Genomic DNA, 141,570 nt, shown 5'->3' on the forward strand with positions numbered 1-141,570 from the left:
TCCTCCTCCCAAATCCACCAGCAGAAGAGCTCAGAATTCATGAGCTCAGGGTGGTACCAAGTCCTGACTGCTCCCACCCCTTGGGACCCCCAGATCTTGGGCGCACACTTGCTGTTTAGCCTCAGGGCACCGACTACCTGCTGGAGAGGGGTCCTGGGTGTGGGCTGGGGGCCAAAAAGGAGTACGGGTTTAATCCTGGCCGGAGATGGGTGAGGGGTGGGGTCCTGGCAGGGGAGGAGGACATGGGTCCCTAACACAGGGCAGACCCAGTTTTCTAAGCTCTAGACCCAGCCCTCACTCTGGCCTTCTCAGAACTGCAGGAGGCCGGGCAAGAACTGAACATCGGGGCTCAAAGGCTGTTTCACAGAGAAAGTCACAAACCCCTTCCTTTAAGTCTCCTATGCCAATTCTGGGTGGGCCCCACTAGAGGAAATTTCAGACTGTGTGAGTGAGATGAGCGAGAAGATGTGAAATACAGTGGACTCGGACTCTGGGAGCCTAGAGAAGAGGTGAGAACCCAAGGAAGCCACCAACGGGAGGCAGGCATTCCCATGCAGCCGGACTGCCGAGGGGGCGGTGGGCCACCAGGGGCCGGGGACTCCACGGATCCAGCCCATTCGTCAAAGGAAGACACTGGACTAAGTTGGCCCCCTCCCCTTCTCCCTTCTCCTCCAGCCCCCAACCCCCCGCCTCTGCTCCCTCGGTTTTAACGGGCCGTTCAAATTCTCCCCCCAAAAGCGAGGTGAGCCAGGGATTAGAAAAGACGGAGAAAATATTCGTTGGAGATTTCTTTTCGTTATTGGTCCTCGGCTCCCTTGCTCCCTGGCCCCCTTCCCTCCTCATGAATAAAAGAAAAGTCCGAACCTATCAGATCTCATTCGCTGCCTCCTCCTCCTCCTCCGCGTACTCCAGTGAGCACTTTTGCACAACTTACCCAGTGGATCACTCGCCCCCTCGCTTTCTCTCTTCTCTTCCCAACCCCGTCACCCCTTGTCGCCTCCTCTCAAGCCCCGAAACTGGAGAGGCACCTTCTTCCCTCCCCAAGTCTCCTGAGGGGCGGGGGAGGTGAAAGCTGGTGTGTAAGGGAGTAGTGAGCGTGGTCGCAGAAAGAAGGCGTGGAGAGTAGTCGGAGAGGAGAGGGAGGGAGGGGAGTGAGAGCGAGAGAATAAATATATAAATAAATACGAAAAAGAAATCCACTCCGCAGCCTCTCGGCTCAGAAACTTTGGCCGGGAGCGCCAGAGCGCGTCGCCTGCCAGTCCCAGGCGGGGGCCCTGACTCGGGCCGCGTACACCGGCCCCGCGCCGCAGCCTGGCCCCATCTCCCGGTTCTGCCCGGCGCATCCGCCCGCACAACTTCTAGCAGAGCGGAGCGGGCAGAGGCGGCCTTGGGGTTGGTGTGTTTGTTTGTTTGAACTTCCTTGTCGCCACCTTCCCTCCCCCCAACCTCCGCCCCCACCTCACCCCCCTCCCCAGCTTCTGGACGCGACTGACTGCAGCCGGGGGTGGGGGGTGGGGGTAGGGAGTGTTCGCGGAGGGGAGGGGGAAGACGTTAAAAAAAAAAAAAAGAAGAAAGAAAGAGATCGCAGCAGGGGTAAAGGGAGCGGACGGGAAGCGATTTTTGCCGACTCTGGATTCGTCCCCGGCGTGCGCAAGAATGGCGGCCCTTCCCGGCACTGTACCGAGGATGATGCGGCCGGCTCCCGGGCAGAACTATCCCCGCACGGGATTTCCTCTGGAAGGTAAGAGCGCCTGGGCTTGCCTCTCCTCCCTCCTCCGCCAGGACCTCGAGGTCCTTGGAGAAGTGGCGATCTCCACGGGGTGGCTGCGGCGCCAGCGGCAGCAGGGGGTCCCCTTCTCTTCTGGGTGCAAGTCCGGGCGCCAGACCCAGGAAGTTTCTGGGACCGACACTTGTCCGTTTTCGCGTAGGTTTTACTGACCCGCGCGGCCTCAGCTTCACAGGTCGCGGGTTCTGGCCTTTACCCGCAGGACTAAACTCCGAGTAGATTTCGGCTCCTAGTCAATTTCAAGTCTTGGTGAATTTCTGCTCATTCCACTATTTTTAGATACTTTCCCCCTGACTTTCTCGCTCTCTGCGTTCGCCAGCTACACGCTTTCTACTCTTGTTTTGAATTGTTTTTACCCCTAAGATGGTCTTCCAATCCCCTTTATTTCGAAATACCAGCAATGTGTGATATTTTACATGTTTAAACTAGGACAGAAATTCCTGCTTTGGGGTTTGGAAACAAACTAATTTGAAATAATAAATAGTAACAATTTCCCCCCAAAAACTTTTAACTTGGGCTCCTGAACTTTGGAAATCTCCCAGGAGAAACCTCAAGATGGCAAGAGGGCACCGAAATGTCCAGACAAGGGAAAAGTGTTAATTTTGTAAGGTGTCCTCCCGGAATATCCAACACCCGGGGTGAGCAGAAAGGACGGGCGGTGAACCCGTTCCCGGCTCGAGGAAGGGCTGGGAGCGCACCGCCATGACCCTTTCCTGCGTTTTTGTCTTGTTTTCTTTTTAAAATAATGAAAAGCCTTCAACCTGTCAACTGAGGGATCACTTGGCTTCTAGGGGTAGGTAGCCCAGGGTGTGAGAGAGAAGTGGTTAGAAATAGGTGCGACTTTTATTTTTAAACTACTCTGCTTGTAATTGTATGAGTCCCTTGTGCGTGAGGAAGGGGAGAGAAGGCAGGGAGGAGATGGATGGGCAGGCAGCCTGAGATCTGGGGAGGGGGGGTCCCTCTGGCAGCTAGACGGCGCGGGTCTCTGAATTAGACAGAGGCGAAGAGAGTGGCTCCGTGATCAAGTGCGCGCGAGCAACCACGCAGGCGGGAGAGCGCACAAGCCCGGGGATTTGTCGTAGCACTCTCCTGTGGCGAATGCAAGTGAAACAGGCGGCCGAGGACGCACAGCGGATTAGGACAATATTTGCCCAACATGACGAAGAATACTGAGGAGAGCCGAGTGCCGGTCGCTAAAGAGGCTCTTGAATATAAAGTTGGGCGCTCGAGAGCTCTCGAGCGCTAATGGCATATCCCGCCACGGAGACCGAGTGACTCTGACTTGGCGACGCACGATTTCTGATTAAATCCGAGGGTGGCTTCAGACACCTACTTTTACAGAGAAGGGTGGGGGGACCGGCCGAGGAAAGGAGGAGGCGGTAGGAACGGCTCAGCAGCCCGAGCCCCTTCTCGCCTCCTCCCTTCCAATTAAACTGTCAGCTCCCTCTACTCGGGCGGCTGTGAAATCGTTCTAATCTGCCAGATCTCCGCAGCCGCCGAGTCCCCATATCGGGGGATCGAGGCCGGATTAGTGCACCGCGTGTCCCCCAACCTTCTGGGAGGAAATTGTGTGGACTTTGCATTAAGGCTTTCCAGGCGTTCTCCTCTCCCCAGCACACACCAGGGAAGGCTGTCTTCCTGGTTCCCAAAGTCATCCACACCCAGGGACTCTGGCCCATCTGTATACCAGACTCTCTGAACCTGCAGAGACAGTTCATGGATTTTTGAGGCCAAACAGGCATTTGATTTAGGATCTTGCTGACAATTGATCATGTCCCCAAATCATCCCAAAACGAAATTAGAACTCTGAGACGGGCTGGAAGGAAGGAGAGGCCCTCAAGAGACAGCCAGGTGCCCCCAGAGGCAGCGGCCAACGGCATTATATTGCCGGTCCCTCTGCTGTGCCTCGGCTGTTCAGTTACGGGTGGGACAGTTCTGCTGCCCAAGCCAGGGCTGTAAATACAAGTAAACAACCAGCCCCTTCTCGACCCCAATAAAATGCATATGTCTTGACCACTTAGAGCATGGAACAACTGACCAGATGGGCCACATCTTACCTGTTACTGGCTTTTCTAAGAGGCAGGTGGGCCTGCCGCCCAAGCTGCATCCTGGGCAACAGAGAGCCATTGGTCCCAGAATCTCCAGGCTCCACCAGACTCTAGGTTCTGTCCTCTCATCTCTCTCTCCTTCCCCTTCTCAGAGGCTTCGGACCCCCCCAGGTGTTTTCTCTTTCCACAGTGTGGCAGGACTGGGACACATAAACATCTGGGGGGACTCCTGCAGCCAGCTGTGTCCCCTCTCTCCATCCCCACCAGACCTTCTCTTGGCTTCATGAGTTTTTTTTTCCCTGACCTCTGAACTGCCACAGCTCCAAATGTGGGGAACACAGATCTGTTTTCAGGAGTCTTGGGGCTCAAACAAAACTGGAGTCAAAAGGGCTGTACTCTTTATGTCCTCCCTGTCCTCACTCTGTGCCTCTCTCTTTCCTCATCTCCTCCTCCTTTCTCCAGTGTCCACCCCACTTGGCCAAGGCCGGGTCAATCAGCTTGGTGGGGTCTTCATCAACGGGCGACCTCTGCCTAACCACATCCGCCACAAGATAGTAGAGATGGCCCACCACGGCATCCGACCCTGTGTCATCTCCCGCCAGCTGCGTGTCTCCCACGGCTGTGTCTCCAAGATTCTCTGCCGCTACCAAGAGACTGGGTCCATCCGACCTGGGGCCATTGGCGGCAGCAAGCCCAGAGTGAGTGTCTCTGCCTCAGAGCTGGCAGCCAGCCTTCTCATGGTTAGGGGATCCTGGCTTTAGGATTCCTTGTGTCATCCAGTAGCATCAGGGTGTCTATATGCTTCCATACAGTAGGAGTGTCCCCCAGCCCCAGACATCCCCCATTATTTGAATTTCTCAGGGATGGAGATCACTGAGGTTCAGATTGCCCAAGACTTTGAGGCCAATGAGTCATTCCTGTGTTGTCCCTATCTCTGCCCAGATCCTTTATCACCATCCCAGACCAGGGAAACTTCCCACAGTCTTGCTTGAAACAGTGAGGTGGGTCCTGGGGGTCCTAATTAGGTTTCCATTTTATTACCTACCACTATTCTATTCCACACCTCCCCACTCCCACCCCAACTGCCTTCCTGGGAGCCAGAAACAGGTCTCTTGGAAAGATAAAACCAATCTCAGAATGGAAGCATGGTGACCAGAGCCACCAGCCTGGCCTGGGGCTCTTGGGAGGTTGATATTAAAAGTATCTCCCTCCCCCCACCCCATCTTTCCACTCCTACTCTCCCACCTCCACCTCTGAAGCAGGTGGCGACTCCGGATGTGGAGAAGAAGATTGAGGAGTACAAGAGGGAAAACCCAGGCATGTTCAGCTGGGAGATCCGAGACCGGCTGCTGAAGGATGGGCACTGTGACCGCAGCACCGTGCCCTCAGGTGAGAAGGCAGCTGAGCCAGCAGAGCTTGCCCGGAGTCTGGCCAGGGCTCAGGGTGTGTGGGGCTGGAGGTGGGAAAGGATGGGGAGATGATGGATGACAGGTGACTTGAAGAAAAGTTGGAAGGAAAAGAGCCAGAGTGCCCATGAAGAGGGTGAGGGCACAGGAGGGAATCAAAATCAAAAGGAAGATGGGAAGAGGGAAGAAGGACAGAAAAGAAGTTGAGAAAGAAGGAGAAAGGGGGAAGAGGAAGGGAGTGAGAAAGAAAGGAAGAAAGAGAAGAAGGAAGGAAGGGAGGGAGGAAGGAAGGAAAGAAATGGGCAAAAAGTTATCCTATAAAGTTGGATAAGAGAAGCTCCCTTGGTGCCTTGTCAAAGCAGTGACTTAGAAAGGTGAATCCATCCTAGAAGGGTAGATCGTGGACTCCTTGGACTCCTTTCTCTAAGTCACCATTTCTGTTCTGTCGCTGCCACCAGCCATGAGTGAGTGGGTCGGCAAATATGGAGCCCCTGAACCATGCTGGCTGTGAGAGGGAAAGTGTCCTGGGTGTATGTGTGTGTGTACCTGAGCATTCAGGCATGCATCTGAGTGTGGGGACAGCAGCAGCAGGGGCTGTGGGGCCTCGGGGAGATCCTGGGGAGCTGGGTGTCAACGTGCATCTAGAGTATGTGATAGTGTAAAGCCCAAGTGTGTGCAAGGATGTTGTATAGGAGTGCTCTAGGTGGGTGCCTCTGCCCCAGTCTTGCCACTGTGTGAGTGCCCCAGGTGTGAGTCACTCCGTGGGTGACTCTACTTGTGCCTCCCAGTAGGTGTAAATGCTGAAATGTGTGTTGGGAGGGAGCACGGATGGAAATCCTCATGGGTGTGTTTAGAGGGGGAGTGGGCTTCGTGACTTCTCCCAGGGCCCCAGGTGGCTGCGCTCCCCAGCCCCAACGACTTATACTCGCTCTTTTGCCTTTGAATTTCTGAGGTTTAGTGAGTTCGATTAGCCGCGTGCTCAGAATCAAGTTCGGGAAGAAAGAGGAGGAGGACGAAGCGGACAAGAAGGAGGACGACGGCGAGAAGAAAGCCAAGCACAGCATCGATGGCATCCTGGGCGACAAAGGTAGGAAGCCGCCCCGGGGCCGGCTACGCCCGCGCGCGCGTTTCCCACGCGCCAGGGTGCGGCGGACCAGGGGCTCGCCTCTGCCGCTCAGACGGGCGGGCGGAACTTTATCGGGGCCTCTCGGGATGTGCAGAGAGCGCCCCCTCGGTGCGCCCCCGGGCCGGGCGGGGCTCGGAGCTCGCGTTTCCGATGCGCGGCGGCGCTGGCCCAGACGGCCACCGCATCCCCGGGGAGCCTGGCGGCAGGTTGGTGCTCCGTGCGCCGCAGACTGCCTGCTCTAGCCGAGGACTCCGGGCCGGGCCGTGTGTCCTCCGGGGCTGGCGTTTTGGCAGCTAGTCCCGGTGTCGATCTATTATTTATAGGAAACTTGGGCAGGGGGGCGGGGGCCGAGGAAGGAGGAGCCGGCCCTCCGCTCCCTAAATGAATTTGTTAACCAGACCCGCACACGCTCACTAAACGGTCCCTTGAAACCCCGCCTGACAGTTGACTGACCGCTGCAATCAATAAAAATTAGCGAAGGCCGCGTGGGCCGCCGCCTAATTCCCAGTCCCGCGATGCCAGGCCGAACAGAGACAGCGCGGAGGCAGGAGGGGACCGAGGGGGTGCTCTTTCTAGGTGCTTTCCTCTTAGGCTGGCGCCGGTGAGGCCAGGAGTTGAGGCCAAGTTCCCAGATGCCCAGGATCAGAGGATCCCCTTGGGAGAGAGAGATTCAGGCTCCACACACTCGCTTCCCGCTTTTAGCGCGGCTGCCGCGTGGGCTGGAGTCTGAGCTCCGCGTCTGACTTTTTCTAGAGATCAGGACGGAAGACATTTATCTTTCAAGCGCCTGCACGCCCAGGAAAGGGGACTATGCTTTTGTTTATTGACAGGGGAAGCTTCTGGAGAAGGGAAAGCCCTCCCTCACCACCACTCCCCTCGCAGGTCTCTTTGAGACTTGGCAAGCGCATGTCAAGTTGGGATGTGGGAAAAGAAATAAAAATGGAAGACCGAAAGTCACAAAGACGGACCGGGAAAAGAAGCTAAGCCCCCAACACACAACGCAGGGAGGCAGCAGGCAGACAGGAAAGGCAGTGGCCATAATAATCTGAGAAAAAAACCAAAAACCACAGTGGCTTTGCAAAAAGTGAGGGAGTGTTCTGAACAGAAACTTGTGAAGAGCGTGTTTTGCCCGAGTTCCCTTCTAGAGGTTTCTCAAGGCACCCTTCTCCTCCAACTCCTAGCCCAGATCTCCCTCCAGCTTTCAGCAGTCTCTCCCAACCTTGAAGATGAACTTCACAGACAAAGCCCGCTTCCAAAGACAACTCCCAGCTAGGCCCAGCCCCCACAGTCCTCGTCTGAGGGGGGAGGATGGGGGGGCCAGGGCAGCCCAGTGTGAGAGCAGCCTGGAGCTGGGGAGGGGGCAGGCTATTGACATTCAGGGCCCCAAGTGGAGCCCAGTCTCACCGGGGACAAAAGGGCAGGGAAGAAAGGGAGCGGGCTGTGCCTGGCACCCCGCTGTGCTGGGCCTGCCGAAGGGCCTCAGGTCTGCAGCGGGAGGGGGCCCTGCATTGCCCAGGGGCCCCAGGCTCGGCTGAGGCCCCGGGGATCCTTGTGGGGGAGCCCCCTCCTTGTTTCAGTTCAGATTGGAAAGGGACTTGGACTTCTTTTTGTGGGGCGGGGGACATAGAACATAAATAATCTTTCCTGGCCAAATACCGCACAGCAGACATAGCTTCTGAGAGGTACCCCGGGAGACAAGAAGGAGGTTTGCTTTTATTTGGAGAGACTTTGGGTAGGTGTGTGTGGCAGGAGTATGTCCAATTCGGTCTGTAATGAAGCACAATAGATACATTTCTTCTGAGGAAGAAGGAAAGGAGAGGAAGAGGATAGCAAATTGGGGAGTTTGGAGATGCCTTTGGCTCAAAGGAGTCCAGGGGTTTCCAGTGCTGATCTGGGTTTACAAAATCAGCCGACAGGCAACTTCGCTGGACAGAGGTTTTCCCCACAGTAGAACCAGGAAGCTCCAAATCTCGAAGCGTGTAATGAGGAGGCTGGCAGTTCCAGATGGGGAGGCTGAAAGTACATGTGCTAAATCTGGAGAGGAGTGGCAGAAATGAAATGAAATTGGTGGCTCTGGTGTCCAGAAAGCACTGTGGTTTTTGAGTGACAGTGGGCGTGTTGGGCCCTGTGACTGGGAGCTGGATGGCTGTGGAAGCCCATGTGTCTCTTGGTGTGGCTGTTTGCCCACGGGCCTTTGGATCCAAGTGCCATGGGTCGTGTTCCACGCAAGTGGGATTCTGTGTGGATGTGCAGCATGATTGTAGGTGGGTGTGAATGGGCAGTATGACAGTGGGGGTGAGAGAGGGTTGTCTTTCTGTCTGTGGTATCAGCTCCGGATTTGAGTACCTTGGCCAGTGGCGGGCATTCCAGGGAACCAACCAGTGGGAACCTCTCATCTCTCTCCCAGGCCCCAGATAGCAGTTTCATGGCCAAGTTAAAGGTGGAAAGACATTCCCAGCCTCCAACAGAGTGAGCCAGGTGGGGAGAGGCAGAGATATCCCATGGGCAGAACAGGGGGAGGGGTGCACACCCACAAACTTTGTTTTGGCTTCTTGCTCCTGACAAATGCTTTCTCCGAGGGTTGCCCCTCTCATGGCGGGGAGCAACCGAAGAAGGGGTTTAAGAGCTCGCCTCTTTAAGCGCTAAAGAGAGATCCCTCCCTGAGTCCGTTTTTTCCTATCGTCCGCTTGGCATTTAATAATGTTAAGACTTATTAGAGCTGGTAATGAAAACTGGGACTGCTGAATAGGAAACTGTGTTGGAGAGGGGTGTAATAGCTTCCAGGCATGGTAAGAAACTATTTATCCGCAATCAGTCCTCACTCTCAGAGTTTGAAGCACAAACGTTAAGTTGAAGGGTTTTAAAGCAGATTAAATTGAGCTTTTATTTCTGTGCACTTTCATCTCTGAACAGCTCACTCCTGCTCCCCTTGGGCTGATATTCATGAGGCTGTTCATATTTTTTTTTTTTTTTGCTCTTATCCTTGTTAAGACTGAGTTATTAGGATTGTTGGTTGTGAGAATTCTCAGACCGCTGTGGACAGGGGCTCTGGCCATACTCTACACACCTGGAAAAAGAAATGGACAGTTGTTTGCCATCATGCACTGGACTCTCTCCTCTGAGGATCAGGGGAGGGACAGGCCAGGGACCCAGCTAGGAAAGGATTTGAGGAGGGATGGGAAAGAAAAAGATTTTCCCAACCTGAGCCCAGGGAGACTCTTGTGGGAAATTTGATAGGGGTTTGCAAAGAGTCGAACCATTTCTCCGTGGGAGCTAGGGAATGAGTGTGAAGAAATAAGCAATAATTTAGAAAAGCAGTAACAACAGGAAGAAACAGCACCAGGAGCCCCTTGCATCTGACAAAGCACAAGTTTAGGCTGAAACTGACCAGATCAGACTATTTTGGTTTCTTGGGTAGAAAGCCCAGCCGGGACACAGTTAATATGAAATAAAGGGGAAAGTCACAAGATTAAAAAGAAGAGTGTGCGTTTTCCTCTGGGTGGGGGAGAAGTGGGGATGTCACAGTCCAGTGGTGAATTTGCTGACTTCCGGGTGTGAAAGAGGGCGTGTGTGAGAGGCAGGTTTGTGTTTCTTTGCATTTTTCCTTAATTTATTTTTAAAACAGCAAAGTTACAGGTGTGGAGTGGGAAATGACGGAGAAGGATCGGAAAGGAGGGGAGAGCCCGAAGTGTCGGTTTTAGACACTTGTAAAAGGAGGTGGGAAACAATTTAATTTGGCAGCAGCGATAGCTGCTAATGCGGTTTTCGGTCGTTTGCTACACTGGAGGAAGCTGTTTTGATTGTGTGTACAAGGACCTGCCAAATTTAATTAGGCTCCGGGGGAGCGAATGAATAGGGGAAGGGGGGCACGGCTCTCCTCAGCCCACACCGTTTCTTCGGCTTCACACCTGGAAGGGGCATTGTTTACTGGATAGGCGAGATCGGGGACTGGGAGGGGAGGGGCCCTCAGGGAGAGGGGCCTTGGAAGAGGGAGCGAGGGAGGGGTCGAAGATAGTCCATTTATCAAGAAACAATCTGCATTGATTTAAACCAACAAGTTCCCTCCTCTGTAAATGTGTGTTTAGAGAAAGGTAATTGACACTCCACCAAATCAAAGGATTACCCCGGGTTGGCAATCTAATCAAACAGAGTCCAGGCGGGATTTGAGGCTGTTCAGAGTGGGATCAGCTTCGCATAATGGGGGCTCGGAGGAAGATGGGAGGGTGTCAGGCAATTCCCCGGCTTTAGGCAGCGCTCGGCGGTGGATATTCAGTGAGACCAGAGGGGGAGAGGGAGGGGGCGAGGGCTCCGCCGCGCCTGGGTGGTGGGGGGATGGGGTGAACAGAAAGGGGGTGTGTGTGTGGGGGGGGGATATCCCTGCGGAGGGGGCTCCGGGCGAGGGGGCGAACCCACACTGGGCTGACAAGACTCCCCCTTTCTTTCCTTCATTCCCCCCAACCGAAGAAGAGAGAGGGGGTGGAGGAAGCTGAGACTAACGAAGAACAACAATGAGATAACTATTACAAAGGCGAACACTGGCGCGCGCGCGCTCGCAGCCCCAGAACCCGCGGTAAATAAACAAAGTCGGCAAACTGTTTGCCAGATAAACTCGTGCCTAAATCGAGTGTGACGGGCAAGGAGAGAAGAGACAGAAGGAGATAAGGTTGGAGGGGGAATGAACGAACATAATCTAATAGAAGACATTTAGAAAACAAACTTTAAACAAGGGAGAACAGGCGAGCGGAGAGTAATTATCCGCCCCAGAGAGCCAGGGACGCCTTCGGGGGGCTGCGGGTGGGGTCTCGGGGACAGGAGCCGCCGAAGAGCCGAGCGCTGGGGAGGAGGGGTGCCTTTGGGACTCCACGGGGAGCCAGGAGAGGGTCCGCGGGGCACTCGAGGGAAGGGCTCTGCTCCCAGATTGAGGCTCCCCCGCGGCCCCAGACTCCCGAACGCATTTCTTAACAGGGTGGGGTCCCTGCTGCGAGGGCGTGCGGGTTTTCTGTTCACCTCCGGGCAAGCACCGCCACACACCGGCTGTTTGCAGGCGTTTGTACCTAAAAGACTCGTGTGCACGGCCCAGCCGTTAAAGGAATTAGATATTTACCAGTTTGAAATAAGCCTGGCTAAGAAGAAGAGAGAAGAGAGAGAGACATTGAAAAGATGAGGCTAGGGGAAGACTTCAAACGAATTCATCATTTGGAATGGTGGAAGGGAGATTTACCAGACAGTATTGGGAAGTTATTTAGATATTAATAACACATTTTCCTGAGGCGCGACCACGGCAGCCATCTGCGCTGCTCTCCGAGCTATTTGGCTGGGTGAAATATGGGCGTCTCAAATGTTGGGAAGAGATAACGCAATCAGGCTAACCCTGGTCCTAAGACGGCATCGCAGCGTTAAACCCGGATTAACCTCCCCCCTCCTACCTCCGCGGCCCCCTCCCCTTTCACAGCTTTCCAAATTTTTCAGTGGAATTTACATGGAAGGATTTAAAAGCACATATAACAGTAGCCTTAAAGCAGTAAGGTGATTATTTGAGCTTTTCTTTTTTTTTCCTAAAGAATATCTTTCTGAAAATGATAGTTGTCACACACTACATTTTATATAAATAATATTATATACAAACATATTTTTCTATATAGGGAGAGAGGACTCAGCAAATAAGATTTCCTTCTAGGTTGCCTCTTTGGAGTTTTTATTTGCCATCATCAGCAAAGTTGATGAAGCTTCATTCCTAATGGGCACCTAACCATACAAACATGAAACGTACAAGACCCCTGGCTCTGGCCCTGGAAGCGCATAGTCTAAAGCCAGACAGAACTCACACCACAGAATAGACAGTGCCTAGAGAGGGGAAGCCTTCCTGCGACATAGAACACAGAAGAGACACCCCAAAGGGGAGGTTCTCCAGGGGCTTTGGGGCCTTGAAGGCCTTGACTTGGGGGGGGTGCACATTCCAGGGATTCCAGAAAAATAGCTTGTCTCCCTCTCCCACTCCAGACTAATGAGGTAATTAGGAAACCCAGTTGGGGATGGGGATGAGATGGGATTGGAAGGTTGGGACGTCCCCCTCAGTTTTTGCGGTCCTACGCCTTCCTTCTTCTTCCCCCCTTCCCCCAGCTCTGGCTGAAAGAGGGAAAGGTGGAAATGGGGTCAACGCTTTCTGACCTGCTCTGGAGCAATTGGCCTCGACTGGGGTCGGGCAGGGGGAGGGAGGGAACTCGCCTTCCCAAATCGAATCAAGGCAGAACGGTGACCTAAGGGGGGAAACTTCCCCATTAGTAGATAGATCTCTCCAGAACTTCAAACAAAGTGGGGGGAAGGGAGAGGGGAGGCAGGGAAGTCTGGAGAGAGCTGCGGAGGGAACGGGAGAAAGCGAGGGGGAGGGGCCTGGAGGAGGAAGAGAAGGGGTCGAGGGCAAAGGGGAGGTGGGGGCCAAAGGAAGGGGTGTAGGAAAGGAGATGCTAAAGGGGAGTGGGCTGCACTTGGAACTTCAGCCCCGGGGGAGAGGAAGAGCGTCTCTGGCCGCTGCAGCCTAAAGAGGGGTGAGGCGAAGTTGTGTGCACCACAAGTCACGCTCGGGATAGGCCCCTACAGCATTCCAGGGCGCCTTGGGCGCCCGTGTCTAGCCTTCCGATCCACAGCTAAGTGAGGGTGGGTTGCCAGGGGTCTGGGAGCCCTGCGAGCCTGCTGCGGATTAATTGGTCCGACTTCCCTGAGACCGCGCGGTTCAGCTCGTGGACCTTTCCAAGATTCGGCCGCCCAAGCCCTGGGGTTGCACAGGGCCTGAGCCCGGGTCGAGACCAAGGGAGGGATGGGCAGAGGCCGGGGAGACACAGAGCCACAGAGTGGGGACGAGAGAGAGTCAGAAAGGAGGGGAAGAGCGTCAGGAGAGAGAGCGAGCGCGCGCACTAGAAAATTCAGAGTGAGAAAGACCCAGCGTGGGACAAGAGAACCTGCCTAGAGCATTTGAAAACGCTGAGAAACGCGCAGGGGCTGAGGGAGGCGCAGAACAGCAGGGAGAAAGACAAAGAGGCGCGGAGTCACCGAAAGGCTGGCCTGGGACGGGCAGATCAGGAGAGACCGCGGGACCCGGAGACAGCCCGCGGGAGAGCGCGGGCGGAGAGGGCGAGCGCGCAAAGCCGGGCGGCGGCGGGAGGCGGGCGAGCCGCTGTCGTCCTTTTGATCCTCCGCGGCTTCCCCTTATCAGAAGCGCTTTCGGTGACACTGGCACAAAGGCAGTTCATCATATTACAGCGCGGCCCGGCGGCTCGCTGCGATCCCGCCGCTTAATTAGAAGCGAGCGAGTCGGGCCGGCGGGGCGGGAGGGAGGCCGACCTCGAGGCTGGGGCCCGGGCTCCACGCTCAGACCCGGGCGCTGGAAAGCGGCCTGGCCCCGTCGGGACTGGGAGCAGGGTGCGGGCGGAGAATCCTTATTCATAGCGTCGTTAAATAAACAGCCTAGTCCGGGTTTCACTGCCCGGAGAGTGAGGCTCCCGCCTTCTGGCTTTTAGCGGCCGCCCCTTCCAAGTTCTCAGCTTTGGGAAGGGATGGCGCGCAGGCGACCATCCCACTCCCCAGCTTCGAACCCTACAGACTGGAGCGTGAGTAAGGGTGAAGTTACAACACTGCACGAGCTGACAGCTTCACACAACTCTGAATCCAGTTCACACCCACCAGTTCCTGGCGCCTCCGATGGCCTGCTCTCCCAATCTCCAGTTGAATCTAGCAGGAGGAGTCCAGGAGGGGCAGAGTCCTTGCCGCGGGCCCAGGAAGTAAGGGTGCTGCCATCAATCCCACTCCCAACTTGCTAGCAATGCAATGTTGAACAACCCTCTCAGCCCCTCTGGGTCTCAGTTTCCTTCCATGACAGACCAGAGAATTGCACTAAGACAAAATTCTAAGAAATTGGTCATTCACAGAGGTTCACAGAGGAAGAATTTTACAGACAGTATAAAGTGATCTCTGGGCTTCTGGAGGCCATACCCCCATTAAGAATTTTTTCCTGGTGACTCCAGTATTCCTGAAGGAGACTCTGATTCCAGGAGCAGGAGCCCAGGAGGAGGAGATGGATGGTGGAAGGGGCTGGGTGGGGGAAGAGGTGGGCTTGAGAGCCTGTCCCTGTCTGGCCTTTGCTGATCCTCTCCTTTCCACAACAGAGGCAGCAGATCCCACCTTCCCACCCAACTTTGGGTGGTTGAAGGGGGTCCTTAATGAGGTTGTTACATACAGAGGTAAGCACAAATGCTGTGCCCGCCTTTTGTCAGAAAGAAAGGGAGGGAGGGAGGGGGAAAAGAAAAGGAAAAAAGAAAGAAGGAAAGAGAGAGAGAGAGAAAGAAAGAGAGAAAAAGAAAGAAAAAGAAAGAAAGAAAGAAAAAGAAATGTTCTTAGGGGATGAATTTCTTAACTCATTCTGCAAAAATTTCTGGAGCACCTACTATGTGCCAGGCATCGTGTTAAGTGCCCAGGAATACCCAAGACTTCAAGAAGGGTCCCTGCCTTCGTGGAGTTCTGAGACAGGTGGTGGAGACAGAAAATTAAAAGCCTGCGATAAACAGGCATGCTTCAGTTCACGTGTTTGTGTGAGTGTTTACCTACATCTCCCTGTGCGCCCACCTCCTTGCCAGGCAACCTGTGTATGTCTGGGTGTTTGTGAATGCTGGGAGAGGGGGTGAAGTGTGTGTCTGTGGTGGTTCTAGGTATGAACACAACAGCAGAATGTGTTTGGGCCTTTTCTGAATTTGGCAGGCAACCGCCAACCTGATCTCAGAAGGCGCAGGCGTTGGCTAGAGCCTGGAAGTGCAGCGGGTTCGAGCTTGAGGAGGAGGGAGGAGCAGTCAGGCCGCGGGGCTCCCCAGCCTCTGGCCTTCACTGCGCTCTTTGTTTGACAGAAGATCAAAGAGGCCCCCAGATCCGAACAGAAAAGGGGGTGGGGCATCGACTGGAGAAGTAGCTTGGAAAACTCTCCCCAGAACTTTTCTGGGGTCCTTTCCGTGGGACCCAGACCCAACAGAGCCCCAGCCGAGTGGGCAGCCACATTTCCGCGGGGCCCTCACAGGATCCCAAGACTCCACGAGGGCACGCGGTGACAGGTGGAAAGGGACCGCTAAGGCTTCGGGTTTGAATTCAGATTGCGAGTCACTAGGTGACTGGGGAAGGTGGAGAGGTGCAACATTCCGGCAGAGTTTCGTGGGGTGTATGTGTATTTGGGTGCTGTGTTGTATATACTTTTTCGTGGAGATGGGCTCCAGTCCTCCTGTACCCTGGAAACTTGTCCTAGAAGTCCGCACGGGATTTACCTGGACTGTGTAGACAAGAAAATCAGATTCAAGCTCAAGTTCTTCTCTAAAGCACAACTTTGAGGTTGGGAGGGGTCAGGAGGAGTCCTAAAGAACCTTCTAGAACTCTTTTGGTCCCAGTGAAAGCCTGCAGATGTGCCTTTATCTCCCGAGCTCCCTTGTAACCACGGACACAACTGACTGCTGGTCCAGCTGCAGAACCAGAAGCTGAGCCCTGAATTTGCACTTAGCATCGCCCCACCCCCACCCCAGATCCCCAGTTTTACAGGTTTTTCTCCACGCCTGGACTTTTTGAGCTTGGATTCACCCTTCAGAGGGTCAAAACCTCCAACAGAAAACAAAGATTCCAATGTATGTGGGAGACAGGGTGCAGCTAGGAGAAACCCCTTTCTTCTGCTGCTTTTTGCACCCCCCAACTTCTATCTCTACCCCTTCCTCTGTTCTCCCTCCAGCAGCCTGCAAATTCCAAAATTCAAAATCTCTGCACCCCGCCATCGCGTGATGGCAGAAGATTCTGAATTATGGCGCCAGCATTTCTGGGATTTATTGAAGGTCCTAGGAGTGAACCCTAAGGAAAGAGGCTCTGGAACTTTCTTTAATAGTGGGACTGAGTTTCCCTCCCTCGGGGGGTCGAATTGTGTTCGGGTTGGGACTTTCCTTTAGATGGCCTGTACTGGCAGGCGACAAGAGATGTAGCTGGTGGGCCATGGGCGATTACCGCAGTAAATGCTCCTGAGCGTCTCCTCGTGAAAAATAAAGCACAAAAACAAAAGCCCCTTTCCCCTCCTGGCTCCCAGTTGAGCTTTAATGCCGGGACCCCATCTCCTAGTGTGGAGCCTTGCATCAGTGACTTCCAGTGCCCGAGCCTCAGTTTCCCCATCTGACTAGTGGGGATGAGAGCCCCTCCCCACCTCCCGCGGCGGGAGGAAATAAGGGCCAGGAAAGGCTCTTTGGAAACCGGTCAGCGGGTCCGAGGAGGGGGAGAGGGAGGCTGCGAGAGTTTCTCCTCCGCCCAGCCGCCCCCTCCTCCCAGCGCCCTCTCGGCGCAGTCCCCGCTCGCGCCTCAATGGCCACTTTAGAAATACAAACAACTTTAGAAATAAAGTAACCAAACCCCCGAAAGGGGCTTTGAAGGGGCGAATGCCTGGTGGCGCTTTACTATGGTGTGGGCCGAGGCCCCGGCCTAATCCCGCTTTCATTTTCACCGACGGCCGCGGGGGAAGCGCTCCCGGCCTCCTGGCCCCTCAGGAGGCTGATTAGGCCACAAAGAGCCCCCATTATCCCGAGAAGAAAACCGGGGGGCGGCGCGGGGCGGGGGAGCGGGGGGAGCGGCCCGCCCGCGCCCGGGCTATTGACTTAGTGGATGAAGTCAAGAGCGGGCGCGCTGGGAGCCCGGGAGGGGGAGGGGACGGGGACCGGAGCGGGTAGGGAGGGGGCTGGCCCCGCGCGGGAAGGGGCGGGGAGACGGAACAAAACAGGACGCACAAAACCCCACAACAAAACCGAGCTCCGGGCCAGGGGAAGCCGGGCCCCGTGGGCTGCGACTGCCGAGCTTCTGCCGGGTCAGCTGCCCACGGCGGCCCACGGAGGTGGAAGGGGGGGGTCGCCAAGGAACCTGGAGTCGGTGGCTTTCTTGGGAGGGGGTGGTAGAGGAAAGGAGAAAGTTAGAGCCCTCGAAGCAGGCTTGTCTGTCGGTCGCTAAGCGCCCTCGGGCCATCCTTTCTGCGTCTGTGAACCCCAGAGTTGGGGCCAGAACCCCCCCCCCCCCCACCCCCCCCCCCCCCCCGCCAGAGCCATCCGCAGCCGCGTCCACCTGCCGGTCTGATCAGTGATGTCTGGTGAACAGAGGCCGCTCCTCTGAGATGCTCTAGAGGAGGTGCCTGAGTGGGGGGCGGGGAGGGAGGAATGAAGGAGGAAAGTCCGAGTCTGAAGGATCTGGGTAGCTGAGTGACGTCCCCTGAGAGCCTCAGTGTCCCCATTTGCAAAATGGCCCCGTGGGTGACAACTTCAAAGTGCCTTGGGAAGAGTCAACAGTATGATTACATAAAGCACAAGACAAACTGGGAGACTGAATAAATATTACTGTCCAATCCCTTTCACCTCCTCTTCTCCAAGACCTCTTTCAATCCAGAGCCCAGCCCCTATGACTTTAAAAATAATAGGGGCTGTAAATCTATAAGGGACCACCATATTTGGGCTGGGGTGGGGTCGGATGGGAGCAGGTGCTCAGCCACGTGCCAATAAATAGTATTCTTCCTTAAGTGAAAGAGATCAGTGTGCCCTGTGGGCAGCTCCTCATTCAATAGAGGCCAAGGGGAGAAGGCGGAAACTAACAGAACCCAGCAGCCCCTTAGATGTGTGGACGGACTCTCTTCCCCTAATGAGTTGTGATCTCCTCTCCCCTCCCCCATAAAGGCTTTGGCTGGCCGGGTGGGGAGGTGGGGGTGAGCACCACGTGGTGACTGAAGGAGATGGTGGAAGTATCTCCCAGGTGTAAAGGAGGGAGGTGAAGGTGACACAGACCCCCAGTCACATCCCCTCCTCAACCATGGCTGCTTCCCCCTCGAAGTAGGGTATGTCCGGTCCCTGACCCAAATGACTTGGAAGTGCTTTGAAGGCATCTTGGCTGTTCATCCTTTCATCCCACAACAATGTATGAAGCCCTTCTTTTTTTGTGGGCTGCTCTGGGGATGATAGCACCAGAGCCTCAATCGTGGACTCCCCGAGGCTGAGTTAAGGAGCTAAGACTTATTTCAAGGGCAGGCGAGCCAAGGCAGGGAGTTGGACTGAGCAGAGAATGTACTGGAAGATGTGAAGAGACAGCTGGGTTGATAATGCTGTGACATGGGCGTGGGAGGGAGAACCGAGGACCAGTGGAGAGATTTTAGGAGAGGGCGGCCCCAGCCTGAGGTGGAGAGGAGGGGAGAAGCAGCTGTTCCCAGATTCTTCCCACCTGATGCCCAGGTGTGCTGAGCCCAGGGCTGGCTAGGTCAATTAAAGGGACCTTGGAGTTCCTCTCCAAGTTGAGACCCCAAAGAGTAAGACAGAGTTGAACAGGCCTTAGAGGTCATCTGGCCAGTTTACAGATGGAAAAGCTGAAGTCCAGAGGGCGTGGCATGAGTGTGCCCCCCAAAGGGAAAAATAACCCTGGTCCCCTGGCAGGTGTGCCCTGAAAGCTGGTTGAAGCAGGAATTTGAAAGCTTGGGATGGGGGCCTTTCCCATCCCTGCAGTCTGTCACCTTTGTATTTAAGTGATACGTGCTTTTAAGTTCCATTTTGGAGGGGGAAACTGAGGCACAGAGAGATTAGGAAGTAGGGAGAGGAGAATTCTCTCCTGATAGGGTCTGCAGGACCCTGATACCTTCACCCCGAGAAACCTGAAGGGCACAAATCCAGCTGTGCTTCTCGCCACATCTGAACAATGCAGCCCTCAGCACCCTCCCCATCCCTCGTGAACTCTAGATCCTGGGGAGATGATGGTTTAAGCTGGTACCCTCACTGCCACCCATGAATACCTACTGGGAATCTTGAGACTTGACAGATGCCCCAGATTTGGCCCTTTGAAGGTCTGTTCATCTTCCTGGGAAGAGTCCTTTTAGCAGCAAGAAAAGATGAAGCCCCAAGGGAAAGTAACCACATATCTTGGCTGGGTTGGAATTCAGCTCCTTCTGTGGCCCCATAAAGAGGCCTTGATTTCAGCGCTAACTGCTGTGTGACTCCGGACAGGCCACTTAGTCTCTCCGGTTCTTGTCCCTTTGTCCGAACAATGGCAGGGCACAATCAGCCGGTGGTTTTCAAACCGTGTTCCGTGGAGCCTTGGTGTTCTGAGCAGAAGTTTCAGGGGTGATGCAGCAGGTGAGGCTTCTTCAAGCTCTGATGCTCTGGGCATGTCTGCACTGGAGGGGAAGAGGTCAAAACCAGCGCTGTTCCCCCATTGATAGAGGAATCTCTGGTGAGACAGGGCTTTGTCCCAAGGAGGAGTCAGGGCTTCCTCCTCTCGGTGGCTACTTTGAAGGAGGGGAGGAGGGAGAAGCTCTGTTTACGCCTGGAATCAGAGCCCCAGGCTGTGGTTATTGGTCTTCAGAGATAAGCTGATATTTCTTATCTGGTGACAAATGGCTCCCCTCCTCTTCTGTTCCCCTGATTAGGGAACTTTCTCTCCTGGCTGGGAGGTCTCTCTGGCAAGAGCTAGGCTGGTCTCTACAGTGGGGTTTACCTCTTGAGTCCCTGCCCAGCTTGCTGTGTGACCAGGGGGAGGCAGCTGCCCTCTCTGTGCTTCATTGGGGTACTGGTGATGTGGCTGGGTGGCAGCACCATCCTGGCTTGGTCCTGGGAGGACTCAATGCCGAGTGGAGGAGATGGAAAAATCCACAGGCCAGGAGAGCAGAAGGTGTGCCGCAGAATCATCCAGCTGTTTTTGCAAAGCCTACACACTTGGGCACTTTCTTGATTTGGGATATCTGAGGGGAGTGGCTTTTGGGTAAGCTGTCCTGGCCACCTGAGTTGAGAGCTGCTGATCTAGTGCAACTCCCTGTTTCACAGATGGAGAAACTGGGGCCCAGAGAGGGGAAGGGACTTGTTCCTTGTTGCACAGCAAATAGAGAACAGGGTCAGAACAGGGACCCATCACCAGGCTGTTCGATCAGGCACCATGAATGGAACCTTCTTTCAAAGTCACTGGGTCCCTTGCCTTTTATTAGTGTCACTGGCCCTTATCAAGGGTATAATCTGCCAGGGCACCATGCCTGTCCTGCTGTCCCCAGCTCCTGCCCACACCACAAGGATGGCCTCCAGACACTCACTTTCGTCTCAGCTCTGGGTCCTCAGCCGTTGCATCCAAAGGCAGCCACACTGGGCCACAAAGGAGCTCTGGGCTCGAAATCAGTGAGACCCAGGTGCAGCCTTCCTGTGCTGTGTCCCCTGAGCAAGTCGCTTCACCTCTCTGAGCCTGAGTTTTCTCATCCATCCAATGGAGATAAAAATTACAAAAGGAGCAAATGAGTGAAAACACAGAAAAGGTGGCTGGCACCTAGGGAGCGTGCGACTGAAATGAGATAAAACACCTGGAAGTAATTTGTGTGGCATAGAGGCTCTGTGATGGTTTCTAAGAAGAGGGTTTCCCAGGTCAAACGCCCATTGTTTTATCAGGGGCTCTGAAATATATATGCGGATCTCTTTTCACATGAGTTTGAAAGAGATAGTATGAAAGTTAACATATTCTTGTAAAATTTCAAATCAGACAAAGGTATAACAGATAAAAATTGAGAATCCTCTCCTTCCCCAGAGATAATCTGTTGAGTTGGGGGGTCCAGTTATCTAGATTTACACAGCTAGATTTTACCAGTATCCATTCCACCCATCCATCTAGGTACAGATGTGCAGTTAAAGGAAAGTGGCGTCACGTCTACTTAACCCGGGGACTACAGAGGCTTAGAGGTGACCATGGAGCCCCGGAATTGAATTCTCAGTTCAGTTCCCTGGGGAGGGATCCTTAGTCTTCCTGGGTCTCCTAGGGCTCAGGGTCCCCAAAAGGTTAGGCAGCGTCAGGGGCTTTGCAGGTGTCTGTCCTCTCTGAAGAGGGGTAGGCAGAAGTCCCCCACACCCCCAGGCCCCTCAGCGCCTCCTCCTCCCCCCGGTGCACCTGCCTGGGCTTCCGGCCTCCTCTGCTTCAGAGGGACAGGCTGGGCTTTACCTGACTCACCTCGGAGAAAAGCAGCCTGGTTTGAAAGGGGAAGTGGCATTTCAGGCACTTAATTAGACCCAGGACAAGAATGGAGGCTGGCTCTCGGGTCAGGCCTGGAGGGATTGTTGGGGGATTAACACCCAGGTAAACCCATCAAGGGCTCACCGGCTGGCCACTTGGGCTTGGCAGCAGGCAGCGGAAAGGCTGGGCCAGCAGCCCGGAGTCACATTCCCGAGGGGGGTGGGGTGTGCGCAGGAAGGCAGGGCTGGGAGGAGAAGGAAGGCCCCTCCTGCACCTGCAACCTCGACCATCCTTCTTCCCCTCCCCAACGCCAGTGCCCCGGGTAGCTGGAGCTAGAATCACTGCTTGATTCCCACAGTGTTGTACTGAGCACCTACTACGTGCTAGGCACTGTTCTAGGAGCTGGGAGGACAGCCTCAAACCCCACAAGGCCCTGGCTTCACGGAGCTTGCACAACGAGCACTTCCACAAGTAAGAAAATACTTGGAGAAGGTGGACAAGGATTTGAAGAAGATAAAGCAGAGTCATGATAGAAAGTGGCTGGCCAGGGAAGTGACAGTAGGTGGGTTATCGGGGAGGCCTGCCTGGAGGAGGTGATATTTGACCTGCAGCCTGGATGGCAGGAAAGAGGCAGCCATTTATTGACCATCTACTTAGGAGAGTAGCCCAATGAGAGCCGACTCTGTGCCAAGCATTGGGTTAAGCGCTTTACAGGAATGAATTCGTGAAATCCTCCCAAGCGCACATTGCAGGAGGGATCATTAAGATGCTCATTCAAAGATAAGGAAACTGAGGCACAAGTTGGTGTTCATCCATTTGGGCACAGACAGGTGGGTACATCTCATTGCAAGATTGGATGCCTGTGCTCTCAACCTGCCCACCTCTTGCTATGTGTGAGGAGCCATGTCAAGTGCTTTATGTATCTCTTCTCACTTAACCCTTAACCCTGTAGCCCTGCCCTGTGGCTATTTATTATCCCAATTTTGCAGATGAAAGTGGAGCTCAGAGAGGTTTGCTTGATTCCCCAGAGTCACACAGCCAGAGAACAGCAGAGCCAGTAATAGAATCCAGGTGCCATGAACTCTTCCTGCTACAACACACCAGCTTTTGGTAGGCAGCTGACTTTGAAATGCCCTCTACGGATTCACGGGGTCCCCGTGTCCCAGGGGCGTGGCTTCCCCCATCTCTAGAGCAACAGGCTTGTCATGAACAGAAGATTCAACCAGAAGAGGGCTTGCTGATTTGTTTTTTTTAATGGAATACCCCGCCCACATTTCTGACTTGCATTTGGGACTGTGAACTGAGAATCCCAGTGGGCCTCGGGATTGTGCTGGAAGGCAGTTGTTGGGGCCTCTGTTAAGGGAGCATCTTTCTTGTGTGTATTTTGTGGTTGTTGCAACTGTACTGTGTATGCATGGTTGCTGATGGATCGTATTTTGTGAGTCCGGAAGGAGGTCAAGGTAGGTGGGTCCTGGTTAGATTAGGTGGGGGGCTTTGTCTTGGGTTGTTGGTGTGTGGGGGTGTGTCCTCGTGATATGAAGTGTGAGGACTGAGTGTGAACATGATCAGGGCTGTGTGGTTGTATAGATACAGGGGTGCATCTCTTTGTGCTCTGGGGTGGATGTCCCTGGGTGTGTGTGTATTCATGGGGCTGCGTCATTTCCACTGGGCTCGGGGGCAGGTCAGTGCATTTGTCTGTGGTCCAAATGCACTTGCCCCCATTTTACAGACAGGAACAGAGGCTTAGAGAGCTCAGGTCATCTGCCCAAAGTCACCTAGCTAGCCAGGGGTTGAGCCAGGAAGGGAAACCAGGGCTGCCTTGAGCTCATCTCTCTTCTGTCCCCCTGGAAAGAGTTAAGTGACAACAGAAGGTTCACACGCCAGCGTGCATGGATGCTATTCTGTCTTCGGTCCCTGTCCCGGGGCCTGGCGGACGGACGTGTGTGCAGTCACATGCATATCCCCCTCCTCACTCTGGCGTCTCAGCCTCTGCCCATTCCCTGGGCCCCCAGCCCAGCCCTGTTGCACACGGGCCTTTCTTTCTTGGGGTTGCAAATACGCCAAAGATTAACGCCCGCAGCTGGCTGCAGCCCTGAACAATGGCAAGACCTAGGAAGTGAAGAAATCACCAGAGAGGCACCACAGCCCTGTCCAGAGGGGCGGTTCACAGGGTCTGCCCACTTGACTTGGTGTGACCCAGCCCCCCTCCCCCTCCCACCCCGCCCCCAGCTCCGTGCACCCAGCTGGAAAGGGGAAACAGTCTGTAAAGAAATTCTCGCTCCAAAGAACACTTCCCACAAGTCCATCACCTTAGACCAGAGATTAGGGGAAAGTTAAAGAAGAGGAGGGGCACCCCCTCCCAGGGGGAAATATCCAATAAATAATCACATGAGAGAGAGAGAGGGGAGGGCGGGGGTGGGGTCTGGAATCCCAGCTGGACGCTGTGACCCAGCCTGAGATGTGTCAGCTCCAACTCTTTTCTCCTTAACGGGCGACAAAACACGACATAATAAAGCAAAACCAATGCACAGAGATGCAAAGCCTTTTTTTTCCCTGAATCCACTCACCCACTTCCTCCTGGCGAGCCGCAAAGGTGACGGATGCCCCCCTGAGGACTTCACTACTGGGGCTAGTGAAGGAAAAAAAAACAAAAAAACGAACACTGGGTGGGCTGGAAGGTAGCATGTACTAATTTGCAAGGCTGCGATAATTAGGAATGAACAGATCATGCTCATTTCCAGCTGGGATGCGGCTCTGGAAAACAAACTTGGGATGGTGGAGGACTCACCGTGTGCCAGGCAATAGCCCCGTTAACCCACAACCCTGTGAATATCACAGGTGTTGCTAAACCCATTTTACAGATGAGGAAACTGAGGCTCAGGGTGGTAAAGTCACTTGCCCAAGATCAGGTCTAGAGAAAGAGGCAGGAGTTTGAATCCCTGCCTCTCTGGCTTTTGGGTCCGGGACTCAGGTCAGCCTCCCAGTGGCTCAGGAGGGGCTAATCACAGGGAGAACTAATCTTGCCTTGCACGTGCCTGTCATGACACAGTGACATCAGAAGCGCATATGTATTCCTTTCTTTTTGGCATAATTATGATGATTTCATGTAACTCTACTCTTTCATCTGGAGCTGGTCAGGTTTGTGCAAGCTCCTTCTCAACTCATCTCAGCACCGCCAAAAAGAGAATACTATTTGAAGGACAGGCGACGTAAGTCCCTTCTAGCAACCAGAAGCCGGTCTCCCCAGATTCCGGTTTGCACGGTCAGAAACAAGGGCTGCAGCCCCCGTCCTGGCCCCTGACTGGGAAGCTTAGAAATGCAGGTGGCGCGTCCCCTCCACAGATGAAGCCACTTAATTACCACGCAATCAATATGCAAACAAGTGCCAAACTGGGTTTGAATCAAATTTCTCACTGGGGACCCGGAGGGGGAGGAGAGTCCGGCAGAAGAGGGGCCCGCCCTGGTGGGCTGGCAGGGAGGGGACCGGTGGGATGAAGAAATGAGCTTTGACTGGGACCCAGGCACCCAGGGGCCTCGGAGCTGCCCTCGGGTGTCTGGCGTGGGGCCCCCCACTCCCACTGAGGGAGCCCCGGTCCAGGGCTCAAGGCTGCAGTCGGTGGGAGGGTTTCCAGGCCTGTCAGCTGAAGTCTGGCGGCCTCCACTAATTCATTTGACTCGGAAATCTCAACTTGACCAGATCCCCCCTCCCCTCTTTAAAACAAACTCATTAAACTTGTCAACACTCATTAGGCCTGTAAAACATTGAACTAGAGCCACTGGGGAGACTTGGAGGGTGTGTGTGTGTGTGTGTGTGTGTGTGTGTGGTGTGTGTGTGTCTGGGAGCCAGCACTGCAAATCTGAACTGGGACCTGGGAGACCCACCTCCGAGGCTTGTCCAGGGGGCAGAAGTCAGATTCGTTTGTTCCTCTGCTTCCTCCATCCTCTTGCATCTGCCTTTCATCGAAGGCGGAGCAGTGTAGGGGGCCAAAGCCCAGCCCCAGAGTCAGCCTTGAGTTGGAGTCTGGCCAGCTGCCAGTTCTTTCTCCTCTGAGCCTCAGTCACCCCATCTGTGTTATGGGTGTTATAACAGTAGGAGCCCTCTCTGGGCTGTTTGGAAAACAATGTACATAAGGCCTTAGAACAATTTCTGGCACGTTTTAAAAGCACAACTTCTGTAGCTAGTATTTTTATTAATAATACCCTAAGGCGGGGAGGGTATAGCTGAGTGGTGGAGCACAAGCTCGGCATGCACGAGTTCCTGGGTTCAATCCCCAGTACCTCCATTAAAAATAAATAAGTATGTAAATAAATAAACCAATTTACCTCCCCTCCAAATAAATACAAATTTAAAATTTTAAAATAAATAATATCTTAAAATGTAAGAAGCAGCTTAGTTGGAAATGTGGATTTGATAAGATTCGAGTTTGGACCTCAGTTTCCTGCTGTGGGACTCGGAATCAGGGATCATTTCCCTGAGCCTCAGTTTCCCCAAGTAAAATAAGAAAAAAAAATATGCGTTGGAAAATAGGAGAGTGGTGAGAAGTGAGTTAACACTCAGTCAAAACCAGCACAGAGTCTGGCATTGTAGGAATATTAGGAATAGCCTGTCTTTCCCGTTCTCGTCTCCTTCTCGATGGAACCCACCCCCCTCCCCTCCCCCTGCAGCAGGGAACCGGGTAGGCGGGCAGGGGGATTTCTGGGTCTCGCGTTGTTTGGGGAGAAACACTTCGTACAACCTGAGGCAGAGCTGAGGGGGTTGAAGCCTTTCAGGAAACCTCACCCCGGCCTGAGGGTGGAGGTTCCTGTGGTCTTCGAAGCAGAAGCCTCACTTAGAGAAGAAAAAACTGCTTAGAGGAGAAAAAACTATCCACCCACCCAACTCCACCACCCCCATAATTGAAAAGAAAAGAAAAGAAAAGAAAAGAAAAGAAAAGAAAAGAAAAGAAAAGAAAAGAAAAACCACCTACAGTTGTTAAAAACTGCCGGATGGAAAAGACACAAAATGACAAGAGACTGGAGGGAAGGGTCCTGCCTGGCTGTTGTGTCTCAGCCACACTTTTCCTTCTAAGACATTTCTCCTCGCACCCCGACTCCCCTACAGCAGCGAACTCAGCCTTCCCTGCCTCCGCCAAGGGGACCCCGCGCCGGTGGCCCTGGGACGCTCAGACGGAGGCAGACCTCGGGGCCGATGAATAGCTGTTTTGTCTCGGCTCCTATCTAGGATTTGTGGCCCTCGTTGTGATGTGTTCTTTTTCCTTTTAAAGTGGGGTGTCTGTGGGCCTTCTCCTTTCTCTCTCTTTCCCATTCCCCTTCTTTTTGAGAATGCCTTCTTAAAAAAAAAAAAAAGCCACGCCAGCCTTCTGCTATTTTTCTTCTCTCTCTGAAAATGAGACCATCAGCTATTGAAGCAGATTGATGAACTCTTCCCAAAAGTTTATTAAGGGAAGGTTAGACAAAGGCCCCAGGGCCCGCAGGCAACTGAGCAGTCAGTATATATACTGGGCCCTTTTGTCCCCCCAGGGCCGACGCTTGAATACCCCTCAATGGCCCTCTTTAGAGTGACAAGATCAAGCCAGACAAGGGCTTGTTAAAAGAAACTGCGACTGTTTCTCTGTCCACGGCCCAAAGCTCTGTCCCCGCTTCTCCTGCATTAATGTGCGTCTGCAGCAGGAGGAATAATCGGCTGGAATTCTGTCGGTTTTGTGTGGGTTTTTCTTTTTTCCAAAGTACACCCTTCCTCCTCCTCTGCCCTGCCTCCACCTGCCCCTCCCATCCCGCCCCTCCCCCCAGCCGTTCTCCAGCCATATGTTGCCTGCTGGAGTCTTCGAGGGAACCCAGGGTGGGTATTTCTGGAGGAGAGCGAGAGAACAGGGTTCTCCAGCCTCCGTCTCTTCCCGTCTGTCCTCATGGTAATAACCACCTTGACTGAACACTTACTCTATATGTACTGGGGCTGGAGGAGGGACTGGTGTGTGTCATCGCTGGGGTGGGCTTTGATGTGGAGGTTGGCGCGATTTCCCCCAAGCCATGGACAGGAAAGTGAGGCGAGAGAGGAAAAGTGCCCTTCTCCGGAGGCATCCAGCTGGGATGCGCTCCTTGCCTGGTTGAGGCTTGAGACCTTGCCCTGCTCTCCAGTGGCAGCATCAGGACCGTGCTTGGACCTCCAGGATGCCGGGCCGGGCCGGGGCATGGGAGGAGATCTGGCTGAGGTGCTGGACAGGAGGTGGCCTCCGGAGAACCCGTCCCTGAAGATCACTCTGAGAAGCCACAGTAAGGGAAAAACCAGGTTCCCTCTAACTGGGTTGGGAAGCGTGTCTGTCCGTATGTGTTTGTGTATGTGTGTTCATGTGTGTGTGTGTGCACTTGTGCACATGTGTGGCATGTATGTGTACATGTGGTGTCCTGAAGATTCGCCGTCCTAGTGGGTTTACATCCATGCTTCCATCTCCAGTGCCAGATTAGAACTTTGAGGCCCAGGACCTGTTAACTGCATCTTGTTCCGTTTTGATCCCCTCTACCCAGTACCATGCTGTAGGCAGAGTCGGTGCTCGGGAAGTGTCCCCTAAATCTGGAACTTTCCTGAGACCCATGAGCAGTGGAGGGGAGAGGGGCAACCAGGCTTCTGCTGAAGGCTGAGGCGAGCCCCTCCTGCCCGTCCCCCTGCCCTCCTCCTCATCCCTCTCTCCATCCCACACCTGTTTTAATTTGGATACCGACGGGGCCTGAAAAGGGAGCATCGCTAATGATCATGGGCTAGAGAATCGAACTCAGACGATTTATCTTCACTTTCTGAACAGCTTCCCTCCAGCAATGCCAGGGACGGTGTTTGCAGTCAGCCTCCCTGGAGAAAAGGATGGACAGGGGAAGGGAAGGGGCTTAGGCAAGTAGCAGGTGGAAGGAAAATGCAGATGCCTGGGAGGTAGGAGCCCGGACTCTGCCTTGGACCTTCCCTCTCTGGTGGGGTGGTGAGCTGTCCTGGTTTTAGCACTGAGAGTCCCACATCCCAGAAAACCAGTCCTAGGCCGGTCACCCTACTCCTTGGGGTACAGGGACAAGCCTCTTTGGCCTTGAGGACAAGCCACCATCACATAGGATCATCTCAGTCTCATCCCAGCTTTGCTAAAGGCCTGGGCAGGACGAGAAGAGGGACTGAGAAGGGACTTGGAGCAGCGCACAGGGCTCTGTGCTTGCGAGGCGGTACCTGGGGTCTGGGGCATCCATGCTTGTGCCAGGTGGGTGGAAGTGGAGCTCGGGGCCGGAGCCTGCTGGGTGGGTGGAGCCTCTGCCAGGGGAGGGGCCTCCAGAGCCGGCCCGATTCCCATTTGGTGATTTGACCCTTTGCTTTAGACTAACCAAGTTTCAGCCCTGACTCCGACTGGGTCATCACCGAGTCATCACCCGGCCTAGGAAAGGATGGTGACACCCCTCAAATCCAGTCTGCTCAGACTAAGACAGGCCTCCAACAAATGTTAAACTCCTCCCTCCACTTCTGCTCTGCTCATCACCCCAGACCCCTCTTTTTTTTTTTTTTTTTTTTTTTTCTGGCTTAAGAACAGAATTAGAGGGAAGAAAACGGGAAATCCAGATGCCAAATACCCAGAGAGGCCAAAGGGGGAAGGGGGTGAGTGAGGCATGGGGGTGCCGGGGGAGGTGGCTGAAGAATCATCGTAATTTAAGAAATCTGCCTCTCCTCCCTCCCCACAAGATAAGAGTTGCTATTTCATGGATGGTTCAAGTCAAACTTCCCCCGAGGAAGGGCTGTGACCCCTGACCCCTGTAACCTGTATTTAGCACGTTCAAAAGTCCCTACTAGCCCCAGAGAGTTGACCTGAGCTGGGACCAAGGCAACAGGGCAGGCAGGGCTATAAACAAGCCCAGCTCCTTGGGCTCTGGAATCCTGAGCGAAAAAACAGAAGGGAGCTCAGAGGTGGGGCAGGACCTAGGCGGTGAGCTCCTGGCCAAGGAGGGGGTGGGTGGGGGCGGAGGGTTGAGTGGGGGGCTGGGAGGATAATCAGGAGGTGGAAGGAGTTTGGGGAGGAGAAGTGGGCAGCTGACCCCCCGAATAAGAAAGCCTTTCTTCTCTTGGACCCTCAGTTTTCTCACCTGTAAAATGGAGCTAAAAATACTGTTCTCATAGGGGTTTTGTAAGGATTAAGTGAAATAATGGGTGAAAGCAGCTCACGTGAGCCTGGAGCATCACAGAGGCTCAAGAGAGCGCAAGGGGAAAGGTGGAAAGAAAAATGTGATACAGCCGGGGGCACAGGATGGGGTGATGAGTGAGGACTGAACTCGTCGACAGCCTGTTGTCAGTTGATCAGTGTCTTTGCTGAGCACTAACCAAATGCCAGGCACTGGGCTGAAGCATGAGATTCAGGCTTTGGGGTTCATGAGATGGAAATGAATTTGTCTTTATTTTTTTCAAACTCACATTTCCTGTGCATTTTTCCAGAAACTTTCCGATTCCTCCTCCCACCCACCACCATGCCCCCCACGTCTGCCGCAAACCAACTGTGCTGTGTCCACATCTCCTGCCTTAGACTGCATTTCTTCCCATCTTCTTAATGGCCTGTCGCATCTTTCCTTCTAGATATTCTGGGAGCCCACAAGAGGCTGGATTCCGTGTCAAATTGGCCCTTTCCCTGACTCTTGTAATCTCTGAGCCTCAGTCTTCCCATCTGTAAAATAGAGTGAATGACACACAATAGTATTGGAAAAAGCCAAGTGCCGGGTACCATGCTTGCACACAGTAGGTTCTCAGAGAGTGCGTGCAGGTGCAGAGGCAGGCCTGGAGCCCAGGCTGGCTTCTGGCTGCCCTCAGGAGCCAGGGCTCCAGCTCCCGTGGCCAGGCTGGCCTTTGAAGCTCAGTGCAGCTCTTTATTACCGCAATTAATTACCCGGGACAATGGTGCTCAGCCCTGCCCTCTGCCTGCGCCTTCGAGTGGCAGGGGGTGGGCTGAGGGCGCGAGGAAGAGGGAGGTTAAGTGGCTGCCTGTTTGTTTATGGGCACAAGAAACTTTATTGGTTTTACACTCCAGCCTGTTTTGAAATCAAAGAATGTTTCCAAAGAGGAGGGTTGAAACCAGCCTCTCGGAGCCCAGAGAGTGTCTTTTTTTTTTTTTTTGGTCCCCGGTTGAGCCCAGCCTGACCTCTACCTGCACCGGCATCCTCAGAGTCTGCTCAGGATCTGGACAACTGGGGTGGGTGCTTTGCCAAGGACAAGGTGAGCACCCAAGAGCCAGGAAGGCAGCCTGTCTTCCATGAGCTGCGGGCAGGCCAGGGAGGACCCCGAGCTGGGAGTAGGGAGGGAGCTTTGACTTCCTAGAGCCTGAAACGAGCACTTCTAAAGCATGTGACCAGGGCCCTGGCCAAGTCACTCATCCTCTCTGAGCTTTGGTGATTTTGTCTTCAAAACCAGCCTAAAAATAATGATCCCTGCCCAGCCGTCTGTAAGGTGCTCTAAGTGATGCTCAATGGTGTGGAAAAATTAGGTAACCTTTCTGAAGTCTTGGAGTTTGTAGTGGCTTCTTTATTTCTTCTTTAGTTCATTCATTCATTCACTTATTTTCTTGCCCTGTGAGAGAGTCTATAGCTACAGGTCAAGAGTTCTGCTTGGATTAGAAAACAGAAAGCTGGTTTCTCCTATTTACAAAACAGAAACAGACTCACAGACGTAGAAAACAAACTTAGGGTTACCAACAGGGAGAGAGGGGAAAGGGATAAATTAGGAGTTTGGGATTTGCAGATACTAACTACTGTATATAAAACAGATTAACCACAAGGTCCTATTGTATATATAGCACAGGGAACTATATTCAGTATCTTGGAATAATACATAATTTAAAAGAATATGAAAAAGAATATGTGTGTATAGCTGAATCACTGTGCTGTACACCAGAAACTTCCACAACATTATAAATCAAATATACTTTGATTTAGAAAAAAGGAGGGAGGAAAAAGCCAAACAAAAGAGTAATACTGTGTTACCAGTTTTGGATATAGGTTAAAAAAAAATAAATCAAATAGGTATTTACCCTTTAGAAAAAAAGAAAGCTGGTTTCTAACATCCAAAAACATTTTATTAGTTCTTTATTATAAAAGAATTACATGCTTAACACTAAAAGGAAAGTCAAACACCCAAAGAATATAGAAAGTTAAAAGGTTGTCACTCCCTTCTTTTCTTAATCTGTCCCCTGGAGTTAAATATTGAGAATAATTTGGAAGTTTGATCTTCTAGATATTTCTCTGCAGGGAAATGTGCACATCCACACATACGTTTATCTTGACAGAGCGGGCTTGTGCAGTGTGCACTGCTCTAGACTTACAGTTCAAGTGTCAAGGACATCCTTTTCTGGAGGCTAGAAGAAGAGGGTGCTTCCTCCTCGAGGCCTCACCCACAGTGGGTTTTGTTGATTGATTTGTCGCTGCCCAGCTGGCAGGTGAGAGCTAGAATGCCTGGCCCGGTGCCTGTCACTCTCACCTTTTCGCTCAAGGAACCATTCGGCTCCTATGTTGATGGTAAGACTAATGACCAGCGAAGTAGAATGTTCTTTTCAGCTTCCTGCTAAAAAGTAGCTCAGCTGGAATTTGAATTTGGGTTTTCGGACTCTAAGTCGTCTGGAATTTTCTGGGGTGTGCGGAGGAATTGGCCCCATCATAACATGCAACTGCTGATGAGTTCAGAGGACAGACTGCAGATAGGAACTGCCTGGTCCCACAGTGAAAGACAGGCACTGCTGACACTCTCCCAGAAAAGGTTAGAGACTTTAACGTGGCCTTGAAGCTAAGGCCGGCTGCTACCAGCCCGTCCAGGACGGCTCCCTGGTACCACAGCCTTCCCTTCTCCCTCCCAGTGAGAGCGCAGAGAGAAAGGGGGATGTAAGCCCACATCGCAGCCACCAGCTCTAAGGACGTGGGATCCCGGGGCCGAAATCCCCTCTCCCATCTAGGGTCCTGAAACTCACAGTTCCCCCCCAGTCACTGCACTCAGATTGGGATTTGGAGCTGAAAGAAGCTCCTCCTGCAGCAGATCCTCCTCATATGTCAGCTCTGGAAGCGGCTAGTCTGACCCTCTCATTTTCACAGATGGAGGGGCAAAGACCCCAGAAAGGTTAAGTGACTTGCCCAAGGTCACACAGCTAATTAGTGGCAGGGCTGGGACAGATTCCATCTTGCTGGAAAGATGATCTCGTTCCTCTGAGGCGGTGGTGACCTCTCTCCTGGCCCCCACGCAGCCTAGAGCCACATCTGGGTTTTTCCTTCCCAACTGCTGAGAGTCTTCCACACCTGGAGGAGGCCAGGAGGCTTCACAGATGGGGAGCTGGTGACCTGGAAAAATGAAGGCAAAGCCTGGGGGCTGGGGGAGGGAGAGAGGAGCTGCTCTCAGGCCTGAGGGTGAGACCGCCATGCTGGAGGTCCATTTACGAAGCTAACACAGACCTCTCATGTGACCAGCACTTTACAGTTTACAAAGCACTTCCAAGGCTGTGATCCTCATGACCCTCTGGGCGGTGGCCTTGTCACTCTGCTTTACATATGGGGAAATTGAAGCCCAAAGAGTGACACCGGTAGCTCAAAGCCACGCAGTAAGCAATGGAGTGTCAGACTGGGGCTGAGAGGCAGGGAGCTTTGGGACCAGTTAGTTCTCTGCCCCCATTTTACAGGTGAGGAAGGTAAGGCCCAGAGGAGAGGGGCCAGGAGCTCCCTATTCTAGGACCTCCTCCCCTAGACACACAGTGTTCCCTGAGACAGGTGAGCCCCTGATCACAAGAGGAAACAGAGCAATGAGTTACCTTTCCCAGGGACCATTCCCATCAGGGATGAGGCCCAGCCTGAGATACCACCCTTTGCTTCTAGTGATTCTAAACATGCCAGTGTAGGGGAATGGCTAAACTCTCAGGCTCCAGAGTCAGCCGGACCCGAATTCCAATCCTGACTCTGCTGTGTGTCCTTGGGAAAACTACCTCATCTCTCTGGGCCTCAGTTTCCTCATGTCTATGGTGGAGTTTCATTACCGATAGTGGCTAAATAGGTTAGGTGATGTGATGCGATAACGCGCACGCAGCTTTAACAGAGAGCCCGGACACCGTGAGTGCTTGATCAGTGTGGTGGCTGATTATTTTTATCTCCGGGACAGACTGAGGGGTTGAGATTGGCCCAGCTCTCCACCCCAGTGGCCTTGACAACACACCTGTGGCACGTGTCCTTCCCAGGTCTCTAGCCAACACGGAAGTTGGAGGAAGCAGCTGTCTCGTGTCTGGAGTCACACAAACGTGGGCACGGGTAGGCTCGGGGGGCATTCCAGCTGCAGAAGTGGTGAAGTTGCCTGTAGGAGAAAGAAAGGAAGTGGTTATCAGCACCTCCCTTCTCCGGAGACGGTGCCAATTCAACTCATTCTGTTTCAAAATAATAATTTAATCTGGAGTGGGAAAAAAAAACCACCACCACCACCCAGCTTTGCAACTCCAAACCTCGGGCCTTTCCCCACCCCCTCCACACACAGTGGTCTGGTTTCAGTCCAGGGGGGACCCTGAGGGCTCTGGCCCGTGGGGACCTCACAGGCGCTCCAGAGAAGAGGTCCTGGGTGCGGGGTGGTGTACTCTCAGCCTGAAGCCCCAGACGGGCTAATGGCACTGATGAACATACCTGCAAATGCTGCATTCTCGCTACTAGCTGCCCACTAAGATCCTCAAGGGTGCAAAGGGGCTTGCATTCCTGCCCTGCTCATCTCAACCCCCAATCAGAGTCGACTCCATGCCAGCCAATGATGATGGACAAGGCTTTAGGGTGAGGAAAGGGGCTGGTGGGGCCCAGAGATGAATCTGGGAGGCATCCACCAATCACGGATCCCAGACACCTCCCCGTTCATTCCCTGGCACAGTCCCTGGGGCCCAGCCCTTCACCCAGGTGGTGCGTGGCAGCATTCCACCTGAAGACAGGCTTTGAAAGTCAATTATTTGAAACCGGGGAAGCCAAGGCCTCACGGGCCTCTCAGAGCAAACAAGCGTTTGGCAAGTTCAGAGAAAAGGAAACAGGATTGAATATCCCCTTTGACTCACCTGGGGGGAAATATCCAACTGCTAGGTGGTGGGGGCATATGGAAGCTTGGCTCCTGTGGTAGGTTTAGGGGGCAGGCGTGCTTTAGGGGTCATCCAGCAAGGCCCCTGAGACATTCTAAAGCTTCCCCATAGCAGCTGATTCTACAGCTTAGGACTATTAAGGTTGGGCAGTTCTTCCTTCAGTCTGACTTTATTCCCTCATGCTGCAGATCAAAGATGGTGGGACCTCAACTACTTGCCCTTGACTCAGTGACTGAGAGTTGAGGAGCTGGGTTCAGGTCCTGACCCTGCCACAGCCAGCTGTGTGTGCTGTTAGCCACGCTGCTGCCCTGGGCCTGATCCCCATCTGTAAAATGAGGGAGAATAGTAATACCCAGTCTGAGGTTCTTGGTCAAGTGTAAAATCCTACAAAAAGGGAAGAGGTGGGGAGAAGCTGGTTCTGTGGCTGAGCTTCATCTCCATCCTTCAGAGAGATGCAGGGGAAGGAAGGATGCTTCAGACTACACACACCCCTGGCTTTGCAGCAGTCCCATAAGGGGAAACCCTCCTCCCAAGAAGCCTAGATCCTCACACAGCAGTGGAATGCAAGGAGGACAAATTCCAGTAGATGAATTCTGGAGGATGCAGCTGGAGGGACTAAGGTTAGATTTAAGGAAACACACGTGAGTCCTGTAAGTCATGAGGTCCTGGGGGTGAGGAGGAAGATTAGGAGGACAGGGGTGGGAGAACGTGGTAGAGGCAGGGGGATGCTGTGAATGACCTCCTAGCCCAGTCTCAGGAGCTCCTGCCCACTTACCAGCTTTGGCTGGGACCCCTGCCCCTGAGCCAGCCCAAACAGCACCGGGGGGGATGGGGAGGAGTCAGTCTTTGCTCTTCTCTTTCCCTCAGCCAAGGTCAGTGGGACACATGACCCCTCCCCAGCTCCTGATTCTCCCTTCTGCTCTAAATCTCTTAACCATGCTGCCCCCAGAGCCGAACAGGAGGTGGGAAGATTTGGAGCAAAGCCCAGAGCCCTAGAGCAGCAGTTCTCAGCCCTGGCCGCAAATAGGGAAGCTTTTTAAAATCCCAGTGCCCAAATTGCACCCCTAGACCATTACATCAGAATGGAGGTGGGTCGTATTTTTAAGAGCTCCCAGGTGATTCTAATGAGTGGTCCAGGTTGAGAACCCCTGGCCCAGAGTCAGAGATGGGGATGTTCCAGCCACATGGATGCCTGAGCCACACCCTCCCAGCTTCAGCATCCTCCCCTGCAATGACCAGAAACCATCAGAAACCTCTTAGACTGGCAGAAACTGAGAAAGGAGAGCATGTGAAAAAGCGCCTGGTACCTAGTAGGTGCATATTAAATGCTTGTTGAAATAATAATGGCTCCCAATCATGGAGCACCTGCTTTTGTATGCATTTACATCAGCTTTTTTCTGGACCCAATGATTCCTGGGTTGGCGCGTGTTTTCCCAGGAGGACGGTTGCCTTTGTCCTGGTTTTGGGCGAGCAGGTGTGTCTGGAGGCCCTAGGGGAGGACCCTGGCTGGTTCTTGTTTGGGCACATCTTAGGTAACCTTCAGCAAACAGTGACTCAGCCATAGCCAAGTCCCTTCCCCGGCCAGACTCGTCTTCCTCAAGTTTCTTCCTGCAACATGTCAGGGCCCAAGAGATTGTGGCAAGTGCCTGTGTCTTGTTTTCCTTGGGGGCCCTTGGCAGGGATGGAGGCGAGGGACAGCGGCTGTCTGTTTTGCCTCCCCTTCCTCAGATACTTGCTTTACCTGAACACCCACCTGCCTCCTAGGTGCTGGGGCTCAGAGGGGCTAAGTGATCAACCCGAGGTCACCCAGGATTCAAACTCCCAGTTCTCAGTCTCCAAAGCCATCTCTCGCTGGCAGCCTCTAGTACCATGTGGTGAACAAAGGAACAATGCTCCGATCCCCAGCCTGGCCGACACCGCTCAGTTCCCGGCTCTTGGCCTCACTCTCTTTTTTCTTTCCTCCACCCAGGCTCAGAGCACCCTCAGACTGGGGGTGGCAGCCAAAGGCATTACTTCCGGGCTTGCAGGGGAGGGCCAGGAGGAATTTAGGGCATTGTAAGAACTCAGAACCTGCATCCGAGTCAGTGGTTCCAGGACTTAGGAAAAATAGTGGCCAGACTGGCCACACCCTCTGCAGAGCCCTGCCCGGGAGCCCTGCTACCTGCCGCCACCCCCATCCCGCGCCCGCCCTGTTGCTGACGTACCCTGAAAGTGTCTCTGGGACTAGAGGGCAGCCTGACACCAGTCCCGGCTCTCCCACTGAGCTGCTGTGTGACCTCTGGTAAGTCACATCCCCTCTCTGGTCTCGGTTTTCTCAACTGTGAGACCATGAATTAGGTGGGGCTAAATGATCTCTCAGGTTGCTCCTAGCTTGAGCCAACTGACTCTCTCAACACAAAAAGGAGGTTTCAAACATGAGAGGCCAAGTTCATCTGGGGGGAGCCTCCTCTTCCCAAGCAGAGAGGTTGGTGCCTGCATCAGCCCTGAGATCAACCCGCATTCTGCCTCTCTGAGCCTTGGTTTCTTAATCTGTCAGTGGAATCGTAATAGTTGCCATGTGTTGCAATAGTTAAGGGAACTCATCCACAAAAGAACCTTAACGGCACCTGGTACACAGAACACACTTCCAGGGAGCTGTCCTGATGGCCGGTAACGGGTTCGCTGCGTTCCAGAACCCTTATCTGTAAAATGGGGTAATAGTGCCTGCCTGGTGGGGATATTGCCAGGAGACAATCAAATGAGATAATAAGAGCCCGGACCTGGCTGCCTGGCCATGATCCCAGTTATTGTGAAATGACTTGTGTGCAGCTGGACACACCCTGAGCATTCTGTGTTTGTATGTTTCTGTCCCATGGGTGTAGCTGAGCCTTTCTCCCGTTTCCATCCTCCTTAATGGGAACAGTGGCAGAAGGAGCTGGGAGGTGGGGTGACGTGGGGAGTGTTGCCCTGCTTAGGGTGCCAAAGACACTCTGTCCTACACCCCCTGAGTACCCAGGCTCAGGGACCTGCTGTGCCCCTCCCCGCCGTGGTCACATCAGCCACACCCTCGGTGCAGCCCCAGCCCAGGCCCTGTTCTCCAGCGAGCACCCGCTCCACGCTCCTGTTTCCCCTTGGGCCAGAGCTCTCAAACCCTAATTTATGAAACCTGTCGACTCAGAGCCCAGATCTGCAGTCCCCCAGGGGCGTCCGTCTGTCTGTCTGTCCATCCAGCTCAGATCGGCGCTAGTCTGGCTCCAATGCCTGAAGAAGGAATGCCAGCCAGCCGGTGGGGCCTGTGGGCTGTAGAGATGACAGCCCCGGCCTGTGTGACACCATCCACCTGGCTCCTTGTCCCATCAGAAACCACTTAAGGGGATGTACCTTAAATGCGGAGAGCGAAGGCAGGGCTGGAGATGCTTTCAGAAATGGAAATGCGGCCCATTTGTTTATAATTTACTCCCTGACACTTAACGGGAACCCGATGGGATAAAGGCCCTGCCGTCACCCAGCTCCCACCTCAAAAGTGCTGGAGCCGGTCCAGTTCTCTGGAGGCAAATGCATCTCAAAGTGGAGCAAACCGCTTTGCTCCCCCACCTCCTGCCTCCTGCTCGCCCTCCCGCCTGCTCCCTCTCTCAGCTTTTGAAAGACTCCTCACTGTTCCCAAGATCCGTGGGGCTGCCAGCCTTTCCAAGCTGTGGGGCAGGAAGGCAGGGGGCCTTGCTTTCAAGGCAGGGAAGGGCAAGGAAGGATTTGAGAAGGGACTAGCATATTCTGGGCACAAGACAGGCCAAGAGAGGGGGCCAGTGATGGAGGAGAAATCCAGTTTTCAATTTTCCTCAAGAGAAAAATGAGTGTATGAGAGACAGAATAATTTTCCAGTGTGCAGGCCCTAAGTAAAACCTCCTTGAGACATTGTGAGTTATTAAAGAGGAGGAAAGAAAAGAAATTGTAAAATCAGTTTGCCTTTAGCAGAACGGTACAATGAACTCTTATTTCCAGGGGAATCTAATTAGAGGGCAGGCGGTCCAGCCTGTAGGGAGATGAAAGCTGGAGGCTGGGGTTGGGGGGCTCCCTGGGCTGTGTGGGAGGAGGGCTGAGAGGGTAAAGGTTGGGCTTTGGGGGAGGCACTTCCCTTCCCAGCATCCCGGGAGGCTCAGCTGGCTTGGATTCGAATCCTGAATTTTGGCTCTGCCTTATGTCTTTGAGTTGGCTTCACATGAGCATCTGCTACCTCATTTAAAAATGGGAATGATAAAATGAGAAAATTCCTTGTCCGTATACTTGTCAGGATGAAATGGGGGAAGGTCTGAGCAGAGCCGGACACACCCCGGGCACTCTGTGTTTGTATGTTTCTGTCCTTCCTCGTTCACCGCCATCACCAGCCTCCCCACCTCCATCACTGACAACTTCCGAATCTCTAGGCACTGTGATAAACCCCTTCACTTTCAGAATCTCCCTTCACCACCTCCCTCTCTTTCGCCACTGACCCTCTGAATCTAGCCACCAGGTCCCCTAGCCTCCTGGTTTTACACGTCTAGTTCAGAGGTCGCCAAACCTTCCTCCTTCCCTGCCCTCTTGCGGGATACTTCAGATTCTTTTAGTGGAAGATCAACTTTTTGTTCAGAAATATACAGCAGAGAGTAAAAGTTCCAGGAACTGTAAGCACACGTGCGCACACCCAGCAGGACCATGGTTAACAGCGGATGTGGGTCTTTCCATGTTTATTTCACAAAGCACAAGATCCAGCATCTTCTCACGAGGTCCATCCCTAGCTTGAGCGCAGCATCTCCTCCCACCAATGCCACCCCAGGCCAGAGAGCACTGGTCTTTTCAGCAGCCTTGTCAGGGTGATTCGGAGCAAGCACAGAATGGCATTGCAGGGAGAGGGGAAGATGGCAAAGGAGTGTAGAAAAGAGACATTGGCTTGTGAATGTCCTACAGTTTCCAAGGTCTTGTCACTGCGCTCACTTAGTGAAAGGGAGATAGAGTGGCACAGGGGTCTGACCGTGGTTCTGACTCCTGATGGACCCGGGTTCAAGTCCAGGCACAGTCGCATAGAGCTGTGTGACCTTGGGTAAGTCATTGCCCCTCTCTGAGTCTCATCCTTAGAACCGGTTCGATATCAGCGCCTGCCAGCTCTGAGTGTTGTGGGGTGAAGCCAGTGATGTGTGCCAAACTCAGAACCTGGCACCTGGTAAAAGCACCACAAATGCCTGTTATCACTGTTGTGTCCTCATGGAGAATGCCACTTGTTTCTCAGAACTGAGAAGCCTGATCTCTCCCCATCTCGAAGCATGATTTTGCCCTCTGAGAACCCTGTCTTTTCAGATTCCTCCCTCTCCCTGCTAGTTTAATGTAACTAACCCATGGCTGGCCACATTTGGGGAAAATAGCATTATTTATTCTATCGAGATTCAGCAAACTGGGCCCAGGGCAATAATTGCCCCAGGGTGCAAGCAACAGATTTTATTTTTATTGATCAAAAAAATTTTTTTATCAAAAACACATCAAATGAGAAAAGGCGTAAGCAGCAGGCTCAAATTGGATTTTAACTCCTTTAAAAACTGACTCCTCCAGCAACCCATTTCCAAAGATGTCTGATGCTCTGCCTTGAGATGCTCACGGTCCAGGGTGGCCCAGGGGTCTTAGGGCCGTCGCAGCAGTTTTGCCGCCATCATTCAGACACCTCATTTGCATTTGGGCTGCCTCTGAGTGGACCAAACATCTGGATAAGGATGCAGGGATTCAGTAGAGTACCGATGTGTTGGTTTACAGAGCGTCGATCCTCCAGACCTCTTGGAACTGTTCAGCTGGCTAGCTGGGGCTTGCAGCGGGGTGCCAGGTGTCTGGCGATGCATAAATACATCTCTAATGAGATGATTGTGCAGGATGATCTGAACATACCCACCGATAATCACGTTGGCTTGAAGAGCGAACCTTCGTCGGCATCTGTTGCAAAGTTGCAAGTTATGGCACCGATCTCAGTGTATGGGGGTTGCATTTATTCCTTACATGTGCATTTATCCCCTCATTCATTCATTCCACAAGTCTGTGTTGAGCTCTTCCCATGGGCCAGGCCCTCTTCTGGGCATTGAGAATAAAGCAGTGAACAAAACAGATAAAAAACCCTTGTCCTCGTGGAGCGGAAGCATTGCCCCTTCAAATAATTCAAGCTGGGAGCTGGAGGAGGGGTCGGGGAGGAGGCAGGTGTCAGGTGTGGTCCCTGACTTCAGCCTTTTAAAGTCACTCTCCTGATGCTGAAGCAGCTGTCCCCTGCTGACTGTGCAAATCTGATTGTTGAACTCGAGGATAAAGGTGGGCGGGGGGGAGGAAGAGGGCTTAGGGCGGGAGCTGGGGTGAACAGAAGGAGTAGAAAGAGGTGGGTTCAGAGGCTGGGGTGGGTGGAGGACAGGCTGGGCCCTGGTCAGGGTTCCATGCATCCCTGGCTGAGGTCTGGCACAAGTCTGATGACCCAGCCACCATGGTAAGTTGCAGGAGCAAGGACTGCAGAGAAGAAAGTTCACCTGTGGAACTGTCCCCTGGCTGCGTCCCGACTGGGCTGTCTTCTCCCCGATCCCCCCACCCCCACCATGTGAAAAAGATCTAGCGTTCTGGTGCCATGAGGGGCTGTGGGCTTGGCACCCTCTCTCAACCCCTCTATTTCCACCTGACAATAGTAAGAAGAGTTGCGTGGTTTCCCCTTTCCCTAGTGTAGCGTGGATTTTGTTAGCTATTGCTCCTTTTCTCTGAATTACTACAGAACAGTGGTTCTCAAAGTGTGGCCCCCAGCAGCGGTGGCGGCAGCTTCACCAGGGAACTTGCTGGAAATGTGACTTCTTAGGCTCCACCTACTGAATCGGAAACTCCCCCGGGAGCCCAGCAATCTGTTTCCACAAGTCTTCCAGGGGATCCTGATGCCCTAAAGCTTGAGAACCCCTGGTGCAGGAGACGCTGGGGACGTGTCTTGGTTTACTTAAAACGCATTCATTGGCTTAGGCGTGGGACCTGCCTGGGCTGCAGGGAGACTTTGCCACTGAGCAGCTGGGGTCTCCGCAGCTTTCTGAGCATTTCCCCAAGAGCCCTGGCCCCAAGAAGTGATGGCAGGGATTTTATGAGAGGACATAATGTGTGCTGAGTTCCTGGTACATATCAGACCCTGAATAAACGGTCAACTCCCTCATCTTTCTGTTAACTGTATCGTATCGTGTGACAGAAGCAAACTGTAACAAGATGAAGGGGTTCAACAGGACAAGTGCTGATAACCTTTGAAAAATCAAGCTCACCAACTCTAAGAGCAACAGAATCATGGCGCCTTAGAATCTTGGAACCATAATATGTTAGAGCTGAAACGGGACAATTTAGTCCCACCCCTCTCTTTACAGGTGAGGAAACAGAGGATCGTAGAGGCTGTGTACCTGGCCCGAGTGACACAGCACACCAGAGCTGTCCCTCATCTCCCTCAACACCCCTCTGACCACACTGCTGCTTCCTTCCTCTGTCTGTCCTGTCCTCTGGCTTATTTTGCAAAAGGAGCCCCAGATGGTCTCCTAGCTGCTGCTTGTAAATATCTTTTGGAAGCTGGGCATCGTGTCCATTTCATTGTCGTATCACCCGTAGCTGGCTCAGAACCCACACGTGTTTGACACCTGTGTGTTGAAAGGATGAATTATATCTGGGAACAGGAGCCTGAGCAGCGGGGAGAGGGCATTAGACCCTGGGGACCCCCTGCCCTTGATGGGCACAGGTGATGGCCTCCCACGGACCCATCAGCATCCCAGCACCGGGACCTGGCTCGGAGCTGGTGTCTGCTTCAGGACCAAGTTTTCCAGGGCTGGGGCGTCCGCCTGACATAATACGGAACAGTAATTAAGAAATAAGCCGCCTTGCCCAGCTTCACAGCGATCATTTGGCTAAGTAACTACCATGGTCCAGTGCCTCAAAAATCACCATTAGAGTACGCTCCTTATGGCCATAAAATTTCTCGTTTTCTGCCTTTCATCAGCCTCCCCCTGCAATCTTCGCCTTGCTTTATTTATACATTCGTCCTCAAACAATGGCAATAAACTCTTTCCCAGAGTGTTGCAAATCAGAAATTTGTCCACATTTTTCCACCACCTTCCACTGTGGACCTGCTCTGCCTGGGAACAGCCCGGCCAGGCCAGCTGGAGAGGCCGGGTTGCCCTAGATTGATGGGGGCACGGCAGGATGGGGTTGCTGGGGAGAGAGGGTGGGGAGGGGGCAGCGGGAGAATGCACCATGAAAGGCCGGGCTGCCCAGCGACCAGCCTGAGACACAAGGGGCCCCGAGACTGGCTCTGGCCTGGCCGGGAAGGGTGGGGGAGGGGAGGGGAGACAGGGAGGTGAAAGGAGGAGAACGCCTTCCCCAGCCCCTTCTCCTTAGAGAGGAAGGGTCTGGGGACTACTGGGAAGCGGGGCTGGCCCCAGGCAGAATACAAGGGGGTGAAATCCATCCTTTCCTGCCTCTACTGGAGTCAGATGATCTTGGGGTGTCCTGCAGCCCACCCTGCACCCCTAACTTAGAATCTCAGTCCCTTCCGGAGCTCCTCATTACCTCCATCCATAAATCATGCTTCCATCCAGCAACAGACATTTAGCAAAAGCCCTACTGTGTACCAAGAACTGTACTGGGTTCTGGTGTGTGAAATGGTGAATAAATCAGATACAGTGCAGGCCCCCTTCTCAGGGCTGTTCTTAGAGTCCCAGGATGACCTCTGGTTTTCAGGGATGGGGAAAAGGAGGTCCAGAGAAGGGTTTAGACCCTCGCAAAGTCAAGAACAAACATCAGAGTTCCAATCCAGAACCCCCTTGTCTTTCCAATCAGCCTACGGGCTCCCTGGGGACCTGCCTCTGGGCAAGGTAATTGTCCCCTCCTCTAGCTGGGGTGCCCACGGCTGCCTGTAGCAGGTTTGGAGGGCACTTCCGCAGTGACTGTCTGTATTTTAGTCTGGAGTTCTCGGAGGCAGCAATAGGTGGAGAAGTGAATCAAGTTGAGACCCTTGATGTGGGTCTACAGAGGGGAAGTCTGTTCTGTTAGGTGGGCTTCCCAGGTAAAGCTTCTTTTTCTAAGGAGGGGGGCTGGCCTCCCTTAAGCGACATTCAAGGTCCGGCTTGTTTTTCTGGCAATTCTACTTCACTCTCAGATGTGCGCTCTAGAGTCAGCCGGCAGCACTGCCCGCCTGTGAGAGCGGTTCTCTTCCAAAAGGCAGGATGCTGAGAAATCTACTTGTTTCCGTGGCAGTGACGTTCATTGCTATAGCTTTTGTCTTTGTGGGTCTTGGGTCCCCTAGTAGGTGCACCTTGATATTCAATAAAATGTTAGGTTTCAGAGTTTTCTGGGAGGCCCATTTAAAGAAAGATGGAGATGAGGAGAGATGGAGACGTCAGATGGTTAGAAAGGACTCCTGACAAAAGAGGAATCAGCCCAGAGTCCCAAGAAAGAACCTTTGACTTTGGGGAAACTTGAGTTATTTCTCCTTGTTGTCTGTGACGGCAAGCTCCATGGTTTCTTTGTTTAACTGATGGCTCCTGTTAGAGCCTGTTATTAAGAACATTCTAGAATGATAGAAACACAGAGCTGTGCCCAGTCACCCCGCCCCTGGGGTAATGCCCTTTTATAGGAGAAGTATAGCTTCTGTCCTCAAGAAATTCCCAGTCTTATTGTGAAGGCCCAGTCTCTACTCCAGGGTGTCCCCAGCTTGATGAGGGAGGCCTAGTTCCCATCCTCAGGAAGTTCAAATAGACCTTTTACAAACTGGATGATGAGGTGTATTGGTAAACAAAACACAAGCATTAGAACTTCATTGTCGGTCCCCAGCAAGAGTCTATGCCCAGTGCTGAGGATGGCACCGGGGGGGCAGATGCCACAGGGGTTCCAGGAAAGCGAGCACCCAGGGTGTGGCAGTCATGGAGAGCTTCCTGGACTAGGAGGACTTTGAGTCAAGACTTGAAGGAGGGGGAAAGTGAGACAGTAAGAAGTAGTGGAAGGCACCTCACCAGGCCACAGCAGCGAGTGAAGCCCTGGAAGTGGCCTGCAGGGGACACCTATTTGGGCCAGGGCAGGGAGGGCCTTGAATGCCAGGCTCACAAGTATCACCTTGATGGTTAAGACGGCGCCTCTGGATCCAGCCACCCGGGTTTAACTGTCACTCTGCCACTCAGTTAGTCCCTTTGAGCCTTGGTTTCCTTATCTGTCACGTGGGGCTCATAGTAGCACTCACCTCTTAGGGTTATCCTGGGACTAGATGCCTTGTGATGGGAAAAACACACAGGCAGCTCAGAACATCAATAGCTATTTTTGTGTTTATTCCTCTGTGACTTTCATGCCCCGTCCTGCTGTCAGAGACTGTGTGGTCACAGAGCCCAGTCTTCGGGGTACAGGGAGCCCCAGTTTTAAGTCCTTCCTCAAGGTTGAGCCTGGAGGCAGGGGATCTGATGGAGGGAGGGAGACAGGGGCCATCATCCTGAAACCATTTTCCATCCCACCTCCCCTGCTGCCTTTCCAACGGCTGCAGCCTTCCAGGCTCCAGCATGGAGGAGGGGGAGGGGGGGTGGGGAGAGGGGCAGGAGGATCCGGGCAGGCTTGACTTCCCAGGCATATGGTCCTTTCACAGTGGCTTTGTGGGGCGCTGACGGGTGGTGAGGCTGCCTTTTCCCGCTGCCGCCGTGCAGGGCATTTTCGTCTGGCCGCTGGGGCCCCAGCTGCTGCTGTTTCCCCTTCGCTGACTTTGAGGCCTCCCCCAGCTCGGCTTCCTGAGGTCTGTCTCCATCTCTGGCTGTTTAGTGCCTGCCAGCATTTGAGTCCCAGCTAAATCACTTACCTGAGACCCTCGTACCCTCTCCTCTCCTTGGGTACCACTTGCATCTGGGATGGCTTCCCCCGGGGATGGGATGTGCGGTCTGTGGATGTGGCTGGGTTTGTGCAAAGCCCCCACCAGAGGAGAATAAGGAAGGAATGACAAAGGGGTATTCATTCATTCATTCACTCGTTCATTCATTCACACATGCATGTATTCCTTGCCTTTGTGTTTGGGGCCAGGCAAATGTGGTTGCCTCTGGGGGCTACAGAGGTAGGTAAAGTTCTTATTGTATTCAGGCTTGAGTGGACTTGGGCTTGAATTCTGGGTCTGCCTCCCACAGCTACAGATGCTGCATGTGTTCCTTCACCCCCAAGCCTCACTCTCCTTCCTAAAACAGGGGCAGTGATGGGAGTCAGGGAGGATGTAATAACAACAACAACAACAACAACAACAACAACATATATTGAGTGCTGACTGTATACCTGGCGGTGTTGTAAGCCTTGTCTTGCAGTAATTTATTTCATCCTTGTGGGTGACAACTCCTTGAGGTCAGTAGTATGATTTTCCTCATTTTACAGATGAGGAAATTGGGGCCCAGAGGAGTAAAGCAACTTTCCTGAATTAGTAGGGGAGCGGGCTGTGATCACAGCATCCAGGACTCCCCTTGGTACTTCTCAGGTCCCATCCGTGTAGCCACCCCAACACTCTAAAGGGTAGGTGGCTGGCCCTTCTTACTCCCAGTGGGTGGAGGGGGAAATGGAGATGCCAGGAGGACAAATGACATGGTCAAGGTCACACAGTAGTTCAAGGACTGAGCCTGGGGTGCCAGCTCCCCACCTGCCAGTCTTCTGTCTGAATAAGGAGAGATGGGCCAGCTCAGCCAGGATGCCCCATCACCCACAGCTCTCGGAGCTCAACCCCCAGACAGTTTCCTGCTCTTCCCTTCCTCCCTGACTCCCATCACTGCCCCCGTTTTAGAAAGGAGGAGAATGAGGCTTGGGGGTGAAAGAACATACCCAGCATCTCTAGCTGTGGGAGGCAGATCCAGAATTCAAGCCCAAGTCCATTTGGCCCCACAGCTTCTGTTCTGTCCACCTGCCCCCAGTGCCTGCTGGTGGCAACCTCAGCCACGCTCTGTAAGATGGGGCCCAGTTGGCAAGCCCCCTTTATGGAGCTGACATAGCGGACTCTACCATCTGCCCGGCACCAATCACTGCTCTTCTTGTCATTAAATGGGTTCCATGAGTAAACAACTGAAATAACCCAGCGAAGAAATAAAGGAAAACTGCTGATTGTCTTCAAGATTGTCTTAAAGTCACAAGAAGAACATAAAAGGGTTTGTGAGCTGGACTCCTCTTATTGTGGACTGGCTTCTGCCTCTAAGGTGTCCGCTAAAAATGTCCTGCCTTCTCTCCTCACCCATGGCCACTGCCCCTCTCTTCTCTCCTACACAAGACTTGCCCTTGGTTCACAGTTCAGTGCAGAAAGAGCTCTTGATCCATCATGAGAAAACATGGCTCGGAATTCTGGAGATGCAACTACACAGTACCATTTCAAGCAGTACTACTTCCTTCTTCCTGGATGTGCCCCTTCCTGGAGGGGATGTATAAAGAGTGCCCTCTAGTGCCTGAGGACGGAACTATACTGTGAGCATAGAAGCCACAATCAGAGAATATTCCAAGTGGGCCCCGTATTTTGTAATGCAAATCATCTACCAAAGGTTCAGAGTTTAAAAAAAAAAAAAAAAGCAGCCTACTGGGGTTAGATGGGCATTTCCTGGACAAGGGAAAGTTTTGTCAAATTTAGGTTGTGGACAAAGTGAGAGTTCCAGCTTGGCTTTCTAAAGATACTCTTCTCCCTGCCCTCTCCTCCTCAAGTTGGCAGGGTGAATTTGGGCGTGTTGACTCATCTCAGTCATTAAGAAATAGCATAGGATCCAGAGTCAGACAAAACCTATTTGGACCCCCACCTTGCCAAGGCCTCCGGACTCCTAGGGAGACTTCTTGGAGAGCAGGACTGAAATGAAGCCGTGTAGACAGTTTTGCTGAGCCCTGGCCATGACAGCACAGAGGTGGGCACCCCAGACCCCGATGGAGAGGGCACCGTCAGGAAGGCTTCCTGGAGGAGTGGTCCCAAACTGAGTCGGAAAAGGATGAGGCTTCATGGAAGCTCATGCTTGCACTCACCCCGGCACTCTTTCACAGCCTTGATACACTCACTCACTGACTCTTCCAGTCATTCAACAAATATTCGGGGTCCACTTTGTGCCAAGCATTGGAGATTCAGCAGGGAAAAAAAAGACAAAATGTCCACCCTTTTGGAGCTTGCCCTGTAGTGACAGCCAGGATGAAGGTGGAGGGCAGGCGGGAAGGAGGCAATAAAGTGAAATATTTGACACATCTGATTGTGACTTGAGCTGTGGAGAAACTGCAAAGCAAGGAAGGTGGCTCCCGATGGCGGGGAGGTAGAAGGGGAGTGGATCCCCGTTATTATCCATGTTTTATACACATGAAATCCACATAATTGAGGCAAACTGTGTTGGGAGCCTGTGCTTTTAAATGCCTGGCTCTGGCCGGCAGCAAACTGCAGGCCAAGAGGGTGATGGGAGGGGTGCTCCAGGCGGAGGGCACCGCCCGTGCAGTTGCTGGGGCAGGGCCAGGGTGGGGCGGGGGATGGGTTGGCAGGTAACCTGGATGCTGAATCACCCGGGTTTGGGGCTGGGCTGGTGGCCTGCGAGTCATGAAGGGAGAGCACAGGGGTTACTAAGGTCTGCGATCTGGACACCTGGGTGGTGGTGCTGAGAACGGCATCCCAGAGCAGTCTGGGGGGCAGAGGAGGAGGACAGGAGGGGTCGCTTCCAGGGTTCCAGGGAGGTGTCACTTGGGCTCTGAGCCCCATCTCTCCATCCACCCTCTGTTGCCCAGCCTTTGTGTGCGGCCTGGTCCGGCTACCGCAGACCCTCCCGAGCTGCAGGCACCACGCGCTGGTTACAGCTGAGCAGTTTGGGGGCCGGGAGGCCGCCCGCCACGGCCCCTGCTCGCCGGGCCCCCAGCTGAGCTGTAAATGACTTTTCCATTTTCCCGAGACCTGCGCCCAGGCCTGTTTGGTATTCAGGGACACCCAGCCCACACTCGCCAGCTCTCGGCTCTGCCCGAATTACTTGATTAAAACGCATATCAACTATTATGTGATTCATTTCTCTGCCGCAGCTCCGAGCTGGCCTATGTTAAACTGTAATAAAGGCTGGGCTGGGAGGCTGCGGGGACGGCGAGCTCAGGAGCGGGCTGGGAGGGCGTCTCTGAGTTCGGGGGAGCTGAAATCAGGACCCCAAACCTCAAGGCCACTGCTGGCTTCCCTGGGTCTAGGATGACAAGGACGTGGTTTGGAGGTGGGTCGGCTCCCTCTTGCCTTCCGGGAGAGAACTGGGTGGGTCCAGAAATTGTGACCATATTGGTTCTGGGCTTTTCCTTTGGTAAAAGGGAGAACAAAGAAAGTTTGGGGGTGGGGTAGGATGGAGAAGACATCACTTTGGTTTTCACGATCAGAAATCAAATTCCCCATCACCCGGAAATGTAGCAAAGTTGGCTCTCCCTGGGCCGGGAGGCCTGCGTCTGAGGGTTTTCTCCCCAACCCCGCTGTCCTGAGACTGCATCAGCCACTTGTAAAGTGGGGCTGATCCTGCTTGTCTGGTCCTCCAGGGTTATTGGGAGAGATTGCATTAGAACAATGAAAGGGCCTGTAAACTGTAGAGTGCGTGCCCAAGTATGAGGTGATGGCTGCTGCAGTGTGTCAGAGTTCGAAAGGAACTTTGTGATCATTCTGCTAAGCCCTCTTCATGTAAGAAGGTGCTGTTAAGCCCCTGCTGTGTGCCAGGCAGAGGCCCTGGTGCGCTCAAGGATCTCCGGGTTCCAGTGGGACCAGGAGACCTGTAAACAGGCAAGTTTGGTGTCTCCTGATGACCCCTGAGAACCCGAGGATGGTCACCGAAACCAGCCTGAATAGACCCGGCAGCCTTGCTGGCGGAGGCCACCCACGAGCTGGGTTCTGCCGGGTGAGCAGGAGTGTGCCAATGAAAGGGTGGGGCATTCCAAGCAGAGGAAGCTGGAGTTCAAAGGCAGGGAGGTATGAGACAGCATGGCTGGACCATTAGGAAGCCAAGAGCTGGACAGGGAGGGGTGGGGTCTCCGGAGTCAGGGGCTGTGGAAGCTAGTGGATTTCGAAGGAGAGGGCAGAGGCTCGGGTAAAGAACAGGAGATCTGCCCCAGCCATTTTCTGTCCACCTCCATCCACCCAACCTGGGCTGGACTCTGCCCTGAGCAGACCTCGTTCCTGCCTACCCGAAAGCTTTGATGAGCCAGAGAGCTCGTCACCCTCTTGTCCCTTATCCTATCCTCAGGCTGCTCTGGGGCTCACTCGAATCACAGAACTTCCTGTTTTATGCCTGTCCTGGCCTCAGTTCATCTAAAGCAGTGTTTCCTCCAGCAGACTGGGGAATTCCCAGCATCGGGGTGATGCCTTCTCATCAGATTGAGAGCTTTCTAAGACAGAGGCTGCTTTCCCCCCATAAGCTTGTCCCAAGGGAGTGGCTGTTTCTTCCTCGCTCTGTATGGGACTCCCCACTTCCCTGAGCAGAGACAGGATCTGGGAACCCAGAGAGAGGGTCCCTCACCATAGTCCTCCCTGGGGCTATCTCCAGGCCAGCACCTGGCTCTGTCCCACCCTCCCTTGGGGCCTCTCCATCCACAGCTGTTTGAGAGCCAGAGTGCAGACACTGCAGGGGGCCAGGAGGCTGCTCCCCTACTGCCCACCCCAAATCCAGCCTCTGTTAAATGAATGCGCTCCCACGTCCACTTTCCCAGCGGGTTCCCCTCCCCGTGCCAGCTGCACAGGCTTCCCCAAGAGACGACAACCGGCTTTCGGTGCATGGAGGACTCAGCTCCAGCCAGCAGGGCCTCTCAGTGGCCAGGTCCACCTAATCCGATTGATTAATTAAACTCTGAGGCTAAAGGGTTCCCAGGGGTGTGGGGGGAAGGGACAGCATTTTGGAAACCGAATGCGGTGGCATCAGGGATCTTTGTGTTCCTTCTTACTTATGATGCTTCAGTTCTGTATCCCCTCCCCCCACTTTCTTTTTCTGTCATCATCATCATCATTAATAATGATAATCCTTCAAGTGCCCTTTCCAGGTTCCAAATGACTCCCATGGTCTTCATTTCATTCTGTCCTCAGAGCAGTCCAGTGGGGCATGCAGGGATGCATCATCATCCTTTTTCACATCTGAGACAATGGAGGTCCAGAGAGGCGATGCAACTTGTCCAAGGCCACACAGCACGGGGAGAGACAGAGCTCAGAATTCAAGTGTCAGGCCTTCCAGACCAGGACTCTGGACTAGACCAGAGCAGCCCCAGAGGCCCCCTAGACTCCCCCCAGACTCCCTCCCGATCTGCACCTCCTCCTCATCCGTCTCCAGGAACAAGCACGAGCTTACTCGCTCTGTGGCCTCTCGCAAGTTACTGAACCATTCTGAGCTTCGTTTCCCTATTTGTAAAAGATCCAACAGTCCCAGCTTCATAGACCTGGCACACCGAAGAATGACACAGACCTACAAGGCGGCGGGGTGGGATCTCTTCCCCTGAGCTGGGCCAGGGAGGAGGCAGGAGATCTTTTCCAGGGGCCTAAAGTCACAGACGATAGTCCAGCTCTCTTGAAATCTCTCTGGATCTCCCAGCTAGCAGGACACAGCTGTGCTCTCCCTGCTCACTGTCCAGAAGGTTGTTATGGTAACCACCATCATCCTGGAGGACCATTCCCAGATCTCTTCCATCCACAGAGACCTGTGGGCTGTGTCTTCTCCAGGCTGGGTTCCCATCTGGTTATCTCTCTAGGCCCATGGAGTTCCCAGATCCATTCTGAATAAGGGGCAGGAGGGCCAGGGAGATGAGGAAGAAATAAACTCAGAACTCCATGAGGACCTGGAAAGCCGCCAGTAATTTGGATGGTACGGGGGCCTGCATGGGCACTAAGGCTGGGTGAGGATCAGTATCAGAAGCACCGCGAACTTATCCGCCCAGCACCTCCTTTGCTAACATGTGACTTTGGTGACAACCCTATGGCCTGTCCTGTTGTTTCCTTAATGTTTTACTTTGTCCAAAAGTATCCTTAAAAACTGAATTCAAGGAAACTAATTCTTTTCTAAGTAGAATATGCATATTATGTCCTACAAATAGATGGGAACCATAAAGACAAATATTATAAAAACAAACGATGGCATTCAATCCTACCTGGAGACTTTTGTGTGCAGAAAGAGCCTGAGTTAAAAGGGGGGACCAACGGTGCTAAAGATGTGCTGTCCTGTGGGGCAGCCACCAACCCCATGCAGCTATGTAAATTTGAATTAAAATAAAGTAAAATAAAAAACTCTGTTCTTCAGTTGCACGAGGCACATTTCAAGCGCTCAGTACCACACGTGGCTGATACCATATTGAACTGCACGGACCTAGCATATGTCCATCATCATGGAAAGTTCTATTGGACAGCGCTGCTCTAGAACTGAACTAAGACTTAATCCGTCTGGGGTTTCTCCCAAGATAGGGCTGTGCCTCCTCCATCAGGCTGGAGCGCTCCGTCTCCTCCCCATTCTGACCTTACAGATCTGAGTACAGTGTCTACACATAGGTTTTGTCCCCGACAACCTGGATTCCCCACCCCACTCAGCTCCTGTCTGAGCCCAAGGGTCCTCACTGGAGGATGGAGCCTGGTGCCCCATTCCCCATCCGTGGGCCGGCCTCCTTTCTTGCCTGCCAATCTCTGCCTCCTCCTTCTGAGGCCCCAAGGGCTCTCCTTGTCAATGTCAGAAAACTGAGGTTGTGCAGTGAGTTTCAGGAAATGAATCCTTGGGATTAGTTCTATTTGGCTCTGAGCCCCAGACATGTTGGGGAAAGCAGCCCAGGATGCCAGCTGTGTCCATTGTGGCCTCCTCTCAGTGACAGGGGGCTGGGCAGCTGGGAGAGGGCAGAGGAAGGGCTGGATCCTATCCCAGGTCTCTGCCGTTAGGGATAAGGCGGGCAGTGATGAAGACAGGGCACCCTTGCCATTGGCTCCCTTGTTGTGTGACGTCACAGTCAGTGGCCAATAAAAAGCAGAGATGACTTCTCGATGCCAAGTTAGTAGGTTGGAGGGAAAAGGAATCCATCCAAGACTGGATGACCTGCCGGCTGTGGATGCAGGCCCCTTGTAGCCTCCTCCATCATGCCTGTTAACATGCCATGCTCTTCCCCGGGCCTGGAATGCCTTTCCCTTCACCTCCACTTCACATCTAAGAGTCTGCATTAGGTGTTTTTTTTTCAGGATTGGGGGAAGGTCGTCCCTTATGGGAGGAGGCTAGGCCTTATTTGTGTAAGTAACATTTGAAGCAATTGAATAAGAACGGGACAGGGGACAGGAGAGCTGGGTCCAAGCGTGTGTGTGAACATTTGCTGAGGGACTTTGGGCATTTGTCCTACTTATCTGTGACTCAGTTTCTCCCATCTGTGGTGTGAGCGCATGATCTCTGAGGCTTCTCCAGTTTGACTCAGGCGAGCTCTCCAAGCAAAGTTTACATAGCAGGTGCTCTGTCAGTGCTTTCAGGAATGAATGAATGACCAGACGTAGAATTGCGTCCAGAAATACCGAAGATGGAGATGGAAAGGGAGAGGAGAGAGACGTGAAGCAAAAAATAAAAGGGGGAAGGGAGAAGTGGGGAGGAGGAAGATAATCTCTGATGGCTGGCCCTCTCTTTTCCCTCTCCCTTCCCTGGTTTCCTCTTCTCACCAGCCCCTCCTCCATACTCCAGTTCCACTGGGGCTGCCGAGGGTGCAGCTTCAGAGGCCTGGCTAGGGAACTGCTTACTAGCATCCCTTCTGCTGGAGCAGAAATGAACAAGAGGCCCAAACTTGTTGGGGGCAGAAAGTCAGTTCAGTCCAATAGTGTCTTCAGCCCTCACTACTGAGGAACTTGATCAAGCCCTTCCTGCAGCCTCCCTCGCCTGGACCTACAGGTGTAGATTCTTGGCCTGACAGCCCATCCAGGGCTGGGAAGTGAGCTGGCCCCAGACTCCTGGTATCTCTTTGCACAGAAAGCAAAGGCTTCACCCACCACCCAGGCTCCAGGGTGGAAATTGGTGGGGATGATGGGATGGGAGCCATGGCCATGACCAAGATCAGCAGGTGAGGTCTCCTCCTCCAGCCCAGAAGATCCTGAAACATCCCAGGAAGGGCCCAGGTGTGGAGGTCATGTAGTCCAAACCGTTCATACTACAAATGGAGAAACTCAGGCCTGAGGAGGGATGGTAGCCTTCCTATCATCACAAGAAGCTGGAATCTAGGCTTCCTGTCTCTGGCCCTGGGCACAAGCATTGACTCCCTCTCTCTGACCCTTCCTTTCTTCTTGCTTCCTCCTTTCCTTAGTTTTTGCAATATTTTCCCAAAATGTAATAGGGTCGTTGTTTAAATGATCATTGTTTTAAAAATACTGAACTATAAGTTAGTTTAAACTATAAACAAGTTTAAAAAAGCAAACAAAAGTCCTATCACCCTGAAGGTTAACATTTGCTACTCTTTCAAGTATAATGTTCTATAATGTGTGAAGCGTGTTTTTTCCAAAAGTGGGATAGAGCTTTGCAAACTGGTTTGTACCTTGCCTTTTTTTTAAAGTCAGGTTTATTGAGCTACAGTGAAAATATTGTGAAGTTCTCCCTTTTTCGGAGACCATAGTTCTAGAAATGTTGACAAATGTATTTCATCATGAAACCATCCCCTGAGTCCTATGTCATGTACGTTCTTCCACATCAGTGGAAATAATCTAAATGCCCAGCTACAGGGGATTATTTTTTTAATGAAATTGCTGGGCTGTAAATTATTTAACCAATCCCCTAAGGTTGGACAGGGAGGTTGCTTCCCAGCCTTCAGTCTGGTGAACAGTGCTGTGTGAATATCCTTCCTGTGCTCAGGAGGGATCTGATCTTCAGGGCCGTGGTGGCCTGAAGATGGGCACAAGGCACCTCTCCATCTCACTGGGCCCCCACTCTCTCCCTCACTCTCGCCTGGCTGTAGGGAACCGTCTGGACGAGGGCTCGGATGTGGAGTCGGAACCTGACCTCCCTCTGAAGCGTAAGCAGCGCCGCAGTCGGACCACGTTCACGGCTGAGCAGCTGGAGGAGCTAGAGAAGGCCTTCGAGAGGACTCACTACCCGGACATCTACACACGCGAGGAGCTGGCGCAGAGGACCAAGCTGACCGAGGCTCGCGTCCAGGTGAGGAGGTGCCTGGGGTGGGGGGGTTTGCACTGTGGGCATCATCTAGAGACCGGGACTGAGGAGGTAGGGGGAGCCCGGGTTGGAAGGTTTAGTGGGCCCCCCGGGGTGGGGGGATTTCTGCAGCAAGTGGTCCACGGACCGTGTAGGCAAGGAATGCCCCCAGCCCTTGGTGCAGAGTAAGTGAGCAGCAAATTGATTAACTGGCTGCCCAAGTGGTGGACAAGCCCCAGGGAAGCGGCAGTGAGGACTTGGATTGCCTTCACATCTGCCAACAAGTACTTCAGGAAAATGAGGGAAGGAAGGATGGAGGGAGAGACAGAGAAGAAGAGGAGAAAAGCAGGAGGGAGGGAAGAAGGAGGGCCATTCGTTCAGCCAGAAAAGACAGCTCAGGGAGGAGAAAAATCCAAACCTCTGACTGGGGAGGAAGGAAATGGACGAAAATGTCAGAACAGGCCTGGCTTCCTAAGATGGGTAATGAGTCTCCTGTCATGAGAAGCATGCAAGCTGACTCCTGGGTGCATGTTCCTGATGGATTAGAAGCATCCAAGGGAGGGTGGGCAGACCTTGAACACCTCCTCCACACCCTCAAAATGTGTGGTTCCTGATCAGTGGGGCTGGGGAAGGGAGGGCAGAGAAAGCACAATCTGCCTAAGGTTCAAGGCCTGCAGTTGCGAGGGGTTATTGCTTCCTCTCCCCAGGGGCAGCTCTCAGATTCCGAGAGGTCTACACTTGTTCTCCTGGAGTCTCTGGGGGCTGGGCTGGGAAGAGCTCGGGCTGGGTGGGGGCAGAGGAGCAAGAGAGGGGTCTGATGCACCGCTCCGGTGGGAACTCGTTCCTGGTCTGGCCTCTCTGTGAATGGGGGAGGCGGGTCTGCAGAGGGACGCCCCCCAACTGTTCACTGGGGGTGCTTCTATCCGAGGAGCGGCCAGCCTTTGTTGGGCACCTGCCTTGTGCCAGGGGCAATGCTCAGAGCTTCTCCCACCTGACCCAAGGGAACCTCAGACCACCTCCTCAGGTCAGGATGGTCACTCCCCAAGCCACAGGCACAGAATTGAGGCTCAGAGGAGCCACACGCGGCAGGGCACAGAGTTCAAGGGAGGCTGAGCTGGGCCTGGAACTCCAAACCCTCCAGGGTCTTTTCATCCGGAAGAAGGAAATGGACGCAGAGCCTGGGGTTTGAAAGCGACAAAGTTCTGGAAGCAAAGTGGCACTTAAGCAATCCAGGAACCAACGCCTTCCCTCTGCCCACCCCACCCCCATCCTGGAGTGGGGGACCCTTGGCTGCCGTAGAGGGGGACCCCGAGGGGAGGGGGGCGGCGGCAGCAGCAGGCTCACCTCATTCCCTCCCCGCCTCTCTGGGGTGATACCCGAGCCTGCCCCCAGCCCCGGCCTCCCTCCCCTGCCCCGGTCCTCCTGCAGCTGTTCTCCTGGGCACATTCCTGGGTGCTTTCTCACTCCCACGTCTGGCGACCACGGCTGCTTCCCACCACCTTGAAGCCTGACTGCTCCTTGTAAAATTTCCTGGCTGTCAGGGCAGTGCTTTTATTGGCCCAGGGGACCCAGAAACAGGTGTCACTCAAGGTCCAAGGATAGAGGGGGGCTGGGAACAGGGGGAGCGGCCAGAGCCCAGGCAAACCCACAGTGAGGGGGGCGAGAGCAGACATCCTCCACATGCTGACTCCCCCTATCAGACTATGAGCTGCCCCAGGACGGGGCTCAGTCTCCCCCCAACCCTTAGCCTGAGAACTTGGACTGATCCCAGCAGAGGATCAATACATGTTGAGTTTTTAAAGAATGAACAAAGGCCGACCCAAACAGTCAAGACAGGAATAATAGAACATTTGGCCTGGAGAAGAGAAGGCTTGAAGAACGCTGCTGCTCTGAGACACCCCAGGGGGTGGACCAGGGTGGATAAGAGGATATCCTAAAAGTCCCATATAAAGGTCTGCAGGGACGAAAGCGCAAGACTGGGAGCCACAGGCCTGGGTTCCCCTCGGTTTCTGACTCTGATCAGTTGGCTTACCTTCAACAGGTCACTTTCCTCTCCTGAGACTTAACTTCCCATCTATAAATAAAGTGATCAAACTAAATGAGCACCAAGTCTCCTTAAAGTTTTAGGGTCCTTACACATCAACAATCAGAGCTGCCCTGTGGGGTGATGAGATCCCTGTTACCAGAAGTATTCAAGAAAAAGTACAATGTCCAGTGGATCGGAGACCCTAATGAGACAGTTCCTGCTGTGGACAGCGGGGCAGGGTCCTTGAAGCCCCCTGAGCACTGCTTAGGTTTTACGGCTCTATACTTTTGGTGTCTTGGCCTCTGATTCTAAGAGTCTGTGGTTCAGGGATTTTTGCAATCCTGTGCCACCTCATTTCAGTGGCGCTGGGAGATGGTGGGAGAGTCGAGTGGTTCAGAGTGGGCTCAGAGCCAGATGCCTAGGTGTGGATTCCAGCTCCATCACTTACTCTCTCTGCCCTCAGTTTCCTCATCTGCAAAATGGAGATGACAGTAATAGGGTTCACTTTGTTCTGAGGATTAAATGATTGCATGTAAACACGCGCACGACACACACATACACACACGCAGTCAGGAAGTGCCTGGCACACAGAAGGGCCATGAGTGGGGACCATTATTATTAAAATTCCACCTGTTTTTGGTGGTTCCAATTCTGGCCACCCTTGAAACTCCAGGTTCATTCATCTGGCAATCATATTGGGCACCTCCTGTGTGCCAGACATCATTTAATTAGGCAGAGTTCTAGTCACTTAAGTATGTGACCCCCCTCTGCCTCCTCTACAGCCTGCTCCCCAGCAAAGGGTCAGGAGCCATTCTCCGAAGCCTGGTGCCCCTGATATCTCGCAGAGATGCCCTGTCTCAGCCCACAGAAAGCCCAGCCACCTTCCAGTGTAGGAATAAGATGTAGATGCCATTCTGGGTAAGCACTTTGCCTGTGTTAACTCCTAGAGCCACCTAGAAGTGAGATGCTATTATTAGCAACGAAGAAAGTAAGACACAGAGGAACAACAGAACTTGTCCATCTTAGTGAGGAGTCAGAGGCAGGATTCAAACCCAGGCAGTCGGGCTCTTAACCATCATGTTACACTTTGGGAGGACGGAGGTGCCTGCTGGGGTGGAGGCAGCCCTGGGGAAACAGGACAATGAGGAAGAAGAGGTGAGAGAAAAAAGCAAAAGGCATGTCCTCTCCTCCAGGAAGTCCTCCTGGATTGTGAAAGGAGTTAGAAGCCCCTTCTCAGACCTCCTTATAGCACCTTGCATACCACCCCGTCTGAGCTTACTACTCTGGAGGGTAACTGTCCTTTGACTCACCTGTCGTGCACCTGGCCAAGGGCAGCTTGAAGGCTCGGACTAGGTCATGCTCACCATCTATCCTTACTGTCCTGTTTGACATGGATCGGAGTCCTGGGAACAGTCTGAGATGAAGAGGAGGGAGGTCAGGAAGGCAGGGAGGAGAAGGGAAAGGAAGGGAAGGGGGAAGAACGCTTCCAGCGTGTTTGGGTCCTCTCCATTTGAGGGACGGTGACCCCTGCCGAAGGGACAGCTGCGTCCAACAAAACTGTAGCGGCGTGCCCCAAACTGAAGTCACTCTCCGACCTTCTTTTGGCCACATTTGCATATTATCCGTATTGTCCTGTTCTTTTTTTATAAAATTAGTCTGTTTTTAAAAAGTAAATTTTAATTAAGGTATAGTTGATTTAACAAGTCTATGTAAGTTTCAGGTATACATAGTGAGTCACAATTTTTAAAGGCTATACTCCATCTATATTTATTATAAAATATTGGCTATGTTCCCTGTGCTGTACAGTATATCCTTGTAGCTTATTTATTTTATACATAGTAGTTTGTAGTTTTTAATCCCCTCAGTGTATTTTAAAATAAATGTGTGTATCACTCTCATAAAAGGAAGGCAGTTGGAAACACACACACACGGGGGAAACAAGACAACACGGAGAAAGTCCTGCAGGAAACATCACTCGCCAAGGCATCCTCTCTGTGCATTAAATGGGGAGATTGGCAAGTGTTGGAAAGGCGCTAAGGATGTGTGAGTGACAAGCTGAGACCTTCCCTTCCACACGCTCCAGGCCTGGAGGAGAAGGGACTGGTTCAGGGTTATTTAAGTCTGTGTCACTCACCTTCTGGGATGTCTGCACCAAGGAGTGGCAGGAGCCCCACCCTTTGGTAAACACAATTTAAACAAAACTGTTCCCCACACCCTCGCCTGGAAGCAGGGAGCAGGGAACACTGCCCATTCCTCACCATTTCAGAGGCAGCCTCAGTCTGACTGGTCGGCATCCATCCCACCCAGGACGCCCGTTGGGGAGCCCTGGCTGCCCTGGGGAGGTGCGGAGAAGCCAGGACTTTCATTTTATTCCGGACAGTTTGCAATCCTGATTTGGCTGCCACATCTCCTTTCTCTGTGAATCCTAAGCAGGTCAGAGCCAGCTGCTCTGTCCATCCAGCTTGAAAAACTGAACTCTGTTTTCCCCTTGGAGAAAAGACAGATGATACCAGGGGCCCATGTGCACCTGCCACCTGCCTGAGACTCCCTTCCCGCGTGTCAGCAGACGCGGCCTAGAGGTTTGGGGGTCTTAAATGATCCATGCCAGGGGAGGCCAGGTCGTCACTCACCAAGGGGGGCTCCCCACTGAGCCTTTGTGGCCCCAGCACCAGCAAAGACCCACCAGAGCCATCTCTGCCTTCCACTGTTCATTCATTCATTCATTCATTCATTCAACAAGTACTCCTATAGAGCTGTGAGCAGTGGACAAGGAATGCCTGACCTCTGCCCCTGGGGCTCAAGGCTCAAAGGGAAGGCACAGAGCCAAGAAACAGATAAAGACAATAATGGTTTGTGTGAGGCAGCTCATAGCTGGAGGCCTCCTGAGAAGGTGGGGGGACCTGCCTGGACTTACTTTCATGCAGGGATCCATCACTGGAGCAGGAGGCATTTCCGCTGAGCCCTGCAGGCCAAGGAACCAGCAGTGGGAAGAGTATTAGGGTTAGAGGGAACAGCATGTGCAAAGTCCAAAGGTAGAAAAGAGTTTCCCCAGAGCAGCCCCACTTCCCATGCCCATTCTCTTTCTCTGGCCGGTCCCAGGGAACTGGCTGCGAATTCAGACAAGAGGGTTCTAGAAAATCAGACTGATTGAAGTTTGATCCATTACAGACTAGCAGTGTGGCCTTAGGCAAGTGATTGGACCTCTGTGAGCCTCAGTTTCCCCTTCTGGGGAATGGGGCTAGTAGGGCATGCCTCATGGGTCTATGTATATGTCTGTGTGAGGTGGGCTTTCCTATACAAGGGGGCCCGTGCAGCATAAGCCAAGCAGGGCCTCAGGCTCTTGACCAAGAACTGGCTTTTACATCTGAGTCTGGCAGGTGGGTCTCATTCAGGTGGGTTCTCGATGTATGGCTTCCTCCTGGGGGGCTTCCTGGAGGAGGTGGAGAGTGAGCGTGTGTCGGAACAAGGATGGTCACCCACTGACAGCCTTCAGGGCAGGAGCAGCTACAGTGAAAGGGCGTTGGACAGAGTCACTCAGACCTGGCTGTGCCTCTGACCCACCCTGTCACGTAGGCAAGTTCCCCACTCTCTCTGGGTCTCAGTTTGCTCATCTGTAAGATGCAGGTCATGATAATGACTTCCTCACTGGGTGGTCGAGAAGACAGAATGCGATGGCACCTATAAAAGCGCTCTGCAAACTGTCCTCCTGCGGAGGATGCCGGCTTGATCGAGGGTGATGGCTCGGGGGACCGGTTCTAGCTATGTCTCAGATCCCTGCCAGGAGCCAGGCTGAGGGCTCTCCATGCTCCGCTCTCCATCCCCCAGGTCTGGTTCAGTAACCGCCGTGCCCGTTGGCGTAAGCAGGCAGGAGCCAACCAGCTGGCAGCGTTCAACCACCTTCTGCCAGGCGGCTTCCCGCCCACCGGCATGCCCACGCTGCCCCCCTACCAGCTGCCGGACTCCACCTACCCCACCACCACCATCTCCCAAGGTGAGTGCTCAGCCCCACCCTGGCATCTCAGCCATATCCTTTCACCCTCCCTCCCCCGGCCCCCGTCTGCCTCCTTCCTTAACAAAGAAGGAATAAGAAGGTTTGGGTGTTTTTTAATGATCATTTGTCTACTTTCATGTGGATAGACTATTAAGACAAAAGAGATGGGGTTCTGCCCTTGAACTTCTTCACTCTGCATCCAGGGGAAGATGAGCAAGGTAGCCTCCATGCACACGGTCAGAACAGAGTTTCTCCAACTGTAAAGTCATGTCAATCTCCTGGGTCTCATTAAAATGCAGAAGAAATGGTGGTGAGCCCTGTAGGCAGAGAAGGGTAGCTCCCCTCCCTCCCTGGCTCCGGTCCCAGACTCTGCCCCCTCCCCAGCACACATTAAGAGTTCCACTACTTGACTTCTGCCTCATGGAGCCCCGTGGCTCCCTCTTAAAGGACTGGCAGGCTGGAATTCTGGAGGCTGAGGAGAGAGGCCTCCCTGTGATTCTTGATAAGAAACTCAACCATTGCCAAGGGTGACTGTCCCATCTTCTGGAAGGCTGCATGGAGGGGCCGTGACAGAGAGGAGTAACAGCCCAGTAGCTAGGAACAGGACAGCAGTTCAAACCCCGGCTCCCCACTCACTAACCTTGTTACCTTGCATCTCACTGAGCCTTGGTTTCTTCATCTGTAAAATGGTAATCATATTCTCGCTTCCCATTCTTAGTATTTGTAAAAGCACCTGGCGAGTGGTCAGTGCTCACAAAATGCTATCAGGAGAGGCCTGGGCAGATTGACAGAGTCCTCAACGAGCTCTGACGTTCAGTCCAGATAAGGTTTATTGAGCACCTGCTATGTGTCGACCGCTGAGATCAGGGCCGGTAACTGTAGGTGCCTAGAGGTTATCTGGAGTATTGATTGGCTGTCAGTCAAGGCTTGCCCAATCCCAGTGTCCTCCCCAGAAGCTCGTTGTCCTGTCCCAAGTAGCGAGGGAAGGCGGTCGCCTCCCCTCTCCCTCCACTGGCTGGAGGCTGGGAGAAGGAGGCTCAGGGTCTACCTTCCAAGCAGGAGGCGCTTTACCTTCCCTCACCCTCTGGGGTGAGGCCGCTTGCTCAAGCCCGCTCCTGGGTCTCTCCGCAGATGGCGGCAGCACCGTGCACCGGCCCCAGCCCCTCCCGCCGTCCACCATGCACCAGGGCGGGCTGGCTGCGGCCGCGGCAGCCGCGGACACCAGCTCTGCCTACGGAGCCCGCCATAGCTTCTCCAGCTACTCGGACAGCTTCATGAACCCGGCGGCGCCCTCCAACCACATGAACCCCGTCAGCAACGGCCTGTCTCCTCAGGTAGGTGGCCTCGCCTCTCTTCCCCGGGTCCCACTGCCAGATGCTCGCCAGCCCAGTCAGCAAGGGCTCTGGGAGACACAGGCTGGCTCTCCCTTGGGGAAGAATTCGCTGCTCTCCACCAAACCCACTGGCTGTTGGACACCTTGAAATAGTTAAGTGGGAGGCGGAACTGCTCCTTCCACTTTCACTTGTCTATATTCTGTGACCCTTTACCCTGGGTTTATCTTCTTCAAGCTGGAGACCTGGGTGATGCAGTGGGCGGATGGAGAGAAAAGGTTTCCATACTTCTCGTTACCCAGAGACAGATACCGTATTATAGACTTGCTCCTGACTGGTTAGCCACCCAGAACTTATTAAACTGGCCCACCAGCTTCTTCGTGGCTGTTCACTCCAGAAAAGTCAAGCATTTTCAGATGGTGTGCTGGTGGAAGCCTTGCACCATTTCCTATGGGATGCTGACTGTGGTTGGGGTTTTGTTCTAGACCCAGGAGTTCTTCCTGTGCTCCATCTTTCGCCTTTCATGAGGAGTGACCAATGAGTAAAAGGCAGGACCACATCCTATTGGTGGAGAGAACTGTGGTGGGGCGGTTCTAGCTGGGGAACTCTACTCCCATTGGGTCTGGGAACTCTATTCATTCGCATATGATTGGTTGCTGGTTAAGTCACTCATTGCCCGATGATGCTGATGAAAGTCATGGGACCATCTTTAGATGGAGTCAGAAAGATGAGGCTGAGGCTGGTGGTGGTTATTGGTGGGTTTGGGGAACAGGACTCCGTGATGCTGGAAGTTCTAGCAAACTGGAGGAACTGCTGAGTTCATTTTTGTAGCTATAGCAGGCTCTTAAATATCCCCAGTGGAAGGAATTAAATCCAAGACTCCTTTTACCCTTCCTTCCACCTTCTGAGACACCTCTCTGTCTGTGGTGAGAACACAGATAATGCAAACTTACCTGAACAGCTGTTACGTGGTAGAAGAGGTGAGGCTGCACTACTCAGAGCATCTCTGAGCCTTAGTGTATCCCCCATTTAACAGAAGAGTGATTAAACAAAGAATTGCTAACCTCCTAAGAAGGGTGTTCTCTGCATTCAACATGCTAATGGGTCAAAGCGCTTAGCACAGAGCCTGGAACAAAATAGGGGCCAAATCAACATCAGTTCCCTTCCTGCTCCCCTATTACCAGAACAATATGGTTGGTATGAGAAATCTGTTGCCTGAAGGAAAATAGGGGCCAAAGGGGAGATCAGCTACAATCCCCCAGGCCACTTCCATCCAACAACCTGTTTTTGTAAATAAAGTTTTATTGGAACACAGCCATGTCCATTCATTTACATACTCATGGCTGCTCTTGTGCTGTAACATCAGAATTTAGTAGTTTCAAAAGAGATCATGTTGCAGGCTTTTGCGTGGCCTGAAAGCCTACATGTACTCTCTGGTTGTTACAGAAAAAAGGCTACCCTTGGTCTAAAAGATTCCCCCAAATGTTAATTTTCTGCATGTTTTGTGTTCATTCCTTTTGCCTCTATTCCTGTGTGTGGTTGAGGGCTGACTGAATTTCCGTTTCATCGTTTACTTGTGGGTAAGATCCCTTCCCCTCTCTACACCTCAGCTTTCCCATCCATGACATGGGGACAATGCTAGCACCTACCTCATAGGGTTGTTTAGGGTCGAATGAAATGATATACATAAAGCGCTTAGCCCAGGTCCAGTGCAGAGTTGAGTGTCCTGTGAACAGAAGCAGTTGAAGGCCAGGCTCTCAGTGGTAAAGCACCACATCCTCGTGGGCCCCACATTGTGGGGGTGACGCAGCCTGCAGACCAGAATGTTTTTCCAATAGAATCTAATTGGCCTCATCGGGGTTCAAGGCCACTACCTCCATCTCGTTAGTGCCAAGGATGATGAACCGGCTAAGCTAACCTTCCAGAGCCAAGTTTAGACACAAGGGGATCCAGAACCAGCCAGGTGAGGATGGCTGCAGAGACCTGAGGTGTCCACATCTGAGAATGTGGTCCAGGCCTGGCCTTATATTACAGAACAATTTGAAGAAGCATCACTTGGAAATCTGAAGAGGGGTACTGAGATTAGGTGGGCCCCCCATCCCACTTTTCAGTTGGAGGGCCCAGGACACATTGGCTGGGCCAGGCCTGAGAGTCCAGGACACCTGGCTCTCTGACCACTGCTCTTCCCAGCCCACCCTTCTCAGTGTGGGTGGAGGTTTATCATCAAAGCAGCATCTTCTTCACAGGGCAGAGAAGAGACTGGCATACAAGGGGCCCCTGGCTTCTAGAACATAGCTCAGCAGTGGGATTAAAGAATGAGGATGTGTCCTGCACTGGCTGGGCCCAGAAATGAGCCTCAGGGAGGGAGGGAGGAGGAGGAAGAGAACCCGACCCACTACTTTGAGCAGCCAGATCAATCCCAACCTTCTCCCCGTCCAAGCTGGACCCTCACCCATCCTCCAAGAGGCCCTCCAGGTTTCCTCCCCATTCCTCAGGGCAGAGAGGGTGTGGGGGCATGATGGATTGGGTGAACTTCGGAGACTTGCCCAGAGGTTCCCACCAAAGGTGTGAAGACAAATGGAAGGTCTGACAGGGGCATAGGGGACCAGGAGGTGAACAGCTGCTGGAGCAGGGAGAGGGGGCTGCTCGCAGGGCGGTCACGGGGGCCAGGGCAGGCTGTGTGCTTCTGTGCACGTGAACTGCCGGGGTGGAGCTACGAACACTTCCTGAAGGAAGGGGGCAGCGAGGGGGGCGTTTCTGGGTCTTATACAGAAGTTCCTGGCATTTCTGAGCTCTGATTCCCAGTAAACTCTGTCTTCCTTCCGAGCAGGCCGACTACACACGTTCAGCACATCTCTGTGGTCCCAGGAGGGTGGGTGTGGGGGTTCTCCACCAAGACAGATCCACTACCATGTCCTGTTTCTCCTCCATGAGGAGTTTCTCTGTAGCTCACCTGAACAGCAGGGAGAGGAGAAACCCCATCTGGGATGGGACCCCCATGAGGGCTATGGGGCCAGCACCATCTCCCCTCATCCAGGATCTCAGGTCCGCTGTCACTCAGGTAGCCTTGGCCCTGGTTCTTACAAAAGCCCAAACGGATTACATTAGGGTTGCACTTGGAGCATCTGCTCATCACGCTGGTGGGCTTGATGCTGCCTGGGGAGGACGTGCCTCCTCCCCGGGGGCGGACCCAGGTCCTTGTCTCAGACCCAGCATGGGAAGTGGGTACTGCCAAGCCTCAGAGACTCCACGGAGAGACTGCCCAGCAGAATCTCGTGGAAAAGCTGTTTACTCATGTCAGCTCCGTGCCTGTCCCCCGACTCTAATATAAAGGTAGTTACGGAGTGCCTGCTACGTGCCAGGCACTGTTCTCCGCACGTGGGTAAATCAGTGACCATGAGAGATGAGGACCCCTGCTCTAGAGGAGCTGGCAGTTTAACAGGACAGAGAAGCAATAAACAGAATCAAACAGCAAGTCATACAATATATTTAATACAGACCAATGAGGGCAGCTAAACCTTCCAAGCTCCTGTGATGTTCAGACCCTCTTCTCAGTGTTTTCTGTATGTTAATCCACCTGAGGGCCAAAGCCAAGATTCAATGCTCATCTCTAGAGCCTGAGATTTTAACCACTCACACTGCTCTCCTGCCTCCCAGAAATGCACACACTTTCTCTCTTTTTGAGAGACTGGCAGGCAGCGAGAAGCAGTCATCTCGGCAGCCAGTCCCTTCAGCTCAGTGGCGGGGAAATCTCCTTCAGCCCATGTCATGGATAAGAACACTGAGGCCAGGCCCTCAGGTTAGGAGCCAACAGGCGGAACTGAGTCAGATGGGGAAAAGCCTCCAGGGGGTGTTTGGATGACCTCGAGGTTCGGTTCCCTAGGGGCCAGCCCCTCACCCACCCCCAAAGCCCAGCCTGATAGGATTAGGGGCTCAGCACTCAACACGTGGACACCCCTGGCTTTCCGCTCTGGGGCCCTCTGAAGAGGTGCAAGGAAAACAAATACTGCCCATTTGACCTCCTCTCTGATGGCTTGTCGGAGGCTGGGACTCGCAGCCCCCAGCCCACTCTCTCCCCTTCATTCCAGGTTAAGGGCCAGTGGCTTGGGAATAACTCTTAGAAACCAGCTCAGGACAGCTTAGAACAAAAGCTTTTGTGACAACACTTCGAGTGATCTGATTCCTGCAGATGGATCAGTTCCTACCAGCCCACATCTAGGAATTGTGAACAGGGTAGGCTTTTAGGGGTGGTGGGCAGAGACAGAAAGGGGACACCTGGCCTGCCCTTTAGAGATTCCTCTGTCTGATGATGGAGACACAGCCCCTTCCTGAGGAGCTCATGATCTGAGAGGAGAGACCCAGCTCCTGTCCTCAGGAACTCATAGCCTGCTGGGAAAGAAACCCCTTGTCCTTAGGCACCCCAATCTGACGGTGGAAGCACAGCCCTCTCTTGGAGACTCCCCAGCGTGATGGGGGAGACAGACAGCGGAAGCCATTCATAGCCACAGTGCTGACCAGTCCAAGCTCCCAAGCAAAGAAATCGGGAGCAAGCTTCTGCCATTTCAAGGGTCATTTGGGCTGGAGGTCACGGACAGGCTGCCCTGTGCTGGGGTTTCCTCGGGGGCCTGTGTAATGTGTCCCCGGGGGGCAGCCTGGAACTGGAGCTGCCTTCTCCCTGTACTTTCCTAGATGCAGACTCTATTAGAGTCGGAAGTGGAAACTGAGGTCCAGAGAGGGGGAGGAAATTGCCCAGATCACACGGTGGGTGAGCAGCCAAGCTGGGACCCACACCCAGGGCTCCGGACCCAACACCGGGGCTCCAGCTGCTGCTTCACAGGAAGGGGGGTGTTTCGGTCTCATCACCGCTGTTCCTCTTGCTTCATCACGACGTCCTTCATTCTCCCTCATTCACCATCCACCCCCTTTGCTTCTCTTTGGAGCTTAACCTGCAGGAACCTGTAAAGAGATTTCCATATTTACAATTTCCCCCACACAGAACTAATGAAAAATATTCTCTAAGTGTGCAGTTAATCACACAGCCGGGATCACAGTAGACCTAGCCTTGTTCTTCCCTGCATCTTGATTTTCTTTTCTCCTTTCCCTTCCGTGCACGAAAGAGTTACGGTGACCGTGGAGCGAATGCTTCCCGCGGGCCAGCTGCAGATGGGGCTAAACGTTTTACCTGCTTCCACTCTGCGAAGTTTGGCAGTTGCCCTGTGACCTTGGCTTACAGATGAGGCATCGGATTTGTCTGGGGTCATCCATCCATCCACCCATCTAACAAAGATTTATTAAGCCCCATCACATACCAGGTCTTGTGGTAGATTCTGGGAAGCGGCAGAGCCAGGCTTCCAATGGTCTGGCTACAGAGCCCCCGTGCTGCTCTGTTGTCTCTGCCCCGTAAGGTTGGTCCTGTGTCCCTATGGGGAAATGGAGGCTTGAAGCCACAGTGGCAGTTAAGAGCATAGCCAGGTTCCTAGTCTATACCTTCAAAAGCCAAGCTTCCCCCTCCTTCTGAGACCAGCAGGAGTAAAGCTCAAGACTTTTCATTTCTGTATGATGTGGTGTCCTAAATGTGTCTCCCCAGTAGACTCCCACCACTGCCCTCCTGGCATCACCAGGCCTCCAGGGAAGCTGAACCAGCAGGGGAAGGTACTCCATCAGCTGAACACTTACAGGATGCCCCCATCCCTGGCCAGCACTTTACTTCTGTGACGTTACTCCAGCCCCACAGAACTTGGGGAGACAGGCACAGAGAGGTTAAGTCACTTGCTAAAGGCCACAGAGCACATGAGTGGTGGCCATGGGGTTCTAAGGCAGATCTGCCTGACCCATGCAGCTCACCTTCTCATCACCCTCCCAGCGGGATGAGATCAAGACCGTCCGCCCGCGCAAGGGAACTGAGCCGGGCATCCTGTGGTGGCCACTGGAAACTCCCTTCGCCTTTCTGTCCCCTCACTTCCTCTATGTGTTTTTTCTTCCCCTTTATTGGCAACGATGCGTTTATAATAAGCATTCAAAATGAGTCTTGCTGGACCAGGGACAGGGAAGGAGGAGGGAGGGGGAGATTTGTAGGCAGGAAGATGGGGAGGGGGGTTGTGGGGTGTTAAATAGCCCAGAATTTTTAAAAAACTGATGCAAATCACTGGTAGGAGAGAAAATTATGTGCAATTACGTCCTGATATTGGAAGGTTTTGCCTAGCCCAGGCAACAAGATCTCATTAACAAGCAGAAAATAAGATTGAAATGGTGTGTAAAAGAGCTGAAAAATGAATTTGAATGCTGCGTTTGTCCACAATTACCCCCTCCTTCACACATATTTTATTGCAATTTTTTTATTATTCTTAATCTCTCCATTCCTCAAAGCAGATTGGGGACATCCTGGCATTACCGGGGCGTCGGGAGGAGGTGTGGAGGATTTCCTGCTCCCCTGAAAGGAGACCCTTCTCTTGCACATTTTCCAAGGTTGGGTTTTGGAGGGATCAGAATTCATTTCTCCGGCTTAGCGGGTTGTAGGAACATGGGGGCTTTAACCCCAGCCAAGTGAGCGCTTCTCTGGGCTCCGCCCAGCCCTTCCTGCTCCGCCCTTCCCTGCGGCTCTTCTGCCTCCAGCTTCCTTCCTTTTGCCTTCTCAGGGTCTCTTCCAGACTCTTCTTTCCCGGGAGGTCTCTCCAGCAGGCCCCGTGAGTGGGAGGAAGCCTGGGGCAAGAGAAAGCGTGTGGCCTTTGCCAACGAGCAGCCTTGAGTTGTTGTTCTGGTCCTGCCACTTTCTAAACTGTTGTGTGCCCCTGGGACAGCTGGCCTAACCCCTCTGGGCTTCATTTTCCTCATTGGAAAGTGGGAAGGATAATCCCCACCTCTCAGGGGCTGCTGTGAGAGCCAAGGGAGAATCTGAGTACAGGGCCTGGCACACAGTAGGTGCTTTTATAAGTGTGCATTCTCCACCCTCTCCCCAATCCGTGCCCTGGCCTCCCAACTCTGCCTTTCTGCTGCCCCATGTCTTCCATCTCTTCCCCCTTCCTTCTCTCCTCCACTCCTGGAAAATGCTTGAGTTGGTTTCCAGTCTTGGGAAGGGAGGAGGCCAGGGTGCAGGTAGCATCCTTCTTTGCAGAAAGTACAGGAAAGGCCATCTCCCTGCTCTGTCCTTGGGCTCCAGGGAAGGATGAGTTGGGATGGAAGGAGTGACCAGTCTCAGTTGGAAGGACACTGGCTCTGATGCTGGTTTTTCCCAGGATTAGGGGAAAGCTAACTGAGTCACCTCACACACCCACTCATGTACCCACTTCTCATGGTGACCAATAGTGATGGTGTGGGGTCAAGGGTCAGCTGGTGGAAAGGACCAAAAATCTGGCCAGATTTTCTTGGACCTGAAGCCAAATGCTATTTTGCAGTAACTGGCTTTCCCTGTACCAGTAAGAGCCCAGCTCCAAGATCGCCCCCCTCCCCAGCAGCCATATCTGCCAGCCCCCATCACAGCCCCGATCAGGGTACCAGTTGGGGGCCCTGGGGAGTGTCCACTCAGCACATCAGGCCTCCTTACATGCTAAGTGCCCCTTCCCCATGACTCCCAGCCAGTCCTACCCCAGCACAGGGATGGGCTACAGGCTCCAAGAATCAGCCTTGAGGCCCTGGGCATCCTCGTGGCACCGGCCAGCTCCTGGGGGGACAGACCCTGCCAAGATCCTGCTCTCACATCCAGCTCTGCTTTTGTCCGTGGTTAACCTACCTCAGTGGGAAAAGCTGAGTTATTTCCCCCCTGGCGGCTCTTTGCCAAACAACGCCACCTGCTCACGTCAATCAGGGGCCCAGCTCCGGCCCACAGAGGGAGGCCGGGACCGCCTTGTCTCCTGTGAAAACAGACCCATGTTTACGTCTCTGCTTTTCTCACCCCCTTTTCCTGGGTGGAAGGGACGGAGGGGGTGGGGGACAGAAAGGCGAGACTGGGATCAGGAACTTTCTGGAATGCTAGTGATGGGGGCGGGTCAGGCCTGCGTGCAGGCCCTGCTAGGAATTCGGGGACTGGTTTAGTGCCTAGTTTCCGAGTGACTTCAGGACCTTTTTATCACTGGGGGAAACCCTGGCCTTCCTTCTTTCCTAGAGACCAGATGGGATTCTGCGAAGACGGCATCTTGAGGGCTGTCTTCAAGTGATGCTCTGGGCCTCCTTTTTGTCCACCGCTGATACACCTGTAGCAATCAAGACTCTGTGCATTAAGAAGGTGTGGGCGGGAGCCGACCTTGCCCCTCCCCCTGGGCAGAGTAAGGCCTGGCGTAAACTAGTGGGGAGGGAGAGACCTGGGTATTTCCACGCACTACTTGGTGTTGGGGACCATGGTCTTCAGTAGGATCGCAGGCGAGGCAGCAGTCTTCTGTGCGTGATGATTCGTTCTGGTGACACACAGAACTCAGTGTCTGGCACATAGTAGGCATCCAGCAAGTGCTGGTGAACCCCCTGGGGTGCCTCGCAGGCCTGACAACACACACTGTGCTCTGTACCCAAGAGATTTCTGAGGCAGCTGATCAGTTAGTTTGCACTCGAATTTCATTGCGTGCAATTCAGTTCAAATGCATTTGTCTAGCTCATGTTATTGACACAACGTATAGAAGGGCTCAAAAAAAGAAAAAGACATGGCTGTCTCTGCTCTTACCAAGTATGTTTTGGACGAGACATTACTTCCCCCGCTCACCACCAAAGAGCAGTGAGAGAATCACTTACTGACAGTTTCCGGGGATTTCTGATCAGACAGGATAGGAAGAGCAGAGGAGTTTGGAGAAGGGAGGGTATGGTCAAAGAAGGCTTCCTGGAGGAGGAGTCTCAAAGCAGAGGCAGCATTGGCTCAGAGGAAAATAAGGGAAGGGGTGGGAGGTTGGTGCAGACTAGACAGCAGCAAATAATATGGCAAAAATTAAAACAGCGTCTAATTCAGACACGTCACAGGCACAGTGAAATGATCATACAGACCGGAGTTGGGATCCCAGGTCCTCTCTACTTACTTGCTATGTGACCACAGGCAAGTTACATCAGCTCTCTGAGCTTCAGTTGCCTAAGCTGGAAGATAGAGCCAATACTAATCCTGTAGAATTTTGAGAAATAAATGAGACTTTCAAGCGAAATACCAGAAACGATGCCTGGCAGATAGGAAGAGCTGAATATGTGACAGTTTTTCCCTCTCTGCTTCTCCTCACCCTAATTAGAAATTGAATTAGCCATTCTTTTCAGAGACTAGAGGTCTAGGTCAGCCCGGGCCAGGCCTGGTCACTGCTTGGAAAGTCAGGCGATCTGAGCTCCCTCTAGACTTTTCTCCTGATCCACCGTGAGACCTTGGTAAATGCCTGTCTGCTCTGGAGAAGTCAGGTTCCTATCTGTGCAATGAAAGAGACGGACCATCTGCTAGTAAGGAACCTTCCTGCTCAGAGTCCTTGATTTCTGCAGGCTCTCTGTACAAGAGCACGTTGAATCTCAGCCTCTCCATCCTGCACCTCCTCCCCACCCTCCTGGGACCCCAGCCTGGGCCTGGTGGGCTTCCCAACAGGCAGAGGGGTTTAGTCAACCAGACCTGCCTGGCTTGGTGGGAAAAAATGCAAATAGCGGATTTGTCCTTCTTTCTGATTAGCACGAGGGCTCTGAACGAGACAGTCCCGGCAGATAGAGGGGAAGAAAATGAGGGAGATTAGCAATTAATACGGCGGGCAGGCTCAGAGCTGCTCAGGTCCGTCCCTGGGGTCCCCAGCGGGAGGGAGGCCTCCGGAATGGCTCGGTAACCGGACCTGGAAGGCCAGGCAAGACTCCAGGTAGGAGAGGCGGGGGTGACTTTGAGGGTCCCCAAAGGGCCATGCTGTCCCCTGCCTCCAAGCCTTTGCACCTGCTGCTCCCTCTGCCTGGGATTCCTTCTCTATCACCCAGTCATCATTTCAAACCCACTCCTACTTACTCTTTAAGACTTGGCCCCTCCCAGGAAGACTTCCCTCACCCCCTCATGCTGAATTAGTTGTCCTTACCCTGTGTGTTTATCATATTTTATCTGTGTATTAAAAGGGCTTCTATTACTAGACAAATATTAAGTAATAACAGTAATGGTTCAATCTGAGGTGGGGGGCACATATACCACAGACCAGATGTTGTGCTAAGCTCATTACATGCGTTATCTCATTTAATCTTCAGAACATCACCTTTGGAAGGGCAAGGTCTGGAATTATTTCTGTTTTACAAATGGCAGGGCAGGGAGGGGACACTGGCACCATGCAGTTTAAATAATTTGTCCAAGGTCAGTTGCTAACAAGTGTCAGGGCCTGGACTTGAACCCAGCCTGCCTGGTCCCAGAGACCATGCTCTTAGCTAGGGTCTGTTTGCCACCCGCTGGTGAGATCTTTGAGGGCCCCAAACTCTTTGATCTCGGCTATTCTCAGGGCCCCCTAAGAGGCAGGAGAGCAGGCAGATCAGGCAGCAGCTCTCGATCCCCTGGGCCTGCGGCACTGTCACTTCCTACCTGTGTGATTCCAGATGGCTTCTTCTCTCCCTGTTGCCCTCTCTGTAAAGTGGGGCTAATAAACAGTTCCCATCTCCTAGAGCTGGTCCATGTGTTGATGGATGCTGAGCAGTGTGGCATCCAGCGCAGTGCGGGGTAGCTCTTTGCAGATGGGGGCTTCCGAGGCCACACAGTGAGTTGGCACAGGGCCAGGCCCCAGATCTCCAGTTGGGGAATTAATTCCCTTTGGCATCTTTTGAGTTCCCCTGCTCCTTCCGGCCTCCCTGTCCAGGCTCCTGCCCTGCCCCAACCCCAGCCCCAGGGCTACCCCTCTCTCCACATCCTCCCCACCGGCCCCTTCTCTCTCCTGGCCCTCTCCCCAGCTGGGAATGTTTCTCCGACACCTTTAGGGGGTTGGGACAGGTGTTCTGAGCTGCCCTGGGGACTTCTGCTATGGGGTGGAAGCTGATGGGATGGAGACAGGCAGAGGAAGCTCCTCTCCTGGGGCTTCTGGGAGCCTCCAAGACCTGGGCCAGTGTCCCCTGAGCATCACTGGCAACTTTTGGAAGGTCAGGTCTGAGTGCCACCCCAACTCCTGGGCAGCCTCAGCCAGGCATGGCCACTCTGTGCGTCTGTTTCCTTTTGAGTGACAAGAGTCAGCGCTTTCTTTGGAGGGAGGACAGCGTCTACCCCACCCCCAGCCCAGCCAGGCTGCCCTCCCACTCTCATCCAAACAGTCTTGTCTTCAGGTCCTGTCCCTCAGCCCCTAACTTTCTCTCGGGCCCAGCTGATGGGAAATTAACTGCTGCTTCCTCTACTGCACTGATTTTCTTCTTGCTTCCTGGTTCTCTCCTCCCCCATTTCCTCCCTCCCATCCCCAGATCTCCGGCTCCTTCTCCCCTTTTAGCTGCATCTACGTCAGACCCTTTTTCTCCCTTCTTCCTTCTTTCCTCTCAAATCCAGTCCCTACCCCCCCCCACCCCCATTCTCTTTCCCCTAATCGCTCTCATGCCGCTCCGGTTTCTCCCGCGAACACCTCTTCTTTCTCCCTCTCCAGCCCCTCCCGGCCCCCTCACCCTCTGCCCCTTCTCGCCACCGCCCCCCCCCCCCCCCCCCCGCTTTCCTCCCGTTCCACTTGTCCCGCATTTCTCTCCTCCAGTTCGCTGACGGCGGGCTCCAGGCAGGGCTGGGCGCGGATCCGGGGCCAGGCCGACCTGGGGCCGGGGCCGGGGTGGGGGTGGCGGCGTGGAAGCGGGAGGGTTGGTGGGGGGTGGGGATCGGCGGGATCCGCGCGGCCGCCCCTCCCTGCGCTCCGCTGCCGCCGCCGCCGCCGCCGCGCCTTTGATCCATGGCCCGAGGCCGCCTGACAGTGGAAAATGCGGGGAGACAAAACCACTCAGTCAAAGTGATTCCCAACAACTGTCTCCCCGAGATAAGGATGCGCTCGGGCTCGGCGGCCTGCTTAATTCCTGCGGCCCGGGCCTGGGATCGGGGAGCAGCAGAGAGACTGGCCGCCCCCAGAACGCCAGGGCCGGGTGCTGGGTGTGCGGGTGCGGGCGCGGGCCCTGCCTCCGCCGGCCCGTCCATCTGGGGCGCGCACGGTGGCCGGTGGCCGAGGGGCAGGGCCGGAGCACGAGCCAGCGCTCTGCAGGCAGGCACTTAACTTCCTGGGCAGCTACAGCGAGGGTTTCCTCCCGGTTCCCCGGCCATTCCTTTGGTCCCCTCAGCCAATGCGCTTGCTGGAACATTCTCACCCTCCCCTTTCTTCACTTAGCCAAGCCCTCATCACTTCCACCATCCTCCAGTCTAGGTGGCTGTACTCCCGACCAGGGTAGCAATTTTGCCTCTGAACTCTAACTTTCTGGGTACTGCTCTCTCCCCCTAAAGCAAGGACCAGTCTTTTCCCATGGCCCTTGGCCTCAGCACAAAGCCTGGCACATAGTAGGGGTCCAGTAAACAGCTGTGGGCCTGCACTGGACACTGAGCTCCATCCCATGTTGGCCCCATGGCCCCTGCCTTCAGGACCTTTCAGTTAGTTTGGCAAGAGACAAGCAAGCAAACCAGGAGCCAGAAGGCTTCAGAGGGAAGGGGATGCCCCAGACAAGAGGGGGCGCGGAGGTGAAGGATCTGTGGCCCCTGCATCCACCTGACGTGGGAAACACCTTCCTCAGGGCCACCAGGCTAGGCTGGACTAATCACCTAGAGGTGCCTCTTTGCTTTCCCACCACCCTCCTTGGCAAGCGGAGATCGGAGGTTCAGGAGGTGACTGGAGGTCAGATAATGAGATCAAAAGGGAACCTTCACAATCCTACCCTAAATCTCCAGGGGACTGCTTGGGACAGAGAGAGCCACTGTGGTCCTAGTGATGGTAAGAGGGTAAGAGGCAGAGGTCGTGGGGAGGCAGAATCCAGCTCAGGATGATGGAAGGGACAGCCTTATAAAGCAGTGAGGACCCCATCTTCTGGGGGGTGCAGGCCGGATCTGGTTTTGTCAAGACTGTTGGGGAGTGGGCTCTTCGAAGGGTAATTTAATCCAGTTAGAGTCAGTGGTTCCCACATTGTGCATCGGAATGATCTGAGATGCTTGTTAAAAATCTAAATTCCCAGGCTCCACCCTGGTAGGTTGATCCAGTGGGTCTGTTGTGGTCCTGGGGGAATCTATGTTTTAAAGAAGGCATCTTCCAAGGCCTGGCACATCCAAAGCAGGGGGTTAGCTTGTCAACATCCCATCAGCACCTTGACCCCTCCTGCTCTTTTTTTAGAAACTGACTCTGGGATGGGGCTGTTTGAGCTGAACTGAGATCCCTCTCCAGCAGTCTCCAGCTTAGACCGTACCTAGAAGTAGTTAACCCACTGCCTCCTTTTGCAACAGAGACCCCCACGGTAGCCCTGCAGGCTTTTCACTGCCTAGAAAGACTTCGGGATTAGCAGGGCTTTTCCCAGGGCACAGTGGGTGTGGCAATGGCTGGATCATTTCAGAAGGTCAAGGGACAGCATTTCCAGTCACCTCTGTCTCTGCACCCAGCGACACAGCAATCCCTGCTTGATGCAAAGCCCTGAAAAATCCCTTCAAGCATCCAGCACCAGATAAGGAGACCCTGGTGGGGTGCGTGACGGATACTTACCCCTGCGCAGCGCCTGGCCCTCCGTCCCGCTGGTCTGTGGGGGGCCAGCAGAAAGTGTGAGGGCTCAGCATGCCTGCCACCCTCTTTCCAGATCGGGGTCTGAGCTGCTTCATCAGAGGATTGCGTTCCCGTGAGCACCCTGGCAGGTGTCTTACACCAAGGGGACTCGACCAGGCTGAAATAGAGGCGGGTTCCTGAGCCGCCCTCAGGGGCTGCCTGCCCTTCCCCACCACAGATAATGCCCTTCCCCACCCCTGACTCCGTGGCATCCTTCCCTGAGCCCGTGGGTGCTGACTCCAACCCCAGCCAACTCCGACCTCCCTCTCTAGGCCTCTGGGGGAAGCAGCTGTCTCAGCTGTGACCCCACCTGCATTGTCCCTGAAGAAATGCAGTTGCTCCTTTAGCACCTTTACTGTTTAGCCTTGATGTGTTCGGAACCAGAGGGGTCACCGAGGTGCTTTTGCCCCATTCACTACTTGGTCCTCATTGAGCCCTGAGGGCCTGGAACCATTACACCCATTTTGCAGACTCAAAGAAGCAAAGCTCAGGGTCAGCGGCAAGGAACCACGTCGAAATCCAAAACCCACATCTGCCTGATGCCAGGGGTTTGATTCAGTCCTCTGTGCCGGGCTGTCACAACGGAACCCTTGCTTCCAGGTCTGCTCTGTGCTTTGATAAGCTTCCAGAGGATTCGCAGGTGCAAAGTTTGAGAAGCCCTGGATGAAATGACTGCGTTATGCCCTCCCCACTCCCTGGTTCTCAGATGCCCCATCAGCTCCTTGAGTGACTCAGAATGGACCACCCTGGGCAGCAGAGGAAGGAGGAAGGGGAGGAGAGCCTTGGAGGGAAGCTGAAATCCCTCAGAGGCCCAAAGGAAGAAGCAGGGAAGCAGGGGAAGTAGGCTGAGGGCTCATCCAGCCTGCGATGGTGACAATCAGCTGGACCAGGGTGCCAGCCCAGCCTTTCTGGCATGGCATTCTCAATTCTGGCCCACTAAGCTCTGGGGCTGATTCTGGAGGTGCCCCCTGCTGAAGTGATATAGGAGTGGCAGGCAGAGGGGCATGGAAATGGACAGACTGACAGAGCGATAGAGAGAATGGGGGGTGTGAGATGCTGGTGGAGAGAAGGGAGATAAGTCCAGACGTGCAGGAAAAGGGAGGCATGGAGGAGCAGTGGAGGCAGAGGGAGAGAGGCAGGAAGAGATAAAGAGTCTGGGAGAGAAGCACATGGAGAGATAGAGACAGGGAGACAGACAGAGAGAGAGACTCCCAGAGACAGAGAGGCAGAAACAGGAAGAGAGAGAGAAAGGACATCACAGAGAGTGATGTGCAGACAGGGACCTGCCAGGAAGCAAAAGGCAGGGAGAAACAGGGAAAGGCCAGGGATGATGGGAATGAGCAAGGAGTGATGGAGAGTCAGAGACACAGTTGCAGGGAGATGAACTCACGGAAATGGGGTGGGGACAGGGAGCCGAGACAGAAGGGAGGACCCCAGAGCTGGAGAGGGGCAGGTGCAGAGGGCTTGAGGGTGACACAGATCTAGCTCCGCAGTCAGACTCAAGTTTGAATCCCAGCCCCACCTCCACCTAGCCGTGTGGCCTTGGGGAGGGAAGGTACTTCACCTTGGGTTCCTCCATCAGTGGGATGTGGGACCCTGCCGGAGCCCAGCTACTCTCCAAGCTCCCTTCTCCCTGCTACAAGTCAGGTGTCCATGGCAGGGACCTTTTCCCAAGCAAAGGGGGCCTGCCCGGCCCTGAACCCCAGATGCCCCACTCCCATCCCTGGCCTCCTGGTGTGGCAGTGGTTGGTCTCCGAGCCCTGGGAGCCCGGGGTGAGAAGTCTTGGCCTTTTGACGAGTGTTTCTCTTTAGTTCCAGATGCCACCCTGACAGGGGCTCCCCTGTGATTAATGTCCCCACCCCCTAGGCCAGGGACCAGCCCCTCCTCTGCAAGCCAGAGCTGGTGGGTGTGTGGGCAGCACAAGGACCGAGCCTTCCAGAATCCCCTCCTGGTCGCTCCCTCTTCCTGGACCTAAGAGCAGAGAAGGACGCTCCTCAAAGTCGCCCTGAGATGAGCCAGTTAAACTCAGATGAGCTGAGTTTTCATCCAAGTCCCTGTTTTCCCGTCTCTGTGAGACCTATAATCCTGTGGCCATCATTGGGGGCTATGTCAGCAAAGCGCCCGGAGCCCCTAAGGGCCAAGCAGGGAGACCTCTGGGGGCCCGCTGGGGGCTCCTACCACCCTGATAACAGAGGCACTAAAGGTGGACATGGGCGCAGAAGAATAACTGGCTCAGACAGTGACTTTGGGAGGTGAACCTGACAGTTCATCAAGCCAGGTAGGGGGCCCAAAGGACTTTAGCCACTTAAAGACTCTGATGTGGGGAGGCAGGGGAAGGCACCATGAATAGTTGGGGGTACTGCCAGGTGGTTTGGGGGACTGCTGCCAGAATTGGGGACCATCGTTGGAGATGCAGTTTGAGTTCGAATTGGTCGTGGTTGAATGGGAGAGCTTTAGGTCATAACTCTCCAGCTGGGAGCACTGGTTACCAGCTGGGTGACCTTGAGCAAGTGACTTGACCTCTCTGGGCCTCCGTTTCCTCATCTATAAGAGGTGGATGACAGTCGCACCTATGTCACAGGGTCGCTGTGAAGAGTAAATGAGTGAGCACAGGAAATGCTTAGAACGCTGCCTGGTGTGAAGTAAGCGCTGAAGCAGCGTCAGCGAGGATTACAGGTGGTTCCATTAGGAAGCGTGGGCAGCGTGCGGTCATGGAGTAGCGTTTTCTCGGGAGCTGAGGAACCAGCTGCCTTGGGGCGCACGCAGTAGAGGATGGGGTGGGCCCTCCATTCTGGTTCCTTCCCCCACCTTGCCCAACCCCCTTCTCAAATAACCCAGAGCATCGCCTTCCCAGCCTGCAGCGCCAGCAGAAAGTTGCTATCTCCTCCCCCCATCTCTCCCAGCCTGGGCCCCCCCCCCCCCCCGCACAGAGACAACATCTCTCTGCCGCCCGTCGTCCCCAGCCTCTTGTTTGTTTGGTACATCGGAGCCGTGGGCACGTTTCTGCTAATTTTGTGGCTGCCTTTATCAAATAGGGATTCACAGGCGCTTTATCCTCGATAAGTGGATTAGTCGGTGAGCTAAACAAGACGGTGCGGGACGCGGGGGCTGCTCCAGAGAAGATATTTGTTTTGCAAAGAATGAAGCTTGCGTTCCTGCCCTGTGCAAGCGCAGTAGCTGGAGGGCGGGCCCTCTGAGCTCCTTCTGCCCGGGCAGGGGAGCCCGAACTCTCGTGGGAACTCTCTGTGGTGCAAGCAGGAAGTGGGAGGGAGGTTGGGCCCCAGGAGAACAGGCCTCTGGGTCCCACTGGGGAGGGGAGAGTGGAACCCTGAGTTAAATCCAGCCCTGTCATCCCTGAACTCACTTGGAGAGCATCCCATCCGTGGGCGGCAGCTTCCACCTCCCCATCTCCTACCTTCCAACGCCTTTCCTTTCCTTCCTCCCTTTCCTCCTAGCCTCTTGCTTCCTTTTTCTTTTCTTTCTTCCCTCAAACACCCCCAGAGGCCTTTTGCTAAGTATTGTGAATCCAGACACGGACGAGACACGGTCCTTGCCTTTATAGACAAAAACACAAAACCAAACCAAGAGGCCCCCAAACATGACAGCAAGAGGCAACTATGGTTGCGCACTGGGCTCCTCCAACTTCCCTCCGAAGTCTTTCTGGTAACAGTTGAGTGTGCTCCCCCCGAGGCCCCGGGGGTGGGGGCCTAACAGACTTTCATGTGTTGTCTTGAAAATGCACGCTCGTTTCGCATTCGTTGCCACTGTGGAGCCATATTTGTTGATCATCGTAATAAAATTAATTAGCATCGGGGCAAGCTGACACTCCAGGAAGTGGCGCCATGTTATCTGTAGCATCGCAGATATTGAGGCTGACCAGGGGCGGCAAAGGTGACTAGAGGCGTGGAGTCTGCCCCAAAAAGGGGATGTAATCATAAGCAAATAGAGAGAGGAGGAGGACTTGGATCAGGGTAGACGTGTGGAGGTCAAGGCCAGGGGGTTCCCAGGAAAGGGGTGTGGATTTCAGAAGCATCTTTCTAAAGAGACCTGGAGATGGAGTAGAATGCTCAGGGAGGGAGAGAAAGAGCTGGGAGGATGCCTGGTCCAGCTGTTCCCCTAGGCTGGACGAGAACACAGGGGGACCCAAATGTTTCCTTTTTCTTCCCCATTTTTAATATGGGTGGCCAGGATCTTGAGGTCCCTGCCCCGTGCTGCAGTAAGAATCTGGTTGAGGGTGAGAGGGGGAGCGGAGACTCTAAGAAGGAGAGAAAAGGATGGAACAGAGCATCCCAGGTCCCCAGCTGGTCCTTAACAGCGGCTGTCCTCCCCAAGCTGCCTCCAGCTGAGTGTGATTTTGCTATTTATTTACATGTAATTATTGCTATGAGGTGCAGATATTAACGCTGTCAAGAGCAATTTGCTCTGACATTTTTCACTCTCTCAGTGCCCCCGCCACTCTCGATGGAACCCAGGGCTCTCCCCGCTCGGGCCACTGCGAGCTCGGTGGCCTGGCCGGGAACCACCCAGCCGGCAAGGAGTGGCGTCAGTGAGCTCACCCGGCTCCTCTGCAAACTCATTAAGCTTTGAAATTGAATTTGGTCCGGGAGAGGGCTGGCTGGGCCCTGCTCCACCCGGCCTAGGCTGGCTCAAGGCCTCCCAGCCCTGCCTTCCTCTGAGAAAACTGGGCAGGGGCTGGGCTGGCCCGGGCAGGGGCTGGTGGCTAAGGCTGGCAGAGGGCTGCTGGTGAAGACGGTGGATGGTCATTGTCAGAGAGATCAGAATGCACACAGCCAGCAAGGTGGCCACGACACATGGGGCAGGCATGGCCGCTGGAACCCTCTGGACCCCGTTACCTGCTCGTCCTACAGGAAAACCAGACAGCTCTAACTTGGGCAGACATTACTGCAATCAACTCATGTACTCACCTAACAAAGAGGCTTCCCTTTGGTGCCAGGCAAGCGTCTTAGGCAGCCTTCAGGGGATGGGCCCACGGGGGATGGGAGTGGGAGGCAGGAAAGGCATGAAGCTGGCCCTGCTGTGGGTCCCTGAGGGAGATGCTAGAGAGAGAATTGACTTTGGAATCACACCTTCTGAGCTCAAATCCCAGCCCACCCCGCCCCTCTTACCAATTGTACAGACTTGGGCGAAGTTTTTAGCTTCCCCAAGTCTCAGTTTCCTGATCTGTAGCATGGAACAGCCCAGACCCACATTATTTGACTCTAAGATGATTTGGTGCTGGCCCTTTCTTGATCTTCTCGGAAGGCCTCAACTGGAGCTTTGCACACAGCTGGGGGCCTCACTGCCTGCTGCCTGGCTGCTACCACAGCTGCAGCAGGGAGCTCTGGAGGGTGAAATGCATCCCACTTCTAGAAGGATTAAAATCCGCATCCCTCTGACAGCTGTGCTAGGAGTGATTGGCTGTACTCCTTGCCCATAGTAGATGCTTGGCACATAGTAGGTGCTTGGCACATAGTAGGAGCTTAACAATGGAAGGCTAGGATCCTGTTTCCTTGGGAGCCTCTTGATAACCAGGGCCTGTTTTATAGAAGAGGACACTAAGATTTGTTCATTTGCTTTTTCATCCTTCCCACTTTAAGGGGCTTTGCTCCTCAGAGAGGGCAAAGCTATCATGGCCGGGAGTCCTTAACGCATTGTGATATGTGCCAGCTTGTCTGCCCAGGTACTAACGAGGCCTTCCTGCCACCACTCACTCCCTGCCACAGCCAATCTGCGTCCTCGTCGCCGGCAATTACTGAAGGGGCGCTCCCCCACCACGCCAGGGGGCCTGAGAGCCCCGGCCTCCCGGTCCCCCGCCTCCTCTCCCAACCTGGGCCCGGCCAAAGTCAAGCAGGCCCCCTCCCTCCCGCTCTCATCCCTCCCGGCTCCCCCTCCTCCCCTCAGCTCAGCCAATTAGGCCCCTGACACCTGGAGCCGCTGACAAACTGTTTCTGTCACTTGCTCTCTGTCTTTCATTAGGGCCGCAGAGGAGGGGGAGCGGGAGGGGAGGGGGAGGGGATGGGATCTTTCATGCTTAGTAAGGCCAGATACATTAATTACAAAACGGCCATTTGCCGCGTGAAAGTGTGCTAATTAAATTTATGCAATCATTATCTTTAAATAGTCATATCTTTCCCGGCGATCGGCCCCTTCCTTCCCCAGCCCCGCCGCCGCTCTGAGCAGAGTTGCGCTAATCCCCCGCCTGCCATGATCGCGCCATCAGAGATGGTCTCCAAATCCCACCGCACCCCACCGGCTCCAGCACCCGCCGGGGGCCAGGAGCCCTTGGGCCCATCGTGGCACAGACACCTTCAGACTTGGGCCAGCCCAGGTCCACAGCCAGTGCCCCCGCCAGTCTAGATATTTCTAGATGTTTCCAGACATTTGGAGGTTGACCTCTTGTAGACCAAACGTTGGGAATTTGTGTGTGTGTGTGTGAATCTTTAGCTTCTTGGACAATGAGTGGGAAGTCATTCTATGCATCCTCCCATTTTCTAGACTGCAAGGACCCCTGGGATGGGGAGGGAACTCTGAAACCCGTTGAGTTGAGGGATGGGGGTGAGTATGCCACGTGACCCTCTGTTTATTCTTTTCATCCATGCAACTCTGCCAGGCTCTGTGCTGGAGATAAACAGAGAAGCAAATTCATTCATTCATTCATGAATTCACTCATTCAAAGAATGTTTATTGGGCACCTTCTTTGCCAGGCACTGGGAAGGGGACAGCAAGTCTGCCTCCAGCAGCTCCTGGTCAAATCCAAGGTCAAGGCTGGTCTGTGCCTAAGACAGGAGGGGGACCACAGGAGGACTGAAAGTTTTCTCTGAGTGGGACCCAAACGCAAGGCTTGTCAGCCTTTTTTGGCTTCGTCTCTCAGAGGGTCTCCCTCTGCTCAGCCAGAGGTTCTTCGTGCAGCCTTGGCTGAATCCTTCCTCTACAAAAATGATGGTCCCTGCTTTCCTCTCCATTCAAGCAGAGCCTGTCTCTTGAGTCTTTTCAGGTCTGGTGTGTTGAACTTCCATGTAGAAGGGAGAGGGAAGCTGGTGGACTTGGTGGGTAGGGAGTCCCCTTCCGGCCAGAGAGGACCGTCAATGGCCAGGTGTATCCCGAGTGCCCTCTGAGCTTCTGAGGTCCCCAAGCCCCAGTGTGTGCCCTTGGTGAGGTCAACTGTAGAGGGTCAGACCGGACATGTGCCCAGACACAGATGCGGTACCCACAGAGAACACTCACACATGATAATCACACACGAAACTCACACACAAGCATACACAATACTCCCACAAACTCACAAGCACACACACAAAGTTCACTCCTGCACACATTATGCTCCCATGTGTACATGCATGCACATACGCCAGACTCGCACATGCACACACGATACTCATATCCATGCACACACAGACTCAGAAACACACCTAGAAAATTCAAATATATACACACAAAATACTTTCATGTGCACATGCTGGCACACACCCACACTAATCTGACACATGCGATATTCCCATACGCGCCTGCACACACACACACATACACACACATACACACACACACACACACACACACACACACAGAGTTAAGAATGACCCAGAGTCACCTATGGTAAATGAAGACCACAGCCAAGTGCAAGGTAGGAGTATTAGACTAGAAGTCAGAGGTCAAGGGTTCTTGCCCCAGTGCTGTCACTCACCCCTAGGTGATTCTGGGTGAGCTCCTCCTAAGCCTCAGTTTCCTCATCTGAGAAGTGGGGTAACGGCACTTCATAGAGTAGCTATGAGGCTTAAAAGGAGATGCTTTGGAAACTGTAAGGTGCCGGGCTCATGCAGGAGGGTGGCAGCAGCCAGACTCAGAGAAGCCTTCACGGGAGACTGGGTGGGGATGACGAGAGGGGAACGGGAGTCAGGAGGCTGGGATTGGGGTTGGGGTTGGGGTAGGGGAGGGGGGCTTGCCTGTGCACTAGCTCTCCTGGTTGGTGAGGGGCTGTGTAAGACGTGGATGGTGTGGGGGGAGGTGGGGAGGGCAAGGGCCATAAGCAGAGAGATGGCAGGCAAAGTGGGGGAGGTGGTCGGGGACAGGGAGACCTGCAGGAAATCTTGTTTGGAAGCTCAAAGTCAGCACCCGAAGCCCATTACTGCTGTCCACAGGGGGCAGGGAGAGGGGAGGGGGCCCAGATCCTCTTAGCAGAGAATTGAGCTGGAGAGGGGGGGAGCGATGGTGGGCGGCTGCCTGGGTGGGTGATTTCTCGCTTGCAGTAATCCCAGCATGGAGCCGGGGCCAGGCAGAGGGCCGGGCGGGCGTGCATCTGCGTGATGTGTGTCTGGGTGTCTGCTGGGGGTGCGTGGGGGGTGAAGGCAGGCATACAGGCTTGCATTAGCGAGCTGGTGCTTCTGGAGTTGAGAGGCTGCGGTGTGCAGAATGTGTGTGGGTCTGTTTGCCCAAGTGCGTGTGTGAAGTGTGTGGAGGGTGGCCGGGCAGGCAGGTTTTCGTGGGTATTATTCTTTATATGTCCGTGTTAGCCCGTCCGTGTAATGCTGTGTGCGTTCCGGTACGACTGTCCGTGTGAATCTTGTGTGCGTGCCCATGATGTCACCCACGTGGGTGTGGGTGTGTAGTCCTGTTGTGTGTGCAGCAACAATAGTGACTGAATGCAGTGGTCCTCAGACTTGACATTAGAATCCGCTGGGGAAAAAGCCTGATGCGCAGACCCCCAGGCCAAGTCATTCGAGTCTCTAAGGTGTGGGGTCCTAGCATCATCATTTTGAAAGACTCCCAGGCGATTGCACCGGGCAGCCAAGGCGGAGAAACAGTATTTGAACAGACAGACCCCAGCGGAGCCTCCCTGTCCCTTCTTCCCAGCTCTTAGCCTGTCCCATGGGGCTCATCTAGACACAGAGGTGGACTCCAGGCCCCAGACCCTGAGGGACCAGGGCAAGTCGTGAGCTGGGCTGCCCCAGATCAGCCCCCAGCCTGGGACAGTGTGTGGTCTGTAGAGGCGTATTTCACGTAATCCAGACAAAAACGGCACTCCATTCCTGACAAGCTGTGCCCTTGCCTTCTCTCCCTGACAGTGGGGACAGACTGCCCCCCAAACATGCCCCCTCCCACCTCTTGTGGAAGTCAAGGGGGTGAATTAGTAAGAGGGTGGGCCAGGGCTGCCCTCGGGTCTGAGCCTGGGAGACAGAAGGGCTCAGTGTGCCAAGCCACCAATCATGTTTGGGGCCAGACCGGGGTCAGGATGAGTGGCGGTGGTGAGCCCCACCCCAGGACCCGCTGCACGGCCACTGGCTTTTGATGACACTCTACCCCAGTGCACACCACTGCCTCTCTTTGAGACCCAGTATCCCCATCTCTGAAGATGCGCCAGCCTCCAAGTTGTGTCCAGGCTTGTCTTTAGGTGTGTTGACATGCAGGGGCGTGCGTGTAAGTGTATTGATGAGTTTAAGAAAGGTAGGTGGGCATATGTGAAGTTTATCGTGACGGTTTATTAGGGTTTCTATGAAAAGCTATTTGATGATCCAGGGAAGAGGCATTTTGAGATGTCTCACCTTCCTGGATTCAGGCATGTGTCCCTGTGGACGTGCGGTATGCCGCTCTGGTGTGTGAATTCTGGGCTGTGCTAGTTCTCAACTTGTGACTTCACAGATTCGCCATCAGGGCCCTGTATCTTGTGATGTGACCCACTCTCCACAAATGAGCACGTTCGGGGACCCTTAGGGACCAAGGCAAGTCGTGAGCTGGGCTCATGGGATCATCCCCAGAGGAAGGTGTGACCTGTCCACATGACACACACCTGGCTCCCTTTCCAGAGTGCAGGCAGACCAACGCTTCATTCAGAAAGCACCCACTGTGTGCCGGGCCCACTAGGGAGAAGAGGTGGAAAAGGCAGGGAGGAGTTCCCTGGGTCTCTCAAGCTAGGTGCCTTCTAATCCAGGTGGCAGAGGAGGCGGGGGGGGCGTGGGTGAAGGAGAGGAAGGGGATGGGGAGAGCTTGCGTTCACTGAGAACAAACAACGTGTCTTAAGAGTTCTATGTGCACTTACTCATTTAGTCCTTCCAATAACCCTCTAGGGAGCTACAATTATTATCATTCCCATTATACAGATGAGGAAACTGAGGCACAGATGGTTAAAGACATTGCCCAGGGTCCCAGCTAGTCAGCAGCAGAGCATGGATGCTAATGCAGATATTCTGGCCCCCAGTGCTGCAGGGAAGCCCCTCAGAGCCCTGATTGGCCGAGTGCCCTTGATGAAACCGCTATCCCTGCGAGGCCTCAGGGTCACCTTCTGGCATCACAGAGGTGGGACTCCCGACCTGCCCCCTGGTCGCTGGTCAGGGTGGTCCTTGGCTTCATTCCAGCCTCAGCCTCATCTCCATGTCCACCATCCTGACCTCACTAGTTTCTGCCCCTGCCCCTCCCTCTCCCCTCTGCATCCTGCCACAGCCCCCTCTCTCCCACCCCAGACCCTGCCACGGAGCCCCGATGACGGCGATCACCCCTTCTAATTGCAGCCTCGCTCCCAAAGCCACGTTCGGTTATCACAGAGGGTGCAGATCTCACAGCTCAGCCTCCTCGGTCCCAGGCCCTCGGGGCCAGCTCAGGAACGGAGGGAGTTAATTACATTTTCCCATCCCCTTCTTTTAAAGTCGGGGAGCGCCGGCAGGTCCCAGGGGAGGGGGCAGTGAGCAGAGGATGCGAAAGGGGGGCTGGTGCTGGGCTCCCGGGGCCCCCACCCCCCAAAACCCTACAAGCCTCTCCCCAGCGGCGGAAGGGGGGGTGAAGCTGGGCCCCTTGTTGATTTAGTCTGGTGGAGGCTGGGACTGATTTAGAGCAGAGGGAGAGGAAGGGGCTGGGGGCGGGTGGGGGCCACGGCGGGTTGAGGGGGAGAGGAAAGGATGGCTGTCACTCAGCCTGACGGACAGCCCAGAGATTTGCCTTCAGATAAAACCTTACAGATGTGGAGGTCGGTATTGATTTTGAGTTAGTAACGGTAACGTACCAAGAAGTAATACATTAGTGAAAGCAAGGTCACAGGGAAAAAAGTCAAACCCACCAGGGGAGAGGTCTTAGCATTCTTGAGGGGGGTGGATTACCGCATCAGACCAGGACTTCCTCAAGTTCAAAAGTTTGCAGGCCCCAGACCTCAGCTGGGCCCCTAACTGTGGGCAAACTTCCTGCTTCCGCAGGCAAAGAGGGACTCCCAGGGGTCCGCAGGCCAGCCAGAGGCTGGCAAGGGCCACGTCGGCCCGCAAGGCTCTTTGCATTGGGGTTGCCGAGGGCCGCTCTCTCCGTGTTCTGCAGCACAGCTTGCTGTGGGGAAGGACCACTGCTCAGGGTCACGAAGACGTGAGTCCAGTTCCCAGCTCTGCCGCTTACTGGCTGAGTGATCACACGGGTGCCTTTTCACTTCCCTGGGCCTTAATTTCCCCTTATGCAGAATGGGAGTCATAGCCCATTTGCTTGAGAAGTCATTCAATGCTCCCCCTCCCATCTCTCTTCAGTCGGGTCCTGTCCCCTTTGCTTAGAAGTTGCCATGCCTTGATACACAGGGTTGGATGCAATGGAAGCCCTTTGATCCCCAGGCCTCTGAGCACTCTGGGAGAGAGCAGGCAGATACCCCACACCCCCATTCACACCTATCCCAGATGTGGATTTGATTTGATGTTCCAGGGCAAATCCCATTGAACAAATCCCATTACAGAAAAAGCTCATTCTGAGCTGTCTGTTACTGGCCCAGGGTCCAAGACTCCCTGAGCCACTGAGCATCACATGAGCCCCTTCTGACAAAGCATGCCAAGAAGGCTCACAGCTCTGGGGGTTCTTCACTCTTATCATGGACCTTCTTGCTATGTCTTAGATCTGCTAGGCATGTTCTGACCTCAGGGCCTTTGCACTGGCTGGCTCTTCTGCCTGAAAAAAGCAGGCAGAAGAGCCAGCCCGCTCTATCTTCCCTTGGCTGGTTCTTTTCGGTCTTGCTGACTCTCACCTCTTTGGGGAGATCTTGCCTGGCTACTCCACATACTCCCTTTATTTTAATTTTTCTTCCATGGCACTTATCAGTATGGGAAATTATATTATAATTTGTTCATTTGTTTGTTGTCAGCCTCCTTCATTAGACTGGCAGCTCCAGGAGGTCAGGGAGCTGCTACTCTTCATGACTGTATCTCAGTACCTGGCTCAGTGTCTGGTACATACTAGGTGCTCAATAAATACTTGTTAAGTGAATATACATGAATTCAACAGGATTTTCTGAGCATATAGTATGTTGCAGGTACAATGCAGGCACTGCGGTTGCAATGAAGGATGAAACACAGTCCATCCTGCCCTCAAAGAGCTCACAGTCCAGCCCTATCTCTAGCCTGGCACATAGTAGCACTCTGTGAAATGTTTGATGAATGAATAAGTGAATTAATGAAGGATGTCTTCAGGAAACACTATATCTTTTGCTATAGCTGAGGCATAAAGTGCAAGGTAGAAAGGGGTGGGAGGAGTTGGGACAGGCAAGTATGGGTCCAAGAACCCCATGCCCTGTTCATCTGGAAGGTACTGAGGAGCCACCGATAATTCTTGAGGGATGTGCTCAAATTAGGTGGCAGTAGGTATCTGCCTTGCAGGATGAGTACTGGGTCTAGGCACAGCTCCCAGCCCGTCCCCCAAACACCCTATCCTCTCCCTAACCCTCCATCTCATCTTTCTGGGCCTTAGCATCCTGGTGATTTGCAGGAGGGAAGGATTCAACTGGGGTCTCAGCAAAGCTGGCAGTCCCTCCCGAGAGTCTCCCCACTGCCACAGTGGTCCTTCTGAAGGAAGGGAGAGGGGGCCTGTGTGCTTTCCTTGAGCCTCTAAGTTTATTCTTGGGGTCCAGGCCTCCTCGGAGGGAGGAGCAGGTTAGTAGGGAATGGGATGGTGGTGATTTTCTTAATTTAGATGGAAAGTGAGGTCGAGATTGGGAAACTGACAGGCAACCTGGAAGAGAATCGGGTCTCCTAACCCCAGGGCAGTGTTAGATTCCTGAGTCCCCCCACCAGCCCCTCGAACACACACCCCTAGCAAGTTCCTCAGGCCCCCAGGGCCCCACGTCAACAGCTAGAAAACTGCAACCCACCACCACCCCCTCTTACCTGCACCCAAGCACCCTGTGTGGGCTCTGCCGAAACAGAGGCCTCTGAAGTGTAACCAACAAAGTGAGTTTGGGGAACGTCAGTTCCCTAGACCAGCACTACTGCCCAGAGTGGCCCAGACGTCTCCTCCCAAACCCAGCCCTGGTGTCCTTGCCATCTCACTGGGCTGAGACCCTGTGAAGTCCCACCTAAGCCCCGCCAGCTTTGATGGAGACAAAGACCAGCCCCAGCAGGCCAGCTGCTCTTGACTTTGGCTCTGGGAGGGGGTGGGGAATGGAAGGACAGAGGAGAGGTGACCCCCAGGGCTGAGGGGAGCGTGCTGGGTGCACTGCGGGAAGAGTCTGGGGAGGCTGTGCTCAGGGCATTCCGGAGGAGCCAGGCCCCCCAGGGCTGAGGGACCCCACCCTACTCCCCCACCAAAACAGCTGCCCAGGGAGCAAACATCTGGAGTGAGAATCTCTACTGTGGTTGCGCGCCTAAATTAACCCATCCTTGAGAGTCAGACTTGACGTTATCAGGTGAGTGGGGTCAGGCCAGCTGGACCCTAGACTATTCCCTTGCAGACCTGCTGTGAGATCTGGGGAAGCCACAGCCCTTCATGGGGCTCAGTTTCTCCATCTGAGAAATGGGCATCATAGTTCCACCTTGCACAACCCTGCAGGGCTCTGGACTGGGAGAGGAGGGAAAGGTAAGGAGAAGGGGAAGAGGGGAGAAGAGGCTCTGGGCCCGCTGATTCCAGAGAACTTTCCATGCACAGAGCCCATCTCTGCCTCCCAGCCACGCCCTGAAGACGGGGTGGTCACAGGTGTTAAGGGACTCCTGGCAGCTGCACAGTTAGTAAGTGGAGGAGCTCGGTGTCTGCCCCTGGCCTGAGGATGCCACATCCGTGCCCTTCACCCCGGCCATGCCTCAGGCCTGCAGCAGGGATGACTCAAAAATGGAAAGGTGAAAAATTTCACAAGGTGTCTAGTTGGCAAAAGGATCATTGCTCCGGGGGGAGGATGTAGCTCAGTGGTAGAGCGCTGGCTTAGTGAGCACGAGGTCCTGAGTTCAATCCCCAGTGCCTCCGTTAAATAAATAAATAAACCTAATTACCTCCCTCACCAAAAAAAAGATCATTGCTCCAATGCCCAAAGCCTGGCCCTGCAGGTCGGGTCCACAAGGGCCTGCCTCTCTCCCCACCCCTCCCTCCTCGCCTCAGGACCAACTGGGACAGCCCTGCTCTCTCATCCCGCGTGCACCTGCTGCCTGCAATGCCTTCCCTGGCTCTCTCCGGTCACTGGACCACCAGGCTGCAAGGGTTCTCTCCTCTGGGCTCCCACAGCCTCGCTGAGCTGCCTTTCCATACCCCTCATCACTGCATATTTTGATGGTCTGCTGCTAGTTGCCACCCCCACCAGACCCAGACGGCCATCCCGCCATGGTCAGGGACCATGGCTCTTCCTCCTCTGAAGTCCCAGGGCCCAGCCTGAGGCCTGGAGCCATAGTCACTATCAGTGCATGTTTGTTGAATGAATAAGTGAACACACCAATGAACCAACACCAGCTTAGAGAAGCTGAGTTTCTAAAGACAAGCCTCACCCTATCAGTCCAAGTGGCCAGCCCTGATGCTGAGTTCCTGTTTGCTAAACCAGGCCAAGCAGGGAACGAGGTGATGGTCATAGACATCCAGGAGTGGCCAGAATCAAGGGTGCCTGGAAGGCTATTTGGAAGCCCTGGCCATGTACATTGGTGTAGTGAGGGTAGGACCGCAAAGTCAGGAGTGTAGCAGGCGTAGCACAGAATAGGGGGTGAAGTTGGACAGGTCCAGAGTTTAACCTTTGCATTGGAAGATGGAGCATCCCAGTCTGATGGGGGAGACACAGGTCCCTGTCCTAAGGGAGCTCCCTGTCCGATGAGAGACATAATTAGCTGGCTCGTTTATTCATTCATTCATTGATTCATGCACGTATGCATTCATTCATTCAGCAGACAGACACAAGGTGCTGCTCAGAACCTCTCAGAAAATAGAGAGATAAACTAGGCCGGTCCTGTCCCCAAAAACTCTCAGTGGAGGGAGGTTCCACGGGTCAGGATTTAACCAGAGAAACCAGCCATCTTACCCACAAGGGCAAGCAAACCAGGTAAACTGAGGACCTCAAGGCTGCAGGACCTCAAGGGAGCAACTCCAGTAAAGGCCTGTCCCAGGCCAGCCAGACATCGACCCTGCTCACACGTGCACTTGCGAGGTTCTTCCTCCAAGCGCCCCCAACTCGCCGGCTGGAGGGCCGGCTCTGACGCTGTCTCCCCCGCAGGTAATGAGCATTCTGAGCAACCCCAGCGCGGTGCCACCGCAGCCGCAGGCCGACTTCTCCATCTCCCCGCTGCACAGCGGCCTGGACTCCGCCACCTCCATCTCGGCCAGTTGCAGCCAGCGGGCTGACTCCATCAAGCCGGGAGACAGCCTGCCTACGTCTCAGTCCTACTGCCCGCCCACCTACAGCACCACCGGCTACAGCGTGGACCCCGTGGCTGGCTACCAGTACGGCCAGTATGGCCAGAGTGAGTGCCTGGCGCCCTGGGCATCCTCCTCCCTCTCCCTGCCCCGCCCCCCTCCAAGGACCTCCCGCTGATTCTCAGAGCCCTGCAAGGTGGTGTCGGGGTAGGGGGTGCCCATTTCACAGGTGAAGCAATTAAGGTCCAGAAAAGAGGAGATGTCCTAAGATGCTGCTGAGTTGGACCCCTGCACTCAGGCTACTATTGTCTTAGAGCCCAGCTGTCCCATGAGAATGTGACGTGACCCACAAATGTCATTTAAAATGTCCTAGTAGCCACATTTTTAAACATAAGAAGAAACAAGTGGAGATTATTTTTATTAATATATTTTATTTAGCCCATATGTATCCTCCAAAAGATGATCATTTTACATGTAATCCATATAAAATCATTCATGAGATTTTTTTACATTCTTTTTTTGGTACAGTGTTTTTGAAATCCAGCCCATTTTAATTCAGACACTAAGTTTGCACCGCAAATACTCGGTCTGCGCTTAAGTTTCGTAAAATTTACAACTGAGGAAGTAGACTCACACAGCCAAGTTGTTCTAAATACACTGAAAAGTTTCCCACCCATGAAGCTAAATCGAATTTTGGTTTTTAAATTTAAATTAGATAAAATTAAATCAAAAGATAATATTCAGCTCCTGGCCACACTTGGCTGGTGGCTGCCATGTTAGACGATGTGGTGGGAGAGACCCTGCCCTTTTCTGCCCCACTCTGTAGGGCAGAGCTGTATTTTGAGCTCTTTCCTCCACTCCTACCCCACCCCGTCCTCAGCCTTGGTTTCCCCAAACTTGGAGCGGGTCTCGGGTGCCCACCCCAGCCGCCGTGCCGTTGACACCTGGCCGGGAGACAGGGACAGCAGACCCTCAGACCAGAGGCTGCCAGAGGCAGGCCTGCACAGCCTCCAGCTGCCGGAGGGATGGGGCAGCAGCAGGGCAGGCCAGGACGGGCGAGCCGAGGTCACGGGCTGCCCTCCTGCCCCACCTCCGGCAGAGGCCTCACCTGCTGGTGTCAAACGAATCAGAAGGGCGTGTGGCGAGAGGGCGAGACCCCCCAGCCCCAGGGCCTCCTCTGTCCCCGCTGCAGCCCTGGCCCGGCCCCCCTGACCTCTGCTTCCTGCCCCCCACACCAACCCCCCTCCTCTCACCGCCGCGGCCTCCACGGCTAAATGAGGGCCAGCTGTGCCGGCCTCCACCTCCCAGCTGTGCTCACGGCCCCGTCCCTGTGTGTGTGCGGGTTCACGTATGCGTATCTGGGTGAGTGGGGACACCTGTGTCCCGGATTTGTTACCGTCCACGTGTTGAGGGAGTGTTTGGGCAGGCATCTTGTGTGTAGGTGCGTGGGTGTGTGGATGAGTGAGCGGCGCGTGACGATTCACACGTGTATGAGTATGAGTGTATCGTGTGCACCTGGTTGAATGTGGGTTTGTATGTGAGTACACATGTGCACACATTTGGTCATGTGAGGGTATGTAGCTATAACACATATCCACGTGTGTCTAAATGTGCACGCGGGTGTGTGCGTGTGGCTCAGTGTCTACGTCAGTGCCTGTGTGTCTGACGCATGTCACTATGCAGGCAGGTATAATACGTGTGCATGTGTGTAGCTGTGTGTGTGAGTGTACAAGGATGTACGTGCGTCTGCATGTGCGTTCAGCACATCCATATGCTGGAGTGTGTCTGTGAGTGTGCGTCTGGGAGGATGCGTGTGCGCATAGACTATGTATGCAGAGTGGAAGTACGGGTGTGTGAGTGTGTGCCTGGGTGTGGCTGTGTGCACTGTTGTCCAGTTGTGCATCTGGGAGTGAACACATGATGCTTGCTGCCTGTGTGTATAACTGTGTCTGTGCGAATGTTGTGCAGGGGGTGACAGAACGTGTGTGTGCCTGTTTGTTTGAGAGCAGGGTGCACGCGGATGCACGGGAGTGTTTCCAGGGGGGCCAGGGTGACACCCTGGCCCAGCCCCTGTTCCTGGGCACTGAGTGAGACACATGCTCTTGATAAAAAGTTTAGAGCAGCTCCAGCAGCCCCAGCCTGGGGCAGGCGTTAGTCACACCCAGAGCCCCGTGTCCCCCTCCAGGGGCGCCTGCCCAACTCGGAAATAAAATTAACCCTAAAGTCAGCACGGTGGCCGCCGGGGAGGGGGATCAAAAGGGAAAGGGCCCAGGAGGCGAGAAAGGAGTTTTGTTCCTCTTTGCTGGGGCAAAGCTGGCCGGAGTGATTTCCTCCCCATCCCCACCCCCACCCCACCCCAAGCCCCACCTCCTCCGTCCTCCATCCTCAGCCTTCCTCCTTGCCGCTCCCCCTCCTGCCCCCACTTCCCCTCTAGTGCCAGCCTCGTTCCCCTGACTCCTCCAGGGGTAGCTCAGAGCTTCTCCTGGGCCACATTCTCCAGCCTTACCCAGAGGGAATCTCAGCTCAGACCCCATACCCCTTCCCCCACCCCACAGAGCTCGGGCTGAGAGGGGCCTGAGGGAAAGTCTGCCCCTCCCCTACCATGGCGTGGACAAGTCACCCGCCTCTCCAAGCCTCAGACCTGCCATCTATGAAATAGGGGCCCAAGGATTCAACTCCATTACCTCGAGAGTTTCCCATGGTACCATTCCCCTCACCTTTGACATTCTGAAACAGCCCCGGGACACACAGTGTTCCCACTGACCACCGCCCCACGTGCATGGGCGACTAAATCCACCTATGACTGGGCTTCCACAGTCCACGTGCGAGAGCCTCATGTTCCAAGTTGCTCCCTGTAGGTCCGGGACCACCTGTCATCTTCCCACATCTGTCCCGTGCATGAGGCTGGCATATCGGGCTCTGGGCAAAATGCATGTTCCTTATTTTATGTAATTCGCAAAAACCCCACCCAAGGTAGGTGTTCTTTGCCCTCAGGTTACAGATGCAAAAGCTAAGGCTCAGAGAGGCTAGGAACTTTCCCAAGGTCACACAGGAAGTGAATGATGGACTCCAGGTCTCCTAACTTCAAACCGAGTTCTCTTTGTACCAAACCACAAACTTGTGTAAGATGCTGAGTAACGATTCACACCTAGACTCACCTGGGTGTGAAGTCACGTTCACAACTTCACAGGCACCTGTGCATGGACAGAGCTGTATTTCTGTGTGAATATTCACTAATGTGCATATCTACGTGGCTTCAGGGTATAACTATACAAAAGGTATGTGTATAAAGAAAGGAGAAACGATCGTTTATGGAGCATCTCCTGCGGGTCTGGCATTCCATCCTCATGGCCATCCTGTGCAGTGTGCGGGGTTATTCCCACTGGACAGATGAGGAAATGGGATCCCCAGAGAGGCTGTTCGCCTGAGGTCACCCGGCAGTACATACTGATGTGCGCAGGCCACACCTCTAGATATGAGAGCCTCACCGTCAGGTGTGCCCGGAGTGAACACGTGGGCCAGGCTCTTAGGCAGCAGAGTCTGCCTCTCTCCCTGGGCCTCTCATCTTCCCAGGGACCCCTTCACACCTTCCCTTCCTGCTCCCTGCCATCGTCTGTCCATCTGTCTGTCTCTCCCTGTCCCTGAAGAGGGTGGGGGCGGAGGGGCAGGGACGGGGCGCACGGCAGATTAATATGGCCCTGGTGTTCCCAGAGGCCAGGGCCGTACTAATGATGGGGCTGATAGAACGCAGAAGTGTGAAAAGAATTTTAATAGATCTGACAAGTCTAATAAGAATTTGTGTCTAGAAGGGTCCTCCTCTGGGGCCGCGGGCTGACGAGACGCTGACGGCTGAGATTTGTTTACTGGTTGGCATCGCCACCACATCTCCTGCCAACTCCCGATTAATCTAATTTGAGACATTTAGAACCCAGGCGCGGGCACGAGGCAGAGGAGGGGAGACACGGAGGGACAGAGGGACAGGAAGGACCATTGACAGAGGCCGTAATGAGAAATGTCACTGCCCTGCCCTCGCCGGACCCCGGCTCGACCCCAGGGAGAGGCAGGCTCTGCGGGAAGACGGGTGCCCTTGAAGTTGGCTGGCTTGTCAGTAAAGTTCGACTTCTCGATTTTTCCTAGAAAAGCACCTACTGTGCGCAGGGCCGTGGCTGGTGACAGGGAGAGGCTAAAGAGAAGGGTACAGAGTGACCAGAGGCACAAGCAGGACAAATTCGGGCTCCTCCAGCTCACATGCTGCATGCGTGCCTCTGGGCCAGCCATCTTTCTGAGCCTCAGTTTCCACGTTTGTAAAATGGGAACAACTGTATCTAAAACCTGGGGGCTGCTGAGAGAATTACATGAGGTTATGTCCACCTCACACCTAGTAAACGCTCACTCTGCGATTCTCATCATTTTTATTCAAAGCCAGACCTTTCTGCCGCACCCGCAGGAAGAGCTGCTCCCTTAGACTAGTCACTTACAACTTCTGGGGTAGAAAAGTGGGGCCAAAGCCGGCTTTGCGGAATGAAGTGCTCCATGCACTCTGAAGCGCTGTGCACAGCCCAGGGGTGACTCTAGAGGAGGCTGCTGGGTGGAGGTGGTGGGGAGTGGTTAGCAGCTGGCACTAGATTGCCCAAGTATGTTTACATATGCATATATAATTTTTAATATACTTTTCACTATAGGTTGTTACAAGCTTTTGAATATTGAGTTTCAGGTGTATATCGTGTTGTTGTTTATCTATTCTATAGTAGTGTGTATCTGTTAATTCCAAACTCCTAATTTATCCTTCCCCCCTCCTTTCCCCTCGAACTTAACCATAAGTTTATTTTCTATGTCTGTGAGTCTATTTCTGTTTTGTAAATAGGTTCATTTGTGTCACTTTTTTTAGATTCTACATATAAGTGATATCATATGATATTCATTTTTCTCTGTCTGACTTGCTTCACTTGATATGATAATCTCTAGGTCCATCTATGTTGCTGCAAATGGCATTATTTCATTCTTTTTTATGGCTGAGTGGTATTCCATTGTATATATATACCACAACTTCTTTGTCCAATCATCTGTCAGTCAGACTGCCTGAGTTTGAATGATGATTCTACAACTTAGGAGCCATGTGATCTTTCAAGTTATGCAGTCTCTCAGGGCAGGGCCTCAGTGTTGTCATCTGTCAAATGGAGATGATACTAACAGCAGCCTCACAGTGTTGTGAGACTTGAATGAGCTGACGCACATAAAGTACTTAGAACAGGAGGGCATGGAGCTAGTTCTCAGTAAATGTCAGCTCCCCTCCCCACTTCCTCTGACCACTCTGACAATATGCCTTCTTTGTGGGGAGGACCGAAGCCCAGATAAGACTGACTCCAAGTAGCAGAGATGGTGTGGCCAGAGCTGCAGGGCACCCCCTGAGGCCAGAGATAGGAGGTTCTCCCATCCTTACCCAGAGTAAGGGGCAGACTGAAGGCAGGGCAAGCTGGCCACCATCACTCTGTCCTATCAGCTGGAAGCCTGGAGGCTGAGTGACCTCAGAGGCAGCACCCAGGGAAAGCTGAGGGGCACAGGGTCCAGACACTCCAGAAAGACCCCAGGCATTTGCACATCCTTTAGAAATCTAGAGGGCCATGCCCTGAGACCTCTGTGCCTGGCATCTTAAAGCACATTATCTCATTTGCTCCTTAAGGAAGCTGGAATTTGTTCTCCCCATTTTAGAGAGAAGGAAACAGGGATGGAGTGGCAAGCCTTTTGCCCAGAGCCTCATAAACAGGAAGTAGCTGGGACCCTGAATTGCCCCATGCACTGTTCCTGCCCTTCCTGCCCCCATCAAAGGTCACATCTGTTTATGAAACCCCAGTCCTAGGAGCCACACCTACTGAACTCACTATGTGCCGGGCACAGTGCTAACGAACCACTTTACGTACATTTTCTCTTTTAATCCTCACAATCACCCTTCAACCCAGGTGCTATCATTATTTTAGAAGAAAACTGAGGCTTGGAAAGGTGAGATGGTGTGCTCCCAAATCACACACTAAGAGTTGACAGGCGCAGGGTTTGACCTACATCCTTTGAGCCCCTAGGCAGTACGGCACCTTGTAACTCAATCATTGATACAGACCATCTGGCCTCCAGCCACACCCATCACCTCCTGGCTCTGCCCTCCTGCCTTTGGCAGGAGCCCCCAACCTTGGGGAGGCATGTAGTGTCACAGGGTCCCTCCATGGGTAGGTGGCGGAGAGGATGTTGGGCCAGGTCTCGTGTTTCCTAGGGTAGCCCCCTCGCCATCTTCCTCTGCCTTACACCCAAGAGGTCCCAGGGGGCTGGATTGGCCACAGCCATGGATTCCAGTTTGGGAGGTGGCATCTCGGGGCCTCAAGAGGCCTCAGTTACATGCCAGTCACATCATTTGGTAAGGGAAGATTTCTGCTGCAGCCTCCGGCGGGCACAATTAGTCCAGTCAAGACAGAAAACATGTATACCTACCTGCGCGTGCACGCGCACGCGCACACACACACAGATGCACGTACCTGGCCTAGGTAGAAGTCAGTCACCTCTAAGGTACAGGTGTCCCCAGTGTTCTCTGACTCACACAGGTGCACACAATTCACCCACATCTGTGCACGGGTACGTGTGCAAATTGCTCATGTGTGGACATTTGTGCCCATTACGACTTCATTCTTGTTTCCACCGTTCACACACACACGCACACAAGAGTACACGCCCTCAGACTCTCATCCGTCTCCTCTGGGTGACCCAAATTGACAAAGCTAAAGGTCTCAGCTCCCTGAATCACAAGCTCATGACTCTTCCTGCTCCTCCTCAAGCTCACCTGCAAAAACTCCTTCGGTTTCTGAGTAATAGTTCTTGCTTTGCCTCATCTATGAGCTGGGCTCAGGGTCCAGAAGAGACAGAAGGACCTCGCTCTTACTACTACCTGGGTACCATGGGCATCCCCCATAGCAGGGATATGTAGAAGCATGCTGGAAAGAGGGACTAATTCTTCACTAAACAATGTGATACCCTCTGTACTTCCCTGCAGATCCCGCAAGAGAGCTGGGTAAACAACAAGTGTTAAGCAAACATTTGCTGAATGACTGGCAAGGTAGTGAGAGAAAGAGCTTTGTGAAGAGATGGATAGATGGGTGGGTGGATGGATGAAAAGATGAATAGATAGAGGGCAGATGGACAAATTCATGAATGTATAAATGGATGGATGATGGATAAATGGGTGAATGGATAGATGGATAACTATATGGTTGGATGGATGGATGGATGGGAAGAAGAGATGGATAGATGCATAGAAGGATGGAAGGAGGAACTGATGAGTGAATAAATGGATGAATAGATGGATGGTTGGATAGATGGATGGATGGATAGATGGAACCAGAGATGGACAGATTGACAAAAAGGTGGATGGATGAACTGATGAATGAATAAATGGATGAATAGATGTATGGTTGAATGGATGGATGGATGGATGAATGAGTGGGTGGATAGATTTAGGGCAGATTGAAGAATAGGCAAAAATAACCTCAATTTCTAGGAGTTTCTCTCTTTTTTTTCCCCAGCTGCTGTTGATTATCTGGCCAAAAACGTGAGCCTCTCCACACAGCGTCGCATGAAGCTGGGGGAGCACTCGGCTGTGCTGGGACTCCTGCCTGTGGAAACTGGCCAGGCCTACTAGGGTCCCTGGGGCGACTTGCCCCAGCCCAAGTCCCAGCCTAACCCTTCTGATCCCTGAGCCTCCCCGCCTCAGTCCCTTCATTGCCCTGGGGTCCTAAGAGCCCGGGAAAGGAGCCCACTCCTTTCTCATGGCCAGCCCTCTGGAAACGAGCAGCCAGTCTACCATTCACCTGTGGTTACGGACCTGGAGTGACCCCTTGGAGTCTGCCCCTTCACTCTTGCCCCAGGAGGGTCCCTGGTCAGCCTGCAGTCTTTCCCCAGCAAAATCCTGTCATGGTCTCTGTGCCATCTCAGACACAGAAACCAAAGGTCACCCCAACTAGAGGGCCTTGGGCGCCCAAAGGAGGATGGTGTCTGGGATGAGGTCCTGGAGCCCTTTGTACCTAACTCTAGTGGGTCCCCCGGCCAGAGGTGGCGCTCACAGGGCCACTCCGGCTGAAGGTGCTGGGAGCCAGCCCTCCTGGGGGGGTCTCTGGCTCAGGGCCAGAACCACACCCTGTTCCTCCTCTGGGTGCTGGGACTTCAGCAGAGGGGGAACCCTAGCCCTGGGGTTTTCCCAGGGAATCAGCCAAGAATACTGAGGACTTCAGGACCTTCTCCATGCACCTCTAGTGGGTGGAGGGGCGAATCTAGCCCAGGCAGGGGGACTCGGAAGACCAGGATGAGGCTTAGCCAGGGGACGGGGCCGTATGGGTGGGACTTGTCAGCAATGGGTCGGCCCAGGCTACCAGGACCCAACGCAGTCATCCAGAAGCAGCTTTGGGCTCTTAGAGGGAAGTCCAGTTTCAATCTTGCCCACGCACGTAGGGCCTGGGGAGCCCACAGAACCCTTCAGTTTTCTCATTCACTGAATCAGATGCAGGGGCAGGGGATCAAGTCCTGAGGACACGTGAGAGAAGAGGTAGGCTCGGAAGGGGGTTTTGTAACTGGGGTCCCTCTGCTTGTAGGCGGCAAACCTTTGGCTCTATGGCTCTGTGCCTTCAAGTCCACACCCCATGGAGCTTCGACTTCTCACAAAGCCTCCCTCGGAGACCCAGGCCCAACCCCTGCTTGCCCAACTCTCTAGGAATGGGGCCTCCATCTGTCCGGGAGTTCCTTTAAGCTGCTGGCGTTGCAGAGAGCTTCCCTTGGAGCTCTGGAGGAGGGTTCTTGGATCATCAGGGACTACTTGCCTCACAGACAAGACCACTGGTTCCCCCTGGCATTTGTGGGGTGGAAGGCACGTCCCTATCCCACCCACAGCAGCATCTTTCAGTGTGGACACACTCTCAGCCGAAATGCCTCTGTCTCCTGATCCAGTGCAGCCAGACGGCCAATCTTGGAGCCGTCACCAAAGGTTCTGGAGAAGTGGGCAAAGTCGCCTTCCTCGGCCACTCCAGTGCTCTCCCAAGCTCCCTTCTCTTTGCAAGCTGAGACCTTTGGGAAGTGGTTCAAGTCCCTGACTACGGCCTCCCTTAGAACTTTTCACCATCTTCACCTGTTTATCACAATTATATTCATCTTCACCATCGCCATCATTATCATCTACACTTGGACCGTCTTGATCAAGTGCTGCTGGGTAAAAGGCGCTTGAGGCAGGAGACAGAGCACAGAACCCACGAAGACCGGACCAAATTGCTTGTCCCCACCTGGGCACCTGAGGCCACCTCTTTGCTCAACCCATGCCTCTTGCCCTCAGCTGACAAGACATTCCCAAAGGAAAGGGCTGCTGCTTTGGAAGTCGACCTGAGTTCCTCCCTACTGGGGAGCTGGGTTGGCAAGATACTAGGACACTTTCCTGCATGGAAATCACCCCTGTGACAAATGCTCACCTGCTTCTTGTCTTCGGACTCAGTAATATCAAGCCTGTCCTGGACTGTGACCAAGGTGGCTTGTATCTCTCTGGTCTAGAGGAACCTATTGTTAATTGGGGACAGACTCTTTGATAGCAGCGGACACCCAGACATGTGTGGCCCATCAAGTTCAGCCAAGGTTTCAATGGGAGCATTCACTGCAGGAGACTCTGGGTTCTTCAAACTCTGGACAAGAAGGAAGAATGTACTGTCTCTTGGTGGCCCAGTCCATGCTTTTGAAGCTGTCACAGCCAGGAAGCAACTCTTCCTTAAAATCAACACAATCTTCATTCACATTCCTTGAATGGTCAATCTTTCCCCCTGGAGGACTGTATCAGAAATGCTCTGAAACTACTTACATGCTATGTTACCCAAGAGCAGGGATCTCAGGCAGGTGACATGAAAACTAGCCCCACTCCCAGGAGGTAACATTCCTCTGCTAAGACCGGTCCCAAACATCTGCCCCCCCGTCGTGAAATGGGAATAAACCAAACGATTTCTCAGTACATTCAACTTCTCCAGAGTTCTCCCAGGCTACCATCTTGGTAGAAAACGGGACTTATTCCCTTAGGGGCCCCACCTCCTCAGAAAGAGACCCTGACCCTGACAGGTTTTCCTAAAACCCAGTGTATTAACGCGTCTAGCCAACTCGGTCTATAAAATTCATTCCTGTGTTGGCAGCTTGCAACTTCACCAGAAAGGTGATGTTGCGTGAGAGTTACAAGGCCTCAGACTCTTGAGGGTTGACCACAGGCTGAGAAAGAAGGCCTGAATCCCTGTGGCTAGGCCGGCCCAGAAGCACCCCCATCCATCCCTGTAAATAGAGTCCATAGCAAAACGAAAGATGTTTCCTCCAATTTATCACAAGTAGCTGTTGGTCCTGCCTACGGGGGGGCCCCTCTTCTGAGCTCACTGTACATTAGTTGGAAACGTGGTGATGTGCTGTCCGTTTATAGGAAGTTGACTTTTATATCTATATATATAAATATATACACTAAAAAAAGAAAGAAAACCCCCGCAGTGTGTGTCGTGCTAGTGCCAGGGACCATCTGTAGGGATATATCTGCATATCGTGTGTTTCAAATGATACATTCCAGGCTCTGTTGGGTTCTTTCATTTTTATTGCTTTGTTTTTCATTTGGTATTTCTCTCTTGCTGTGGAAAAAAAAAAAAGAAGTGATGTGTAAGAACCAAGGTCTGCTTTTATACTTTTATGTTTTCCGTGATTTACATTTGCCATTCTTTTGCCAGAGGAACATGAAGGAGAAGAGAGATCGGGGAATGAGAGAGAAGGAGAGAAGAATCAAGAGAGACGTTGGTTTGCCCAGAAGACAAGCGAGAAGGTCAGATTTCCAATCTGACTATGGCCTGAGAACCGGGCAGTTCCCAGACTTTGATCCCTCCACTGAAATCCAATGTTGTTTGAGACGGAGCGGGTAAAGCGTTCTGAGATTTGGATCCTGGAACTTGTGAAACCCCGTGGTTGCCCAGAAAAGACACGCTCTGGGGCCTCTCTCTGATGGTTGTTCTCATCAAGCTCCCGAGGGTGCCCTTCGCTATGGATGCATTTTGAGGTCAACGGATCTTTCCTCCCCTCCTGCAGAGGCACCAAACCCAGGCCAGCGGGGGGCGCTCCGGCCGCCATCTGGAAATGCTCAGAGACCTCTGTGTATCCAGTGCTCTCTCTGTCAGCTCTCACAAGGCCCATCCTCTACCTGGAAACTATCTGCATAGCACTCTAGATCATTCCTTCTTCCTAGGAACTGCAACTTGGTTGCATCCGTGTTTGACTCACAGCCATTTTCCTCCATGTGGGAGTGTGTGTGTGTGCGCGTGAGAGTGTGAGTGGGGTGTCCGCATGGGCGAGTGGGCGCGAAGGAGTGTGTTTAAATATAATCGCACCATAATTTATTCAGCTATATGGAGTAGTAGACTAGAAAGAGAAACTGGCATTTGCTTTAACTACCTGCTTGTAAGCGCTTCCTCTGTAACTCAGGCGTAACTGTTACATATACATTAAAAAGAAATTAAAAGCATTTCCAAGATGCCATGTACTCAGTTGATTGCCATTGTGTGGCTGCCTTTAAAAAGGACTGAAGGGGCAGTCAGGAAGCCGTTTGACTTAATTTAGAGGGTCGGGGTAGGAACTGCATTTCTCTTGCTCCCCACCGGGTCCCCCAGGGCTAGGCAGCTGCTGGATGCAGAGTGGAAGATTCATTAGTATTCGATAAATGGATACTGTTCTCAAGCATCTCTCCAGTGAGACCTCAGTTTTCTTCAACAGGACAAACTTTTCATGTTGCTAGACTTAGAACCCTCTGTGGCCATCTCCCAGTGTATAGAATTTGGAAGGTAGGAGAGAGCTCAGAAGCTTCCATAGTGCCTTAGAAGCGAAGCCTGATACGGAGATTCTTGGGCAGGTGAGTGACTGAGGGAGAGTTCTCAAGAGACATCTGTAAGAGGGTGAAGGAAGCAAGCCAGGGCTGGGGAACATGCTAAGCAGAGAGGAGGTTTTACCTGGAGTCTAGCCTCAACCTGACACTGCAGGGAGCTCAGGAGGGTGAGTTGTAGCATGGAGTTAGTCTCTCCTTAAGACCAGGGGACTTTTGTTTGCACAGTTCAGTCATTCATTAGCTGCCAGGCTATCCCTGGGATGCGGGTGGGTGGGTAAATGTCATATGTACTCAAGCACCTTCAGTCAAAGTGGCTCCTATGGGCTGAGGGCAGTTCTCCAGGAAAGATGCGGCAGCAACATTCACATCGGTTAGGGGACAGGTGATCTGGCCCAGTAAAAGGGCACCTGGGCAAGGACCGGCACCGTCTATGCCATGTGTGTTCCCCTGGCTCTAAACGAGGGCACTTAATGTTATTCCAGGGTGCTGGGTGCTTTACTTGGATGATCTGAGCACAGAGAGGGGCAAGTTGAAGGAGCTGTTGGGAGAAAGTGTATAAGAAGGATTAATAAGATGTACATGAAGGACCTGAGTCCATCCAGCCCAGCCAAGTTCTCTTCCCAGGGTCTGAGACCAGCTGGAAGGCTACCTAGCATCCTTCTTCACATAGAATCCCTGCAGTGTGATGAGCTCTGTACCAGCCTCCTATGGAATCCAGGCAGCTAATGTTAGATCCATGTCTCCCAACCACATTTCACCCCAGGTCTCTCTCCCTACCTATCTACCACCCCAACAGAGCCACTGTCATTTGGTAAGTCAGGAAGATACAGGGGAGAGTCAAGAACTAGTCAAGTTCTACTCTTAGCTCTGCATATGACTTGCTGTGGGTCCTGAGACAGTTTTCTTCCCCCTCTCAGACCCTATTTCTGTATATTTTTTAAAAGCTGGCTAGATGATATCTAAAGATCTTCCAGGTTACCGTGACAATGGGCTGAGTCAAAGGCTGGTCTTGAAGCAACCCAGAGAGTGTATAGGTGGCTTGGAGCTATCCATCATCAGTGCTGGGAAAGCAACACAAAGTGCTGGATGCTGAGTGTATGTTGCCAAGTTGCTCCAGATACAGACCTCTGGAGACCCCTAGAGAGCTCTCTGACCCCCTTTTAGAGAGCTTTCCTAGGGGTCCCACCCAACAACCTTTATTTATACCCCAAAGAAAGCTGAGAAACATAGTCCCCTGCCCAGGTACACTATTACCCAGAATAAAATCAGGTTTCTGTGCCAAGGGGAAAAGGGAAGAATGGATATTGGCTCAACAAGTGTATCAGTCATCTCCTGCCACAGCAATGCTGCGTAACATAACAGTCTCTGTTCCTGGTCTCATTGCTCAGGTACACCTAATGGTGGATGAGTTTCACAGACTTTCCTTGGAAAAACTTACTAGCAAAGGAAGGAGGCTTCTGAGACAGGAGATAAATGGAGCCACTGAGATGGGGGAGGGAAACACAGAACAGAGACTGGGGCTTCTGAGTATAATCCTGTCTGTTGCAAAGTTAAGTGTAGAATGTCTAGTAGTCCCAAGAATACAGCTTCCAGAACTCCATCCCCTCCATTCCCCAGGCTTCCTTTTACTTACTCCGAGCAGAGAATCACTCCTGCTCCTTATCATGTAAACAGCTGTGGCAGGGAGCAAGGACTCACTTCCCAGAGGCACCAGGGAGAGTATGTTCAGTGCCCCAGTTACCTGTGCTCTCTACCCTGGGAAAAATCAAATTGTGCTTTCTGAGGTAAAGCCCTGCCCCTCGTCTCAAGTGCCCTCTGTGTGACTGGAGACAAGCCATTTTTCCCCATCCTTCAAATGGAGATAAAGTCTGTCCCACTATATCGGGTTGGAAGGCAGTAACTAGCAACCTCAAAACTCGGTGGCTTAAAACACCAAGGGTTTACCTTTTTTCTCATTCATTTTCATGTTTAATATTAATCATAGTCAGCCTGGTAGAGAATAGGCATTGTCTTGAGTGTTTCTGGTCGCTGGTTCCAGAAGGAAAGAGAGACATGGTGAATCATGCACTGTCTTCCAAAGCTTCCACCCAAGTGACATGGGACACTTCAGCTCACCCTTCATTGGCCAAAGCAAGTCATATTGCCACAATGAACTTGAACCAGAGCAGGGAAGTGTAATCCACCCTGTACCTGAGAGGTGGGAGGCAAAAGTATCGGGAACAACCCTTAGGACCACCACACTCACCTGCTGCAGAGAACTTCCATGAGGATCAAAAGAGGCTAAAGATGAGAAAGTGAAAGCAAATGTTTCCTGAAGCACTTGCTCTGTGCTCTTCTTCTGGAGGTAGGTTGGGGCAGGGAGTAGCACTGAAAGAACAGACACAGGTAGTCTCTGCTCTGCGGGAATGGGAACACCATCTACTAGGCTCCTGTGATGGGCCCAGGCACACGCTTTTTGTCATATCATCAGCATAACAACCTGTGAGGTGGAAATCTTAACCTTAATGTTTGGGGAAGAAATCAAGGCAATCAAGGGTCAGAAATTTAAAGTCAATTGCCCAAGCTCACACTGCTGGTTAGTGGAAGAGACTTAGCTCTCCAAAAGAAGGCTTCCATGTCACATTTTTAAATTAATTTAAAATTAAAGTGCCAGAGAGATAGAACAGGGGTCTTGTCTGAGGGTGGACGCCCAGGGTCTCTACCCCATAGAAACCAGGCAGGGCTGCCTTCCACAGTCTGGCTCAAATGGAGAGTCCATTCAAGGTCAGAGAGCCCTGCAGGTCACACCCTCATCTGGTGGTGAGGTACCACCCAGACAGCCCATGGACATCAGCAGTGCAGTGGCCCGTCCCAGTATTCACACCACATCCATTCTCTGAAGACATGGGCATATTGGCTAGAAATATAAGCTTTAGAGAGATAGGATGCTAACATTTATGGAGCCTACTATGTGCCAGCTGGCCCTTATTTATTGTTTCAGCTAGCCCTCTCAACACCCAGATGAAATAGGCATTGTGAGCCCCTCTATTTGGATGAGGAAATGGATCCAGGGAAGTGAAGGAACTGGCTTAACGCCTCTCAGCCAGGAATGGGAGGAGTGGAGATTCAAACCCAGACCTGGCTGGTCCCAGGGCCCTGTCCATCATAGTAGGCTGCCTTCCCGAAATGGAAGTAGGACACTACATGAACTAGGAAGGCCATGCTTCTTGAAAAGAAGCATATCAGCCAGCCATTGCCACAATGATGCTGCATGATGTCACCTCAAAATCCAGTAGCTTATAACAAGCATTAATTCTCACTTTCACAGATTGACCATGGTTTGGCTAATTTAGGCTTGGATGTTGTGGTGGGCAGAACTCTATGATGTCCACTAAGATTCCTGCCCCTCGGTGAACATGCCCTATATAGCCCCCTGCCCTTGAGTGTGGGCAGGATCTGTGAAGATGTTGGGGTGGTCACTGTCTTGACATTGTTATGTTATCTGGCAAAGGTGATGGGACACTCACTTTGTGATTATATTACATTACATAAGACTCCATCACAGCAGATTAGAGTGAGATTCTTCTGCTGCCTTTAAATAAGTGAGCTGCTATATTATGAAAGGACCATTGCTAGGATGAGAGGTCACCCTCTAGGAGCTAAGAGTGACCCTTGACTGACAGCCAGAAAGAAAGTGGGGACTTCAGTCCTACACAAGAAAATGAATTCTACCAACATCCTGAATGGGCTTGGAAATAGATTCTTCCCCATCCAGCCTTCACATGAGATCACAGCCCCTGCCAACTTCTCGATTTCAGCCTGGTGAGATCCTGAGCAGAGGATCCAGCTATGCTATGCCCAGACTTCTCACCTACAAAAACCATGAGATAATAAATGAGTTGTCATAAGCCACTAAGTTTGTGGTAATCTTTTCCACAGAAAAACAACACAGATGGGCAGCTGGGCTTCAGGCTGTAAGTCTGACAATGTTTGTTCTGGGAAGCCCATAAAGAAGACAGATACTGGGCCATGATTACAGAGCATCAGCATTGAAGGGGTCTCATTTCAAGCCGCACTTCAAGCTTCTCTTGTCAGATCTACTAACAACCCATTGGCCATGACAAGTTTTATGGGCAAGCCAAAAGTCAAGGGTTGGGGAAGTCCATTCCACCCATCCTGAGGCATGGAAAAGGTATGGATGTTGAATTCCACTACAGAGGAGTTAAGAATCGGGAACCATTATACAAGAAATTTAGCAAAAACGTCACTTGTCTGGTTCTACCTCCTCCACTTTCACTGGTACACAGCTGACCAATAAATGGTTACCTCCGTGATACATTTGAAGTCCACGAAGTCCCCGCTCTCAGCCCTGCAAATTTATCTCTTGAAGAAAGCCTTCAAGAGAGGAAAGTGGTATCTAGGAGAAATCAGGGTGAGGATTAGGGTATCAGTATGAGGTCTGTGGGTTATTAAAGCAGCTTTGGATAAAATTGGCATTGGCAGGAGCATTCCTAGACAAAAGGACTTAGGAAGGTATTGGGGTAGGGATGGATTCCTTGATTCTTTGGGCTGGATCACACCTGCCTGACCCTATAGAACTCTCTCCTTTTGTGAAGCCATGCTTGAGGCCAGCCCTTGAGCTGCCCATGACATAAGGATGAGCATTTCCTCTGTGCCAGGGACTTTATATACACAATTTTTATACATTTTTAAAAGGGTAAACTCTGAAGTCAGACACCCTGTGTTCCAGTCCTAACACAACTGGCTAATCTTGGGCAAGTAGTCCAAACTTACAATTTATAGAACTGGCATAATGATGTTTCCAACCTCCAAGGTAGTTATGAAGATTAAATGGGGCAGAATAAAGAAATGCATTTAACTTTCTTTAGCCCTATATTTCACAAACTCATGTGACCATAGGATCTTTTATTGTAAGGATGCTTATTAACATTAAGGAGAGGTTCCTGGAGCTTCCTAGCGTCAATGGAAATTGGGAAACCTGATGAGTCATCCAAATATCAATGTCAATGAGAAATAAGAAGCTTGCTAAAGGAAGGTTCTCTCTGGCATCTTCCTAAATAGGACAATGTGATATAATAAACAACAATTCAAGAATAAACTCTTAAAATATATAGAGGTGTGTTGTGAGTTTTGTGAGTGATAATTTCTCATAAAGATCATCAATATGAGTTAATAGTAATTCAGTCAAAGTAACCTTGGTGGCAGATGAAGAGGAGTGAGAACGGGATGTGATCCAGACATTGTGTTCCCTGATGTCACTTGATCCAAGGCATTTTGGAATACCTGGTAAGGCAGGGTAAAAACTACATTTAACATTTCTTTTCCCCAACTGGGGTTTTGATAAATATTAAATAATGGCAAAGAGACCCTGGAGAAATTTTAAAGTATAATTTTATAAATACATAAACAGGTTTCCTACAGACAGCATGGTCAGAGTCTGACAACCTCTTTTTCTAAGGGCTATTTTTTAGACCTTTTACATTTAATGTAATGATTGATGTAGGTGGATTTAGGTCTACCATTTTATTATTTTTCTGTTTGCAACCTTATTTGTTTCTCTTTTCCTTTTTTCCCACCTTATTTTAGATTTTTAATACTACATTTTAGTATTTCATTTTAGTTTATCTCTTGGCTTTTGGGGTCTAGCTCTTTATATTATTTTTCAGCAATTGGTCTATGGATTATAAAATACATAACTGACTTTTTTACAGACTGCTTAACATTGACATTTTACAACTTCAAATAAAACACACAACCTACAACCCTTGAATTTAGAGTGGTGTGTATTACATGTACACACATTGAATCTTCCCAGGTAACATTACATTTTTTAAACAAGCAAATATTTTAAAGAACTTAAGAGGAGAAAATGGTCTATTATATTTACTCAAATATCTACCATATCTGTGGCTCTCCCTTTATTTCTGAAGTTCCAAGTTTCCCTCTGGAGTTGATTCCCTTCAGCCAGGACTTTCTTTAATCTTTCTTTTACAGCATATCTACTGGATAAAAATTCTCTTAGTTTTTTTTCTTCTAAGAGTATCTTCATTTTGTCTTCATATCTGAAGGATGTTTTTGCTAGGTATAAAATTCTGGGTTGATGGCTATTTTTTTCTGAAAAGATGTTGTCCCAATGTCTTCTGAGCTCTATGGTTTCTGATGAAACATTATAGTTCCTCGAACTGTTGTTCCCTTTTATGTAACATATAGCTTTTCTCTGACTGCTTTAAAGAATTTTATTTATCTTTTATTAATTGAAGTTTGATTAGGTTGTTTTGGGGGCTGGTTTTCTTTGGGGCCCACTAACCTCTTGAATCTGTAAATGTATGATTTTTCACTTAAGTATGGGGAATTTTCAGCCTTTTGTTTGTTTGTTTGTTTAATATATTTCCTGTATCTACCTCTTATTTCTCTTATTCAGGGATTCCAGTGATAGAAACATTAGAGTTTTTCTTATTGTCCCACAGGTCTCTGAGGTGCCATTCTTTTTTTTTTTTTTTTTCAAACTTTTTTTCTCTGCTCTTTGGATTAGATGATTTCTATTATCTGTTTTCCACTTCAATGACTATTTTCTCTATGAACTTTATTCCACCATTAAACTCATCCAATGAATTTTTTTTTTAATTTTCTGATTTTGTCTGTTTCAATTGTAAAACTTCCATTTGGTTCATTTTTGTAGTTTCTATTTCCCACCTAAGAATTTCTGTCTTTCCCTTTATTTCAAGAATGTTCACCTTAACCTCAGAGGGTATGATTATAAATATAAATGAAGTCTTCAGTAATTCCAATATCTGGATCATCTCAGTGTTAACATTTGTTGATCGTCTTATCCTTTGAGAATTGGTTTAGTAGAGTTTTCTGGCTCTTGATATGTCAAGTAATTTTGGACTTTTTGAATATCATATTGTGAGTCTCTGGATCCTGTTCAAATCCTCTGGAAAATGGGATCCCATGGCCAAAAAGACAAGGTTTTAGATCTGGCCACCTGCAGGTAAATGGAGTCCATGTGACCACTGGTCCATAAATTCCCTGCCCAGTGACCTCAAGCTTCTGTGCCTTCTTGGACTCCCAGTTCCACAGACAGTTTTAATGCTTGGAGTTGCCTAACAACACCCAAAGAAGCTGCTAAGAGTAGTTTTTTTAAATGAAGGGGTGGTGGTTCACATTGCTTTTTAAAAATTGAAGCATTGTTGATTTAAAATATTGTATAAGTTTTAGGTGTAAACATAGTGACCCAATACTTTTATGTATTATACTAATGACACATTTTATAGGTGCTAGACACTGCATTCTGTATATATCATCACCCTTTATTCTCAAGATGGCCCATTTTATGATAAGAAACTAGGGTCCTGCTCCAGGTTTCACCCCTAGGAAGTGGTAGAGCAGCATCAAAGCCCAGACCCAATGACCCCAGAGGCTGCCCTTAACCCCTGGGCTTACCACCCCAAACTCATGGGCTCCTGATAAAGCAGTGGACTATCCAGCAAGGAAGTGGATTCCAGAGGTTTGAACTTTCAAAATAAAAGAGAAGACTTTTTTTTTTCTCTGTAAGAGAACCAGGATCCAAGTGGGAATTTGCAGCCAAATCTAGGAGTGGTTGACAAAAAAAATATGATTGTTGTATCTGGCTGAACTGAGTAAGGACCTATGTGTCTCATCTCTTTAAACAGTTGAAAAACAGCTCATCTCAAAGAATCGTTTTCCTGAAATGAAGACACAAGATTTTAAAATAGTAAAACCCTGGGACTTCTCCCACGCTTTTCACAACCTGAGGTCCCTTTACCTGGTTCCTTTATCCAAAGGGTAGTTTTTCTCTCTGCTCTGAGGCATCCACTTGCCACCGCTGCCCTCGTGGTTGTGTAGTTCCTCCGCAGGGGTTGGCCTGGGGGCGAGAACACTGTGGCGTTAGGGGTGTGGTCCGCAAGATCACCCTCACTTCCACCACTCACTTCTTTCTGACTTTGGGGTTCCCAAAAACACGCTTAGGTTTGGTAATTTGCTGGAAGGACTCAGAAAACACTGAAAGAGCTTCCACCCATGGTTATGGTTTAAGACAGCATAAGGATACAGATTAAAATCAGCCTAGAAAAGAGGTGCTTGGGTAGAATCCAGGAGGGCTCCAAACGGAGCATCTTGCCATGTGGAGTCATAGACCACATCAACCCCTCCTGACGCACAGGGTGACAACATGCACAGACTATTGCCAACCGGGGAAGCTCCCCGGAGCCTCGGTGTGCAGAGTTTTCACTGGGGAGATGTGGCTGGCTGCCCACATGGCTCACCTGCCCACATGGCTCACCTGCAGTCTCCTGACACCGGAGGTGAGGCTGGTCCTTTAGACAGACCCTGTTGTATCCGCCAGGAGAGGCTTGGCTCTACTGCAGAGGCAGATAACCCCTAAATCTTGGTGGCCCTACACAATAAAGGTTTGTTTTCTCTTTTGTGTCCCTATAGCATTTGGAATGCATGGCCCCCAGGTCACTGTGGCTGGTAAAAGGGAGGGCGGCCAAAGCACACTGACTCTTAACCACCTCAGCCCAGAAGTTGCCTGGTGTCTCTTCTCATGAAAGTGGCCACATGGCTCCAACTTACTGCTGCAAGACGGTCTGGAAAATGGAGGACAATCCATGGAATATTTGCTGGGTGGAGGTCCCTCCCCAAGGAGCAGCCCTCTGAGCATGAGATGATCCCCACTCCTTCCCATCAACCCAGGCGAAGTGGACAGGCACTGAGCGGGGGGTGGCCCACATGGCAAGTCCATCCACGGCCAGTACCCAGCCAGAATCCCTGGAGGGCTCTCAACACGTCGTGCCAACTCCCGAGAGTCTGAGAACATCGAAATGATTCAGCCAGCACGGACAGCTGAGGAAGGAAAGGGGCCGGCTCCCTGGGAGAACAGCGCAGGTGTGGGGAGAGAACCGAATGTGTGGGAGGGGCCTTTCATCTGCAGCTTCTGCACGGATCTTGCTGACAGTTTGGCCACCGGGAATTCCAGATGAGGCCTCGCCACAGCTGGGGCCGAGGGGAGACTTGCCTGGACTCCGAGGCCTTTGTGGGGACTAGGAGTTTTGCCTTCGCCTTGCTCTGTGGGTAACTTGGGGTTAGAGTCCCTCCAGGGCCATCACAGGGAGCAGCAGTCCCTGGCGACCTGGGCTGGAAATGGACCAAGGACACCACTAGGAGGAGTTCTGTGATGAGGCCGGGTCTCCCTGCCCCTTTACAGACACTGAGGTTCTTACAATGAAGAAAGACAAGCCGCCACGACCCCCAAGGAGCCCCCCTCTCGGCCAGGTCCTTCCTCTGTTCAGGATCGGTCACCCGCTGTATGATCTCGTTTAATCCTCACAACAATCCTGCAAGTTACAAATTATTATCCCCTCATTTTGAAGATGAGGAAACCGAGATCTAGAGAGGCAGAGAAAACTACCCAAGACTATACCATTGGTAGTGAAACTGGGATTGGAACCCAGACAAGGAATCAGTATCCACTCTTCTAAACTCATTGCATGATGGCAAATTCCACAAGAGTGAAGATGAAGCCATCACCTGCCTTCAGTAATTATCAACTCACCACCAAGCTCGTTTCATCTGCACCCTTGCCCACCTCCCCGCTACATCCATACTTTGGAGCAAATCCCAGACCCTGCATCGTCTTATCCTTAGGGATTTCAGCAAGTGTCTCTAATAGATAAGAAAGAGCCTACATTCCTAACCACGGGGCCTGGCATGGAGTGAGCATCAATAAATATTTGTTGAGTAAGTGAACGATCTCCAAGTGCCAGTCAAGCTGGAAATACACCTGCAAGTCTCTAAAAGGCAACCGGGAGAGGTGGGAAGACAAGGGGCTTTACCGTCAAGTTTGGATTCAAACCCAAATCGACTCTGCCAGTTGCAACGGCTACAGGACCCTGGGTGAGTTCATGGAAACCACAGGAATCTCAATTTCCTCCTGGGAATCTGAGCATCTTGACAGTGTAACTTGCAAAGTTGCTAGGAGTGAATGAGAACATGAATGCGGGCACGTGCCCAGCAGGCAGCCTAGCCAGCGACTCACCTCGTTCCTCTGTGCCTGTCTCTTCATCTGTAAAATGGGGTAATTATAATACCTACCCCAAAGGGCTGCTGTGAGGATTGAATTAGTCTATGCCCGGCACTTAGTAGGTGCTCAACAGGAGCCACTAAGCATTAGAAGCTCACTGCATGGAAAATAACCACCCAGGGTGGTGGTTATCACCCTGTTAGAACAGGTAAGGATCAAGCGATGCTTAAGATTAGAGTAATGATTCTCCACTAAGGGTAATCTGAGCCCCTCGGGGCATTTGGCAGCCTGGAGGTCGTTTTGCTTGTCACAACTGGGTGAGTAGGCTGCTACTGGCATCTAGTGAGTAAAGCCCAGGGATGCTGTAAACCTTACAGTGCACAGAACAGCCCCCACAGCAAAGAATTATCTGACCCAAGTGTCAATAGTGCCAAGGTTGAGAAATTCTGGATTAGAGGAGGATCAGGAGGGGGTTAGCTCCATTACACAGAGGCTGGGAGACTGAGGCTTCAGTCATCCCACACTGTGTCCAGACTCAGTAAATTAACGGAATTTTTCCATCTTTACCAGAGTAGCAGTTGATCTGGTTCTTTCCGGAAGACAGCTGGATGGGGCTGTGTGCCCGTTTTCAGTTGGGTACGCTGGGGTTTACAAAGCATCTTCTCCAAGCTTGTGCAGCTGGTGTGGGAGTGGCCAGGCCTGGGGGATGGAGGGTTCTGCAGAATGAGGGGGTCCCAGCTCCCAGCCAGAAGGAAGGAGGAAGGGGAGTTCCAGCAGTAGCTGGATGTGCCCCTGGTCCCAACCTGGAGACCAAGGGGAGGGTTCTGAGATGGGAGACACATTCAGAGCGGAAGCACAGTGAAAAGTGTGTGGGGGCTTTGGAACCAGATGGACCTGTCTTCAAATCCTAGCTCTAAGCTACTACTGGGTGACCTTGGCCTGGGACTTAACCCCTCCAAGATGATTTTTTTCCATCTATAAAATGGGTGTAACAATACTTACTTCCTAGAATTTATTGCCTTTGAGAGCAAAGGTCCAAAGAGAACAAAAGTTGTCCAAAGTTCCAGAGTAACCAGAGCTTAAGTCCATGTCTTAAATTTTCAGCAGAGGCCCTTCCCAGTAAATTCATTCATTCACTTGTTCACTTGGTCAGCCAATCAGTCGTTCATTTGGGGTAGGAGATTGGCAGGGCAAAATGGGCAAGGACCAGATAATGGAAGGTCTTATAGACCCTGGCAAAGAGTTTGGATTTTATTTTAGTAGAATATGGGGCAGAGATTCAACAGGCCTGTTTAGCTGAGAATTCCCAGGTGAAGTCAACATTACCTGACAGTTGTGTAGCTGGAGGAGATGGTGATGCTCCTGCGATGACTTTGAAAGTTTGGTTGATATTTTAAGTTTGGCTGAGACCCCTTAGGCGGTGAGGTAGAAACAGAAGAAAAGAGAGCCAAGGACTGGGCTGTGGGCACTCCAGATTTCAGAATTAAGAGAGTAGAATTCGGGGAAAGAATCAGCCAAGGAGCAGCTGCGGACAAGAGGACAAGCAGGAGAGGATGGCACTGAAGCCAAGAGGAGAGGCGGGTGATTGAGGCAACAGGTGGGCACATAGTAGGTCCTCAATGAGATGATGTGTACAAAGCATCTGGAAGAGAGCAGGCCTGCGGTAATTGGTAAATATTGTTATTAATGCTTAAATACACTTGGAAGATCGCCAAGAAAGCAGCGCATCTGCAGACTCCTCGCTGCTGCTCCTTGGTTCACCACCAGCCCCTCTTCAACAGTGCAATTGCTCCTTGGCCAGGGATGCTGGCTTGGGGCTCCAATCCTGGGATCCGCTCTGGGTGAATCATTTCAACGTTCCCAGACTCTCAGGAGTTGGCACAGAGTGTTGGGAGCCCTCCAGGAATTCTGGCTGGGTACGAGGCATGAATGGACTTGCCATGTGAGCTGCATCCCCACCCCGCCCCCACCACTCCAGCACCTGTTCACTTTTCCGGAGCTGATGGGAAGGGGTAGGGATTGTCTCATGTTCCTGTGCAGAATAACAGAGGGATGGGTGAATGGGGTAGGGAGAGGGGTGATAAAACACATCAACAGCCAGGCCCTTCCTGGACCCATTAAACCAGAACCTCTGGGAACGAAGCCCAGGCATCATTATTATTGCTTATTATTATCATTATTATCATTATTATCATTATTATCATTATTATTATTATTATTATTATTATTATTATTATTATTATTATTATTATTATTATTATTATTTTAGTTGCCCAGTTGTTTCTGTCACACATTCAGTTGACAATCAGTGGGGAAACTGAGAACTTGGAATTCTAACCCTAACTCTCTCCTACCCGAAATTCCCCCAAGCTGCAACAGAAGGCTGGCATTCTCTTCCCGTCACAAAATAGGCCCAGGGAGGAAGCGTGCTGGGTGGTTAAGAGCCCAGTGCCTTAGTCTACTCGGGGTCCTGTAACAAATCCCTATAGACTGGGGCTTAAACAGTAGACATTTATTTGCACACAGTTCAGGATGCCGAGAGTCTGAGGTCAGGGTGCCAGCACAGTCAGGTTCTGGTGAGGACTCTCTTCCTGGCTTGTAGAAGGCCTCCCTCCCGCTGTGTGCGCACATGGCCGTCCTCAGTGCACATGCAGCTCTGATGTCTCTTCCTTTACTTATAAGGACACTAATCCTATCATATGGGGACCCATCCTCATCTAACCCTAATTACACAAAGACCCCATCTTCAAAGACCATCACATTGGGGGTTAGGACTTCAACATACGGACTAGGGGGGGATGCAAAAATGTTCAGTCCATAACTGAAGCATTGGTCTTAAACTCATCTAGGTTCCTTTTTAGCCATGTGGCCTTGGGCAAGTCATCTCCCACCTGAGTCCTAGAAAAGGTCAAATCCTTAAATAACAATTGCATGACTCCTTACACTTGACAAGGCATTTTGACACACACTGTATCTTTGAACCCTCCCCCATAGTCCTGTGAGGGGGAGGGACATGATTAGTTCCATTTTCTGGTTGGGGAAATGAGGCTCAGAGATGAAGTCACCTACCAAAGGACATTCAGCTTGGCTTTGAGTTCAGGTGTCTTTCTCCTTTGCCAAAGGGAGCCTGGAATTAAGAGGGACCACATGGAGTCTCCTATGTGACAGTGCCTGGGACATAGAGGAGCTTGGAAATTGTGGAAGGAGGGAGGGAAGGAAAGGAAGAAGGCGGAAGAGGAGGGAAGGTGGGATGGGGAAAAGGGGGGGAGGAAGATGGTCAGGAAGGAAGGAGCTGGCTGAAAGATGGAATCATAGGTGCTTATAGACACCAATGACCAAGGAGTCGGCCGCAGTGAAAGGAGAGGAAGAAATTAACTATCTACAGAAGCATGTTCACCCTTTACACGTGGCAGTTCTAACTTTTGCTGGAAGGGATCCATTTTATGTGGAAAATTATAGCCCAGGGCAGGTGGATGGATAAAAGCATCTTACTTCTGGTCCAGAGCCCCTTCTGACACTACAGGATTGAGAAAAGATGCCATAGAATTTTCCAAAAAAAAGAAAAATCCAGAGTAAAGTCCCTCTGGGGAAACAAGGTCCCTGATTCTAGTTTTTGCCCCCAAAGAGAAATCCTGCATCTCCAAGACAGGTGGTAACTGTTGGTAACTGTTGGACACATTTGATTGATGGATTGATTTTCTTCCCAACACCCAAACTTCCTTCAGTCTCCCACCCTGCAGCAACTGCTAACAAGAAGTTGTGCTTATGACATCCCAGACACTGGGCTAAGCACTGTACTTATGGTATTTCAGGGGTTGGCAAACTTTTTCTATAAAGGGTCAGAGAGTAAATATTTTAGGCTTTGCAAGCCATATGGTGTCTGTCACAACTACTCAACTCTGATGTAGGGGACAGCAGCCACATGGAAACACATGAGTGTGTCTGTGTCCCAGTAAAATTTATTTATGGGAGCTTAAATTTGAATTTTCTATAATTTTATGTCACAATAGATTGTTCTTTTGATTTGTTTTTCAACCATTTAAAAAGGTAGAAACCACTCTAAGCTGGCAGGCTGTATAGACAAGGGATGGGTGGATTTGACCCACCGGTGGTAGTTTGCTGACAACAACCAGATGGAGTAGGTTTCATTGTTACCCCCATTTTAAAGAGGAGGAAGCTGAGTCCCAGAGGGGTTAAGGAATTTGGGTCAGATCATGCAGCTCGCTAGTGGCAAAACCAAGACTCAGAGTCAGTCTACGGACCCAGACTCTTAACCACCTGGCTGCCACGTGGTGAGCACAAGCTTCTGACTTTACAGATGGGGAAACTGAGGGTCTGAGTAGGGGCAAGGCCATCATCTGTCCAGGGTTGCATAGCAAGGTGGTGAGAGAGCCCTGCCCCCTCCCCTGACTCAGTCCTGGGCTTATTTCTCAACGTTGTGCCGTTTCCTCATTTACTCCGACTAATTATCATTTGCTAAGCAGATCTGGAAATGCTGACATGAGAATCGGAGGTTGGGGGGTGCGGGAGGGGGGTTGAGAACGCAGGAACAAGATGGGCGAGAGGAGCCATCGCATCCACACGCATCCACGCTCATCCACACTCACGTTCACACAACGGCTTCCATTTCCTGAGATGTCCACCTGCTTTTATGAATATAAGTGGATTTGTAACAAGCATTGCAGCTGCATATAAGGCATTCAGACATGGAGACAATTTTACTAGATAATAGACTATCATGCAGGATACAATTTAAATTAAAAAATGCAATTTTCACCTTGAAATGAACAAATGATTACAATTTCTATACAAATTAAGGCATTCAGCCTCTCTTTCAGTAGTGGCACCAGCCCATGAAATATGACATAATTACCATGAAATACATTTTCAAATATTTTGATTTTTGTCCGCCGCTTTTTAAAAAACATAGGCCGCCTTCTAGGTCTCCGAGTGTGTGTTGGCATTTCCCACCTTCTGGGAAAAACACATTAAAAAGAAAAGCCAAAGGCCCCGAAGATGAAGTTGGCCCCCCTCGCTGCCCTCCCCTCCTCCCATCTCCTCACCCCTCAGAGTCCCCTGCCCTCCCCCTTCCTTGGCTCAGAGATAAAATTGAAAAAAGGCAGACGGAGGAGAGGAGACGCAGGCGACCAGCTCCAAAGCCTGAGATTTATCTAAATTGCTACGCTTATCTGAAGAATCGCATCTGTTGGTTATCTCAACGCCAGCCACTCCAACCCTCCATCCGTCTCTTCTCTGGAAATCGCTTCCCCAGCCCCCAGCTCTCCCCTCTACCAAGGCACACCACCCCCCTCCCCAGCCTCCACTCTTATTTTTTAATTATTTTTCCTTTCTGTTGTCTCTTTATGGCTGGAGACGAAAGGATGAGAAGCCGCTGCCTGTGGCTTGCTCCGGCCTTGGGGGCTAGATAAAGAACTTCGTGGTTCAGCAGGAGTGGACAGGGGAGGTGGCCCGTGGGTCTTAGATTCCTGGGTGGAGTTCTCTGTTGATTGCCCAAGCTGAGCGACTTTGATGAAGGTCATTCCTGCACTAATCTGTCCTTTCCCTGTGTCTGTAAGCCCGCCATCTTGAACAACCCATCCCTTTGGTCTGAGCTTTGGGTGAACATCTTGGGCCATTAGATCGGCATCCATATCACCTAAGAGCAGCCCTCTGACCTCTTACTTGGTTCCTGGTCTTGGTTCCGAGCCTCCTTATCTGACCCATTGTCCACTGGGGGAGGGGCTTCAACACTCCCAAACCCCCCCCCCCCCCCAGCTGCTGCCCTCAAGACTTGGTTCCTATCTGCTGTGTGTTCTCGTTTCACTCTCTCGGCCAGCTGTGTCTTGCCTTTCCCTCCATGAGGATAATTCTGGCTCGTCCTCAGCCCCTCCTGGACTAGTGGAGAGCCTGGCTCAAGTTTCCTCCTCTTCAGTGTAAAAGGAGTCTGAGGCGAAACACTGAAACTAGGGTGCAGGGCTTAGAGCCCCTTGCTTTCTCTTAGCCCATCTGCTTTTGTTTTCCAAGCAACTTTCACTTGCATCAACTCTGTCCCACCTCGCAACTGCCCTGTGTAGAGGACCTCACTCACAAGGGACACACTTAGCACTTTACAGAGGAAGTAACCAGGTATTCTAGACCAATGCAGGAAGTTGCCACCGCATTTCCAGACCTATTGCCATGTCTCCCAGCTGTTCGTTTGGAAGGTACTTCGTGGGAATTTGTGAACTTGGACCACGTCCTCTCCATCTGACCCCATCTTACCCTACACTCCATCGTCTTACCAGCCTCCTGACCCCAGGGCCAGATGAAAACTGGGTCATACTCCGGCTCAGAAAGCAAAACAGGGTGTCCTGTGGAAACAGACTGCATTTTAGGATCAAGAATTCAAAGTTTCAGAATCTAACTGCCATCTCTTTCTGGCTCTCTGACTTTGGCCAAATCAACTGGTTTCTGGGCCTCCGTTTTCTCATCTGTAAAATGAAAGTAATGATACTTCTCCTGTGTGAAAGCTGTGAGAACTAACTTTGAGAGCATGTGGCAAGGCTTCAGCAGGTATAAAATTCCCTCCTCTCATGTGATGGCTCCCAGCTTGCTAAGGGATTCTGAGACAGTAATTTTTAAAAATCCTTCCAGTTCATCAAGAAGCTCCAAGCACATAATGTCTATCACTTAAAGCATGCTCGTATTTGGGGATGAGTCAAGTTACTATGCCTGAAAGAGACACCAGGGCATTGAAAGATGGAACGTGTGAACATCCGTAGGAGTTGAGATGAAGCAGAAAGGAAAGATTATTGTTAAAAATTATTACACATTTTCCCTATAAATAGAATAATGTTTATTAAGCACCTCATCTCTTTTCCAGGCACCACACGGGGGTCTTTATCTCATTTAATCCTCACAACAATATTATGAGGCTACTATTAACCCCATTTAACAAATGGAAAAACTGAGTCACAGAGAGGTTATGTTATTTGCCCAAGATCACACAGCCAGGAAGTGGCAGAGCTGGTGACTCTTGCTCTTAAAAATGGCCATATTCAGCAGCTAGTGGGTTGAGAAGGACATGTACACAATTAGCTTTATTCCAAGGCAGAACTCACTGATGCCAAGTATAGGAGGCAGGGTTACCCAGCACCCCCGCGGCACTCTGGTCAGATCACTGACCCAGGGAGCAGCAGAGACAGTAGGGCTGTGGGAATAGGGGATGCACAGTCAGGTGGAGGTAAATTTCACTCCTCGTTCTGCAGAGCGCCCCCACATGGCTTGACCAACTCACTCAGTTTCTCTAGGGCTTTTCGTCTCCACCAGCCGAATGAAGGTCTGATCTGAAACCAATCGTCTGCACATAGTTCCACAAGCCTCCCAAGGAAGTGGAGAGGGACTGTGAGTGCCATGCCCAGGGCACTCGAGGCAGGCAAATAATCCAACAACCCACCTCAAACCACCATTCATTTAAATGATCAATTTTTTTTAAATCTCAAAAAATGCATTCTAATCTTTCATTCTGTTCCCAAGTGCGTGTGCTAATATACAAATGGTGCCAGTTCAGTTCTGAGTTCCCCCTCACAGTTCTATCTAAACCACTACCACTCATCCCCAGAAAATGTCTACATCCTTTTTTCTGTGGCTTTGCACATCTACAGATTCAGCAAACAGCCAGGTCCTCTTTAATAAGCCCTTCCAAAGCCAAAGATCTTTTGGTCATTGATCTTTGCTATGAATATATTTATGTATGATGATTACATGGAATATTCAAAGTGACTGAAAAATTTAAAGTCCATAGGTAAAATTTTATAAAGAACATGTATTTATTGTTAATTTTTTAATTTAAAAAAAAACCTTAAAGAAAAAATGGTCTAAATCAGAATAGACAGAGCTTTGGCTGTTGTTTGTCTGCTGATTCTGAATGTGTCATAATCAAATTCAAATGTTTTGACAACATCTCATAGATAAGCCCATTATTACCCAGTTTACAGGGCTGATTGTACAATGTTCTTCCGGTTATTATAATATCCACACATTCTAACACTGAGTCGTTTTAACATCCTAACATTACAACATTGTCACCCTGAATTATGACATTATTGTAACATGCAGGCACTGCCTTGTTCCAACGTGCAGCCTGTCTGGTCTCCACTGAGCCCTCTAACTCCTCAGTGCGCTTGTATCTGACTCTGCCGTGGACAGGAGTGTGACCAGACCCCGGGAGGCAAACAAGCCCTGTGAACAACCCCTGGGGAGCCTTCCGGTAGGTGCCCAGGCAGTATCAGCCCCTCCCCTCCCTCTGCAGCCTCGCAACTGGAACAGAGTTAGGGCAACTGGTCATCCTGGAAATAGAGAGAGATGATTATCTTGGAAGTTGTTCGAGACCCTCTTGTGCAATGTGCTAACAGGTTGATAATCATTTTTATAGCCAACATTTGCTGTGTATTACTACGTACAGGCACTACACCATTAAGTCCTCCCGGCCACCTTACAGGTTCCGGGGCAATCTCCAAAAACATTTACCCCCATTTCTCCACTGCTGGTACCATTATTGCCTCCAGTTTACAGATGAGAAAGTGGACACTCAGAGACATTCAAGTCCCACAACCATGCCTGTCTGACCCCCAGCTCACGTCTCTGTAGAACCGAGTATTGATGGAACTGTGGGGAGTAAGGAATCGAATCCAGAGCCTGACACAGCATTAATTAAATATGTATTGAGTAAACAAATGAGTGAATGAACGATCCTTTTAGAACTGTATTGACCTTAAAAAAAAATCACCAGCCAATATTCGGGTAAGTGGAGAGTTAACTCTATTTTATTTTTTTTTAAATTTATTTGGGGGAGTGGGGTAATGAGCTTTATTTATATTTTTAATGGAGGTACTGGGGAGAACCCAGGACCTCATGCATGCTAAGCACATGCTCTACCACTGAGTTATACCCTCCCTCACAACTCTATTTTAAAGATAAGAGATGCTCAGAGTGGTTAAGATCTTTCGCAAGATGACACAGCTACAAGGTGACAGAGATAGGCTGGTGGGTGGGGACAGCTGAAACTTGGCATGCTGCACGTGGCAGAGTTTTCTGTCCTCATTGTGCTGCTTCGACAGTGCGGCAGGACCATCTCGAGTGCCTCGAAAAGTCGTTTGTACCAGGTTTTAATGGTCTTGGATTCAGAGAGTTTGGAGATGCTTTAGGGGGAACGAATGTGAAATTTATATCACTCTGGTCAGAGCCCTGCCTGTTATGAAGGCAGGATTTGCTAAATGCCATATTTAAATAAAATTGATTGGAGGTAATGGGGGGCAGGTCGAATCAAGATCCTTAAACATCTTCACAGTCGTTGGCCAAGGGACTTCACCTCTGGGGATCCAAACCTAAGGGGGAAAAACCCTATGATGAGAGCAAAGTTCTAAGTGTATGCCAAAGGAAACTGAAATAAAATGAGAACAACCCAAAGGTCCAACAATAGAGAGATAGTTACGGGAAATACGGTATTTCCACTGCATGAACTATTCTGCAGCCATTAAAATGGACATTGATGACATTTTTAACGTGAGGAAAGGTGACACCCCAATGCTGATCCAAATAATTTAGAATAGAAAACTGACTTTATGATACGATCTCAAAGATGTTGAAGTGGGTAGAAGGTTGGCTAGAAGGGACAGTATGAAAGTGTTCATAGAAATTATTGTTGACAATGGAAGCATGGAATTCTCTTTTCGCTCTCCAAACAGATGCTCGCTTCCTCTGATAACTAGAGATTCGTAAAACGAAAGGCAGACAAGGAACAAACGTGAGAAGGAAAACTAGAAAAAGGTCCTGTTCTTGGTTATCACCTCTTGTTAATGACAGCTCTCCAAGGAAAGCAGAAGTTGCCACTACACGGGAAAGGGAAATGGAGCGAAGGATCAGAGCAAGATCCAAAAAGCTTCAAGCCAAAATGTGTCCAGTGACTAAGAACTAAAAACAAGCTGTGAGGCTCCAAAGAAAGCTGTCACCCCGTTGTCTCCCTGATGCATAGCGAGGACTCCTGGGCTCACTTGGTGGCCCCTGCTCCTCTCCCCTCTCACACGAAGGGGATGGGGGCTCCCAGAGCCCTTCCTTTCCAGATGCACCAAGGCCACCAGTGTGGCTTCTTCCAGGAGCCACGAGCCATCAGCATGGCTTCTTCTAAACAGAGGGTCAACAGGACACTCATGTCACGGCAACCACCATCCTCACCCTTTGGCTGAGCAATTGGGACTGGACAATACTTACTTTTTTAAAATTTTTTATTAAAGTCTAGTTGATTTACAATGCTATGTTAGTTTCAGGTACACAGCAAAGTGATTCTGTTACACACATATATATATTCTTTATCAGATTCCTTTCTGTTATAGGTTATTACAAGATATTGAATGTAATTCCCTGTGCTCTACAATAGGTCTTTGTTGTTTACTTATTTTATATATAGTGGTGTGTATCGGTTAACTCCCAAAGGGAAAGGGTAGGAGTTTAGGATCAGCAGATGCAACTACTAAAAATAATATTTATTTTTATAATTAATAATACTTGTCATAGCAGCCGCCATTTATCACATACCTTATGTATAAGGGCCAAGACCCCGACACACATGACTGTACTTAATCCTGGCCACAACTCACAAGGCAGGTGCTGGGACAGTCCCCTTCAGAGCTGCACACTGAGGTTCTGGTTAAACGGCTCACTCAAGGGGCAGTGGTGGAGCTGGAACTCAGATCCCAGTCCCTCTGATCTTCGCCACCACCATCATGTCACTAGGCAGGGGCCTGGTAAACGCCACCTGGACCACTGCATGGAAGAAAGCATTCTCCTCTCTCTGCTGCTATAAGAAAATATGCGGACGCCCTTTGATTATTAATCATGGAAAGACCTCCAAGGTACCAAATAAGGTTTTAAAAAAAGTGCAGAACTGTGTGTATGGTATAACGTCATGTGTATGTGTGTGAAAGAGGAAAAACAGAACATATATATGTGCTTTCTTGAACACGTGAAAAAAATCTCTGGCAGCTACGTGAGAAGCTGCTTACATGGGTTGCCGTATAGAAAGGGGGACAGAGAGGCATGCTTTTGTCCTTTTGGATCTTGAATCATGTAGATACATGACGGTCAATAAATTTTTGGCTCTTAAGGAAAACAACACATTGGTCTTGAAAGCACAGGCCAATATGCTGTCATCACCAGCCACTGCTCATTAGAACAGGGTCTGACCGTCTCTTCCGAGAAGCTTTTGAGTTTTGCAGGGTTAGGCTTGCGTTTCTTTGCTGTCGTGGCCTGAAAAGCTTATTTGCATCACCGGGCAGTTCTTTAAAGGAGCCGAGTTAGTGACAGCCCCAGAGTTCCGAGGGCAGGGGTATATTTGATGGTCGAGGTTTCAACTAAAGAAGTTAAAAAAGAAAGAGGGAGAGACATACACAAAAAGCTCAAGAACATTGAACCAAAAAAAAAAAAAGAAAAGAAAAGAAAAGACACCATTAAAGAGGATTTTATTCATCCAATAAATATTACACGAGCTTTCACTAGATGCCAGAGCTGTCCTGGGCACTGGGGTGCAGCAGGGGAAACACGGTCATAGTTCCTGACCTCAAACAGCTCATATTCTAGTAAGTGGAGACAGTAAGCAATTGAACAAATAAAGATTGAAAATAATAATTGCAGTGTGTGCTAAGCATGGTGAGAGAGCAGAGGGCTCTCAGAGGGGATGATAGGCTGAATTAAATGCCTCTAACATATGAATGATGCAGAGAATGCAGCCACCTAGAAGCTGGGGAAGGGCGTTCCTGGCAGAAGGAGTGGTAAGTGCAAAGGCCCTGTGGTGGAAAGGGCTTAACATGTCCAGTTTGAATCTGGAGCAGAGTGAGGCGAGAGTTCCACAACAGCCTTTTACAGGAAGAGGATAACTATTTTATCTGTTTTTAATATACAAGCTAACATTGAATTCATTTTCTCTGTAATTATTCAAACATGACAAGGTGACAGAGACCCCTTCACTCACCATTGACATTAGTCTCCCTGCCCAAGTCCGTGCCTGTTACCAGTTCGGTGTTCACTCTTCCAAATTCCTTTCTAGGCACTCAATATACATGCAGAAAAACATTTTGGGGAGCGTAATTACATATGATTTATACCCTATTATTTTTCTGCCATTTTAAAGTTTCACTCGCTATATCTTGGAGATCTTTGTCAGTTCCTGTAACTTTAATTCATCTTTTAAAATTCACTCCTAATTTTTACTCTACAAACATGTATTAAACACCCACAAAAAGCCAGACAAAGAATATGGAAGTAAATAAGGCCCAGACTCTGCTTTCAGGGAACTTACATCCTGGGAGAGAAGCCAGACATCAAACTAGGCATTTAAACACCCAGGGACTGAGGGAGAGATCTGAGTATGTGTTGGGATGGTGGGCGGGGGGTGAGGGAGCAGCTAAGCCAATCAGGTTTGAATAGAGAACAGCCATTCACAGGAACAGGAAGGGTGGGCAAGCAGCTTTCCAAATGAAGAGGAAAAAGCACTCCAGTTAGACATCACAGCCTATGCAAAGGGTTAGAGGCATGACAAAGAGTGGCAGGTTCAGGGAGTCACAGTAGCCCAGTCTGGCTGGTGGTCCAGGTACATGGAGGGAAGGAGGAGCGCGTTAAGGCTGGGGGTGTGGCCAGGACCCAGAGAACCACCATTTCTAGCACGTATGATGTGTGCTACACGACAGGTATGGTCCTAATCTTTACATGTGTTATCATCTTTAATTCCCTCCATCATCCTGGAAATGGGTATTATTATCCCTGTTTTAAATATGAGAAAATGAGACACAGAGAGGTTAAGAAACTTATTTGAGGACACACAGCTAGTAAGTGGGGGAGCCAAGATTCAAACCCAGACTATAGGTGCTTTAAATCACTTCATTTCACTAGGTCACAAGCAGGGGAAGGGGGAGTGGACTGTCGATGGGCGTTCCTCCACATGTAAAAGAGGTGGGCTGGCAGCGGACCCATCACCCATCACCCATCACCCATCACCCATCGCAAAGATCAGAGTATGCGTGCAGCTGGGGATGCACTGGGGGATGGGCAGGCCATCTGCCTGCAGGGACCTCACAGGTGCGTAGCAAAAGGTGCTGGTTCCAGACCAGAGAAGAGCACAGCTGGTAACGCTGGAGACCCTGAAAAGGGGAGAAAGTTCCCTCTGGCCTGTCGAGGCAATGGGGGAGCTTTTTTAAAGGATGCCTTAGAGGAACGGTGGACAAGGATGCCTTAGAGGAACGGTGGACAAGAAGTGCCTGCGTGAGGAGGAGGATGTGGATCTGTGGTTCTCATGTTTGAGTTACCAACAAGCATCACCAGGAGGGCCTGTTAGAACAGACTGCTGGGCCCCGCTTCCAGAGTTTGGGATTCAGCGGGTCTAGGATGGAGCTGGATAATTTGCATTTCTAACCAGTTCCCAGCTGCTGCAAACTGCTTTGAGCATCCCTGATGCAGCTAAGCGGGGAGGAGAGGGGACTCATAACGGTCCTGGTGCAGTGCCCGACCCCTTCAATGCCTCGGGTCATGGTAGCTACTGTTATTCTATTTCCAGGGAGGAATTTAGGGCACGAAGAGGCTGAGTGACTTGCTGGGACCCCCACCTCCATCCAAAGCTCCGTTTCCCACTCTGGCCGCTGGCTTCTTCCGCAGGGAGCCCGGGAAGGCCAGGAGTTTCCTCCAGGACCGCCCTCCCGGCCCATCACCTGGTCCTCAGTCTCTCCTCTGCTCAGCAGGGGGGGGGGACTGTGGGAGTCTGGGGAGGGTGGTCAGGCCTAGGGGTGACTCAGCCATTTGGGGGCAGCAGTGGGTGCAGAAAGGAGGAAGAGAGAAAATGATGGAGGGCATCCTGAGCATCATTCAACAGGTAGATATGGGGCATCTACCTTTGAGTGTTTTGAGTGCTTGGAAGAGATCTGTTGCAGATGGGGAAACTGAGGCCTTCAGGGGAAGGGACTCTCCTGGAGACAGAGCTGGGACTAGAACCCGAGTCTTCCTGTCTTGAATTCCCCGTTGGATGAGGGGCTCCCTAAGCCAGTCCAGGCCTGCAAGGCAGACTCCGGGAGATGGCTGGCCCTCCTTCTGCCATTTGGGTCCCAGCCGGCAACCCTGGAAGGCAAGAAGGGAGACCTTGCCATTTGTTGAGCCCCTGCTCTGTGCCAGTTCTCCCCGAAACCCTGAAAGGCAGACACTATCATTTCCATATTTCCATTTAATGGATGAGTTGACTTGCCCAAGACAGTTTGGTGAGCACCTACTATGTGTCGGGCTTCTGTGTCAAATCAGCCCCTCACCTACGTGGTCTCAGAGCGATGCTGTAAGGTCAGAACTGGTCCAGTAGGCGAGGAAGATTAGGCGCAGAGAGGTCCACAACCTACCCAGCATTGCACAGCCAGCACACACGGGCACTGACATCCTCACCTGGGCTGATGAGGATGCTTTCCAAAGAAGGGTGAGCTGTTTGGACAGAGGGTGACCAGGCTGGGGTGTGTATGTGTATTCCTCCACTGACCCTGGTCTCTGGGCCTCATATTCCATTTTCATCCTCTATCCCAGAAGTCCCTGCAGCTGTGCCTTCCCCCACTGGCCCCCTGACTGTCACGGATTATCCCAGGGACCCTGGGGAGGGAAGGGAACATCTGGATCCTGTTACAGGGCCTGGCTGGGGGTCCGGGGGTGGGGGTGCTAAGGCGGCAGAGCACAGGACCTAAATGAATTTCAGAACCCCAGCAGGGCCCGAGTGCAGGCTGATGAGGAGCTGGGGGCTGCGGGTCCAGGCTGAGCAGGAAGGTGGGATCAGAGCAGGCCAGAGAACTCTTCCTGACCGCCGGGGCCAGGAAGGAGGCAGGATGATGGAATTAGCTCAGGAGGCAGCGCTGGGCAGGGGTTGGCGAAGGTGGCCCCGGGCGGTGGCCCAGCCAGGCTCCACCCCCAACTCCCGGGGGAACACTGGGCACCAGGGCCTCGGCAGGAATATGGTTTGGTTTAGGGGCCAGCCTGACGGAACAGGTCAAATCAAATTCAGCTTGAAATTCCAGGCCAGTCACGGCAGCCCAGGTGAGGGCGGCATGCCAAAGTCAACAGTGGGGCTGGGAGAGGTTGTGCAGGGCACCATATAGCATCAGAGGGGCTTCACTGCTGTACAGGCTGCTCCTCCACATGCCCTGCCATGTGCTGTGGGGTCGGAGGGAGCATCAAGAGAAGGTGGCCCATAGTGACCATTTTCCAAGGACTTACTAGGCTTGGAGAACACCCAGTTTTTGTGACAATCCGCAAGGCAGGGGCAGTGAGCACCCACTTGACAGATGAGAAGACAGAGGCTCTGGGAGACAAAGTGAAGGGACCACTTCCTGGAGGAGATGAAACTCAAGCTGGAAGTGGAGAAGGCATTCCGGGCAGGGGAGGCAAGAGCACAGCCCAGGAGGCAGGACTGCCCACGTGTCAGGTGGGTGCCTGCAGGGAGCTGAGGGTTTGCCTGAGGCCGTGTAAGGGTCCGATTGGACGGGAGGCTGAGGGCCGTTTGTGAAGGGCTTTGAATGCCAGGGTAAGTGGTGTGGTCTTTGTCTTGGAGAAAACAGGGAGCCACTGAAGGCTCCTGGGGATGGCATTGACACAATTAGAGATGTGCTCTCAGAAGAATCATCAGGGCGACTCTCCCAAAGTGGGTGAAGGAGTGAACACAGCAAGGCAGGCAAGCAAGGGCTATGTTGGCAGGGCCTCAATGAATGGGCAATAGGATGGATACGTCTTGAAGGGAAGGAAATAAAATAATCCTTATTATAACTATAGTTTGTTTGCTGAGAACTCCCACGTGCCGACCACTGTCTTGAGCAAAGGCAATACCTTCACAGGAAGTAGCATTATTATACCCATTTTATAAATGAGGAAACTGAGTCGCAGAGGGGCCATTGGCAAGAAGGTAACAAGTGGCTGAGCTGGGGCTAGGATTGAAGGCTTCTCTTTCCCCCCCAAGGTGTAGTTTCCCAGATCACGCTGCCTCCCCACAAGTTCACGGGGTGGTGCGGTTTTAGGTCAAGGGCTCTGGCAGCATGAGGGGCAGGGCTGACACTGAGGCTCTGATGCTCAGCTCCCCGCCTTCCTGAGCCTCCCGGGGCCAAGCCTGCCCTCCAGACACTCAGCCCTAAGGCACAGCCCTGAACGGTGTGGCACTTAACCTGTGCACAACAAACCTCAGACCGTGGGCCAGTGGGTACAGATGATGGCAAGGGGTGGGCCATTTATTACCCCCACCCTGGTCCTTTAATCTAGGAAGGCTTCTTAGCCAGGTGGAAGTTCAGAGGCTCGACGTGAAGATGAGTAGTAGGAAGAAAGGCAGTGCTATATTGTGGTTAAGATTATGGGCTTTGGGCAGGGAGGGTACAGCCCAGTGGTAGAGTGTGTTCTTAGCATGCATGAGGTCCTGGGTTCAATCCCCAGTGCCTCCATTAAAAATGAATAAATAAAACATCATGAGCTTTGGAGTCAGACAGACCCAGTTTTGAATCCAGGCTCTTCCTTGTGCCCACTGTGTGACATTGAGTAAGTTACTTAACCCCTCTGAGCCCCAGTTTCCTTGTCTATAAAATAGGAATAATGATGCCTTCCTCTCAGGATTTTTGTGAGCATTACACGGGGTAGTATGCAAAGGACTTAGACCCAGGACTTGGCACACAGTAGGTAGTTAATAAATAATCATCACGTCAGAGCCTGAGGACTGACCCTAGTGAGCATGTGACACCCTGGGTGACCCAGTTGGACCTGGGTTCCGTGGGAGCTCTGCCTTCCTGATGGCATGGAGGAGGTGGTCAGCACATCTAAGGCAAGTGTATGTCCTCAGCCCTCGACCAAATGGGGCCGCAGGTACGCCAGGCACCTGCATCTGGTCCCAGGTCAGTGCTTCTTGGGGACAGGCTGAGACTGCAGTGACAGTATGGTAGGGGGGTCACCCTGAGGATTTTGGAGGTGAAGGCAGTGGAGGCAAGGTAAGAGGGCATGACAGGTGAGCTCCGTGATGCGGCCATGGTGGAGCCCAAACCAGAGTCCCTCTGCCACCCCTCCTCACCACATGTTTTTTCTAGAAAAATCTAACACTCATTGAGCATCTTAGGCACCATTCTTAAAAAAAAAAATCTTTACATGCATTGGCACATTAATCCTCCCAGTATCCCTATGACGTGGTGCTATATCATCCCCATTTTACAGACGAGGAAGCTGAGGCTCCAAGAGGCAAAGATGCATACTCAAGATCACACAGCTCTAAGTAACAGATCCAAGATTCCAACCCAGGTCTGTCTGACTGCAGGACCTACACACCCAACGCTGCCTCCCAGGCCCCTGGCCCATTCAAGATTTCCCACCAACATGGCTCAGATTTGGGAAGGGAGTTGTAGAGAGTTTCTCAGCATTCAGTGGATCCAGAAAGATGGGTTGACTGGCTTCACTGTGAGGGTCCTCATAACACTATCTGCCTTTTCAGGAAGTCAGATCAGGACGGCAGAATACTTGTCCTGGTAGTTAAGAACCTGCATGCAGAAACCAGACAGTTTGGTTGGATTTTTTTAAATTTTTATTTATTTATTTATCTTTAATGGAGGTACTGGGGATTGAACCCAGGACCTCATGTATGCTAAGCATGCACTCTACCACTGAGCTATACCCACCCACCAGAAACCAGACAGTTTGGATTCAAATCCTACCTCTGCTATTTACTGCTGTGTGTCCCTGGGCAAGTTGCATAAGTTCTCCGTGCCTCTGTTGCCTTACGTGGGGTGCATGATAATACCTACCTGCCTCTTAGAGGAGTTAAGTTGCTAAGTGTTTCTTCATGTTTGTAATATGTTTGTAATGTTGCCAGCAGATGGTAAGCCCTCAACAGATGAGAGTCCCAGGCTGGGTCCCAGCATCAGAGTAAGCTTCAGATATCAGGCCCTAGTGGTTCTGGAGACCAGGTGCCATGTGGCTGAGGAGGCGCCATCAGAAAGCCGAGACCGAGGCCATCACAAAGGCGTTGTCATTGCAGGGTCTGAACTTTCCATCTACACCCCTCCCACCAGGAACCCATGCCTACCTGCTCCCTCTCCTCCACCCTCCGCCAGTGTCCAGGAGGCCACCCAGGCCTAACTGCACCCAAGAGTCCCAGAGAGCTCCAGACACGAGGCCACACACTGGCCTGGTGACCTGCCACCGTGAGGGTTTTCCTCGTGGGGCCACTGGAGTCCAGAGCCCAGCTTTGGAGTGACCATGCCTGGGATGGGACGTGACTAGTCATTCTGCATGTGTAGGCTGATCACCCACTGTGTGCCGGGCTCTGTCCTTGGTACTGGAACTCCAGCTGCGAACAAAGTCCCTGCTCTTACAGAGCTCACAAGCCTGTGAGACAGTAAACAATAAATACAATGTGAGATGTAAGAGAGCATGTGAGGACCAGACAGCTGCAATGAGGAAAACAGAGTGGGCCAGAGAGGGGGAAAGGAAGGAGAGAGTTTTTTGAAAAAGAATAGGAAAATGAAAATTTTTTTAACTAACACTTGGTTCTGCCACTAACCATTTGCTCAGTAAAGTGATAAAATATTCAGATTCACGATGAATACAGAAACTGAAGTCTTGGTAGGGAACATTCTGTAGAGCCAAGAATCCCTTGATAAATGCTCTTCCCTGGGAACCTCCCTAAATGATTGGCAGCTGGGGAGGAGCTGGGCTCTGCCTCTGCCTGCCTTGCTAAGTCCAAGATGAAGCCCTCCATCCTTCCAGGCCTCAGTTTCTCCAGCTGTAAAATGGAGTCACAACCTTACCACCCCACCTGGTAAAAAGGCTGGCCAGGCTTAAAAAAGGTGATCTATAGAAAGCCTTCCGATGGCTCGCCCCTAGCCAGGTAGTCACCATTCACTAAGCTGCATTGCTGAGTGCCTGCTGGATTTACTGTGTGACACTCACAGCTGAGTCAGGATCTGGGGACCCCACCCTCCCCCGGTTCTGCCATCCTCCTCCACGTCTTGGGACTCAGTGGTGCTGAACTCTCGGCCGGGGCTCAGCCCCTCGGCCAGCCGGGCATCCCCAGGAAGGAAAGGGCACACGGCTCCTTTAAGGCAGGCCCCAGCTGGGCCGCCTGGATATTGGAGCAGGACGAGATTAGGTGGCAGAGGCTCGGGCCCAGGCCAGATGCGCCTGAGCGGGGCCTCGTTATGTATTCATGAGCTGTGAGGAAAAGAAATAAAAGGATTCATTATCGCCCAAACTGTTACTAATGACATGTACCTGGAGCCCCAGCACCTCTGGAAATCTAATGCGACACACTCGGAGCGAAAATGTATTCCCGGGCTCTGCGCGAGGCCGATGGAAAATGTCCCCTCCCCGCCCTTCCTCATTGCCATTCACTGGGTCGACATTTACAATTCTTCTGCCATTATGTCTGACCAGGGCCTCTGAGCCTCTGTCACGACCTGCACATTAGCTGAAAATTGGAAATTCCACAGCGTGGCCGTGGCCATGGCCGTGGCCGTGGTGTGCTGGGACGCAGCGGGGAGCGGGAAGCAGAGGACTGAGTGAGGGAGTACCGAGGGGCAGGGGCTCCGGGACAAGAGGAGGGACAGTGCTGCTGGCCTTCAGGGTCCTGCTGGCCCTGATCCTTCCCCAGCCGGGTCACCCACGACCCAAAGCCCAGCCCCAGGGCGCCAACCCCCTTGGGTGGCCAGGAGGGTGACCCCCACCCCTTTTACACACTTGCATTTGCCCTCCTTCCCAGTCGCACCCCGCTGGGAGAGTCCTGCCGCCTCCTGCATAACAATCCCGGTCCTTTGTTCCCTCAAAGGCTCGATAAAAATAGTAGCAACCAGACAAGAAACAGGAGTCCAGGTCTTATTTTGTAAGAAAAGCGTGTGCCCCGAGCCCTGCGTGAACATTGTCCCACCCAGTCTTCACCATGCACTGAAGTGGGTTCTATTTTGATACCCATTTTGCAGAGAAGAAAAACCAGGCTTGGAGAGGTGAAGGGACCTGCCCAAGGTCACACAGCTAGGAAGGATCAGACCTGGGATTTGAACTGGGGCTAGGGTGCTTCTGGGACTTGGGCTTTGCCCTGGTACCGCATGGAAACTCCAAGTTCAAGGCTCAGCTCCTCCAAGAAGGTTTTGCAGGCAGACTTTAGCCCACTGTGATCAGACCCCTGGGATGGGCATCTCTCAACTGCCCTGGACCAGCTGTCCACGCGACAAATCATGGGCTTCTGTTTAATGCCCCTTCATGGGAAAGATGCAGCTGCCTGTCCTAATGGCTATGCCCTGAGGACCAGGTTCCCCATCACGTGTGTTTTCTGCACCCTCCTGCAGAGTTTAGCACCTGCTAGGTGCACAGTTAAGCCTTGGCTTTGGCTTAACTGTGGCTTAATTGTCCCATGCAGCTTTGAAGACACAGCTAGGATGGACTAGGAGACCCAGGGAAGATTACTTTGGGCCCTACCCAAGGAAGAGCTTTGAATAGGAATGACGGATAAAATATAGTACTTCAAGTAAACAATGAATACCTTTTTAGTATAAATATATCCCAAATATTGTTTACCTGAAATTCAAGTTGACTGGGTATCTTGTATTTTTATTTGCTAAATCTGGCAGTCCTAGCTTCGAGATACCCCAAATGACCCCATAAGAGCCTGGCTCACCTGGGGGATATGAAGTCAGTGCCCCAAATCAGTAGTTCCCAAGCTCTTAGAAACTTCATCTAGAGATTCTATTTCCCAGACTTCCCTGTGGCGAGGTGTGGTCATGTGAGTAAGTTCCGGTAAGTGGGATGTGAGCAAAAGTGAGATCAGACCCTTCTGGGTCATGTCTTTCCCTTTTCTGCTTCCTGTTTGCTAGGTTGCAGATGAAATGGCAGGAGCTGCAGCAGCCATTATGGACTCAGAGGTAGAAGCCACATGCTAAGGATGGCAGAGTTCTCCTAGTAGGGCTGAACCACTTACCTCTGGAGTATTACCCAAGTTTAAAAAAAAAATTAAATGCACAATAAATTTCTAATTTGCTTAAGCAACTGTATGGTTGGGTTTATTTTTTCCAGTAGCTGAGTCTGTCTCCCAACTAATACACTCTCCCACCAAAATGCCAGCCCCCATGAAGAGACTTAGACTTATTCACTATTATAACACCAGTGCGTGTCACCAGGCAAGTCATTGACAAATATTTATTGAACAAATAAATGAATGACCTGGATGACCTCTCAGAGTATATTAACAAACAGTTGATTGATGCATTAATTATAATCATTTACATTTAATGAATGCCTACTAAATTGTTTTATATGTATCAACTCCTTTGACCTGCCTTATGGGTAAGTTTCCTACCCTATGAGGTAGGAACGTTCACATCCCCATTTCACAAATTGAGGCAACCTGTCCTAATTCAGCGAGCAAACAGGAGGTGGAGCCAGGATGCAGTCTGACTCCGAGACCCTCTCACTTAACTTCATCCTGACTCCTATTAGAGAAAGAATGAGCAAATAGGTGAGTGAAAGGGCAACTCTGTAACTTTATTTAATACATGTATTTATTTATTCAACAAATATGTTGCCAAATACATGCCAGGTACTGTCCTAGGAGCTGGGATTTCAGCAATGAACAAGGCAAATAAAAATCTGTGTCTACTGTTCTAGGCAGGAGACAAGAGAATAAAGAAGAGAAATAAGTCAAATATATCATGTTGCTTTAGGATGCCGTTTATAGGAAATTCTAGAACAAGCAAAAGTAATCTATGGTGATAGAAACGAGAACAGTGGTTGCCTTTGGAGGGAGGATTGGCTGGAAGGGACACGAGGGGCCTTCCTGGGATGATGGAAATAGTGTCTATCTTGACTGGGGACAGGAATCACATGGTTGTATCCATTTGTCAAAACTTTTCAGACTGTATATGTAAGATCTGTTCATTTTACTGTATATAAATTAAACCTCAGTAAAGAGTAAGTAAAATCCATATATATGGAAAATATATATGGAATCAGATAATTCCGAACTCTAAGAGGACAGTAAAGGAGGGAATCAGGGCTGGGGGACTGGGAGTTTTACATGCGTGGAAGGAAGGCAGGAAGGGAGGGAGGAAGGGGAAAGGAGAGAAGATGGAGGGAGGAGAAATGGGTGAATAAATAAATGAAGAAGTGAGTCAGTGAGTGAGTAAAAGCCATGTGTTGTCCAGTAAAGGGCACGCTCCGTGGGTATTCGTTCACCCAGCACTTTGGAGCCTTGGGCAATCAGGGTCCTCCAACGTGGGAGGGGCAGGGGCAGTTTCCACTTAAGAACAGCCTCTTGCCTGGGGTTCTGACCAGTAGTGTGAGGACAAACCCAAAGTTTCAGGGTCTAGGAGATAGACGTCATGGGACAGATGCCCCAAGATAACTGCTCTGCTAATTACAGAAAAAGATGCCCCCCGATCCTGCTCACCCTGCTCCCCCAATTCCAGTGTCTCTGCAAACACAACCTGCCTCCCACATCACCCTCCCCAACAGCAACAGCCCTGGGACCACTGGAAATGGGTTGGAAAAAATGATTCTTAAACCCTTCCTCATACCAGACAATCGTTCTGGATGGACTGTAGCTCAAAGTGTGAAAACTAAAATAATCAGTTACAGGAAAATGGAAGAACATCTCTGCGATCCTGAGGTAGGCATAATGTCTTTAACAAGTCACCAAAAGTGCTAACTGTAAAAGAAGACAATGATAAACCAGATTATTTTAAAATCAAGCACTTCTCTTCATCGAAAGACATCATGAAGAAAATGAAAATGCATCCTGCAGAGAGGGAGAAGTTATTTGTGTATATTTGACAAAGGACTCATATTCAGAATATTTAAAATTGTTTTTCTACAAATAAATAAGAAATAGAGAAACTCGTAGAAAAATGGTCAAGAGACTTGAACATACAGTTCACAAAAGAAAATATTCAAATGGCTAATAACCATGAAAAGGTGTTCGATTTCTTTAATTATCAGGAAAATGTAAATTAAAACCACAGAGTGGAGACAAAATACTAAGTTTTGCCAAGGATGTTGACCAGCTGGAACCCTCATACGGTGCTGCCAGGGGTGGACACTGGTGCTACCACTTTGGAAAACTGGTAAGCAGTGTCCATGGAGCGGATCACATGCTCTCCCTAGCATCCAGAAATTTCACTCCTCGGTACACATACAACACGAGTGCTCGTGTTCACCAAAAGCCATTTACCAGCATGCCTGTGGCAATGCTATTCATAGTCGCCCCAAACTGGCAACTCTCCAACTGTCCATCAACAGCAGAAGAGATAAATAAATTGAGGTCTATCCATGCAACGGGATAGAATTCTTCAAGGTAATGAGAATGAATGAACGGAGTACAATTGGCCACAACAGTGGGTCAAGTAGAACGCCAAGTAAGAAGAAACCAGACACAACAGGTGTGCACTGTGTGATTCCATCTGTATGAAGGTGGTTACCTTTGAGGGAGGGGTGGGGGAGGCGCGGCTGGCTGGGGGCAGGACGGGGGTTTCTGGAAGCTGGTGATGTTCTGTTCCTTGATGGGCATTTACCTGGAGAAAATTCTTCCAGCTGTATGCTTATGATCTGTGCTCTTTTCTGTGTTTATGCCCTATGTCAATAAAAAGCTTTTTTTTAAAAAAAAAAAAAAACTTTAAAATCACAGTCTGGCCACTTACAGCCAGGCTCAGCTCACCAGTTTGTTGGCAACTTGAAGTGACATCTACTTGTCCAGATACTCTTGGTAGCTGAACTTTTAGTGAGAATTGGCTTTCTTTGTAGTTAGAGGTATATTTTTCAAAGAATGCCTTTCTCCTATTTTTCTATGGGTTTCTGTGTGTGTGTGTGTGTGTGTGTGTGTGTGTGTGTGTGTGTGTGTGTGTGTGTGTGTCTGAGAGAGAGAGGGCTCCGTCAGAAATGGCTCGTGACATGCGGTCAGCGGGAGGCTGTGGACAGTTCTGGCCCAAGAAAGGGAAGTGGGACTCTTGTTCCACATACCCGACACTTTGGAAACACTAATCTGATGTTTTCCACCTGGTGTTACTCACCCCTCTGTCCTGAGAGCCCACCTCAGTACCTGGCATTTAAAGGTACTCAATAAATAAACAAATGCATATACAAATAAGTGAATGAATTAAACAAAGGCTTGGTCCATAGCACCTCTCATGCTGATTACACACCCCCAGTGACGGGGAACTCATCCCCTCTGGAGGGAGCTTGACCACGGCAGAGCTCTATTGTCAGAAGGCTGCTGCTGGATGAAGCCGCCCAGCCTCCTCCCCATCCTCCCATTTCCGCAACCCCCTCTGCATAAACTTCCCCCAGGGCCGTGAGTCCCACCACCTCTCCCCACCCACACTTCCTGTCAGAACCAAGGAAGAGGAGGGTTTGCTCAGGGCGGTGGGTGGGAGGAGGAAGGCGGGGTGGTCCTGAGGCCACACTGTGCACTCATTCACTCACTCCCGTATTGAGTCATTCAGCAAACCCCTTCTGGGCCCCCATTCCTGGCTAGACCCTGAGTGAGGCATTAAGAACAGAGATGAATAAGAAATCGCTGTGCCCTCAAGGTGCTCACAGCCCTGTAGAGATCAGACCAGCAGGTGAAGACACCTGTGCAGTGCCTGGCTGCATAGAGAGCCAGTGGGTGGTTGAAGGGGAGGGGGGCTTGGGGGGGCTGGAAAGGACAGTCTAAGGGTGAGACAAATTCATAAACAAATAATCTCATCCACTCTGAGGCTTGCTGGGGTGGGGGTAATAATAATGCCAATAATAACAGCAATGCTCTAAGCACTGTAAGCTTATTATCTCAGCTCGCCTTCAGAATAGGACTATCATTTCCTTCCGTTTTGCAGATGAGGAAGCTGAGAAATTGAGTCACTTTGCTTGGGTCAGACACTGCTAAGGAATGGGGAAAATGGAATTCAAACCTTAAAAGTCTGAATAAGAGCCGAAACACCTCCATGTGAGTGTCTGGGAGCACAGAAGAAGGACACCTGCGCTGATCGTGGTGGAGTCCAGGGAAGGCTTCCTGGAGGAGGTGGCCCTTGATCTTGTTCTTGAAGGATGTTGACAGACTGATTATACAAATGGACAATGGCCAGACCACATATAAACATAGAAGGTTGATCCACAACTTGCAGCAACCTGCCTAGGGAAACCAACTCCATAACTACAATAAACAGCCCACGAAGTCAGCCTGTTACACATCAGACTTGCAGGAAACCATCTTTAGTGACAATTCACAATACTAAAGAATAAATTTATAACTTGGCCCCAAATAGCCAGGACTTGATTAATAACTGATAGCTTCCCTAATTGCTGTCCTACCTTCCAACTTACGACCAAATGTGCTCCCCTGACCATGACATAGGATGCCCGGCCTCTAGTTCGTTCACCTGCAGCTGTCCTGGGCCAACGTTTTCCCATCAGAGCACCCCTAAAACCTTTGCTTTTCCCACTGCAGAGCTTCTCCACTTTGCCTGCACTTGAGTCCCTGCCAAAACTCAAGTGACAGTGGCTGACTCCTCGCTGCTGCAAGTTCAGAATAAATAGCCTTTGCATTCCTCGTTTGGTTGGACTTGCTTATTTCCACAATGTGCAGGAGTTTGCCAGGTGGCACGGTAGAGGAGGGATGAAGGCAGGATGAACAGCAGGTGCAGAGCCAGAAAGGTGAGAATTAGCCAGCCACAGGGAACGAGGAAATAAGAGATTAAACTCGGTGGGAATGAGCCAAGAAAACTCCTACTCAGCCGACAATACCCAGGTCAAGAGGTGCCCTCTGAACACACAGAATAATGAATTCTTCTGGGGTCTGCAGAGACCAAGTGGACTTGCTCAGCCAGAGCTCACCTGGGAGTCCCAGGGGTAGCTTGCCTCACCAGGTGAGGGTGGTTGGGAGTGAGCGACCCCACTGCCCAGATGGGGAGCCCAAGGCCCAAAGCCCTCTCTGCTCCTGCCCTTCCTAGGCTGCTCAGAGCCTGTGCCCAACCCTGCACTCCCAGCCCCGGTACCCCTCTCCCCTGATGAGTCAGCCACATCTTTTCTACTCTCGCTGCCCTTGCTGACTGTGCTAACAGGCACAGACTGGCAGAGCATTCTGATTTAATCAAGGCTGGAGACAGGATCCCCCCGCTGCCACCGCTCGTACTGCCCGAGGCCCAGGACGCTCAGATTAATTCACAGGATGTCACAGACACTGTTCTGCTGTGTTTGTCATCTTCCCCAGCCAGGTGTGAGGTTTCCCAAGGCCCTGGACACCAGGTCTCAGCGTCTAGGCCCAGAGGCCCCCACCACCATCACTGCCTTCAGTAAACCTCCCCCCAACTCAAGAACAGATGGGCTGCAAGTGAGACTCATTAGGGCAGAAGAGGGGTCTTGGGCAGGTCCTTCATTCAAATGTCTGCATCTGGGATGGGCAGACAGAGGCAGATGCTGAGCTGGAGTCTCAGCTCCAGCCTAGGGCAATGTTAAGCTCCCAACCACTGTCCTCGCCAATTCCCTCCTCCTTTCACCTTCACTCCAACAAGTGTCTGATCACGCACGGTGGGCCAAGGGCCGGGGGATGCTACAGTGAATCAGATGTTCCTGCCTTCAGGTGGTCCAAGTTCTCTGGGCCTCGGTTTTCTCATCTGCAGAACGGGTCACACATACCTCCCTGGACAACTTCTCAGAGCAACTGTGAGGACCCTGGGAAGTTGTCCATGGGGTAATGTTGGGGGAGCAGCGGAAATAAGACCCAACACCAAGTCAGGAAGTCTGGGTTCAAATCCCAGGCAGTCACAGCTAGCTGAGGGGCGTCTGGCAAATCTGTGCCCCTCCCTGGGCCCGTCTGCTCAGCTGCAAAATGGGGAGACTACAGCTCTTCAAAATAAGAGCTATTTGCCAGGCTCGTACTACGTGCCTGTTCTCAGCCCTTTACAGGCTGAATTAACGGAAGCCCTACCACCTCCCGCTTTACAGATGGAAGAAGCTGAAACACAAGAGGTCAGATAACGTGCTCAAGGTCACACAGTGGCAGGTGCTGATGCCAAGTACAAAGCCAGGCAATCTGGCCCTGGAGCCCCCTCCCTTCACGCCTCATGCTCCCCCACCTCTCACCACCAGTCACCTCCGAAGTCCATGAACAATTAGGCCCAAATGACCAGGCATCTCTGCATCTTCCACAAAGTTCATGTAAAACCAAGCCACCTGCAGTCCTCCTCTGAAGACCTCAGCAACCAGGTCTGATTTCTCTCATGCTCCTTGGTATGTGTTTTTATGTTTGCTGGTTTGGTCTTTTTGAAAATCAGCTCGAGGACTCTTCCAGGGTGAAGTTCTCTGCCTCTCCCTTCTTCCAGGGCAGATGTTGTACCTCTCCCGTTAGACAGGGAGTCCCTCACAGCAGGGCCTGTTTCTCCCAATCATTCTGGGGTTTTCTGGGGTGAGGAAAGGAGGCGAGCCCTGGTTCTCACCCCAGTTTTGCACCTGCCTGTCCTCAATCTCACCCGTTTCCTCCTGAGGGCCAGCCATTCCTGGAGACATCTGGTCTACCTCCTCAAGGGCCCCACCTGCCAGATGACCTTCTCCAGTGGCCTTGGAAAAATGAAATACCCTTTCCTAAATTATTGTTGGAGCTAGCAGAAGGTGAGAAACCTGGAGCTGGGAACACTGGCTGCTAAAGTGCTAAAAGTTAATTCAATTTAGCCAGAGCGTGTGAAGCTGGGGCCTCCGGCCTGCCCGCAGCCACAGCCCACCGGCTTTGGCTGGACTTCCCTCACTTCTGCCAGAGCTGCGACGCTCCCACATGAAATCCCACTTTCCCTTCCACCCTCCCCACACCCGCCGTAGCTCTCACACTTTCTACTTCTACAAAAGCCAAGGCTTAGAAGGACGGCCAAGTCCAAGCCTATCCGGAAAGCCATGGCCTGACCTAGGTCCACCCAGCAAGCCATGGCAGAGTCCAGCTTTGAACCCAGGGTTTCTGACTCCTGATTCCAAGTTCTGCCTTCGCATTTGCTGTTCCCTTTGCCCAGAATGCTCCTCCCGCTGATCTTTGCTTGGCTCCCTCCTTCTCATCCTTGGGGTCTCAGCTCAAATGTCACCTTCCCTGATCAACAGCATCTCAAGCACCGCCCACATCTCTCCCCAGAAGTTTTCACCCACTTCTTTGCTTTATTTTCCAAGGGCACCTGTCACCAGCTCACGTTGTCTATCCGCTTCCCATCTGATTCTGCCTCTGGACTGGCAGCTCCATGAAGGCAGGGCGTGGCTGCCTGCCACATGTCCCTCTTTGTGGCAGCTGTATCATCGGCACCTGGCATGCAGTTGTCCCACTAAATCTTTGTGGGATGAATGAATGAGGGTCCATGAAGGCCCCAGTGCCTGAAACTTGGGCCTCCTCTGTGGCAGTGGTGGGAGGGATACCAGGGGGCCGGCACTGCTGGCTGCACCCTTCCCACAGCCCAGCTGTGGCTGCAGCCGCCTCTGATTAGGCCCCAATTTGCCAAGAGGCCTTCCAGCCATCAGCTTCTATTAGTCGCTCAGATTTTAGCTGTGAAGTCTGGCTAATGGCC

At 52.0% G+C, this 141,570-nt stretch overlaps 1 protein-coding gene and 1 long non-coding RNA gene across 7 annotated transcripts; one reads left to right on the forward strand and one right to left on the reverse strand.

The window, feature by feature from the left end:
• Window positions 1-1,059: 1,059 nt before the first annotated feature.
• PAX7 (paired box 7) lies at window positions 1,060-102,606 on the forward strand. Of its 4 annotated transcripts, none has more exons than XM_006188265.2 (9): window positions 1,060-1,741; window positions 4,297-4,532; window positions 5,094-5,223; window positions 6,193-6,327; window positions 54,330-54,529; window positions 60,375-60,540; window positions 61,672-61,874; window positions 90,922-91,168; window positions 98,624-102,606. In XM_006188265.2, exons 1-9 carry the CDS (start codon window positions 1,657-1,659, stop codon window positions 98,737-98,739), a joined length of 1,518 nt encoding a protein of 505 aa, XP_006188327.2. In that variant the 5' UTR covers window positions 1,060-1,656; the 3' UTR covers window positions 98,740-102,606. The 4 variants fall into 4 exon arrangements, with proteins under 4 accessions (XP_006188327.2, XP_032351195.1, XP_032351194.1 ...); XM_032495304.1 differs by having other exon boundaries at window positions 6,199-6,327; XM_032495303.1 differs by having other exon boundaries at window positions 5,097-5,223.
• Window positions 29,858-34,257, reverse strand: LOC116668271. 3 transcript variants are annotated; one of them, XR_004325369.1, is made up of 3 exons: window positions 34,012-34,256; window positions 33,557-33,691; window positions 29,858-30,044 (listed from the first exon to the last, which is right to left on the reverse strand). It is a non-coding gene; the product is annotated as an uncharacterized LOC116668271 (long non-coding RNA). The 3 variants fall into 3 exon arrangements; XR_004325368.1 differs by lacking the exon at window positions 29,858-30,044 and adding an exon at window positions 31,424-32,722 and having other exon boundaries at window positions 34,012-34,257; XR_004325367.1 differs by lacking the exon at window positions 29,858-30,044 and adding an exon at window positions 31,424-32,694 and having other exon boundaries at window positions 34,012-34,252.
• Window positions 102,607-141,570: the final 38,964 nt, after the last annotated feature.

The sequence above is a fragment of the Camelus ferus genome, chromosome 13 (genome assembly GCF_009834535.1).
Source record: "Camelus ferus isolate YT-003-E chromosome 13, BCGSAC_Cfer_1.0, whole genome shotgun sequence".
NCBI lineage: Eukaryota > Metazoa > Chordata > Mammalia > Artiodactyla > Camelidae > Camelus > Camelus ferus.

What these genes read in the sequence shown, in the direction of transcription:
- PAX7 (XM_006188265.2), top strand. Translation starts at nt 1,657, where the DNA reads ATGGCGGCCCTTCCCGGCACTGTACCGAGGATGATGCGGCCGGCTCCC. An exon ending in CACGGGATTTCCTCTGGAAG is followed by an intron (nt 1,742 to 4,296) that starts GTAAGAGCGCCT and finishes TCCTTTCTCCAG; the next exon opens with TGTCCACCCCACTTGGCCAA. An exon ending in GCAACGGCCTGTCTCCTCAG is followed by an intron (nt 61,875 to 90,921) that starts GTAGGTGGCCTC and finishes TCTCCCCCGCAG; the next exon opens with GTAATGAGCATTCTGAGCAA.